At 45.8% G+C, this 134,505-nt stretch overlaps 1 protein-coding gene across 1 annotated transcript; it reads right to left on the reverse strand.

Annotated features, from left to right (window-relative positions):
• Nucleotides 1-12,019: 12,019 nt before the first annotated feature.
• On the reverse strand, nucleotides 12,020-75,366 carry LOC138663287 (uncharacterized). Its single transcript, XM_069749464.1, has 17 exons — nucleotides 75,318-75,366; nucleotides 53,885-54,032; nucleotides 53,603-53,755; nucleotides 53,405-53,528; nucleotides 53,227-53,321; nucleotides 52,580-52,670; nucleotides 43,188-43,345; nucleotides 30,802-31,130; nucleotides 30,140-30,184; nucleotides 29,496-29,622; nucleotides 29,122-29,405; nucleotides 20,771-20,969; nucleotides 20,584-20,691; nucleotides 20,369-20,505; nucleotides 19,756-19,959; nucleotides 19,281-19,540; nucleotides 12,020-12,793 (listed from the first exon to the last, which is right to left on the reverse strand). The coding sequence occupies exons 2-17, from the start codon at nucleotides 53,954-53,956 to the stop codon at nucleotides 12,231-12,233; spliced, it is 2,949 nt and encodes a 982-aa protein (XP_069605565.1). The 5' UTR covers nucleotides 53,957-54,032; nucleotides 75,318-75,366; the 3' UTR covers nucleotides 12,020-12,230.
• Nucleotides 75,367-134,505: the final 59,139 nt, after the last annotated feature.

Below are 134,505 nucleotides of genomic sequence, written 5' to 3' on the forward strand. Positions count from 1 at the left end.
GATGTTGTCAAATTTCCAACCAAATAATATTGTTTTGCTTATTTCTTAACTAATTAACTGTTGCGTCTGGCCATCTTGCGCAATAAGTTTGCGAGCTTGGTAAAATATGTGCGAAAGACCTATAGCCATCGGGGATTCAAAACTTCCGTAATCAGCCTCACATCTGCTTCCTATTTTAATGTAGCTATCAGGGGATGGTCTCCCATGCGAGACTGTAAGAGTTTCTGATAGATGTTTGAAATTAAACCGGTCATGTATTTTGCCTCCGCTATTGAGTCTAGCAAATATTTTTTACGTATATCTGGTGCCGCAGCACTAAACTGAGTTAGATATGCATGCCTAAGTTGTAGGTATCGAAAGAAGAGCCTGTGAGGCAATCCAAACTATTGTTGTAGTTTGTGAAATCTTTTTAAGTGTTCCATTTTCTATTAACTGATCTAAAGTTTAAATTCCCCTTCATTGCCAACCTCTGAAACCAGTAAATTTGTCAAACTCCACCAGTCATTGATTTTGCCACAATGGGGTAAAATTAGAATATTCCATTATCCCCAACAGTCTCTTGCCCTATCTTACACCTTGTACATCATTGCTAAGGTCAGTCAACATTTTGATGCCCTAAATCGACTGGTGAGCGTCAAATTGGGTGCTGGGGCGAACGGGAGCGTATCCTAACTTTTTTTTTTTCGACCGTGCCAGTAAAAATTAAAGTTTGTTTTGAAGCCGTAAATCACCTAATGAGAGTAAAAATGGGTCCTTCGGTGAATGTGAGCTTATTCGCACATATGATTACTGCATCGGTCACCACTGACACTCAATGGGTTTTCTGTATATCTGTGACCCACACCCCCTCCCCCCTGACACTGGAAGATCTGGGGGCGTGTCCGGTGTGATTTAGATAAAAAACACATGCGTTTTTTATAACCGCATGTGTTTTTTGTGGGAAAATCTGAGGAATCTTTAGCTGATGCTTAAGCACGCATTTGAATTCCGGTGCGACGAAAAAAAGACACCAAAAAATGGGGTCAGAGTCACTTTTTCATCACAGATCGGATTTTAAGTGTGTGTTAGCATCAGGGCACCCTCCGGAGGTTGATTGTCCAAAAAAATTACTTAAAAAGAGGCCCAAATGACTTAAAACGGGGACGAGGTTAGTGTGTTATGCAGCTGGGCGGCTTGTCACTGATCCCCCTGTGCTCTGCACTGTTTGGCCGGTGGGCAGGGTCAGTGTGCTGTGCGCCTGGCAGCCACTTCATCTCCCTGGCTGTGTGTAACATGGCAGAATGGAGGGCAAAAGGCGGCCAGGGCCTGGGAAGATGTGTGACGCGGCTGGGCAGTTTGTCACTCATCCCCCTGTGCTCTTAGGTGTCTGGCCAGTGGAGGGGCGAGGTCCGTGTACTATGCAGCCAAGAAGAAGTTCATTTTCCAGGCCGTGTGTAACATGGTAAAATGGAGGGGGAGGGGGGCGTGACACGCCCGGGCTGCTTGTCACTCATCCCCTGTAGTGAAGGGTTGGATGGCAGGTGGGCGGGGTCAGTGTGCTATGTGACCGAGAACCAGTTCATCTCCCCGGCTGTCTAACATGGTAGAATGAAGCTGGGAAGGGGCGGCTGGGCTCTGTGTGTGACGTATGTTCAGGCCCACCCCCCCGGTTCCCGGCCTGACTGTAGAAAGCATGAAGTCATCGCAGAGCCCAGACCGTGCAATTTGAACGTTAGGAGGAGCCGCCTGCTAACTATGTACCCGTATTGGCACCACCACTACATACCTACTGTATGGTGTCAGCTCTGGGGTAGCACGACGGGGATACAGGCTGTCCCTGTCGGGTGGGGGAGCTAAGCACAGTATGGGATCAGTTGTGGGGGGGAGCACGGAAGGTATACAGGCTGCCCCTGTTGGGTGGGGGGGGAGCTCAGCACAGAGTCTGTGTCAGCTGTGGGGGGAGCTCAGCACAGTCTATGGTGTCAGCTGTGGGCAGAGCACGGCGGAGATACAGGCTGTCCATGTCAGGTGGGGGGAGCTCAGCTCAGTCTATGGGGTCAGCTGTGGGGGGGAGCATGGTGGGGATAAAAGCTGTCCCTGTTGGGTGGAGGGAGCTCAGCACAGAGTCTATGGTGTCAGCTGTGGGGGAAGCATGGCGGGGAGGAGGAGCTGAGATGCAGGAGGGGAGGGTTAGGAGGGCTGTTTTATCAGCCAATTCCCACTTCAGTCTGCTAGGAACACTAATAGGACTTAGAATAAAAATAATTGTAAAATACAATAATTGCCTTAGGGGTCTAAGGGGTAACATTTCTCCTTATGGAGAGTGACATACCAGCTCTGGCTTGTCAAGGTAAGGAGGCTTATTCGGCGTGCAATGCTCCTCTGGGAAATTTAATATGCAAATTGCCTCTTCAGAGAAAAAGAGGACTTAAACTCTATAGTGCCAACTGTTGGAAGTATCGATCCTATAAGTCACAATCAACCCTTTAACGAGTCGTGCTATATGACTTAGGATAAAAGCCAAATCAGTATCTCAATTCACAGACATGGTGTTTTGGGCTGTTGGCCCTCGTCAGTGCGAAGCATGAGAGCTAATTTGGCTAGGTGAGAGGCTCTGGACTGGGGTCTAAGGGGTAACGTTTCTCCTTATGGAGAGTGACATAGCAGCTCTGGCTTGTTTTATTCATTATTTTTTTTTCTTTCTCTGTTTCTCATTGGGTAACAAAGCATAACCCAAAAGATAACACTTGGGGAAGTTACCCCCGCTCACTGTGTCACGATACTAGTGGATACAACTGGACACCAGTGGCTAGGTCAAAGAGACTGCAGACACAAAGGTTTGAACAGGCAATATTGTATTTGTGATCTGAATGCAATATAGCATATAAGTCCAGATAAATGTTCAGTCAATCTGATAAACGGTAACAGCAGAGCTGATACTCTGCGACAGAGCATGCAGAGTCACTGAGCAATGAGTGCACAAGAATGTCCAGCACTGACACAGTCTCTTGCAGAGCAGAGGAACACACTAGCTGGCTGGAGTTCTTCACCGCAGGTGTGGTCAGGCAGAAGTTTCTGAAGTCAGGTGTTCAGCAATCACTCGGTCAGCAGGCAGGGATCCAGACGTGCAGGTTGGCAGAGGACTCCGCCGTTAAGAAAGGACGAACAGGGATCGTAAGTCCAGGCTCGGGACTGCAGAGGAACAAGGTCCAAAACAATACACAAGCAATCAAACAGAACAGGTGCTGGCTTTATCTACAGCTTTGGCAGGAAGCAAGATGGCCGACGTGAAACATCAAGATCCATGTTAACTAAGGGCAAGTCTAAGGGCAAGAGAAACAGATTCCAGGACTAGATACTGACACACTGGGTGTCTGTGTAGGGGGCTGCGTGTTGGCAGGGAATATGCGCTCATGGACTTGGGGGGGGGGGGGGGAAAGGAAATTATTGAATTGCAAAATTCTTTTTTTATTTTAACTAGGTAACAAGGCATCGTGGAGACTAAACTAAATTACTTTGCTTTAATTATTGTATTGTTAACGTTGTTACTTATGACTTTTGTGTTTGAAACTGTTAAACTGTAAAGCGCTGCGGAATATGTTGGCGCTATATAAATAAAGATTATTATTATTATTATTAAACTGGGTCATTGGGGCATGGACTACAAGTTTCCCTAATTGGTGACATCACTATAGAGGGGCGCTGTTCTCCGTCCCCCATCATAATGTGGAAAAGCTAGTATCTTCATCCTTGGTTTGTGTAAATAAAAATACATGTACAGTCGGTACGGAAAGTATTCAGACCCCTTTAAATTTTTCACTCTTTGTTTCATTGCAGCCATTTTGGTAAATTCAAAAAAGTTATTTATTTTTTTCATTAATGTACACTCTGCACCCAATCTTGACTGAAAAAAACTGAAATGTTGTAATTTTTGCAGATCTATTAAAAAAGAAAAACTAACATATCACATGGTCATAAGTATTCAGACCCTTTGCTCAGTATTGAGTAGAAGGACCCTTTTGAGCTAGTACAGCCATGAGTTTTTCACACCTGGATTTGTCATTCTTCCATGCAGATCCTCTCCAATTCCGTCAGGTTGGATGGTGAACGTTGGTGGACAGCCATTTTCAGGTCTCTCCAGAGATGCTCAATTGGGTTTAGGTCAGGGCTCTGGCTGGGCCAGTCAAGAATGGTCACAGAGTTGTTCTGAAGCCACTCCTTTGTTATTTTAGCTGTGTACTCAGAGTCATTGTCTTGCTAGAAGTTGAACCTTCGGCCATGTCCAGAGCACTCTGGAAGAGGTTTTCATCCAAGATATCTCTGTACTTGGCCGCATTCATGTTTCCTTCAATGACAACCCGTCATCCTGTCCCTGCAGCTGAAAAACACCCCCATAGCATGATGCTGCCATCACCATGTTTCACTATTGGGATTGTATTGGGCAGGTGATAAGCAGTGCCTGGTTTTCTGCACACATACCGCTTACAATTATCACCAAAAAGGCCTATCTTCGTCTCATCAGACCAGAGAATCGTATTTCTCATAGTCTGGTAGTCCTTCATGTGTTTTTTAGCAAACTCTATGCGGGCTCTCATATGTCTTGCACTGAGGAGAGACTTCCTTCGGGCCACGCTACCATAAAGGCCCGACTGGTGGAGGGGTGCAGTGATAGTTGACTTTTGTAGAACTTTCTCCCATCTCCCTACTGCATCTCTGGAGCTCAGCCACAATGATCTTGGGGTTCTTCTTTACCTCTCTTCTCCCACGATTGCTCAGTTGGCTGGACAGCCAGGTCTAGGAAGAATTCTGGTGGTCCCAAACTTCTTCCATTTAAGGATTATGGAGGCCACTGTGCTCTTAGGAACCTTGAGTACTGCAGAAATTCTTTTGTAACCTTGGCCGGATCTGTGCCTTGCCACAATTCTGTCTCTGAGCTCCTTGGCCAGTTCCTTTGATCTCATGATTCTCATTTGTTCTGACATGCACTGTGAGCTCTTAGGCTTAGTTCACATTTGCGTTCGAGGGCTTTGCGGAGGGCTGCATAAGTCCTCTGTTAAGCCCCGCCTACTTCTGCATGCGTCCTGTGTACATAACTTTAACATTGGGTACGCAGGACATGTTTTGACACGCCCACCGACTGCACTGGGACGCAACAAGTTGCGTTCCAGTGCGGTCGGCGGGCGCATCAAAACAACACATCCGCATACATCCGCATGTCCTGTGTACCCAATGTTAAAGATAGGTACGCAGGACGCATGCAGAAGTAGGCGGGACTTAATGTAGGACGTACGCAGCCCTCCACAAAGCCCCCGAACGTGTGTGCCTTTCCAAATCAAGTTCTCTCAGTTCAATTAAACACAGCTGGACACCAATGAAGGAGTAGAACCATCTCAAGGAGAATCACAAGGAAATGGACAGCATGTGACTTAAATATGAGTGTCTGAGCAAAGGGTCTGAAAACTTATGACCATGTGATATTTTAGTTTTTCTTTTTTATTAAATTTGCAAAAATTTCTACATTTCTGTTTTTTTTCAGTCAATATGGGATGCAGAGTGTACATTAATGAGAAAAAATGAACTTTTTTGAATTTACCAAATGGTTGCAATGAAGCAGAGTGAAAACTTTAAAGGGGTCTGAATTCTTTCCGTACCCACTGTATGTATAGTCTAAGTAGCTGTCATGACACATGTACATACATGTATATACAGTCAGCTGTCATGACACTTGGGGAAGTCACACCAGGGGGCTGTATGGCTCTGTAGCCCTCTACAAAGCCCTACAGCCCCCGCACAGCGTCCTGCAGCCCCCACACAGCATTCCACTGCCCCCGTAGGCCCCTACAGCCTGCCGCTGGCTACCGCAGGGCCCCATACAGCCTCCCGCAGCCCCCTGTAGTAATGTAACCTTACATCAGGGGCTGTGCTGTTCTGTTATCGGCCAATTCCCTCGAGTCTGATATGAACACTAATAGAATTAATAGGATTTAGAATAAAAATAATTTTCAAATGCAAGAATGTCCTTATTCATCTTTTTTCAATTAGGTAACAAAGCTTCGTGGAGACTTAAATGAGTCCTTGGGGCATGGAATACACCCCTTTTCCCTTAGGCTGGAGTCACACTAGCGTATTGCATCGGATGCGATATGCTAATGACCCTCGGCTCCTGCTCTGCTGCGATCGGGAGCCGAGTGTCATGCGTCTGTGCTCCGAGCCTCTCGCACAGAGCGGATCGGAACACAGCTGTGGAGGAGGCGTAGAAATGACTTTCTCCATCTCCTCCATTGCTGGGGTCAGCGTTTAGCGCACAGCACTCGGATGATATCCGAGTGATGTGCGCTGTCTCACTCGCACCAATAGGCTTATATGGGTGTGAGTGAGACATTTCTCGGCCGAGTGTCGGTGACAATCGCAGCATGCTGCGATTTCACTCACACACTGAAAATGGGGATGTGAGCTGCCCCATAACAGAATACTGGTCCGAGTGCTATGCGATTTTTTTATCGCAGAGCACTCGTCCGTATTACAGACTAGTGTGACTCCAGCCTAATGGGCGAAGTCACTATGGAGGGACGCTGCTCTCCAGCCTCTATGATAAGGCGCCAAGGCCGGCCCCTTGATCCTTGAGTTGGGTAATTAAAAATACATGTATGTATAGTGTAAGGAGGTGGGGGGTAAGATGATGCAAGAGTTAGTCTGTGAGACATTAGCCAGTTTTAGTTTGTGCCCAGTGTGCTTTTTTGTTGCAAAAATCACCTCCGTTTTTATTTTATATCCCTGCAATTATCTTGTCCTTTTTTTTTTTTTTTAAATCTGGCTGCATTTTGCAGTTGACAGCCATTCTAACCAGCTGGAAAATGGAGCACTTTAACCCCTTTACCCCCAAGGGTGGTTTGCACGTTATGGACCGGGCCAATTTTTACAATTCTGACCACTGTCCCTTTATGAGGTTATAACTCTGGAACGCTTCAACGGATCCCGGTGATTCTGACATTGTTTTCTCGTGACATATTGTACTTCATGGTAGTGGTAAAATTTCTTTGATAGTACCTGCGTTTATTTGTGAAAAAAACGGAAACATGGTGAACATTTTGAAAATTTCGCAATTTTCCAACTTTGAATTTTTATGCAATTAAATCACAGAGATATGTCACACAAAATACTTAATAAGTAACATTTCCCACATGTCTACTTTACATCAGCACAATTTTGGAACCAAAATTTTTTTTTGTTAGGGAGTTATAAGGGTTAAAAGTTGACCAGCAATTTCTCATTTTTACAACACCATTTTATTTTAGGGACCTCATCTCATTTGAAGTCATTTTGAGGGGTCTATATGATAGAAAATACCCAAGTGTGACATCATTCTAAAAGCTGCACCCCTCAAGGTTCTCAAAACCACATTCAAGAAGTTTATTAACCCTTCAGGTGTTTCACAGGAATTTTTGGAATGTTTAAATAAAAATGAACATTTAACTTTTTTTCACAAAAAATTTACTTCAGCTCCAATTTGTTTTATTTTGCCAAGAGTTACAGGAGAAAATGGACCCCAAACCTTGTTGTACAATTTGTCCTGAGTACGCCGATACCCGATAAGTGGAGGTAAACCACTGTTTGGGCGCATGACAGAGCTTGGAAGCGAAGGAGCGCCATTTGACTTTTTAATGCAAAATTGACTGGAATTGAGATGGGACGCCATGTTGCGTTTGGAGAGCCACTGATGTGCCTAAACATTGAAACCCCCCACAAGTGACACCATTTTGGAAAGTAGACCCCCTAAGGAACTTATCTAGAGGTGTGGTGAGCACTTTGACCCACCAAGTGCTTCACAGAAGTTTATAATGCAGAACCGTAAAAATAAAAAATATTTTTTTTTTCACAAAAATTATCTTTTCGCCCCCAATTTTTTATTTTCCCAATGGTAAGAGAAGAAATTGGAACCAAAAGTTTGTTGCACAATTTGTCCTGAGTACTCTGATACCCCATATGTGGGGGTAAACCACTGTTTGGGCGCATGGGAGACCTCGGAAGGGAAGGAGCGCCGTTTGACCTTTCAATGCAAAATTGATAGGAATTGAGATGGGACACCATGTTGCGTTTGAAGAGCCACTGATGTGCCTAAACATTGAAACCCCCCACAAGTGACACCATTTTGGAAAGTAGACCCCCTAAGGAACTTATCTAGAGGTGTGGTGAGCACTTTGACCCACCAAGTGCTTCACAGAAGTTTATAATGCAGAACCGTAAAAATAAAAAATAATTTTTGTGAAAAAAAATGATCTTTTCGCCCCCAATTTTTTATTTTCCCAATGGTAAGAGAAGAAATTGGAACCAAAAAGTTGTTGTACAATTTGTCCTGAGTACTCTGATACCCCATATGTGGGGGTAAACCACTGTTTGGGTGCATGGGAGAGCTCGGAAGGGAAGGAGCGCCGTTTGACTTCAATGCAAAATTCACAGGAATTGAGATGAGACGCCATGTTGCGTTTGGAGAGCCACTGATGTGCCTAAATATTGAAACCCCCCACAAGTGACACCATTTTGGAAAGTAGACCCCCTAAGGAACTTATCTAGATGTGTGGTGAGCACTTTGACCCACCAAGAGCTTCACAGAAGTTTATAAAGCAGAGCTGTAAAAATAAAACAAAATTTTTTTCCCACAAATATTATTTTTTAGCCCCCAGTTTTGTATTTTCCCAAGGGTAACAGGAGAAATTGGACCCCAAAATTTGTTGTGCAATTTGTCCTGAGTGCGCTGATACCCCATATGTGGGGGGGAACCACCGTTTGGGCGCATGGGAAGGCTCGGAAGGGAAGGAGCGCCATTTGAAATACAGACTTAGATGGAATGGTCTGCAGGCGTCACATTGCGTTTGTAGAGCCCCTAATGTACCTAAACAGTAGAAACCCCCCACAAGTGACCCCATATTGGAAACTAGACCCCCAAAGGAACTTATCTAGATGTGTTGTGAGAACTTTGAGCCCCCAAGTGTTTCACTACAGTTTATAACGCAGAGCCGTAAAAATTAAAAAAATCTTTTTTTTCCCACAAATATTATTTTTTAGCCCCCAGTTTTGTATTTTCCCAAGGGTAACAGGAGAAATTGGACCCCAAAAGTTGTTGTCCAATTTGTCCTGAGTACGCTGATACCCCATATGTTGGGGTAAACTCCTGTTTGGGCACACGGGAGAGCTTGGAAGGGAAGGAGCACTGTTTTACTTTTTCAACGCAGAATTGGCTGGAATTGAGATCGGACGCCATGTCGCGTTTGGAGAGCCCCTGATGTGCCTAAACAGTGGAAACCCCCCAATTATAACTGAAACCCTAATCCAAACACACCCCTAACCCTAATTCCAACGGTAACCCTAACCACACCTCTAACCCAGACACACCACTAACCCTAATCCCAACCCTATTCCCAACCGCAAATGTAATCCAAACCCTAACTTTAGCCCCATCCCTAACTGTAGCCTTAACCCTAACTGTAGCCTTAACCCTAGCCCTAACCCTAGCCCTAACCCTAGTCCTAACCCTAACCCTAGCCCTAACCCTAACCCTAGCCCTAACCCTAATGGGAAAATGGAAATAAATACATTTTTTAAATTTTTTTTATTTTTCCCTAACTAAGGTGGTAATGAAGGGGCGTTTGATTTACTTTTATAGCGGGTTTTTTTAGCGGATTTTTATGATTGGCAGCCGTCACTCACTGAAAGACGCTTTTTATTGCAAAAAATATTTTTTGCGTTACCACATTTTGAGAGCTATAATTTTTCCATATTTGAATCCACAGAGTCATGTGAGGTCTTGTTTTTTGCGGGACGAGTTGACGTTTTTATTGGTAACACTTTCGGGCACGTGACATTTTTTGATCGCTTTTTATTCCGATTTTTGTGAGGCAGAATTAGCAAAAACCAGCTATTTATGAATTTCTTTTGGGGGAGGCGTTTATACCGTTCCGCGTTTGGTAAAATTGATAAAGCAGTTTTATTCTTCGGGTCAGTACGATTACAGAGATACCTCATTTATATCATTTTTTTTATGTTTTGGCGCTTTTATACGATAAAAACTATTTTATAGAAAAAATAATTATTTTTGCATCGCTTTACTCTGAGGACTATAACTTTTTTACTTTTTTGCTTTTGTTGCTGTATGGCGGCTCGTTTTTGCGGGACAAGATGACCCTTTCAGCGGTACCATGGTTATTTATATCTGTCTTGTTGATCGCGTGTTATTCCACTTTTTGTTCGGCGGTATGATAATAAAGCGGTTTTTTGCCTCATTTTTTTTTTTTCTTACGGTGTTTACTGAAGGGGTTAACTAGTGGGCCAGTTTTATAGGTCGGGTCGTTACAAACGCGGCGATACTAAATATGTGTACTTTTATTGTTTTTTTTTTTTTTTATTTAGATAAAGAAATGTATTTATGGGAATAATACTTTTTTTTTTTTCATTATTTAGGATTTTTTTTTTTTTTTTTTTTACACACTTGTAAAAAAAATTTTTCAACTTTTTTACTTTGTCCCAGGGGGGGACAATACAGATCGGTGATCTGCCAGTTTGCACAGCACTCTGACAGATCACCGATCTGTCAAACAGCGCTGCAGCGTTACCAAGTGTCTGCTCTGAGCAGGCAACTTGGTAAGGCACCTCCCTCCCTGCAGGACCCGGATCCGCGGCCATCTTGGATCCGGGACTTGCTGCAGGGAGGAGGTAAGAGACCCCCGGAGCAACGCGATCACATCGCGTTGCTGCGGGGGTCTCAGGGAAGCCCGCAGGGAGCCCCCTCCCTGCGCGATGCTTCCCTGCACCGCCGGCACATCGCGATCATGTTTGATCACGGTGTGCCGGGGGTTTATGTGCCGGGGGCGGTCCGTGACAAAGACCCTCTGATGCTTGACAAAGACCCTCTGAGGTTGAAACGTTGCACATATGGCACAATAAAGTGTTTCTTGTCTTCACCTGGATTGGATGCTGTCCTTCACTTCAATACGCTCCTGGCACATAGTGCCGGATGTCAGCTGCGATAAGCAGGATAACATGGACGGAATAGTACGTCTAATGGCAGAAAGGGGTTAAAAAAAAAAAAAAAAGAAAGGACCACAAATGCGTGGGTGCGTTTTTGAAAGGTGTGTCTTTGTGGCTGAAAAAATGCAGCACAAAAAATATGCCCGGTGGGCACGTAGTACAGAAGGAAGAGTGTAAGGCTGTCATGTGTAGACTGCTCTGCTGTCTGAATTACTCTGCAGTTTTCGTGAATTGCAATAGTTATTCGGAGTTAATTTGCCTATTAAGTTTTAACTTCTGTGGCTGCTCAGTCAGATGAGCTGCTGCTGGGTGTATCAGGTGACCAGGCACCCAGCCTTAAAAAAATTCTCATTACCCCTCATCTGTTGACGGTGAAAGAGTTATTAATGCTCTGCAAAGACTGCGCTTTGTAGATGCCATGTGCTGGCATACATTTTTGTCTCCATGATCACAGCACAATGGACATGAAATTACTTGTATTAAAAGGTAACTTCAAATGTCAAAGAGACAGAAGATTCTGGGAGTATAAACTCAGGACAACCTCTCAGTGCAGGAATGAATGTGTCGCATGGATTTATGTCTTTTTATATCAGTGAAGGAATTTGCTCCTCAGACCTTGTGGGGGAATCACAACACAAAACCAGACCCCAATCAGAGGACAATAAAACGTTCACACTCCTTATGTATGAACTGTTCCAATATTTAAGGCCACACCTGTTTATCCCTCTCCCATAATGATAGTTCTGCTTCATGTCACTTTTCTTATCTATTGCATAATTCCTGTGCCCTGTTGTGTATAAATATGTGATTCTTCAGATTTTGTTATACTGAGCCTGATGAAGAGAACTGAGTAGTTTAGAAACCTTGTAATTTGTTACCATCTTATCAGTTAGCCATTAAAAGGTATCAACCATCGAGGACTCTCAATTCTAAATATTTTTCTATCTTCTGGCTAACACGGTACAGAAATGTATATCTTTCCTGTATCTACTGTAGGTGCCAGTACAAACACTTAAACCGTAAAATAACAGCTTTATTATACAAAAAAAAAGCCAATAACAATATTATAACTGTTAGCGGTTTTTCTGCCCACACATAAAACGAATATATAAAGTATATACACAAACAGTGGATCGGATGCATGAATAAAGCCCATGTAAAATATTACATGTCAAGCCATGGACAATCCCCTCCCTTCTCCAAAATCGCTTCTTCAGACTTTGGACTCCTTAATCAAAAAACAGTTCTGTCCCTGGCTTCAGATCTCTCTTGGCAAAAAAGAGAATTGTTGGGGTCTCTCCATCTCCACAATCCAGAACCTTTGGCTTGAGATTGTTGACTTTCCCCAAATGATTTATCATCCGTCCAAAAGTGGACGGCATGTCTGGGTGGCAATCGCAAGGCACATTGGTTGCATTAATGCATAATTTTTGTCCTTTATGTTCAAAAAAGTAGATATATGATATTCCTGTCAGTGATCTCTGCAATTCTTCCCCTTCTTTAGAGCCCATAAGTTCTCCGTGATAATCACAGACCACCTCTCCCTTTTTAAAAGCATGGGTGGTCTTCACGGTATGCCCGCCTTTGCTGCTGTCCTCTATTATAACTAGTCCTTTCCATTTCTGCGTCCTCACAAGAGCTTTGATCTCCTCTGGAAAGTCGTTTTGTTTCCTTTGCATGGGGGGTTTCCAAGCACGCATCACTTCTACTATGGTTGGTACATTTGTTTTCCATCCCTGTCCTTTCACATAGTTTGACAATTGTTTTCTGCTGGGGGGTTTCCTGAAAGATTCTAAATAAAGGGAAAAAAATTAGAATAATCAGCACACATACCGTATTATTCGCTTTATAAGACAAACCCCAAATTTGGTGAAAGAGAAAACAAAAAAAATGTTTTTATGTTAAATGGGGCCCGTCTTATAATGTTGGTGCTGTCTTATAATCAGTATATATATGTCCCTCATCCTTGTACATGACCTTCCTCCCCACACACATACCTGGTATATATGTCTACTATCTTGGTATATATGTTCCCCGTCCTGGTATATATGTCTACTATCCAGGTATATATGTCCCCCATCTTGGTATATGTCTACATCCTGGTATATATGTCTTCTATCCTGGTATATATGTTCCCCGTCCTGGTATATATGTCCCCTGTTATGATCCGGTGACCTTGGAGCAGCATGAGAACTTTCACTGGAGTAGGTGGTCGCTATACTGACCGCAAATCCTGATCTTAACACTGCAAATAGAAGTAGCCGTGGAGTGTACCTAACCAATCCTAGACACCTCGTCACAGTCGGAGGACTAAATACCCCTAAAGATGGAAATAGGAATACTATCTTGCCTCAGAGCAGATCCCCAAAGGATAGACAGCCCCCCACAAATATTGGCGGTGAGTCGGAGAGGAAAAAACATACACAGGCAGAAAAACAGGATTTAGCACAGGAGGCCACTCTAACTAAAATAGGACAGGATAGGACAGAGTTCTGTGCGGTCAGTATTAAAACCCTTCAAAAATATCCACAGCAGAATATACAAAAACTTCCTACATCTAACTAAAGACGTAGGAGCGTATATCTGCAACTCCAGCGAATCCAACAATCAGAGCAGGAATACAATCAAAAACAAGCACACAGTCTGTGTGCCACAGAAAAAAAAACAGACACTTATCTTTGCTGAAATGGCAGCCAAGCAGGAAAAGCCAGACAGAGATCCATCATATCCCAAAGAACATTGACAACTGGCAAGGACTAATGAGTCCTGCAAGCCTAAATACCCCAGTCAGAACTGCAATTAGCAGATACACCTGTCCAAGACTGCAGCCCAGGAACCCTTGCATTACCATCTGCTACCACCAGAGGGAGCTCAAAAGCAGAATTCACAAAAGTACCCCCCCCCTTGAGGAGGGGTCACCGAACCCTTACCAGAGCCCCCAGGACGATCAGGATGAGCCAGATGAAAGGCACGAACCAAATCAGCAGCATGGACATCAGAGGCAAAAACCCAAGAATTATCCTCCTGGCCATAACCCTTCCATTTGACAAGGTACTGAAGCTTCCGCCTCGAAAAACGGGAATCCAAAATCTTCTCAGCAACATATTCCAACTCCCCATCAACCAACACAGGGGCCGGAGGATCAACAGAGGGAACAACGGGCTCCACATATTTCCGCAACAAAGATCTATGGAAGACATTATGGATAGCAAAAGAGGCCGGAAGCGCCAGTCGAAAAGACACCGGATTAATATTCTCAGAAATCCTATAAGGACCAATAAACCGAGGCTTAAACTTAGGAGAAGAAACCTTCATAGGAACATGACGGGAAGACAACCAGACCAGATCCCCAACCCGAAGCCGGGAACCAACACACCGACGACGATTAGCAAAACGTTGAGCCTCTTCTTGAGACAACACCAAATTGTCCACCACATGAGCCCAGATCTGCTGCAACCTGTCCACTACAGAATCCACACCAGGACAGTCAGAAGGCTCAAGCTGCCCAGAAGAAAAACGAGGATGAAAACCAAAATTACAAAAAGAAAGGCGAAACCAAGGTAGCCAAACTAGCCCGATTATTAAGGGCAAACTCGGCCAATGGCAAGAAAGCTACCCAATCATCCTTATCAGCAGACACAAAGCATCTCAAATACGTCTCCAAAGTCTGATTAGTTCGCTTGGTCTGACCATTTGTCTGAGGATGGAACGCAGAAGAAAAAGACAAATCAATGCCCAGCCTAGCACAAAAGGCCCGCCAAAACCTAGAAACAAACTGGGAACCTCTGTCGGACACAATATTCTGTGGAATACCATGCAAACGGACCACATGCTGAAACAACATTGGAACCAAATCCGAAGAGGAAGGCAATTTAGGCAAAGGCACCAAATGAACCATCTTAGAGAACCGGTCACAAACAACCCAGATAACCGACATCCTCTGGGAAACCGGAAGATCGGAAATAAAATCCATAGAAATATGCGTCCAGGGCCTCTCAGGGACCGGCAATGGCAAAAGCAACCCACTAGCACGGGAACAACAAGGCTTGGCCCACGCACAAGTCCCACAGGACTGCACAAAAGAACGCACATCACGCGACAAAGAAGGCCACCAAAAGGACCTACCAACCAAGTCCCTGGTACCAAAAATGCTAGGATGACCAGCCAACACGGAACAGTGAACCTCAGAAATCACTCTACTAGTCCATCTGTCAGGAACAAACAATTTCCCCACAGGACAGTGGTCAAGTTTATCAGCTTGAAATTCCTGAAGAACCCGTCGTAAATCAGGGGAAATGGCAGAAAGGACCACCCCTTCTTTCAAAATACCGACCGGTTCCAAGACCTCAGGAGAATCAGGCAAAAAACTCCTAGAGAGGGCATCAGCCTTAATGTTCTTAGAACCCGGAAGGTACGAGACCACAAAATCAAAACGGGAAAAAAAACAAGGACCATCGAGCCTGTCTAGGATTCAGCCGTTTAGCAGACTCAAGGCAAATCAAATTCTTACGATCAGTCAAGACCACAATACGGTGCTTAGCTCCCTCAAGCCAATGTCGACACTCTTCAAACGCCCACTTCATAGCCAACAACTCCCAATTGCCGACATCATAATTGCGTTCAGCAGGCGAAAACTTATGGGAAAAGAAAGCACACGGTTTCATTAAGGAACCAACTGGATCTCTCTGAGACAAAACGGCCCCTGCCCCAATCTCAGAAGCGTCAACCTCAACCTGAAACGGAAGAGAAACATCCAGTTGGCGCGACACCAGAGCAGAAGTAAATCGACGTTTAAGCTCCTGAAAGGCAGAGACAGCCGCAGAGGACCAATTCGCCACATCCGCGCCCTTCCTCGTCAAATCAGTCAAGGGTTTAACCACGCTGGAAAAATTAGCAATGAAACGGCGATAAAAATTTGCAAAACCCAAAAATTTTTGAAGGCTCTTCACAGATGTGGGCTGAATCCAATCATGAATAGCCTGAACCTTAACCGGATCCATCTCTATAGATGAGGGAGAAAAAATAAAGCCCAAAAAAGAGACCTTCTGCACCCCAAAGAGACACTTGGACCCCTTCACAAACAGGGCATTGTCACGAAGGATCTGAAATACCATCCTGACCTGTTGCACATGAGACTCCCAATCATCGGAAAAAATCAAAATATCGTCCAAATATACAATCAAGAACTTATCAATATAAGTTCGGAAGATATCATGCATGAAGGACTGAAAAACAGATGGAGCATTAGTGAGCCCGAATGGCATCACAAGGTATTCAAAATGACCTTCGGGCGTGTTAAACGCAGTTTTCCATTCATCACCCTGCTTAATACGAAGAAGATTATATGCCCCCCGAAGGTCAATCTTAGTAAACCAACTAGCTCCCTTAATCCTGGCAAACAAATCGGTAAGCAAAGGCAAAGGATATTGAAACTTGACCGTGATTTTATTCAAGAGGCGATAATCAATACAGGGTCTCAAGGAGCCATCTTTTTTAGCAACAAAAAAGAACCCCGCTCCCAACGGTGAAGAAGATGGCCGAATATGCCCTTTCTCCAAAGACTCCTTAATATAGCTCTGCATGGCGGTATGTTCAGGCACAGACAGGTTGAAAAGTCGACCCTTAGGAAACTTACAGCCTGGAATCAAGTCAATAGCACAATCGCAGTCCCTGTGCGGTGGAAGAAAACTGGACTTGGGCTCATCGAATACATCCTGAAAATCAGACAAAAACTCTGGAATTTCAGAAGAGGAAGAAGAGGAGATTGACATCAAAGGAACATCATTATGAACCCCCTGACAACCCCAACTAGTCACAGACATGGACTTCCAATCCAACACAGGATTATGTACCTGTAACCACGGAAAACCCAGCACGATAGCATCATGCAAATTATGCAACACCAGAAATCGAAAATCTTCCTGATGGGCTGGCGCCATGCGCATGGTCACCTGTGTCCCAAACTGGGGCTTATTTTTAGCCAAGGGTGTAGCATCAATGCCCCTCAAAGGAATAGGGTTCTGCAAAGGCTGCAAGGGAAAACCACAACACCTGGCAAACCCAAAGTCCATTAAGTTCAAGGCGGCGCCTGAATCCACAAACGACATGACAGAAAATGACGACAATGAGCAGATCAAGGACACAGATAACAGAAATTTAGGTTGTACAGTACTGATGGTAAATGAACTAGCGATCTTTTTTGTCCGCTTAGGACAGACTGAAATGACATGAGAAGCATCGCCACAATAATAACACAACCCATTTTGACGTCTGAATCCTTGTCGTTCTGTTCTAGACAGAATCCTATCACACTGCATTGGCTCAGGAATCTGCTCTGAGGACAACGCCACAGCGTGCACAGTTTTGCGCTCCTGCAAGCGCCGGTCAATCTGAATGGCCAGAGACATAGAATCACTCAGACCAGAAGGCGTGGGAAACCCCACCATGACATCTTTAACGGATTCAGAAAGACCCCTTCTGAAAATTGCTGCCAAAGCATCATTATTCCATTTAGTCAACACAGACCATTTTCTGAATTTCTGACAATACAATTCTGCCGCCTCTTGACCCTGAGACAGGGCCAACAAGGTCTTCTCAGCTTGATCCACAAAATTAGGTTCATCTTATAATAATCCCAAAGCCTGAAAAAAAGGAGTCTATATTAAGCAAAGCCGGATTCCCAGATTCCAGGGAAAACGCCCAATCCTGCGGGTCGTCACGCAGCAGGGAGATTACGATTTTTACCTGCTGAATGGAATCACCGGATGATCGAGGCCTCAGAGCAAAAAACAGTTTACAGTTGTTTTTAAAACTCAAAAATTTGGACCTGTCACCAGAAAACAAATCAGGAGTAGGAATTTTCGGTTCTAAAGCAGGAGTCTGAACAATATAATCTGAAATAGCCTGTGCCCTAGCAGCAAGCTGGTCTACACGAGAAGCTATTTCCTGAACATTCATGCTAACACAAAGCTCCTCAGCCACCCAGAGATTAAGAGGGAAGAGAACAGAAAACAGACTAAAGGAAAAAAAATGGCTCAACACCTTCCTTCCCTTCTTCTGAGAGGCATTTAACTCATTATGGGCCAGTTGTACTGTTATGATCCGGTGACCTTGGAGCAGCATGAGAACTTTCACTGGAGTAGGTGGTCGCTATACTGACCGCAAATCCTGATCTTAACACCGCAAATAGAAGTAGCCGTGGAGTGTACCTAACTAATCCTAGACACCTCGTCACAGCCGGAGGACTAAATACCCCTAAAGATGGAAACAGCCCCCCACAAATATTGGCGGTGAGTCGGAGAGGAAAAAACATACACAGGCTGAAAAACAGGATTTAGCACAGGAGGCCACTCTAACTAAAATAGGACAGGATAGGACAGAGTTCTGTGCGGTCAGTATTAAAACCCTTCAAAAATATCCACAGCAGAATATACAAAAACTTCCTACATCTAACTAAAGACGTAGGAGCGTATATCTGCAACTCCAGCGAATCCTACAATCAGAGCAGGAATACAATCAAAAACAAGCACACAGTCTGTGTGCCACAGAAAAAGAAACAGACACTTATGTTTGCTGAAATGGCAGCCAAGCAGGAAAAGCCAGACAGAGATCCATCATATCCCAAAGAACATTGACAACTGGCAAGGACTAATGAGTCCTGCAAGCCTAAATACCCCAGTCAGAACTGCAATTAGCAGATACACCTGTCCAAGACTGCAGCCCAGGAACACTTGCATTACCATCTGCTACCAACAGAGGGAGCTCAAAATTTCACAACACAACAGTCCCCCGTCCTGGTATATATGTCTACTATCATTGTATATATGTCTACTATTCTGGCATATATGTCTACTATCCTGGTATATATGGTATATACATGCTCTTGTGTTCAGACTGCCAGAAAATGGCCGGGTAGGCGGTACATGTGCAGGCTGCGACCTGCGGACATTTTCTTGAAGTCTGGACACAGCATGTGTTGCCTCTTGGTAATGCATGCTGGGATATGGATAATGGCGGCACCAACCGGAAAATGCCGTGAAGCCCTCCCCCCCGTGGACCCGTGAAGCCACCGCATGCACCCCCGCAACCCCCTATGTTAAGATTTTTTTATTTGGATTTTAAGACTCACCCCCATTTTACCCCGAAATTTGGGGGAAACAAAAGTGCGTCTTAAAATCCGAAAAATATGGTAATTTCTGTAAGCATAGGCCTGGAACACAGTGCCATCTACTACACATAGATTGGAAATGAAAAGAAAGGGAAAAAAACCTTAAACTTACCAGCAGCGTCTTCTGCTCTTAATCTTTTCTGAATACCGATCCATTTATTTCGCAAAAACTTTGCATGTTTCAGGTTTACTTGTTTACATAGCTTCATCGATGGTGGTGAAGTAGTGATTCGTACAGGGCACCTATCCATCAGCCTCTGGTACATGAAATTGCGCGGACCCTCACTTTCCTCGCTGCCGCTCTCTCCCTCGTCACTTTGGCACTCCCTGCTCGGACCTTCACTGTTGGTCCTCACCCTCTTGGCGACATTTCTGTGAAGGGAAAATGAGAGGTAAGTTAAGGTAATGGGGTTTTCAAGGACATTTATGATTGATGACCTATTTGAATGCCTCTCTTGACATTAGCATATGGTGTATATTCTGAATGAGCATTGTGGAAACGTCACGGAAATCACTGGAATGAACAAGACCATTGAACTCAAATCTGATACTATGGGAGGTAGTTGGTATTTGGCCAGTGCTCTTACCCAGATGTTTCTCCTTCCTTGTTTTCCTTCATTTTCATCAATTTTTTCATTCCCTCAACCAAATCAGGGGTGAAAATCTGGTGCTTAAGGTCCCCATAATATACATAGTTATCCGTTGTGGATCTACTGTCCTGTGACATCTCATCTGCCCAATGCTCATACGCAGACGTTGCCATCTTCCACGTCACAAGGGGCAGGTTGAACCTAAGAAGGCAGAAATGGTTAGTATGGCTAAAGGCCCCTTTACATGCAGAGATGGAGATCTCTGGTTGTAGAGAAATCATGAACATACCGTTCCTAATGTACATGGCCACAAACCTGCCACAGATTGTCCACAATTTTGCTGCACTCGCAGATCTGCCAAACACTCCTTGAACAATTGTGTGTTTTTAAAGGGCCCCTAAGACTATATTGAAAATGCGTCCATATATGCGAAAATAAAAATTAGTTGCTTGGAGCAACAAAGCACAGAACATCTTTACCTGAGCAATTTAAGACGCCTAAACTGTGCTCAGATTGATTTCTATGGGCAACATAGACAGTAGTGTTTTTTTTCCCCCCTTTGCCTTATTTTCAAAAATAAGGCCCTGTGTTCCTCCCCCCTTCCACTTACTTGTTATGGAAGCGCTCCAGGTCTTTTGTGGGATTTTTAACTTCCTGCCCAGTTAGGGAAAGAAAAAACTGCTGCACGGTGGTTGATTGCGGTTTCTGAAGTGTTGGCCGTATCTTCTCGAAATACGTGCTAAAAAGCTGTTAGTGAAACATTGGGTTATGGATTTGATTCATCTATATACTCTCCATGTTCCTCCTAGGATTTCTAACACTTACCTGCTCCTCCTCATTGTCCATTATAACTACATCATGTCCTGTGTAAACCGCTGCGAATGATCGTTCATCGTTGTCTTGTACCTGCTTCCTTTGCAGCCATTCTTTTACCTATAGGATATGAACCACAGAGAATCCATTACATATGACCCAGCGACATATATGTGAATAACTGGAAGGAGGAGCTTACTGTTAGTTTTTTTGGTACAGATGGTCTACGCCTGTGTCTTAAAATGAGGATTGCCATGAGGTAGTATCCAACGAGAGCCTTGTCAGTGTCACTAATTATTTGGTCCGACCTTGCCTTCTCAAAGATGGTGGTCACATGTTTTTTAGACGCTTGTAGTATTTTGCAGCATTCTGTGTTTGTGAGTGGCAGGATACCCAACCTGTATGTGTGATGGAGAGAAACAAAGACAAGTTATAATAATAATCATCAATATAGCTAATTTGGACATGTGCGTGTGTCTGTGCTCAATGAGTCATCCACAGCTGAACAGTAACTTAGGTATCCATAGTTACTACCACTAGCAGCTAACTGCCTGGGCGTAACCATGGATACCTAAGGAGAGGAGCTCTCCCTGGTGGTGAGTTAAAGCATAAACCTTTTTTGCAACACTGAGGCAACACTGTGAGGCAACATTGCAAAGATGGATCAAATTGAGCGCGCTGCTGCACGCAGAGAAGCGACTCACATACGAATGCGTAACCTGCGTCTTCATGAAACAAGACGAATGAAATTGTTGAAGAACTGCTGATGCAGCCTGACAGAGGGCGGCCAGAGCAGGCGAAACGAATGAAGTAACTGAATCACGTAGAGCATCTAATGCTGAACGACAACGAGCAACACGCAACGCACAAAGTGATACACATATTTCACAAATAAGAGAACAAGATAGAATACGTGTCCAAAATGCCAGAGCCACTCGATGACAGCAAGTTACATTTGCCGTTAGAGGACTTCTCAATCAAAAAGATTAGACACTTATTGAAGAGTACTATGCTGGCAATCTGACATTTCGATGTCAGTTCTGCCAATCTAAAAATTTCAAAGACGTAATGGCGCAGGACAAAACATTCCCTTCCTGCTGCGAGAGGACGCATCCAATTACGTCCCATTCGTATCGATGATCAATTAGTCAAGTTGAGGAAAGGAGAGCATCAGCACTCCAATACCTTTATGGCTAATATAAGGCAATAAAATAGCTCGCTTGCTTTGGCATCAATGGGAGCACAAGTAGCGCCACCTCCTGGGCATGGTCCATACGTTTTTCGAATTCATGGACAAATTTACCACAGAAGTACCGCATTGCATCCCGCTGTGGGTAGTACTCCCAAGTTTGCCCAGATTTATATCTTGGACAGTGAAGAAGCATTAAGTACAAGAAGTCAAGCAAATAAAAAGTGCTTCCCAGCACTACTATCATCTCTTGGAGAGAAAATGAAAGCAATTAACCCAATCACAAGAGCCTTCACAATGATGAGGGAATTTGAAATAGAGGAAGAGAGGATTGCTGAATTAGAAAATCGCGATCCACTCGAAATAATGTCAATTTGAAATGACTACAATGATGACCAGAGGCGCTACAATGCACCAAGGTGCAATGAAGTAGCTATAATTTATCAAAATGCAATGGACGATAATAGGGACATCAGAGTTCACCTCAAAAGTGTAAACCAAACTGTTCAAATCAGCTTTCTTCACAGAAAGTGTGATGCAATGACATATGCACATCTATTCCCATATGGGTACAGTGGATGGACAATAAATTTGACAACTCCAATGTCCTAAGTGTGCAACATCAAGGAATTGGTGACATTCATCTACCACCCATACCAGTGGATCAAGATCGACAAGAAAAAAATCACCCTGTTGCAGTACTATGCATACAGGCTTGCCATTCGTGATGAGTTCAATCCCTTTTTAAATGCTGGGAAGTTGACGCAACAATTTATCGTTGACAGTTGCGTCAAAATTGAATCCCACAGGATCGAATATATAAAACAAAATCAAAAGGCATTACACGTCGACAGTTATGTCGGCATTATAGATCACATCCATAATGCTGCATTACACCAAGAGCTAAAATCTGGGACACCAGTTATTTTACCGTCCACTTTCATTGGAAGCCAATCAATGTTGAGCTATGCGCTTCAATAAAAAGTGTTAAATATGTTATCAAATATGTATACAAAGGACATGACTGTGCCAATATCAAGTTTGATACATTAAACTGGAATGAACCAGCCATGTACCTAGATTCTTGGTATATAAGCGCCCCTGAGGACATGCGGAGAATCAGAAAAAATAAAATGCATGATGCTGTTCACCTTGAAAACATGCAGCAAGTGTTTTTCGAAGATGGTAAGGTGGATATGGTTATTTCAGACTCAAAAGCCTCTACTCTGCAGGCTTATTTTGAGCTAAACAGAGTTGACGCCTTCGCCCGTCAGTATTTGTACAGTGAAATCCCTGAACAATATGTCTGGGATAGAAAAGCTGTACCAGAAGGATGGAAAAAATGACGGGCTCAATTTGGGAAAACAATTGCCCGAATATATACAGTCTCTCTAACAGATGGTGAGCTGTATTACTTAAGACTCCTTTTACTTCACGTAAGAGGAGCAAAGCCTTATGCTGACTTAAGGACTGTCAATGGAGTCGTACATGACACGTATAAAAATGCGTGCATTGATCTTCATCTTTTGGAAGACAATTCTGTTGTGAATTCCGCTCTTGGGCTCCCTCCGGTGGTTGTAAGTGGCACTTTTGTGAGTTCTGCTCTTGGGCTCCCTCCGGTGGTTTTAATTGGTATGGCTGCTCCTTGGATTTAGCAGTCTGCAGCTGCTTCCACTGAATGTCTTTCTGCTCGGCTATTTATGCCTGGCTCTTCTCTTCAGCCAGTGCCACTTGTCAATGGTTCCTGGTTGGATTCACATCTCTCTTGGATTTCCCTGATTTCCTGACCAGTTCAGCAAAGATAAGTCCTTTCTTTGCTCTTTTCTGTCCACATGTTGTGGACTTATTCGTTCTGTGTATTCTATGTTTTGTCCAGCTTGTCAGTATGGATTAATTCAGTTTAGCTGGAAGCTCTGGGAAGCAGATTTACCCTCCACACCTTTAGTCAGGTGTGGAGATTTTTGTAAACTCTGTGTGGATTTTTGTAGTTTTTATACTGACCGCACAGTATTCCGTCCTGTCCTATCTATCTAGCTAGACTGGCCTCCTGTGCTACATCCTGGTTTCATTCTACGTATGTCTTTTCCCTCTCCACTCACAGTCATTACTTGTGGGGGGCTATCTATCCTTTGGGGATTTTCTCTGAGGCAAGATAGTTTTCCTGTTTCTATCTTTAGGGGTAGTTAGTTCTCAGGCTGTGACGAGGTGCCTAGGGAGTGACAGGAGCATCCCACGGCTACTTCTAGTGTTGTGTTGAGCTTAGGGACTGCGGTCAGTACAGGTACCACCTCCTTCAGAGCTCGTCCCATGTTGCTCCTAAACCACCACTTCATAACAGTACAAGTGGCCAAAAGTGAATTAAATGCATCTCAAAAGAAGGAAAAGAAAAATTTTCTGAGCCATTTTTTTTTCTGTGCTCTGTTTTGTCTTTTTTGTCCACTTGATCTCTGGGTGGTCAGGATTTATGCTCTGGCATGGATGTTCAGGGTTTGTTTTCTCGTGTGGATCAACTTGCTGCAAGAGTACAGAGTATCCAAGATTATGTTGTCCAGACTCCGGCTTTGGAGCCTAAAATTCCTACTCCTGATTTGTTTTTTGGGGACAGATCCAAGTTTTTGAACTTTAAAAATAACTGCAAATTGTTTTTTGCTTTGAAACCCCGTTCTTCTGGTGATCCCATTCAGCAAGTTAAAATCATCATATCCTTGCAAGTGCTCGGATTATTGTATGACGAACCTAATTCTGTGGATCATGCAGAAAAAACCCTGTTGGCCCTGTGTCAAGGTCAGGAAGCGGCAGAATTATACTGCCAGAAATTTAGAAAATGGTCTGTGCTCACTAAATGGAATGAGGATGCTCTGGCTGCTATTTTCAGAAAAGGTCTTTCTGAAGCCCTTAAAGATGTTATGGTGGGCTTCCCTACGCCTGCTGGTTTGAGCGAATCTATGTCTCTAGCCATTCAGATTGATCGGCGTCTGCGCGAGCGCAAAGCTGCGCACCATATGGCAGTGTCCTCTGAGCAGAGTCCTGAGCCTATGCAGTGTGATAGGATTTTGACTTGAACAGAACGACAGAAATTCAGACGTCAGAATAGGCTGTGTTTTTACTGTGGTGATTCTGCTCATGTTATTTCCGATTGCCCTAAGCGTACTAGGAGGGTCGCTAGGTCTGTTACCATCAGTACTGTACAGCCTAAATTTCTTTTATCTGTGACCCTGATTTGCTCATTGTCGTCCTTTTCTGTCATGGCATTTGTGGATTCAGGCGCTGCCCTGAACTTAATGGACTTAGAATTCGCCGGGCGCTGTGGTTTTTCCTTGCAGCCTTTGCAGAGCCTTATTCCTTTGAGGATAAACCTCAGTACTGGACGCAGATGACCATGTACATGGCTCCAGCACATCAGGAAGATTGCCTTTTCTGGTGTTGCATAACCTGCATGATGTTGTTGTACTGGGTTTTCCATGGTTACAGGAACATAATCCGGTGCTGGATTGGAAAACTATGTCTGTGACTAGTTGGGGTTGTCAAGGGGTACATAGTGACGTTCCTTTGATGTCAATTTGCTCTTCCCCCTCTTCTGAGGTCCCTGAGTTTTTGTCGGATTTCCTGGATGTATTTGATGAGCCCAAGTCCAGTTCCCTTCCTCTACATAGGGACTGTGATTGTGCTATTAACTTGATTCCAGGTTGTAAGTTCCCTAAGGGCTGACTTTTCAATCTGTCTGTGCCAGAGCATGCCGCCATGCGGAGTTATGTTAAGGAATCTTTGGAGAAGGGGCATATTCGGCCGTCTTCGTCACCATTGGGAGCGGGTTTCTTTTTTGTTGCTAAGAAGGATGGCTCCTTGAGACCCTGTATAGATTATCGTCTTCTTAATAAGATCACGGTCAAATTCCAATACCCCTTGCCTTTGCTTTCTGATTTGTTTGCTCAGATTAAGGGGGCTAGTTGGTTTACTAAGATTGACCTTCGAGGGGCATATAATCTTGTTCGTATTAAACAGGGTGACGAATGGAAAACTGCATTTAATACGCCCGAAGGCCATTTTGAATACCTCGTGATGCCATTCGGGCTCTCTAATGCTCCATCTGTGTTCCAATCTTTCATGCATGATATTTTCCGCAATTATCTTGATAAATTCATGGTTGTATATTTGGATGATATTTTGATTTTTTCCGATGATTGGGAGTCTCATGTGAAGCAGGTCAGGATGGTATTCCAGATCCTTCATGATAATGCTTTATTTGTGAAGGGGTCTAAGTGCCTATTCGGAGTTCAGAAGGTCTCTTCTTTGGGTTTAATTTTTTCTCCCTTGTCTATGGAAATGGATCCTGATAAGGTCCAAGCTATCATGACTGGATTCAACCCACATCTGTGAAGACATCTGGGAAGACGGTATAACGGCTGCAATCACTTTCCAAATGACCTACCAACTTTGCAAATTATTTGCTATAATTTGTGTATATGGGGAACCAGCTAAACCATTGGCATTATGGCAAAAATATAAAACCGAATTTAATGGAGGATTACACCAGGCAGTATACTCCAGAAATTGCTGAGCAACTGGCTCTTTGTGATATTAATGAAGTGCTCATAAGCAATAAAAAGTCATGTGCTGACTACGGATTGCCAACTCCAGTAAATGTTCCAGATGAAATACTTGACCAACTGAATTGTGCTGTAATAAAGCAGGAGGCTGAGCAATTGAAAGCTATGCTTAATGAAGCTCAGAAATCAGCTTTCGATGCAATTATGCAAGCAGTCAATGCTACATCACAGTCAGACTACACTAGCTCACACTGTTTTTTTTGTGGACGGCCCAAGAGGCAGTGGGAAGACATTTGTGTACAACTGCTTCACAAGGCACTACAAGCAGAAAAGAAGTCTATTTGCTCAGTAGCCTCCACTGGATTGGCGGCTACATTACTACAAAACGGCAGCACCTACCATTCCAAGTTTGGCCATGGAATTACAACAAATGAGACCAGTGTCAAAAATTAAGCCAACCTCACTTCAAACAAAGGAGCTTGGAGAGTCATCTGTCGTTATTTGGGACGAAGTAACAATGACTCCCTGTTTTAATATGAACACTGTGGATAATTTGTTCCCAGACATATGTGGAAAAAAGACCATTTAGTGGAAAAGTTTTCATAAACGGTGGTGACTTTCATCAAACCCTACCAATAGTGGAAGGTGGAAAAAGAGCCCAAATTGTACAGTCCACCATTAAATACTCAAAATACTGGAATCAGTTTTCACGGTTCCAGTTACAACAGAATATGAGAACGCCTCAGGACGAAGTGGAGTACAACTCATGGTTACTGAAACTTGGCAATGGAGAGTTGTATATGGTCTACCAGAAGACACAATTGAAATCCCAAATTTTTTTATTGAAGAGAGTGATTTAATTACAGCTATTTTTGGTGACTCAATTGAGATTACCGATGCAACGGTAGAAGCAACTGCCAATAAAGCAATTGTTATGCCATTGAATGATGACGTTCACGCCTTGAACAACAAAATTCTTAGTCAAGTTCAAGGTGAACACTCAAAATATCGCTCCATCGACACTATTGCGGAAGAGGAGGGTGTAATTCTCAAAGATTACCCTGTAGAGTTTCTCTTTGAATCCCACTGGGATGCCTCCTCATGAACTAAAGCTGAATCCAGGAGCTGCAATTATGCTCCTGCGTAATCTTAACAGAAAGCATGGCCTTGGTAATGGCACAAGGCTTTATGGGAAAAGCTTAAAAGCAAACCTTATTCATGCCCCTGCTTTAAATGGAAAAGCAAAGGGTGAGACAGTTCTTATTCCAAGATCTAACCTGATTTCCAAAGATAAAAACTTGCCAGTCCAGATGCGATGGCGTCAGTTTCCTGTCATGTTGGCTTTTGCAATCACCATCAAATCTCTGGGACAGTCCTTGGATATTGTAGGAATTTATTTGCCTCTCCCAGTGTTTTTACACTGGCAGTTATATGTGGCTTTCTCCAGAGGAAGGAAAAGCCAACAAATAAGGGTCAAAATATTTGAGACACAGAAGCAAGGTAAACTTATTCCTAACGTTGACAAATGGTTTACTGTCAACTGTGTGTACAAAGAAGTCTTTTATTAAGCTTTTTAATAATTGTAAAAGCCAAAAAATGTTGTACACAAAAGCGGGACTAACTTCTAGCCGCCTGTCTGCAGACCAAACATTGGGAATGGGCAGGGCCTTGGGGGCAGATCCCAAGTGCGCTCAACTATGTGAAATAGCTTACGCTCAGAAACATTGAGGATTAGCGCTATTGGATAGCTCTACCCGTTCATTTAATTTAGGAATAGCGCTATTGGATAGCTCTACCTGTGAAGGAACAAATTATGAAAGATTCTCCATTTTGTGCTAGATTCTCCATTTTGTGCTTTGACTCCATTTTCTTGTTGGTCAAAGATAAATTCTGTTATTTAATTAGGTAAAAGGTTACAGCTGCCATGAAGTAATTTTATCTTGTTTTTCATAAGTCTGTTATTCAACTAGGCTATGGTTCATAATTGGTATAAAGACCTTGAGTGTTCTAACTCGAGCCAGATAAGAGACTCGGGGGTGTATCGCTATACAAGACTGAGGCATCTGTTAGTATGTCTTTTTTATGCCAAGAAGACATGACCATATCTGTAGTTTCTGTTTTTTCTGTATCTTCATGGGCTAAGTTTTTTCTGCATTCTTATAGGTTAAGAACTGTGAGCGTGTTCTTATGCTGATTGGTTGAAGTATAATTTCTATGACTATGAAAAGTCTTACACAATAAACGGGGGCCAGAGATCTGCTCGATCCCCCATACAGAGGCACGTGTCTCCGTCTCGTCTGGTTATTTTCAGTTGCCGGCAACGCCCTGTAGATTAATTTGGAAATCACTGAGTCAACCGTGAAGGATCAATTAAGATCCTCCCTCGACATACCCGTTCACTTTCTTCATGGATAGCGCTATTGGATGGCTCTACCCGTTCATTTCCTTTAGGAATAGCGCTATGGGATACTGTAGCTCTACCCGTTCATTTCCTTTAGGAATAGCGCTATTGGATAGCTCTACCCGAACAGTATTAACTACAGAGCTTTTTCATACACAAGGTAGGAGTGGCAGGAGAGGTACCCCAGGTATTTATGTTTGCTATTAGCCTGCACATACGCCAGTCTGGTGCGTGGGTACACCCCATTGCGTGGTTCGTAATCACAGCGCGCGCCCTAAGGGAGCCCAATCATTCGTTAATATTAATTCCATAGCGCTTTACATACATTTGCAGTTACTTTCACATCTATACATTCGGTATGAATACTTGGATAATTTGCAGAAAATACTAAGCAATGACTATCCAATGCTTACCCCCTTTTCAGGCTTTTAGGTTTCTTCTCATTGAGTCCCTGTTCAATTTTTTTTAATCCCTCTAAAAAAGATTTTGCGTGGATTTGGGTTTCCTCATCCAGGTCACCGGTCAGAAAAAATACCAGTTGGCGCACATTTCCTATATATTTTTTCAGGGTTTTTTCAGCTGTTTTTAGTTTTGACAGTGCATCAAAATATGCCATGGTCTTATCAAATTCCTTCATAAAATCCAGGGTGATTTCCTCGGGGCTGACATAATAAAGAAATCTGGCAACATTGTCTACCTGAAATTGAGCACACGACATACATTAGGATTTGAGTATTTTAAGGCGCATTAATCAACTACATGCAACCTGACAGTGCAGCAAACTTGCCATTCGCTCCACAGAAATCTCTGAGTGGGTCTTCTGTAAATATTCCTTAAAACTTGTCAGCATGGGAGATGCTAAATCGTGTTTCTGTTGCAGCCCGGCCTCTGACAAATGTTTTCGCAGGTGTAACCTGAAACGGATGTTGACATATTAGGGCACATAGTAGAGGTTTTCTTTGCTTATAATTGATGTCAAACATTATTTTCATCAAGGCCCATGAGCTTCAAGCTACGCCATTGATCAAGATCGGACTACACTATCCATACGCAGGGACATCCATGCTGCATCACAGGAGACAAGGCGAGGACTTCCCACCCACCTTGCTTGGCCAGACCACCTCCGTACCCATCACTACCCAAAAAAAAAAAACACCATTTACCAGGTTTCTGAGGTCCCAGGGACCGGGAAGAGAAGAGGACGCATGGCCGGTCCCGGGACTACCCTGTGTACCTGCTGACTGCCTAATAACATACATTATGAGTTGGCATGTATATATTCACCAGATACGGAGATGATCCAGACTGTGTCCGTGTGCCCTGTTATCCAATTAAATAACTGATATCCACAGATATATCTGCCCATGCCTAGTGATAATACTTCATCTGTTACAGATACAGTACATAGGTCTAATGATAAATGGAACTTACTGAGATCTTTCACCGCTGATGCCGGTAACTTCACAGTCTGCTATCCTAAGGAGATTAATTTAAATATGCATTTTTACTTGGTAAATACATTCATATCTGCCACTTGGCTTTCCACCCAGCACCTCACATCTGTATATGCCACCCAGCTTTCCAGTATCCCAGCATTACATTAACAGTGCTGTAGGACAGGTTACCTACTAATACATTATTGGCTTGTCTCTTGACAAGTTGATTGTATGAAAGCGGTTGTCATAGATGGGTGCACAAATCCATGTCTTTATTCAAAAACATTGGACGCAACATTTGCATTTTCCCTGGCACAGACTGAGTCAGAAAATGCAATGTGATCATACCCTAACAAATTCAAACCATAAACTCTTGTAATTATTTTTTTTTTTAACTTAAAGTATGTTCACACTGCATTTTAGTGCCTAAATCTGTCCTGAGGAACGCTAAAACTGCATCTTATTCAGTACACAAACACAGATTTACATCACTGAAAAAAAATAGGCATCTTTAATCATGGGCTATTTCCTTAACCCCTTAACATACCCCGTGTTATCATGCATCTATATCTGCTACCCAGATCTCCGCCTTCTTCTGTCACACATATAGATCTGCCACCCAGCTTCCCATAAGGGTAGAAGGAGCTATATATTTACCTTATTGAGGGCTTATTTAAGACCGTGCATCCTCGTCTCTCCAAAAAATCAGCAAAAAATTCCTTGGGATCTTCAAACTTACTCTTCTTGAAATCGAGGGAGTCATATGGAACTACAGATAAATATTTGATTATGTTGCGCTGTTTCCTCTTTGCTTCCTCAAAAACGTTGTTGCGCTCCTCTTCAGAAGCCGTTTTCATGCAGGACTTGCACAGATGCCTAGATAATTTGCGCTGTAAAGTCTTGCACATCTTGCAAAAAAGTTGTCCGAAATGCCTTGTAGAAGTCATCCTTGATATATGCCGTATTTTTCGGTTTATAAGATGCACCTAGGTTTTAGAGGAGGAAATTAGGGGAAAAAAATTGAAGCAAAAAATGTGGTCAATTCTGTACTTAATATCCCCTATCCTACTATATATGGTCCCCTCAGCCCCATCCTGATACACATGGCTCCCTAATCCCTGCCCTGGTATGCATGGCCCCCTTCCTGTTCCTGGTATGCATGGCTCCATCAGAAAACGTTATAAAAAACCCAATACACTTACCTACCCGGTGTTCCCTGCCAGTGTCCTGCTCCGGTGCCAGCAACTGCTTTATGCTTGTAAGCAACGCATGCCACTGACGTCATGCGCTGCTCACAAGCAGAGCACAGCTGCTGGAATCCTAGCGGGGACTGCATGCAGCGACCAATGAGTATTCACTGCTCTTCAGTAGTGTGCAGTGTCAGCCACCGGCTTCCAGCTGCTGACGGTGATCACATGTGCTGATACTTTTTTTTTATTCAAATAAATTTTTATTAAGAATAACAAGATAAATTACATGTTACATTCTCATTACAAAGCTTTCCCCCCCCCTTCAAACATTCCCCTTCAATCCCACCACCCCCCAACCCCACCCAACAAAGCAGCTCACCTTGCTTAGCACTTCCATCATTAATAATAATCTTTATTTTTATATAGCGCTAACATATTCCGCAGCGCTTTACAGTTTTGCACACATTATCATCACTGTCCCCGATGGGGCTCACAATCTAGAATCCCTATCAGTATGTCTTTGGAATGTGGGAGGAAACCGGAGTGCCCGGAGGAAACCCACGCAAACACGGAGAGAACATACAAACTCTTTGCAGATGTTGTCCTGGGTGGGATTGGAACCCAGAACCCCAGCGCTGCAAGGCTGCAGTGCTAACCACTGCGCCACCGTGCTGCCCCCCATTAGACCAATATACTATCTAATCCCTCGGCCAATAATATAAGCCACATTTAACATTACCATTAATTAGGAACCTTAATTAACTCTCCCTCTATAATACCCCTATCCCATAGCAATCCACGGAGACTACATTTTATTGAACATTTCGATTTTCCCTCTTTTTTTTATAAAACCCCTTTTCCAGTGTCAGGCCCTGCTTCACATACTGGAGGAACGCTCCTCTTGACGGCGGTTCTTCCCTAATCCAATTTCGAGCTATTACCTTCCTAGCCATGTATAACAATCTGGCAATAGCTATCTTTAGGTTGTTATCCACTCCAATCTCATCCACACATCCCAACAAGCACACTATAGGATCCCTTGTCACCTTACATCCATACGCACCTTCCATACGACTCAAAACTACCACCCAAAAAGCAGCCAGTCTCGGACACGTCCACATCATATGGAGTATATCAGCATCTGCAGTTTTACACCTCGGGCATTCAGAATCATCACGCAAACCTGCCTTATATAGCACCATCGGTGACTTATAAACCCTGTGTATCACATAAAGCTGTGACAGTCTATACGGTTCGCTCAGTGACAATCGTGGGACCCATTCTAGCACCGACTGCCAAGTCTCATTCTCCATTGGACCGAGATCCCTCTCCCACTTAGCTCTCGCCATTATTGGAAACCCCAATAGGAAAGTATGCAACAGATCTTTATACAAAGTAGATATGACTCCCCCAGTAGTCCCTTCATTACACACATACTCCAGTACTATATCCCTCTGAATTCCAATACCTCCGTTTCTACTCTGAGCTCCAAAAGCATGCCTCATCCGCAAATACTGAAATTCCCCCACAGTCCCAAGACCAAATTCCACCTGTAATTGATAAAATGATTTCAATTCACCTCGCTCAATTATTTGATACACGTATTGAATCCCTTTGACTTGCCATTCTGTCAGTACTCCCAGTGCCTCAAACTCCTGTAAGTTGCTGTTATGCCATAGCGGTGAGAATCTAGTCAAATCCGTGACCCCCCGTATATGTCTCAGCCTACCCCACAGCCTGCGTATCAACAACACAGTCGGGTATAATTTCCCCAGAGCCCCCAGGGATCCATCCTCCAAACATTGTACTACTGGCCTTCTTTTTGTCACCACTTCCATCAGCCGCTGTACCGCCCCAGATGACCCTTCATGTGCCCAGCCTTTTAAATGCTGACTCTGGGCTGCAAGAAAATATATTTCAGGGTTAGGCAATGCCAGTCCCCCATCTTCCTTGGGTCACTGAAGTGTCTCCAGTTTGATACGCGGATGCTGACATGTGCTGATACTTAAGAGAAATAAATATTCATGAATATTAATTTCTCAAGTATCGGCACGCGTGACCGCCGGTGGCTGACACTGCCCACTACTGAAGAGCAATGGATACTCACTGTTCTTTGCGTGCACAGTCCCGGCGTACAGAGCAATGAGTATTCCGGCAGCTGTGCTCTGCTTGTGAGCAGCACATGATGTACCTGCCATACAACGCTTAGAAGCACTTGTTGGCACCAGAGCAGGATGCTGCGAGGAAGCGCCGAGTAGGTAAGTGTAATGTTTTTTTTTTTTTTAATGTTTTCTGATGGGGCCAATGTAAGGATGGGGCCATGCATACTGGGATGAGATGGAAGCACTGCATACCAGGGTAGGGATGGTGCCATGAATACTAGGATGAGATGGGGACCCTGCATACCAGAATAGGGATGGGACCATGCATACTAGGATGAGATGGGAGCCCTGCATGCCAGGAGGAAATGGGGCCCTGCATATTAGGACTAGATGGGGCCATGCATGCCAGGACCGGGGTTAGGGGGGAATCATACCAAGATACTATTATTAAAGAGAAATGAATATTCATGGCCCTCCATGCCCATGGGCATGGAATGCAGTGAATATTCATTTCTCTTTAACAGAGGGAACAGGAGTAAGGGTATGTTCACACGGGCCGTAAATGCTGCGGGTTAGACGCTCCGTACCTCCGCAGCGGCCAGATGTTACAGCATAGAGGATGGGATTTCATGAAATCCCAACTCCACTATGCGTCCTGAGATGCCTCCTGCTTCCCTGCGGAGATGCACATGTGGCGCTTCTTTCCAGACCACAGCATGTCAATTTATGTTCCGAAGACTCTCTGCTGTGTGAATTACCCATTCACTATCATTAGATGCTGTCAAACCGCATTATCTTCTTAGTCTCATACAAATTAAGTGCGGGAACGGAGTTTACTACGCATGTGTACTAATTTAAATAATGTTGTACCTCGTTTCAACTGGAAGTTTGTGTACACTGTAGTTCTCGCGATGAGCTGAGCTGATTGCGAGAACTGCCATACACATGACCAACGGGAACGGCTATCTCCGGTCACTAGCCAAGTTCTCACAATCAGGTGATCACGAGAACTGCAGTGCACTTGACTACGGGCGACTGAGTTATCTCCGGTCATCAGAGGTCACCATATTCAAGCTCCACTGTGTCTGGATGTCAGGCTGAATGGTGGCATAATGCAATCGTTCAGCCAAAAGATCCAGATGTATCAGAGCTGGGCTCGTCGTGAGACAGTATGTACCGTACTTTTCGGATCATAAGACACAGCAGATCATAAGACGCACATAGGTTTTAGAGGAGGAAATTCTGAAAAAAAAAACACAGAAACACTGATAAATATGGTCCCCTCATCCCCATTCTGATACACATGGCCCCTCATCCCTATCCTGGTATGCATGCCTCCTTATCCCTAGCATGGTATGCATGGCCCCCTCATCCCTATCATGGTAGAAATGGTTCCCCTTATACTGGCAGGAATGATCGCCCTCATTTCTATACTGGTTTGTGGGGTCCCCATCTCATCCAATTTAACCTGGTATGATTGGCCCCCATCCAAGTCCTGGTATGCATGGTTCCATCCTTATCCTGGTATTGCCCCATCAGAAAACATAAAAAAAAAAATTACACTTACCTACCCGGCATTCCCTTGCAGCGTCCTGCTCCGATGCCAGCAACTGCTTTATGCTTGTAAGCAGCCCATGGCAGGGACGTCATGCGTTCCTCACAAGCAGAGCACAGCTGCCAGAATACACACCGGGACCGTTCATTGCAGAGAGCAGTGAGTATTCATTGCTCTTCAGTAGTGCGCAGTGTCAGCCACCGGCTTCCTGCTGCTACCGTCGGTCACATGTGCCGATACTTAAGAGAAATGAATATTCAGAGTATTCTCTATTCTATAATATTCAGAATATTCAATATAATAGAATAATTCTCAGAATATTCAATATAATAGAATAATTCTAAGCTCAAATTTTACTGCCTGAGGAGCAGGCACAGAGAGCAGTAAATCACCAGAATGAGCTGAATGTCAGAGCTGGGAATCCGCTCCCACTGAGGTCAGAAAGTGAGGTGTACGGAGTTCAATATCGTGGGAATCCGTTCTGCTCACAAATAGCAGTATGGACAGGAGACCAGAACCACAGTGCACCTGTAACAACTCTGCTGGCATCACGGCATGGCCTCTCATCTCTCACACTATCTTACCCACTGCTCCAGGCCATGATGTGGTTTCTGTTTCTTGCCAGCTCCATATTCTGTTTCTCTGCATGCTTCCTGGCTGTGTGCATAGGGGGGGGCGGCACCTGAACTCTCTGGTTCTTATAGGAATCAGGTGCACCTGTCTAATCTCTTCCTGACCAATTACCAAGAGGCCTCCAGTATTTAGTGCATCTCCACCACCCAGTGGACTGGGCCTGTGCAATGTGTTAGCTCAGTTTGTGCTTAGCTTCTGAGTTTGCCAGGCCTTGCTCTGTGTTACTCCCTCTCTAGAGGCTTTTCTCCTTGCCTTGCCTTGATCTTGTTTTCCGCCCTCCAGGAGGCAGAATATCCTGGTCCCTGTGTCTTTGTTCTTGTTTCTTGTCTTGTTCCTTTGCCTTGTCTGAACTTAGTCTTATCTTGGTATCCTTGTCTGTGGCTTCCTTCCCTGTTGTGTCTTTCCTTGTGTTCTCTGTCTGCTTATGCTCCGCACTCTTGCGGCTCTGCCTGCTCTGTACCTTTGTGGCTTTACCTCTGCTCCGCACTCCTGCGGTTCTGTTCCATTCTAATCTGCTTACCTTCTGCTGCTGCAGTAATCTCTTGCTGCAGCTCCTCTCTGCATTCCTTGCAGTTCTGCTCTGCATTGCTGCTGCAGAAACCTTTTGCTGCAGCTCCTCTTCACATTCCTTATGGCTCCGCTCTGCTTAGCTTCTGCAGAAATCTCTTGCTGCAGCTCCTCTCCGCATTCCTTGTGGTTCTGCTCTGCTTAGTTTTTGTTGCTACGCTATCTCTTGCTGCTCTTCTGCTCCTATCTGCAGCCTTGCACTTCTCTTCCTGTGTGAACAGGTCCCTACCTGTTCCTTCATTCTCCTTTCCTTTCTGCTTGTTTCCTTACCTGCACCTCCAGTGTGAATAGGTCCCTACCTGTTCCTTCATACACCACACCAACCAGCCCTGTGTTCTCTGCCGTGCCTGCCAGTCCTGTGTTCTCTGCCATGCCTGCCAGCCCTGTGTTCTCTGCCGTGCCTGCCAGCCCTGTGTTCTCTGCCAGCCCTGTGTCTCAGCCGTGCCAGCCTACTCGTCTGAGTCTCAGCCGTGCTCTTCTGCCAGTCCTGCCTGATGCCCGAACCTGTCCTAGTGTTCCTGTTCTCCAAGTGGGATCAGCAGTCACAGCCAGACACCACCCTGGATTAGCACCTGGCAGCTGCAAAAGCCTGACCTCACCATCAGAGGCTCCAGTGAAAACCCAGGCAGCTGTCATAGTCACGCCCCTTCCAGGGTAGTCTAGTTTGTGGCACAGTGGGGCCACAAACCCCCCGAGCTCACACCCACCAGTCAGGGCGTGAGCGTGACAGCACCTGGGCCACAGAAGAGAGAAACGTGGGTTCCAGGACATATGGGCCCCCAAAGTCCTGTTAAAAACTAGAAATCAGAAATTTATGGAAAAAAGAAGAAAAAATAAAATTGGGATGGAAAGAAAAAAAGGTGCGTTTTTCATATTAAACTCAATATATACCTGGCTTGGTTTTAATAAGGGGGAAATATAATTGTCCCACCATTAAGGTTCAGGAATTGACAAGGAAGTTATCAATTGTAACCAGAATCTCTGACACTTCGGAATATTACAGACCCGCTCTTTAGTTTCACATATGTTGAATCTACTGATCTCAAAGAATAACTGCCCATAATAATATATGCTATTCACAATAAATACTGGACGTGAAGCACCATGTATCTTATCAATGGTATCTAGTGGAGGGACCATTATTAGTGTTCATCAGCAGGAGCTATCCTCCAGGGACAACAAACTAATATAGTATATCATTAATCTGCTTATAGTTTATTACCATTAGGATTATTATTATTATTATTTATTGTTATAGCGCCATTTATTCCATGGCGCTTTACATGTAAGGAGGGGTATACATAATAAAAACAAGTACAATAATCTTAAACAATACAAGTCACGACTGGTACAGGGGGAGAGAGGACCCTGCCCGTGAAGGCTCACAATCTACAAGGGATGGGTGAGAATACAGTAGGCGAGGGTAGAGCTGGTCATGCAGCGGTTTGGTTGATCGGTGGTTACTGCAGGTTGTAGGCTTGTCAGAAGAGGTAGGTCTTCAGGTTCTTTCTGAAGGTTTGTGTGTCTGATATGTTGGGGTAGAGGGTTCCAGAGTAGGGGTGATACGTGAGAGAAATCTAGAGGGTTCCAGAGTAGGGGTGATACGCGAGAGAAATCTTGTGTACGATTGTGGGAAGAGGAGATAAGAGGGGAGTAGAGAAGGAGATCTTGTGGGGATCAGAGGTTGCGTGTAGGTAAGTACCGGGAGACGAGGTCACAGATGTATGGAGGAGACAGGTTGTGGATGGCTTTGTACGTCATGGTTATGGTTTTGTACTGGAGTCTCTGGGCAATAGGGAGCCAGTGAAGGGATTGACAGAGGGGAGAAGCTGGGGAATAGCGGGGGGAAAAATGGATTAGTCGGGCAGCGGAGTTTAGAATAGATTGGAGGGGTGCGAGAGTGTTAGAGGGGAGGCCACAGAGCAGGAGGTTGCAGTAGTCAAGGCGAGAGATGATGAGGGCATGGACTAGGGTTTTTGCAGATTCTTGGTTCAGGAATGAACGGATTCGTGAAATATTTTTGAGTTGAAGTCGGCAGGAAGTGGAAAGGGCTTGGATATGTGGTTTGAAGGAGAGATCAGCATCAAGGATTACCCCGAGGATTTAATTAAGTGGATGATGGATATTTATAGACTAGATGGTGGCCTGATTCTAACGCATCGGGTATTCTAGAATATGCATGTCCATGTAGTATATTGCATAGCCCACATAGTATATTGCCCAGCCACGTAGTATACTGCCCAGCCACGTAGTATATTGCCCAGCGATGTAGTATATTGCGCAGCCACGTAGTATATTGGCCAGTTATGTAGTATATTGCCCAGTCACGTAGTATATTGCCCAGTCACGTAGTATATTGCCCAGCCACGTAGTATATTGCCCAGTCACGTAGTATATTGCCCAGTTACGTAGTATATTGCCCAGTCACGTAGTATATTGCCCAGCCACCTAGTATATTGCTCAGTCACGTAGTATATTGCCCAGTTACGTAGTATATTGCCCAGTCACGTAGTATATTGCGCAGCCACGTAGTATATTGCCCAGTTACGTAGTATATTGCCCAGTCACGTAGTATATCGCACAGCTGCGTACAGAGCCACGTAGTATATTGCCCAGTGACGTAATATATTGCCCAGTTACATAGTATATTGCCCAGTTACGTAGTATATTGCCCAGTTACGTAGTATATTGCCCAGTGACGTAGTATACAGCACAGAGCCACGTAGTATATTGGCCAGTAACGTAGTATATTGCCCAGTCACGTAGTATATTGCCGAGCCACGTAGTATATTGCCCAGCCACGTAGTAAATTGCCCAGTCACGTAGTATATTGCCCAGTTACGTAGTATATTGCCCAGCTACGTAGTATATTGCCCAGTCACGTAGTATATTGCGCAGCCACGTAGTATATTGCCCAGTTACGTAGTATATCGCACAGCTGCGTAGTATACAGCACAGAGCCACGTAGTATATTGGCCAGTGACATAGTATATTGCCCAGTGACGTAGTATATTGCCCAGTGACGTAGTATATTGCCCAGTGATGTAGTATACAGCACAGAGCCACGTAGTATATTGCACAGCGAAGCAGTATACAGCACAGAGCCACGTAGTATATTGCCCAGCTACGTAGTATATTGCCTAGCCAGGTTTGTCACAGCTGAAAAAATAAAAAATAAACATATACTCACCTTTCCGAAGGCCCCTTGTAGTCCACGGCAGCTTGCGGTCCCAGGGTTGGTATCAGAGCGCTGGACCTGTGATGACGTCGCGGTCACATGACTGTGACGTCATGGCAGGTCTTTCTAGCGCAAGCGTGCGGGGCCTGTGATGACGTCGCGGTCATATGACTGTGACGTCATGGCAGGTCCTTGTCACGTAGGCGCGCAGGGCCTGTGATGACGTCGCGGTCACATGACCGTGACGTCATGGCAGGTCCTTCTGCCATACCATCTTTGCCACCGGAAACTGCAGCGGAAGATGGCGGCCGGCGCGAGTGACTACGGAGGGCGAGTATAGCAGGTTTATTTTTTGTTTAAATTATTTTTAACATTACATTTTTTACTATTGATGCCGCATAGGCAGCGTCAATAGTAAAAAGTTGGGGACACACAGGGTTAATAGCGGCAGTAAGGGAGTGCGTTACCCACGGCATAACGCGGTCAGTTACCGCCTTTATTAACCCTGTGTTAGCGGTGACCGGAGGGGAGTATGCGGGCGACAGGCACTGACTGCGGGGAGTAAGGAGCGGCCATTTTCTTCCGGACTGTGCCCGTCGCCAATTGGTCGCGGCAGCGATGACCGGCAGCTGGCGAGACCAATCAGCGAATGAATAACTGTGACAGACAGACAGAAGGACAGACGGAAGTGACCCTTAGACAATTATATAGTAGATGGGAAAAGATGACTAGGGGAGAAAGGGGTGGGTATGGAATTAAGATGGGGAATTAAGGCTAGGGAGAGAAAGCACAGTAGGTGCTGATCCGCCCTGATTCTACCAGCAAGAATCTTGTTAGCAATATTTTTTCAATATTTACATGAGCACTGGCACTTTATTAGTCTACAATTTAATATTTATTCATGTGTAGACTGTAAACCCGTTCTATATATTTTTTGTATCTGGGTTTATTGTGAATTGCTATTTACTACCACTCGGCGGAGACCGTACTGTTGTGAATTCTGTGGCCAAGCTCCCTCCTGTGGTCGTGAATGGTACTTCGGCTGGTTCTGTCTATGAGCTTCCTTTGGTGGATGAGAGTGGTACTGCGGCTTCTGAGTTTCCTTCCTCAGGTGATGAGGTTAAGTCGTTAGGTGCTGCTCTATTTAACTCCACCTAGTGCTTTGATCCTGGCCTCCAGTCAATGTTCTAGTATTGGTCTTGCTTTCTCCTGGATCGTTCCTGTGGCCTGTCTATCCTGCATAAGCTAAGTTTGGCTTGTCTTATTTTTGTTTGCTATTTTTTCTGTCCAGCTTGCTATATTGGTTTTTCTTGCTTGCTGGAAGCTCTGGGACGCAGAGGGAGCACCTCCGTACCGTTATCGGTGCGGAGGGTCTTTTTGCCCCCTCTGCGTGGTTGTTTGTAGGGTTTTGTGTTGACCGCAAAGCAATCTTTCCTATCTTCGGTCTGTTCAGTAAGTTGGGCCTCACTTTGCTAAATCTATTTCATCTCTGCGTTTGTATTTTCATCTCAACTCACAGTGATTATATGTGGGGGGCTGCCTTTTCCTTTGGGGTATTTCTCTGAGGCAAGGTAAGCTTATTTTTCTATCTTCAGGGCTAGCTAGTTTCTCAGGCTGTGCTCGAGGCGCATAAGACTGGTCAGGAGCGCTCCACGGCTACCTTTAGTGTGGTTCCCACGTCTCAGAGCTCGTCCTATGTTTTTGGTAATTGTCAGGTCACTTTGTGTGCTCTGAACTTCAAGGTCCATTGTGGTTCTGAATCACCTGTTCATAACCCCGTACACCTGAGATTGTTAATGATGTAGGATGATATGGTATCTAATTGTTATACTTCTTCCATACGGGCTTTCCACTTACTATTATATATATGTAAATGATTTTTCTAAACTTTACCTTAGGACCAGATTTCCATGCGTTTTATATACTTACCCGATGATTTTTCTCTGCATAATCTCTTCTTTTTACATGTTTTTATGTTTTGTTGAAATAAAGCTATTGAATTTCACACTGAAATTGTGTTTATGGGAGTAACGCTTGTAGGCTATGTTGTTGATTTCTACTCCTGAATATATGGAGGATCTTGTTTGGGCTTTTTATACAGTACCGTATATATGGTTAGACAAAGGAACTACATATTGCGACAGAAGGCGTATACATGATAACCTCATACTGCGGGGAAAGACATGTATTTTAGAACAATAAAGAAAGTGATACTACAATATAACAATATTGAGGAGTATTTCACCAAACTCCATTACAATCCATAAATCCCCCATGTCCCTTTTAACCAATATCATAATGGGCAGCACGGTGGCTCAGTGGTTAGCACTGCAGCCTTGCAGCGCTGGAGTCCTGGGTTCAAATCCCACCAGGGACATCTGCAAGAAGTTTGTATGTTCTCCCCATGTTTGCGTGGGTTTCCTCTGGGTTCTCTGGTTTCCTCCCACATTCCAAATACATATTGATAGGAAATTTAGATTGTGAGCCCCATTGGGGACAGCGATGATGATGTGTGCAAACTGTAAAGCGCTGCGGAATATGTTAGCACTTTATAAAAATAAAGATTATCATTAAGATGATTATTACTCACATAAATCGTCACATATTGACAACTGTATTGTCCTTGTCACAGACCCTACTTACTATCATATGACACCACTTATTTACTCTCACAATGCCCTGCAGCTACTGGCTAATGACTCTGATGTCATTTTATGTCTACATTCTGGCTACAACTCCCATAACGGCATCTCGTTAGCTCCAAAGTTAGGCTACTTTCACACCAGCGTTTTTTGCAATACGTCGCAATGCGTCCTTTATGGGAAAAAACGCATCCTGCAAAGTTGTTTGCAGGATGCGTTTTTGCCCCATAGATTAACATTAGCGACGCATTGCCACACGTCGCAACCGTCGTGTGACGGTTGCGCCGTGTTGTGGCGGACCGCCGGGAGCAAAAAACGTTTCATGTAACGTTTTTTGCTGCCGACGGACCGCTTTTTCCGACCGCGCATGCGCGGCCAGAACTCCGCCCCCACCTCCCCGCACCTTACAATGGTGCAGCGGATGCGCAGGAAAAATGCATCCGCTGCCTCCGTTGTGCGGCGCATGTCACTGCTAGCGTCGGAACCTCGGCCCGGCGCACTGCGACGGGCCGAGTCCGACGCTAGTGTGAAAGTAGCCTAAGTTAGCTAAAGTTATTCCACGATGGCAGCTCCGTCCGACATGGCTGTCCACAACATATTTAGCACTGATCATTCTCGTACAATGAGTGTTTTTATTTTAACGTGGCCAAATATGAGGAATAACAAGGGGTTGTCCTAGTAGTGGTCACAACCCTTTTAAGAAGATACAATTTTCAGTTCAGAAACTGGGAAATTTTTTAACAAGTAAAAGGCTTCTCCCCTTGTGACTTCCCTGATGTTTATTAACAGTTGATTTCTGTGTAAAACATTTCCAACATTAAAAACACGAAAAAGGCTTCTCCCCTGTGTAAGTTCTTTGGTGACTAAGAAGAGATAATTTCTTCACAAAACATTTCCCACATTCTGAACATGAAAAAGGTTTCTCCCCTATGTGGTATCTCTGGTAATTAACTAAATCTGATTTCTGGTTAAAACATTTCCCACATTCTGAACATGAAAATCTATTCTCTGCTATGTGATTTTTTTTATTTCATGTTTAAGAAAAGAATTTTTTTAGAAAACTATTTCCATATTCTGAATATGAAAATGGTTTCTTTTAAAATTAATTTGTTTTTTAAGGCTTATATTGTTACTTTGATTTTCCTTAGTAGATGGTAATGAACCAGAAGACAGTACCTGTTTCAAAGGATCAGATGACAGATCTTTGCTGTGAAGGGATGGTGGTATATCTGGAGTCATGAAATTCACTTCAGTTGTATCCTGTGTGTTCTCAAGATCAACTGATTTAGAAATTGAAGATGTCAGCTGTCCCTCTGATCTCCTGGTACAGTCATCTGCTAAAAATAAAACCAATTATTAATTTTGAACAAAATATCCTCAAGTTTTATAATTTTGAACATTTCTACTTAAGCTGTCCATAAAAATTACAAGTTATGTAAAAATATTAAATTATTCACCAAAACAATGACAGTTCACAGTCTAATCGAAAGCTTCATAGCATGAATCCGTGGAGCGTGGTGTTCAACTGTTTGTTCATTCTGCCTCCCAAACATGGAATAAAACACCACGAACAATGTTATGTAGGTGAAAATTATACCAATAAAACGTCTACTCATCTCATGAAATACAAGACACCACTAGGGTCCATCATCTGTCAGTGGAAAAACAAAGGTTTCCACAATATTAGTGGCTCAAAAGCTCTTGAAAAGCAACATGGCTTCCATAAACCAATCCAGCAATATCCGTTCTCCCAAATTTCTACTCGCTTCTGGGCCTTGCAGTGAGCACAAACCACATTTAGCATCCAAATATTTGGCATTACTATAGTCAGACGAACCCACTTAATTTATGGTGTGTGTCTCCTGGAGCACAATCTGGGCACTATGTGTTTTGATGATAAAATGGCAAATGTGCAATTTTCACGTTGCAACATCCAGTGCGAGCTCATTTCCGTAAAGTGGGAGTGGAGTCAAAATAGTCACTACTCCCATAGAATAATTTACTGACTGTTATAATTTCCAAAATGGGGTCATTTTATGGGGATTTCAACTGCTTTAGTTTTCTGTAATTTTGTTATATTAGGACATCTGCAAATGGTGTGTCCAATCTCCACTGGAATCTGCTCCTGCGATGTTTGCTTTCATCACCAGGCAGCGCCTTATTTATTGTGCAGGCATTGCTGGTAATAGAGGAGACATTGAAACTAGGAGCTCTGGGTGGTGCTGGCTCTGTCTAGCCACTAAGATTAGGGTGACTGACACCAGTAGTACCATCCAGTCCTGCAGTATGGGATTGTGTGCTGTCCAGCTGAAGCAATCTGCTATCTGCTTAGGCCAATTGGAAAGCACCAAACAAAACTAAAGCTTGAAGCATATTGCAAGAAGCTGCCAGATACAGCCTTGTTTTCCTCTGGTTCAGTCCTCTGTGCTCAGCTCCCCACTAGTGTATTTGTTTCCTGTTGTGATGCCAGCCCGTTTACTGACTACTCTTACGTTTTCTGATTTTGTACTTTCTCTGCCCTCCTGGTTCTGACCTAACTGACTATTCTTCTTACCATCTGACACCACAGAATAGCAAGTAACACCATGGCCAAAGCCTAGGGGTCTCTGTGTAAGTCCAGATCCATGTAGAGAGGTTAAAGGATGATGAGCAAGGAAATCCCTGGGATCTGGAAAATGGAATAGATAGAGCCAAGCCTTCTCGTGGTGGCCATCTTTTGATCTGCCAGGTGATCACTAACAGTGTTACCAACACATTGCGTTTGCAAACTATTCCAGCAAGATCTGCATTCAAATAGTTAAATGGCGCTCCTTCCATTCTTAACCCTGCCATGTGCCCAGAAAATAGTGTATAACCAAATATATGGTATTGTTGGATTCAAGAGATGTTGGAAAATAATATGTAAGGTCCATTGGTTTCCTATTATCCTGGTGAAAACACTATGGGTATTTAGAGTGTGTAGCTTGGTGGTTATTGGCAATTTAAACAATCGTAAGGACCAATATTTTCTGTCAAATGCGTTTCAAGAAGAAATATTAGACATTCATAGAGAACTTTTTATAATAGTGCAGAGCTGAGGTGTCCTAAATATAAATCTCAGGCATTTGGAAGAGGTATTGGAGACCTTCTTTTAAAGACTACCAGGTAGTTGCAGACTCACATAAGTGAGGCAGTCCGATCCCACCACCATCGAACTACTATACAAAATGTACCTGTAAAAAAAAGACATAGAATAAAAAAACATGTTGTATCCCCAACAACAACATATGTTTGGGGTTAAGCTCCATCACCAAACAGGAGTTGCACTTATTTATGGTGGACTATTGGAGCTACTGAGTTCTGAAAATATTTATTGCTCCCCATATCGGGAGAGATTGTGCAGTAATCTCAATTCCCAATTCCTTAGGCTTGAAAACATAATGTAAATTATGACGTTGGCTGATTCCATGAAACCAGGGCTCGAGTCATGCCAACATATCTCCTGCAGGTGTGAAAAAAATGTATTTCTCCTTCGCCTCATTGGGGGGACACAGGACTGTGGGTGTATGCTACTGCTGCCAGGAGGCTGACACTAAGTAAACATAAAAAAGGTTAGCTCCTCCTCTACCGTATACACCCCGACACTGGCCGCAGGCGAACCCAGTTCATGCTTAATGTCTTTAGGAGGTGCATGTCTCCTAAAGACCTCTCTTTTTTTTTTTTAACCAAAGGTTGTTTCGTCGTTCCACGTTAACGAGGACATTGTCTTGCCTTTATTTTGATTGGCGCCAACGCACCGTGTGGAAAAGGCTCTCCATACGCTGGAGCGCTCAGCAGATATGTTTCATGAACGACATCTTTTCGGCAGACGGATGGATACGTTGTTCGTCGTTGCTGAGGGTCGCAGGAAGGGACTCGCTGCCTCAAGATCAACCATAGCCAGGTGGATACGATCGACTATTCAGGAGTCATACCGCATCAAGGGCACTGTCTTACTGGCTGGGATCAGGGCACAGTCCACTCGGGCAGTGGGCACTTCGGCACCAGGCATCAGCAGAACAAGTTTGCAAGGCGGCAACCTGATCCAGTCTACACACTTTTTCCAAACACTATAACATCCGTACTCAGGCTTCTGCGGATGCAAGTCTGGGTAGAAGGATTCTTCAGGCAGCAGCTACCACTATAGGCTGTAAGTGCCTAGGGTTTATTCCGTTGAGTCGATCTCCCACCCAGGGACTGCTTTGGGACGTCCCACAGTCCTGTGTCCCCCAATGAGACAAGGGAGAAATATGAATTTTTGTGTTACTCTGAAACGCTCATTGTGGGACACAGCTCCCACCCTGTTGGCCAGATGGCTCCCTTTTGATTTATTTTTGTTTTTTTAGAGTTTATCAGTCGGTGGGGTTGTTTCTAGACATGTTGTTCCTGTATTAAAGCGGATTTACTTTTTGTTTTCCTACTGCTTTTTGCACCAAACTGGGTTCATCTGCGGCCAGTGTCAGGGTGTATACGGCGGAGGAGGAGCTAACTTTTTTATGTTTACTTAGTTTCAGCCTCCTGGTGGCAATAGCATACACCCACAGTCCTGTGTCCCCCAGTGAGCGTCTCGGAGAAAAGGATTTTACGGTAACACAAAAATCCATATATTTCAGCCATCAGCCACACACAGCTTAGAGATATATCATGGCACAGGTGTAATGTTTTTTATGTAGTTTATCACAATCCTGTTGGAAGTTAGTTGGTTTTAAAAGAAATTCAAAAGTCAGGATAAAGGGAAATTCTGTTGCTATTGTACAGAAATTCACACTTGGCCCTCACTGCTCATTTAACCGCTTTCTGACATCAGATGTACTATCCCGGCGAGGTGGTATGGGCCCATATGACCACCAACTGGATAGTACGTCATCACCCATCAGCCGCGCTAACGGGGGGGAGCGCGGCTGATCGCGGCCGGGTGTCAACTTATTATCACAGCTGACATCCGGCACTATGTGTCAGGAGCTGTCACGGACCACTCCCTGCGCATTAACCCCCGGAAGACTGCGATCAAACATGATCGCAACGTTCCGGCGGCATAGGGAAGCATCGCGCAGGGAGGGGGCTCCCTGTGTACTTCCCTGAGACCCTCGGAACAACGCGATGTGATCGCGTTGTTCCGAGCATGTCCTCCATCCTCCCTGCAGGCCCCGGATCCAAGATGGCCATGGGGGTCCTTATGGGTCCTGCAGGGAGGTGGCTTGCCAGCGCCTGCTGACAGCAGGCGCTGGCAAGCCTGCTGCACTGCCTGTCAGATCGCTGATCTGACCCAGTCCTTTGCAAAGTGTCAGATCAGCGATCTGACACTATACAGTGATGTCCCACACTGGGACAAAGTAAAAAAGTTTAAAAAAAAATATTAACATGTGTAAAAAAAAAAAAAAAAAAAAACCTAAATAAAGAAGAAAAAAAAATTGAAATATTGTTCCAATAAATACATTTCGTTATGTAAATTAAAAAAACAATAAAAGTACACATATTTAGTATCGCCGCATCCGTAACGACCTGACATATAAAACTGTCCCACTAACTTCACCGAACACCGTAAAAAAAGGCAAAAAACAATGCTTTATCATCATACCGCCAAACAAAAAGTGGAATAACACGCGATCAAAAACACGGATATAAATAAACATGGTACCGCTGAAAACGTCATCTTGTCCTGCAAAAAATGAGCCACCATACAGCGTTATCAGCAAAAAAAAAAGTTATAGCCCTCGGAATAAAGCAATGCAAAAATAAATATTTTTTATATATTAATTAGTTTTTATTGCATAAAAGCGCCAAAACATAAAAAAATTATATACCGTATTTTCCGCTTTGTAAGACGCACTTTATTTCCCCCAAATTTGGGGGGGAAATGGGGGTGCGTCTTACAAAGCGGATATACCGCTTACCGTTACAGGCTGGGATGAGGGGGTGTCTGCTGCTGCCCGCCGCCCACCACCGCTATCGCCCGCCACCGCTGCCGCGGTTGACCGCTGCTGCCCGCTGCTGTCCCGGGAGATCCTGGAAACTCCGGTGCTGCGGGGGGCTCTGGTGACATTTTGTGAAAGACCAGAGCCCCCCAGCAGTTCGTCCATGCGTTCCAGTATGACTGACTTCGGGAAAATGGCCGCCGGAATCTCGGGAGATGAGATTTCAACGCTGAGATCTCATCTTTCGAGATTCCGGTGGCCATTTTCCCGGAATCAGTCATACAGGAACGCATGGACGAACTGCCGGGGGGCTCTGGTCTTTCACAAAATGTCGCCAGAGCCCCCCGCAGCCCTGGAGACAGCCCTGCAGCCCCCGAGACAGCCCTGCAGCCCTCGAGACAGCCCTGCAGCCCCCGAGACAGCCCTGCAGCCCCGGAGACAGCCCGGGAGACAGCCCTGCAGCACAGGAGCCCCCCTGCAGACCACCTCATCCCAGCCTGCAGCAATGCTCCACTCCTACCTCCAGCACCGACCCTGGGACCCTGATCCACTGCAGCCACAACCCCTGGTGAGTAATAAGACGCATGGATTATAAGACGCCCCACCAATTTATTAAAAAACATTTTTTTCCTATTTTTCTCCTCAAAATTTGGGGTGCGTCTTATAATCCGGAGCGTCTTACAAAGCGAAAAATACATGAGATATCTCTGTAATCGTACTGACCCAAAGAATAAAACTGCTTTATCAATTTTACCAAACGCGGAACGTTATAAATGCCCCCCCCCCCCCAAAAGAAATTTATGAATTGCTGGTTTTTGTTAATTCTGCCTAACAAAAATCGGAATAAAAAGCGATCAAAAAATGTCATGTGCCCGAAAATGGCACCAATAAAAATGTCAACTCATCCCGCAAAAAACAAGACTCTGTGGGCCAAAATCTAGAAAAATTATAGCTCTCAAAATGTGGTGACACAAAAACTATTTTTTGCGATAAAAAGCATCTTTTAGTGTGTGACAGGTGCGAAACAAAAACCCGCTATAAATAGTAAATCAAACCCCCCCCTTCATCACCCCCTTAGTTAGAGAAAAATAAAAAAATGTATTTATTTCCATTTTCCAATTAGGGTTAGTGTTGGGGCTAAAGTTAGGGATAGGGTTTGGATTACGTTTACGGTTGGGTTAGGGGTGTGTCAGGGTTAGGGTTGTGATTAGGGTTAGGGGTGTGTTTGGGTTAGAGGTGTATTGGGGTTGGGATTAGGGGTGTGTCCGGGTTAGGGGTGTATTGGGGTTGGGATTAGGGTTAGGGGTGTGGTTAGGGTTAAGGGTGTGTTGAGGTTAGGGTTGGAGTTAGAATTGGGGGGTTTCCACTGTTTAGCCACATCAGTGACTCTGCAAACGCAACGTGATGCCACAGACCACTCCATCAAAGTCTGCATTATAAAACACCACTTCTTCCCTTCCCAGCCACGACGTGCGCCCAAACAGTGGTTTACCCCCACATATGGGGTATCAGCGTATTCAGGACAAATTGGACAACAACTTTTGCAGTCCAATTTCTCCTGTTACACTTGGGAAAATAAAAATTTGGAGGCTAAAAAATCATTTATGTGGGAAAAAAATGATTTTTTTCATTTTCATGGCTCTGCGTTATAAACTTTAGTGAAACACTTGGGGGTTCAAAGTTCTCATAACACATCTAGATAAGTTCCTTTGGGGGTCTAGTTTCCAATATGGGATCACTTGGGGGGGTTTCTATTGTTTAGGTACATCAGGGGCTCTGCAAACGCAACGTGACGTCCGCAGACCATACCATCAAAGTCTGCATTTCAAAACGCCACTTCTTCCCTTCCGAGCCCCGACGTGTGCCCTAACAGTAGTTTTCTCCCACATATGGGGTATCAGCGTACTCAGCACAAATTGGACAACTTTTGAGGTCTAATTTATCCTGTTACCCTTGGGAAAATGCAAAACTGGGGGCTAAAAAATCTTTTTTGTGGAAAATAAAAAATATTTTCATGGCTCTGCGTTATAAACTTGAGTGAAACACTTGGGGGTTCAAAGTTCTCACAACACGTCTAGATAAGTTCCTTTGGGGGTCTAGTTTCCAATATGGGGTCACTTGTTGGGGGTTTCTACTGTTTAGGTACATCAGGGGCTCTGCAGATGCAACGTGATGCCCACAGACCATTCCATCAAAGTCTGCATTCCAAAACGCGCTCCTTCCATTCCGAGCTCTGCCATGCACCCAACTGGTGGTTCCACTGACATATGGGGTATCCGCGTACTCAGGACAAATTGCAGAACAACTTTTGGGGTCCAATTTCTCCAGATACCCTTGGGAAAATAAAAAATTGGGGGTGAAAAGATAATTTTTGTGGGAATTTTCACGGTTCTATATTATAAACTTTAGTGAAACAATTGGGGGTTCAAAGTGCACACCACACATCTAGATAAGTTCCTTAGGGGGCCTAGTTTCCAAAACTGAGTCACTTGTGGGGGGTTTCCACTGTTTAGGCACATCAGGGGCTCTCCAAAGGCGACATGGCGTCCTATCTCAATTCCTGCCAATTCTGCGTGGAAAAAGTAAAACGGTGCTCCTTCCCTTCCAAGGTCTGCCATATGCCCAAACAGTGGTTTTCCCCCACATATGGGGTATCGGCGTCCTCAGGACCAATTGTACAACAACTTATGGGGTCCAATTTCTCCTATTACCCTTTGTAAAATAAAACAAATTGGATCTGAAGTAATTTTTTTGTGAAAAAATGTTCATTTTTTTAAACATTCCAAAAATTCCTGTGAAGCACCTGATGGGTTAATAAACTTCTTAAAGGGAACCTGTCACCCCCAAAATGGAAGATGAGCTAAGCCCACCGGCATCAGGGGCTTATCTACAGCATTCTGTAATGCTGTAGATAAGCCCCCGATGTAACCTGAAATATGAGAAAAAGAGGTTAGATTATACTCACCTGGGCGGCGGTCCGATTCGATCCTCTTCTTGTCTTCACGCTCCGGCGCAGGCGTACTTTGCTTGCCCTGTTGAGGGCAGAGTAAAGTACTGCAGTGCGCAGGTGTCGGGAAAGGTCAGAGAGGCCCAGCGCCTGCGCACTGCAGTACTTTGCTCAACAGAGCAGACAAAGTATGCCTGCGCCAGAGCCACAGCCTGAAGACAAGAAGAGGATGCCATCCTATGAAGATGGGAGGCCCCGGATTGCGACTCCCATCGGACCGGACTGCAGCTGGACCGCCCCGGGATGAGTATAATCTAACCTCTTTTTCTCATCTTTCAGGATACATCGGGGGCATATCTACAGCTTTACAGAATGCTGTAGATAAGCCCCTGATGCCGGTGGGCTTAGCTCAACTTCCATTTTGGGGGTGACAGGTTCCCATTAAATGTGGTTTTGAGCACCTTGAGGGGTGCAGTTTTTAGAATGGTGTCACACTTGGGTATTTTCTATCATATCGACCCCTCAAAGGGACTTCAAATGTGATGTGGTCCCTAAAAAAAAAATGGTGTTGTAAAAATGAGAAATCGCTGGTCAACTTTTAACCCTTATAACTCCCTAACAAAAAAAAAAATTTGGTTCCAAAATTGTGCTGATGTAAAGTAGACATGTGAGAAATGTTACTTATTAAGTATTTTTTGTAACATAGCTCTGTGATTTAAGGGCATGAAAATTCAAAGTTGGAAAATTGCGAAATTTTCAACATTTTTGCCAAATTTCCGTTTTTTCACAAATAAATGCAAGTAATATAAAATAAATTGTACCACTATCATGAAGTACAATATGTCACAAGAAAACAATGTCAGAATCACCGGGATCCATTGAAGCGTTCCAGAGTTATAACCTCATAAAGGGAAAGTGGTCAGAACTGTAAAAATTGGACTGGTCATTAACATGCAAACCACCCTTGGGGGTAAAGAGGTTAATATTGACAATCATAAAAGTGAAGTACCAATACCAACACATCTCCTGCAGGTGTGAATAAATGTATATTACAGACATGAACCACGCACAGCTTAGAGATATGTCATGGCACAGGTGTAATGGTTTATATGTAGTTTATCACAATCCTCATTGAAGTTAGTCGGTTTTAAGAAAGAAATAGAAAATTCAGTATAAATGGAAACTCTGATATTGTACAGAAATTCACACTTGGCCTCACTGCACATTTAATGTTGTCGATCATAAAAGTGAAGTTTGGCCAGAAAGACTGGGCCTGGTCTTGTAGGGACCATATGAGCACATTCAGCAGCACAGAAGGGAGAGAAGGAAGAGTCATCCGACAAAATATCAGGGTTCTAGGAAGCCAATAGCATCATTACCCTCCGCCTCCGGCCCATCATAACATTTTTCTTCAAGTGATTTTCTAACTTGTCAGCACATTCTATGTACACTGTCATTTGGCTTTGTACTTTACAGATCTGGGCACGTAACGATCAGCGTCTTCTAATTGAAGTAGGCGGATCTTTCAGGTTGTAAGTTCTATAGAAAAGGACTTTCAATGTCCAAAGTCATTTGAACAGAGTTTGCCGAAGGGGAATGTTGTGGTCTAGAGGAAAACTGGAGATCGCGCGATTGTGACATGGCCGGACTATTCTGTGACTTCTCTGCATTTAGTGGTCACTACTCACCTGGGTAGTTATATGTAGAAGTCTTCTCTTTATAGCATTCATCACCCCTCACACATGTCTCTGTAGTATTTATATGGGTCAGATCTTCACCCTGAAATAAATATTGTAAAAGTCACAGACAGATGGAGAAGTCACATCTATGATCAGCTCTAATCCTGCCATCTCCACCGTTCTGATTACACAAGTTCTGTGATGTATTAAGAGAAGCATACAGTCTAAATCACGTCAATTAATCATTCTCGTCTACTATTCCTCTGTCAGATCTCTTCTGGAATACTGTGTCCAATTCTGGGCACTACATTTAAAAAAAACATTGAAAAGCGGGAGAAAGTTCATAGAAGAGCTACCAGGATGGTGAGCAGACAGCAAAGTATTTCCTACGAAGAATGGTTTAAGGATTTGGGAATGTTTATCTTGCAAAAAAGAAGGCTAAGAGGAGACTTAATAACTGTCTACAAATATTTGAAGAGATGTCACAGTGTAGAAGGATCATCATTTTTCTCATTTACACATGGAAACCAGAGGAGCAACAAAATGTAACAAACTATGATTCTAAGTATAAAACATATAATACTGGTGGATAAAACAAGACTCGACACAAGACCTTCACAGCTGGGGAGGTCTCATGACACCTTTTCTCCATCTACCTGATGATCCTGAGGAACATTGGGATCTTTTTGTTTATTGTCCTGTGGAAGAGGACGAGGACATCTCTCTGGTGTTGTTGTCTTAGTGGATAGAACTGGAGGAAACACATACAAGGACTGAATTCATTCTTTACATACAGATAATTATAGGCCGTGTGCATTTAGTGCTGTCTATTACCTGGTGATGTGAGCGGCTGGGAAACCTCCATCATGACATCCTTGTACAGATCTTTGTGTCCTTCTAAATACTCCCACTCCTCCATGGAGACATAGACAGCGACATCCTGACACCTTATAGGAACCTGACACACACAATCATACTGTCATCCCCCCGATCCCTTCATAGCATTACTGTATAATGTCCCAGCAGTGTCACCTCTCCAGTCAGCAGCTCAATCATCTTGTAGGCAAGTTCTAGGATCTTCTGGTCATTGATGTCCTCATGGATCAGGGGGTGAGGTCTTCCGAATCCCTCAGACACAGGGTCCTGACAGTGCTCACTAGAGGTCTTCTTCACTACTGTGTAATCCTGGTTATGGAGAGACACATTAATAAATCTCACTACAGACATTTCCAGAGTCCTCACCTCTCCAGTTCTGTCCATCTGTTATTCCCATAGATAAGAATGATGTAATGTTACGTCATCAGAATCTCTCACCTCTCCAGTAAGCCGGAAGAGGATCTCTAGAGTGAGGTGTAATATCCTCTCCGCCATCTTGTATTTGTCCATATCTATCCTTGATGGGTAATTCAGAAAAATTCTCTTATGTAAGATCTTCACTGAGAGGATCCGATATTGTAGAGACCTGAATGAGAAGAAGATGAACCGATGTAAGATCATCAAAATCCTGTGTAATAATACAATTACTGGAGATAATAAGGGAAACATATGAGGAAATTTATTATTTTACAGTATTTAGTTTTCTTCTTTACATCTACTAATAAAACCTATAAAGTTTAGGCCACAGACAACAAGCAGTTTCTTCCTCGGAGTCGGCAGCTGAATACGTTCCTCATAGACTCATCTTCCATAACGCTAATTCTCGTCTCATTTACCGACACTGGAATCGGCATTAGCAATACTGCAGGAGATATTCATTACACGTGACAGATGAAATAACTACTTCATGATGAGGACGACATCTCCATCTTCTACTACGGCTCTAGAAACATATTCGTCCGGACTCCAGAGTCCGTCACTGACTCCATCACCACCGGCCGTCTACATGAAGGTTTCCAGTCTTCCCCGCACTGTAATCTTCTATCACGTTAGATCTCAGGTCTGATTCACACACAGAAGTTTGAGGCTTTTATAAAAGATTTTTTGTTTCCACAAACACCACGGACAGAAATTATCTGATCCCAACGTCTCCATGTACAGTGTTTTATGGGGTTTATTTCTGGCCTTAGGCTTTTCTATATTACAGGAAAAACACCAAGAAAAAAAGCAGATATTGAAATGTAAAAAGGAATAATATAAAAAACACATTTAACATTTGTTTTTAAATTTGTTTAAACTCTTTTGGGCACCAGAACATAGATGTACACCGGTGCAGCTACAACAAAAACCCTGGCAGTTTAACCACTTGCTGCTTCCAAAAGCAAACATGACATCTAAGAAGGTGTGACAGAGTCCGGCTGAATGCCCTCCACCCCTAAGTACTCGATAGTATGGGGCGGCCTAGTTATTACGATACTTACATGCTTAATAATGGTGTCTGGGCTGCAATGTATGAAGGTCTATTAGGCCGGGCCAGAGGCAGCATCCAATAAGTTACCTATTATTGCTCCATACATATTAGAGTAAAGTTACATAAAAGCACTGATTTTAGGGGGTTTGGGCGACCATATAATGTATTTCGGGGCTTCCTACAGATGATGTCAAGGCAGAGAAGGATCTGGCATCCTGAATTTCAGAGGATAATCCGTTTGTTCTTCCTGTAGATAATCCTCCGCTAGAGGAGTCTGGGGGCGACTCTCTCATACAGACCACAGGAAAGCTGGAATATTTGTGTGTATGGGGGAGTCGGGATTGATAGCCGTCTGCCAAATGACCATTCAGCCAACACTTATCTCATGTGTATGGGGCTGTTAGTATTACACTGACAGGCAGTGATGATACACGGCACTACAGTAGTACAGGGCATCACCGGAGCCATCAGAGGCTTGGATGTTATATGATCGCACTAATCAGAGGTGTTTAAAAAGGTTAAAAAAAGGTTTAAAGTGAAAAAAAAATCACATTCTTGGCAACAAGAAATATCCGTTACTATAGGGAAAACAGAATCACTGCACACTTTATTATACTCTATTATCCTATACACAGTGAAGTAGATAGAAATCACAGGCCCTACAGCAATAGCCATTATTGGGCCCCCCGACTTAAAGGGAAAAAGATGCACATGCACAGTTTATATATATATATATATATATATATATATATATATATATATATATATATATATATATATATATATATATATATATATATATATATATATATATATATGGTATATAAATATTTAGAATTGAGAGTCCTCAGAGGTTGATACCTTTTAATGGCTAACTGAAAAGATGGTAACAAATTGCAAGCTTTCGAGACTACACAGGTCTCTTCATCAGACAAAGACTAAAAGAAATTCTGAAGAATCGCATATTTATGCACAACATAGCACAGAAAAAAAAGAAAAACCATGGACAAGACAGGTGACGGGAAGCAGAATTACCATGAGTGATAAACAGTTATGTCCATAAATATTGGGCCTGTTCTTAGATAAGGATTGTTTTATTGTCCTCTGATTAGGGTCTCTGTTGTGATGACCCCACATAGTCTGAAGGGCAAGTTCCTTAGTTGATGTAAAAAGACATAAATCCATGCGACACATTCATTCCCGCAGTGAGAGTGTCAAAGGTCGTCATCAGTTTATATTCCCAGACTCTTTTGTCTCAGATTTGAAGCTACCTTTTAACACAAGTAATTTCATGTCCATAATGTTATGATTTGGGAGACAAAAATGTATTGCAACAGGTAGTTACATTCTTTTTTCTCATATTGTGTGGCGGTGAGAATTCATTCTTGTTCTAAGCTACGTCATCATCTCGCGAGACCGCAATGCAATCTTCAGACCAGAGAGCGCAACGAGCATCGGGAACCGGCCGCTTCGATCCGGAGGCTCCAGGAGGTGAGTATGTAACTATTTTTTGTTTTAATTATTTTTTTTTAACAGGGATATGGCGCATACTACGCGACTGGCCAATATACTACGTGACTGGGCAGTATACAACGTGGCTCTGTGCTGTATAGTACGTGGCTCTGTGCTGTATAGTACGTGGCTCTGTGCTGTATAGTACGTGGCTCTGTGCTGTATACTACGTGGCTCTGTGCTGTATAGTACGTGGCTCTGTGCTGTATACTACGTGGCTCTGTGCTGTATAGTACGTGGCTCTGTGCTGTATACTACGTGGCTCTGTGCTGTATACTACGTGGCTCTGTGCTGTATACTACGTGGCTCTGTGCTGTATACTACGTGGCTCTGTGCTGTATACTACGTGGCTCTGCTGTATACTATGTGGCTCTGTGCTGTATACTACGTGACTGGGCAATATAGTACGTGGCTCTGTGCTATATACTACGTGACTGGGCAATATACTACGTGGCTGGGCAATATACTACGTGGCTGGGCAATATACTACGTGGCTGGGCAATATACTACGTGGCTGGGCAATATACTACGCGGACATGCATATTCTAGAATACCCGATGCGTTAGAATCGGGCAACCATCTAGTCTATATATATATATATATATATATATATATATATATATATATATATACACTAGATTGTGGCCCGATTCTAACGCATCGGGTATTCTAGAACATGCATGTCCCCGTAGTATATGGACAATGATGATTCCAGAATTCGCGGCAGACTGTGCCCGTCGCTGATTGGTTGAGGCAACCTTTATGACATCATCGTCGCCATGGCAACCATTATGACATCTACGTCGATACTGTGCCCGTCGCTGAATCAGAAACGTGAGATGTCTACGTCCTTTATACGATACGATACGATACACTTTATTGATCCCGTGGGAAATTATGGTATCACAGCAGCACAACTTAAATCATAAAAATCATAAAGGAATTACATAGTTGACATGACAGTTTGTTGACAGAAGAACATTATACATTAGAATAGGACATACACAACAAGTGAACTGAAATGTAGAGAAATAAGTAGACATTCACCTTGGTGGTTTAACCCTAATGTTATTATTGTACATTCCCATGGCAGTTGGCACAAACGATTTCCTATATTTTTCCTTCTTACACCTCAGAAGTATTAGCCGGTTGCTGAAGGTGCTCTTCTGTCTCATGAATAGCTCATATAGTGGATGTGCATTATTGTTCATAATTATTATTATTATGACATCATCGTCGCTGTGCCCGTTGCTGATTGGTCGAGGCCTGGCGGCCTCGACCAATCAGAGACGCGGGATTTCTATGTCGATGCTGTGCCGGTCTCTGATTGGTCGAGGCCGCCAGGCCTCGACCAATCAGAGAGCCGTATATATATATATATATATATATATATATATATATATATATATATATAAAGAAAATTAGAGCAGCACAAAGAAAGAGTCCGGGTGCAGAGTCCCCCAGGCAAATACCAAACCTCAATTATAAAAAAACAGAAAAATTGGAGGCAGCACACCGTTTTGTAGTGAAAAGGAGCTATTTAATCAGCCCAGAAAGGTTCCTGTTGGGACCGAAACGTCGCTTTCTGTGCTGATTAAATAGCTCCTTTTCACTACAAAATGGTGTGCTGCCTACAATTTTTCTGGATTATATATATATGTATACATATATATATATGTGTGTGTGTGTGTGTGTGTGTGTATGTGTGTGTGTATATATATATATATATATATATATATATATATATATATATATATATATACATATACACAGTACAGACCAAAAGTTTGGACACACCTCATTTAAAGATTTTTCTGTATTTTCATGAATATGAAAATCGTACGTTCACACTGAAGGCATCAAAACTATGAATTAACACATGTGGAATTATATACTTAACAAAAAAGTGTGAGACAACTGAAATTATGTATTATATTCTAGGTTCTTCAAAGTAGCCACCTTTTGCTTTGATGACTGCTTTGCACACTCTTCGCATTCTCTTGATGAGCTTCAAGAGGTAGTCACCGGGAATGGTCTTCCAACAATCTTGAAGGAGTTCCCAGAGATGCTTAGCACTTGTTGGCCCTTTTGCCTTCACTCTGCGGTCCAGCTCACCCCAAACCATCTCGATTGGGTTCAGGTCTGGTGACTGTGGAGGTCAGGTCATCTGGCGTAGCACCCCATCACTCTCCTTCTTGGTCAAATAGCCCTTACACAGCCCTGGAGGTGTGTTTGGGGTCATCGTCCTGTTGAAAAATAAATGATGGTCAAACTAAACGCAAACCGGATGGAATAGCATGCCGCTGCAAGATGCTGTGGTAGCCATGCTGGTTCAGTATGCCTTCAATTTTGAATAAATCCCCAACAGTGTCACCAGCAAAGCACCCCCACACCATCACATCTTCTCCTCCATGCTTCACGGTGGGAACCAGGCATGTAGAGTCCATCCGTTCACCTTTTCTGCGTCGCACAAAAACGAGGTGGTTGGAACCAAAGATCTCAAATTTGGACTCATCAGATCAAAGCACAGATTTCCACTGGTCTAATGTCCATTCCTTGTGTTCTTTAGCCCAAACAAGTCTCTTCTGCTTGTTGTCTGTCCTTAGCAGTGGTTTCCTAGCAACTATTTAACCATGAAGGCCTGCTGCACAAAATCTCCTCTTAACAGTTGTTGACCTGGTCTCTAATCTGAGCTGCTGTTAACCTGCGATATCTGAGGCTGGTGACTCGGATAAACTTATCCTCAGAAGCAGAGGTGACTCTTGGTCTTCCTTTCCTGAGGCGGTCCTCATGTGAGCCAGTTTTTGTAGTGCTTGATGGTTTTTGCCACTGCACTTGGGGACACTTTCAATTTTTTTCCCAATTTTTCAGACTAACTGACCTTCATTTCTTTAAGTAATGATGGTCACTCATTTTTCTTGACTTAGTTGCTTTTTTCTTGCCATAATACAAATCCTAACAGTCTATTCAGTAGGACTATCAGCTGTGTATCCACCAGACTTCTGCACAACACAACCAATGGTCCCAACCCCATTTATAAGGCAAGAAATCCCACTTATTAAACCTGTGAAGTGAAGACCATTCCCGGTGACTACCTCTTGAAGCTCATCAAGAGAATGCCAAGAGTGTGCAAAGCAGTCATCAAAGCAAAAGGTGGCTACTTTGAAGAACCTAGAATATAAGACATAATTTCACTTGTTTCACAGTTTTTTGTTAAGTATATAATTCCACATGTGTTAATTAATAGTTTTGATGCCTTCAGTGTGAATGTACAATTTTCATAGTCATGAAAATACAGAAAAAATTTTAAATGAGAAGGTGTGTCCAAACTTTTGGTCTGTACTGTATATATATATATATATATATATATATATATATATATATATATTTATTTTTTTTGTCGGAGTCCTAGCTCCCAATTCAGAAGGCATATTGCCTTTGTCAATTTAAGTCTGCAAATAGACAAAAAGTCTGTATGTACTCTTATCTGACTCATCACCAGGAAATGTTTCCCCTAGTGACCCCAGTAACACAGAATGAGGTCTCCTACACAGTATGATGGACCCCACACAATATGATGGTCCAAACAGCACCTCACACAGTATTATGGTCAGCTCAGCCTGCTACACAATTTAAGGACCGCCACTCAGTATGGGGATTGCGGTACTGTGGGAACATTATGAAGTGCATGGAGGGATGATGGTACTTTTTTAGCATTGTACTGGGTGTAGGGGGATAGCGGTACTATGGGGACAGTATACTGTGTGGAGGAAACATGGATATTACTTACTAGTACTGTGTTTTTTTCGTAACCCGTGACAGCATCACGAGAGAGGGGATCAGCCCTTCAAGGACAGGAAACCTTCAAGATAAAACGGGCGGCTTCTCCACATCAGTTGGTTTACAGAGCACGGGAGGAAACTCCAAGATTCGTGTACACACATAAATCATATACTCATAATCCTATTCATCCTTGACTACCAACACCCGTAATATCCGTGTTTTTCAGTCACACATGACAGTCACCCATGACGGCACCACAAGACAATTTCAGAGACTTATATTCTTAGGGAGGGCCCACAGCCTGTAGAATCCTTCTCTCGAATGTGATATCAGAGGAGGCAGACAGATCCATCCTATAGTGCTTAAAGAAGGTGGATGGAGAGGACCAAGTGGCCTCCTCCGAATGTGATGTCAGAGGAGGCAGAAAAATCCAGCCTATAGTGTTTAAAGAAGGTGGATGGAGAGGACCAAGTGGCCGCCTTACAAATCTGGTATAGGGAGACATCTGCTTTCTCCACCCAGGATGTCGCCATGGCTCTTGTAGAATCGGCTTTTAGACCTTCAGAAATGGCCCTACCTGCACTAACATAAGCTAGTTTGATAGCCTTTCTAACCCATCTTGTTAAGTTTTGTTTAGACACTTTAACGCAGTTCCTAGCCCCTTGAAAGGATACAAAAAGGTCTCCTCCAGGGGTTCCCTCCCCTCTAGGTATCGCAGAAAGCACCTACTAACATCTAGGATATGTCGTTTTCCTCCTTTTTGTTGATGGGATTAGAACAAAAAGATGGCAATACTATTTCCTGAGCCCTGTGGAATTTTGTAACCACCATGACCTGAGTGTAAGGAGGGTCTGCTGACAAAGCCTGTATGTCACTTAATCTGCTGGCTGATGTAAGTGCCATCAGCAGGGATGTCTTCAAAGAGATTACTTTCTTTTAGATGGAGAGCAATAGTTCAAAGGGGCTCTCCGTTAACTCGGTTAATACTAAATTCAGATCCCATAAAGGGGTTCTACAGGACGGAATCGACCAGGCTCTACCACAGGCCTTAAAGGAAATCTGTCACCCCCAAAATCGAAGGTGAGCTAAGCCCAACGGCATCAGGGGCTTATCTACAGCATTCTGGAATGCTGTAGATAAGCCCCCCCCCCGATGCATCCTGAAAGATGAGAAAAAGAGGTTAGATTATACTCACCCAGGGGCGTTCCCGCTGCTGTCCGGTCCAATGGGTGTCGCGGTCCGGTCCAGCGCCTCCCATCTTCCATGGATCTGATACTTACATTGCCCTTAGCCAGTAAAACCAAGGTTTCTTTAGCCAAAATGGGGCTATCAGAGAAAATCTGTCTCTGGCTTTCCTGATCTTCCTCAAGACAGCCTGGATGAGGCACCCTGGGGGAAAGGCATAAAGTAGACCGGAGGTCAGTTCCATCCTAAAGACATCTACCATGTGAGGGTTGTCTGCTGGACTCAGAGAACAGAATTTTTGGACATTCCTGTTGTATTTTGAGGTGAAAAGATCTATCTGGGGCAGACCCCACACGTTCACAATCTGATTGAACACCGTATCCTTAGAGAACCATTCTCCCTGACTTAGCTGACCGCGACTTAGGAGGTCGGCCTTGACATTCTCTGACCCTCTGATATGCAGGGCTGATAATGAGAGGAGACTTTTTTTGCCAGTAAAAATGCCCGCTCTGCAACTGACATTAACAACCAGTCACCGTGTTCCGGTTGTTGTGAGCATTCTCACATTGTGACCGTGCAGAAAAGGTAACAGTCCTTTTAATGCTTTCTCCACAGTTAGGAGCTCCCAGTTGTTCGACGAGAGTAACCACTCCTCCTGCGACCTGGCCTCTTGTAGTTAGTGGACATCTAGGTGGGCTCCCCACCCGCAGTGACTGGCATCCATCGTGACTACTCTGGATATCTCGTTCACCCAGCGAACTCCCCTGGGTGTTGAATCGATCCCTAGCCACCACCGGAGGGAATGGATTACGGTCTCTGGAAGGATTATCTGGTGCGCTATACTGACAATATTTTTCTAATTTGGGATGGGACTCTAGCTGAATTGGAAGAGTTTCAGAAGGATCTTAATGGGATATACTTGGAGTTGCAATTTACTTTGACGCATTCAACTACTCAACTTCAATTCTTGGATACTTTGGTATACAAGGATGGTGACAAATTGAAAACTGATATTTTTTGTGAAAGACACTAACAGGAATAGTCTGTTATTATTCGACAGTAATCATCCAGCCAGCTATTGAGAGCACTTTGAAGAATAGTGTCGGATGACAATATAGTTGATCAACGATTGGAAGAAATGTGCTCTAAATTTGTAACTAGAGGGTATCCAAAAAAGGAGTTGAATAGATTCAGTATGAAGGCTCGTAATTTATCATGTGAATCCATCCGTAAGAGGACCTCTTTAAAACGTTCTTGTGAACGTATTCCATTTGTGTCAACTTATAATTCAGCCAGCAATCAGGTTGATAGGATTTAAAAAAAAACATTGGTCCTATTTACAACGTGGTTTATCGTTAGTTTCAGCTTTTGAGTATTACCCTATGATGTCATATAGAAGGGGACGCAATTTAGGTGATAGACTGGTTAAATCAGATATTGGGACATCTAAAGTTTCAATCCAACAGACCTTGAGAACACCCCGGAATGGTAATTTTCCATATCTGGGCTGTGCTAGCTGCAATAATATGCTGAAAGGGGAATTTGTTTATCACCCTCATACGGGTAAAAAGATCTTTTTAAAGGAACGTTACACCTGCACCTTTAGTTTTGTCATCAATATGATTACGTGCCCATGTGGTTTGGTATACGTGGGTGAGACCACAATGGAGGTGAAGGCCCGTATCAGTAAACATAAAAGTACCATCAGGACAGGACTTACTGATTTGCTGATCCCTAAACATTTTTGGACAATAAACAATCGGTAAACCAATTGCGATTTAAGGTGATTGACAGTGTCCCAACCCTAAGAAGAGGAGGGGACAGATTACTGATATTGAGAAAAAAGGAGATGAGATGGATTTATACATTGGGGACTTTACAGCCCAGGGGTCTGAATTTAGATTTTAATCTACAGGCATGCATCCCCAAATAATTCTATTTTCTCATCTAGGGTGTTGTGGAGTCAACAGTGGTTTGACGTTTTTATTATATTTGACATTTTATTGTGTGTGACTTTACACTCTTTGTATTTTTCCTGATATAGGTAAATGATGTGACAGTCGGTGGACGGTCCATGGGAGATTCTCGGAAAATGCTATTATGATTATGGCCTTTCTGGAAATGGATAATACATGGATATGGTATATATGGCTCTGGTTCATTGTCTCCCGACTGCCCCATTATATACGCTTGATGCTTGCTTTTTGATTTTCTGTTTTTTTTCCCTGTATTTTAACATGCTTTTCCAGATCTATTACGTTATGATAAGTTAGATCCATCATGGATCCTTTTTTTGTGTATGTTACCTTGGCAACCTGATAAGTTGCCGTATCAGATCTTGCCTCCAACAACGTCTCCCTGGTAACCGGCTGGAGTCGCGATCTCGTGAGTCCGCTGTGGGAGGGGTTGCGTGCGCGTCATTGCTGGGTGTGTCCGTGTCACGATCATGTGATATGGGCGCGTCTGGCGTGTGGTGCGCATGTGCTCTTACGATGCGGCTCTTGCGAGACCTGCGACCCGGCGGTGAAACATGTGGGTTGACGCGGGGTTATGATGTAGGTATGGATTTACTACAAAAGGAAACATCTGATTGGCAACATAAAGCGTGCACTAATATATGATATGAAGGGATTGGTTGTCCCTATATTTTTGGCGCTGAAGCCTTGGTTGTACCGGATTGGTCTGGAAGATAACCAACTATTTTGATATTACTACACCTGGTTGGAGCGCTGTTCATCTATTTGCGGACTGTATGGAGTATCCGGGATGGTTCCCTGGACATGGAACGGGCGCCCCATTGAGTGAGTGCTGTCAGCCCTTTCTCTTTTTTTCCTTTTTATGGAAGGATTATCTTGTCTTCCAATCGCCCCCGCAAGACTGCCTCGTTCTCCAAGACACACCACTGAAGACTTCATGTGTAGTACTCAGCCCATTTGACTGCTGATATATAAGCGGTTAGAGATCCCAACAAGGACATTGCTCTTCTGAGAGACATTCTTGGACCTGCTGCAGCTGAGGATATAAGGCCTTTGATGTTTCTTTCCTTTTCTTCCAAGAGGCGGCATTCCTATCTTATCGAGTCTATCACTAGACCCAGTAAGACCTGTGACGTTACTGGTTCTAACCTGGATTTATTTCAAGATCTGGCACCACCCCAGCAACTCTAAAGCCTCTCTGACCATTTTGACGCATTCCTGGCACTGGCGAAAGGAATCCCACACAATCAGAAAATCGCCTAGATACGGTATGACCAATATGTTCTCCTGGAGATGAGCTGTCACTTCCGAAATTAGTTTTGTAAATATCCTGGGGCTATCACTAGCCCAAAGGGAAGAGCCCTGTACTGTATGTGATTTAATCTGTTCTCCAACTCTGAGGAATCTGCGATGTTGTTTGTGAATAGGTACATGGCAATAGGCATCCTTGAGGTCCAGGACTGCCATGTAACAGCCTGGAAACAAGACCGTCAGTGCTGTCCTCACCAACTCCATCTTGAATGATGGGACTGGCGGGGGGGAGTAGAACCCCTTTTTCTTTCCCCCTAGGGGATTTTTACCAGTACATACTTCTGTCTGAGAGACAGGACCTCTTTTTTGCAGCACTAGTTGTTTGTGCGAAGATGGTTGTTCTGGGGTCTCCAAAGATCTCTCTTGGGGTGGAGTGTGGAATTTAATTTCAGGTCTGATCCTACAATTTGAAGGATCCAGGAACTGTAATAAATTTTCACTCAGGCTGGGAAGAAGAGAGGCAGCCTTCCCCCCACCTGGGAAACCGAGTCTTTGGGAGGACTTTTTGGTCTCCCGGGAGGGCTTTCCGAAGAAGAAATCTCTCCCCCCTTTAAGCCGTCTCTCTGGCAATAGCAACCCTTTCTAAAGGACTGCCAAAAGGATGGAAGGGGTGCTCTAGGGAAACCTTTCTTCCTATACCTTGCTTTCTCGAGGATCTCATCAAGGGCTGGACCAAACAGAAATTTTCCTTCACAGGGATGAGAACAAAGCTTAATCTTTACCTGCATGTCTCCTGGCCAACGTTTTAGCCAGACCACTCTGTGACCTGTATTGGATAGCGTGGCAGATCTAGCTGCTGATCTCGCAAAGTCTGCTGATATGGTTGGGATTGACGCCAGTATGATCTCCCTCGGTATTTGCTGCTCTAACTGGTCCTCCAAGTTGTCCTGCCAAACATTCAGGGACCCGGTCGTGCATGTGGCTGCGATGGCCGATCTCAGGACCCCTGCTGAGGACGTCCAGGCCGCCTAAATGAAGCTGTCAGTCTTCCTGTCCAATGACTCTTTTAATGACCCCAAGTTCTCAAATGGGAGGGAAAATCTCCTAGAAATCTTGGATACTGCCACGTCCACCTTTGAGGCTTTATCCCACAAGCAGCATGCTTCCTCTTTAAAGGGGTACTTCCTTTTAAGAGAGGCCAAACCTTGTCCCTTTCTATCCGGTCTTTCCCACTCCCTAATGAGATTCTGTACCGGGAAGGATGTCAATGGGACCAGTGATTCCCAGCCAGTCTCCCATGCGGGTATTTGCCCAGCCACTGGCCTGGCGAGGCTGCTGGGGCGCTTGCTTCTTTCTCTCATGAGGACATGACAGGCGTCTTTTCTCCAGCTGCTAGGGTAACTCCTTTTGCTCCTGCTGATGTGGCTGTAGCTGCTCAGGTGATTGCTGAGCTTCCATCTTGATGTTACTATCTGCCTGCCGGCGGTCCCCTTTCATACTCACACCCACGGGGACCTCCAAGGCGCTACCGTTACCTGGTGACGGCCGCTGCAGACCCATGCCTGACAAACCCTGACCGTCCCAGGACCAGGCATCCACTTCTATCTTCACCGCTGATCTTACTGAGGGTTTCCCATCAAGGACAGGAAACCAATCGATGCAGAGAGAGGAGCTAACCTTTTTATCTTGAAGGTTTCCTGTCCGTGAAGGGCTGATCCCCTCTCTCAAGGTGCTGTTATGGGTGACTGAAAAATGACAGCACTGTGGGAGAATTATACTGTGCATGGTGTAATGGCGGTACTGTGGGAAGGTTATTCTGTGTGTGGGGGAATGGCAGTATTGTGGGAATATTATACTTTGAGGAGGGAATGACTATAATGTGAGTAGTTTACTGTATACTGTGTGTGGGGGAATGGCGTTGCCGTGGAAACATACTGTGTGTGGTGGGATGGTGGTACTGTGAAAATATTATACTGTGTGGATGGCATGGTGGTACTGTAAGAAGATTATACTGTGTGTGGTGGATTTGTGGTACTATGAGAACATTATACTGTGTGTGGGGAAATTACATTGCTGTGGGAACATTATACTGTGTGTGGTGGGATGATGGTACTATGGGAATATTATACCATGTGAAGGGAATGGTGGTACCATGGAAATATCTTTTGTGTGAGATGTTAGCACTGTTTGAACATTATACTGTGTGAATGGCATCATACATACTGCATAATGGGTTTTAAAAGGCGTGCCATAGGAAGTGGGAATTCTCAGCAATGTGCGCCATTTGTACAAGAAGTCTGCCATCTGCCATCCAGGCTGGACCCTGAGGAATCAATAGGCCGAGGGAGAGTTCCAGCAAGGAAGAGTCTAGATCGGAGGTCTCAAACTTCAATCCTCAAGGGCCGCAAACAGGTCATGTTTTCAGGATTTCCTTGTACTGCACAGGTGATAATTTAATCACCTACACACATAATGATTGCAGCACCTTGTGCAATGCTAAGGAAATCTTGAAAACACGTATGGTTTGCGGCCCTCGAGGAATGCAGATTGAGACCCCTGGTCTAGATAGTACCTTGATGATGCAGCTTCTTGACATACAGTGGGTACGGAAAGTATTCAAACCCCTTTAAATGTTTCACTCTGTTTCATTTCAAGCCATTTGGTAAATTCAAAAAAGTTCAGTTTTTCTAATTAATGTACACTCTGTACCCCATCTTGACTGAATTAACAGGAATGTAGTAATTTTTGCAAATTTATTAAAAAAGAAAAACTGAAATATCACATGGTCATAAGTATTCAGACCATTTGCTCAGTATTGACCCTTTTGAGGTAGTGCAGCCATGAGTCTTCTTGGGAATGATGCAACAAGTTTTTCACACTTGGATTTGGGGATCCTCTGTCATTCTTCCTTGCAGATCCTCTCCATTTCTGTAAGGTTGGATGGTGAACATTGGTGGACAGCCATTTTCAGGTCTCTCCAGAGATGCTCAATTGGGTTTAGGTCAGGGCTCTGGCTGGGCCTGTCAAGAATGGTCACAGAGTTGTTCTGAAGCCACTCCTTTGTTATTTTAGCTGTGTGCTTAGGGTTATTGTCTTGTTGGAAGGTGAACCTTCGGCCAAGTCTGAGGTCAATAGCACTCTGGAAGAGGTTTTCATCCAGGATATCTCTGTACTTGGCCGCATTCATGTTTCCTTCAATGACAACCAGTCGTCCTGTCCCTGCAGCTGAAAAACACTCCCATAGCATGATGCTGCCACCATGTTTCACTGTTGGGATTGTATTGAGCAGGTGATACCACATACCACTTAGAATTATCATCAAAAAGGTATATCTCAAGGAGGATCACAATGAAATGGACAGCATGTGACTTAAATACGAGTGTCTAAGCAAAGGGTCTGAATACTTATGACCATGTGATATTTCAGTTTTTCTTTTTTATTAATTTTTCAAAAATTTCTACATTTGTTATTTTTTCAGTCAAGATGGGGTGCAGCGTGTACATTAATGAGAAAAAATAAACTTTTTTGAATATACCAAATGGCTGCAATGAAACAAAGAGTGAAAAATTTAAAGGGGTCTGAATACTTTACGTACCCACTGTAAAAGGCCATTACAAAAAAAGGTGCAAATTTGGCGGAACACAAAGAAAGGGCAGGACGTGTGTAGGGGAAGAAACAGGCCGAGGTACCAGGCCGTGGTAAAATGCCCAAGGCAGCAGGTTGTGGCTTGCCGGGAAGCAGAACCCAGGCAGCACCAGATGAGTCCCAGAATCCATGCTACAATATCCAAGGCCTGAGAACCAGACCTTCCCCAGTCAAGACCCAGAGCACATACTACTCCAGGCAACAGCCGAGTCCCAGCCCTCACTACTTCAGGTACGAGAGACATCCGCCGTTGGTCAAGCACTGAAGATCCGAGAGGATATTCTGCTCGGGAGTTTACGCCTGCATTGAAGAGCAGGAGGTGCGAGTGATCTGGGCCGTTGCTTCCAGCAATGATGTACAGAAAAGGGGTTGGTCTGGGATAGTACTACAGTCAGGACAGGGGCAGGTTGAACTGAAGGCAGTTCAGCGAGCCTTAATAGACTTTGTCAGGAGGACATGTGGCCAAGCGGTAAGAACTGGAGACCTCAACTATGGCCTGTGTTCGCAGAAGAAGTAGCATTGAGGCCTATATGTGTTGGGACATCACCCTTGTCAGTAGCTAACGTAACATACGGTTAGAGGCTGCTATTACAGTGAGAGTGAGCAGAACAATTCATTGTATTTATGATACAGTATATTTCACCTCGTAATAACCCTTTTTTGCATTATATACTGTTGCTGCAGGGATCATAGTTCCATCACATCAGGGAAATAAATAATGATATTGGTTACTTCTGCCTTGTGTTTGTAGGATATAATGGGGGAATTACACTGTGTGGAGGGATGACAGTACTGTGGAAACATAACACTGTGTGGGGGATGGTGGTACTGTGAGAACATTATGCTGTGTGGGGGGTGGCGGTACTGTGGGAACATTATAATGTGTGGGAGGAATGACGGTACTGTGGGAACATTATACTGTGTGTGAGGGGATGGTGATACTGTAAAAACATTATACTGTGGGGTGATGACTGTATTGTGAAAACATTATACTGTGTGTGGGGGGTATGGCGGTACTGTTGGATCATTATACTTGTGAGGGAACCATACACACACCTCCCAACTGTCCCGGATCCAGCGGGGCTGTCCGATTTTAACAGTCAGCTCCAAGGTGACGGGCGGGACATTAGTTTTCCCACACTGACTGCACTGTCAGCCTCATCCTGATCCCTCCACCCGCAGAGCAGCACACCACATATATGGCTGCTCTGTGCGCACAGGACCTGTCATGAGGTCACAGGAGGGGAGGCGTCAGGGGTCACATGATCGGGACCTCTGTGTATGCATGCAGGACTCTGCTGGTTGTCATGGTGCTTGATGAGGGTAAGTTTGTGTGGGGTCAGGAGGTGTTTAAAGTGTGGATGTAGCAGAGCCGTGTGTGTGCGAGGTGTACGGAGCGGAGCCATGTGTGTGTGAGGTGTACGGAGCGTGTGTGACGCCCCAGGGTCCTGGTTGTCACAGTGACATTGATTTCCTCACAGGGAGAGTGATGTTAAGTTTGGAAGCGATGAAGGAAGATTTTTTATCAGGTAACCACAATGCATACAACATATTCACACTCCAGACCAGAAGGGGGAGCTCTAAACCTGTTTAAGATGAACTTGCCTATAACTACATCCTGATCTGGAGGGAAAGGGTTGAGTTTCAGTTCTGAGGAGAGCAGACCGACAGAGAGTGTCAGAAGGTCTGAAGGGGCCTGTGGTCGGAACTACTGCAGCTCCTGGAGGAAGAGACATACAGAAAGCCGAACATTGTTCAGTGAGTGTGCAGCAGAGCGAAGCGCATGAGAGTAATATCAGGGGAGACCAGCTAAGATCAGACTGCCTTCCCCTGAAGCGCAGAAATCCGGTAGCCAGACCACCGAAGTTGTAAGGACTCTACGACTTACAGCAGAAACCGGCAGGACAGCTGAATTGCAAGTTACATGTCCGCCTTAATACCCAGGAGACACAGTGACACTTTTAGAGCCCGGGGCGTGCTAGAGTCCCTATAAACAGACTCCAGTCACCAGTCATACGGGTTATGTCCTATCCGGGGGACAGAGAGAGGGATAACATCTATGAGGACCTTATGTGAAGCTTTAAGCAGTAAGGGACTACACCACCATGGCGCTAGAAGAAGGCTTTCAACTCCACTTGGTAAAGGTGACTCTGGATTTGCTTCCAAGCCGGCCGGACCCTGCCTGCCCTGTGATCTGGTACACTGGACTGTGGCTGCCTGAAGTCTTCAGTAAACCAGGTAAAGAGACTGCAAACCTGTGTCTTCGTTCTTTACTGCACTCCTCACCATCTTCCATCTACACCACGGGAGTCCTGGGGATATACTTCACCTGTGGGAAGGTATACCATCTAGCTGCCATAACATCACCACAGTGGACCCCATAAAGCAGCGTCGGTCACCCTGACCGAATACCACAGGTGGCGTCACGAACACAAACTTTATTCCCTTTAAAGACCTTCCTCTTTTACATGGGCGCCCAGGGCCACGAACCGGGTTCAGCCACCGTGACATCCCCCTGTGAACAGCAGGACCCGATACCGAGTACCCCACGGCCCTGGCTGGCGACTCATGTGCGAGGCATACAGAGCAGAACCGCGTGTGTGCGAGGTGTACGGAGCGGAGCCGCATGTGTACGAGGTGTACAGAGCGGAGCCGCATGTGTACGAGGTGTACAGAGCGGAGCCGCATGTGTACGAGGTGTACAGAGCGGAGCCACATGTGTACGAGGTGTACGGAGCGGAGCTGAATGTGTGCAATGTGTACAGAGCAGAGCCGTGTGTATACAAGGTGTGTGGAGCAGAGTTGTGTGTCCAAGGTGTACAGAGCGGAGCCACGTGTGTGTGTGTACGAAGTGTACAGAGCGGACGCTAGCTGTGTCAGATCGGAGCTCTGACACTGACTGGCACAGGAGACACGGAGAGGTCTTTATCAGTGGTATACCGGAGTTGCAGCAATGTGAGCAGTCAGCGGCGCGGCTGGATGACATTGTTTAGCGCCACCGGAGTGGAAGCCGCCGGCTGCTGCGAGGGAGCACGTTGAAAGGTGTGTGTGTGTGTGTGTGGTGATGGAGAAGGCATTGATGGGGGTAGGGTAACCATGTGTGGCCATTATACTGTGCAAAGCATCATGTGAGCCCCATTATACAGTACATATAGTGCTGCACAAACGTTATGGCCCCATAAGATGCCCCATACAAACACTTGCCCCATATAGTGCTGCACAAACATTATTACCCCATAAGATGCTCCATACAGACATTTGCCCCATTTGCTGTTGCTGCGATAAAAAAAAATAATCACATACTCACCTCTCCGTCGCTCAGGCCCCCGGCACTTTCAATATTCACTTGCTCCTCGTTCCAGCCGCCGCTCCATCTTCTTCAGCGTCTTCTGCACTGACGCTCAGGCAGAGGGCGCGCACTAAGCATGTCACCGCGCCCTCTCACCTCAGCGTCACTGCAGAAGACGGAGGCGGAGCGGCGGCTGGAACGAGGAGCAGGTGAATATCCCGCTCCCCTCCCCGTTATACTCACCTGCTCCTGGCGCGGTGCGGTCCCTGCTTCCCGGCGCTGTTGCTTCTTCCTGTATTGAGCGGTCATCGTTACCGCTCATTACAGTAATGAATATGCGGCTCCACCCTTATGGGAGGTGGAGCCGCATATCCATTACTGTAATGAGAGGTGCCATGTGACTGCTCAGTACAGGAAGAAGCCGGGGAGCCGGGGACGACTGCAGGGACCGCGCCAGGAGTAGGTAGGTGAGTATAATTAGACAGCTCCCGGTCCTAGGCACTGGCAGCTGCCTTCCCCTAATGCCAGCCTTGAATGGGCCCCCCTGTCTCGTCAGGGCCCGGGTACGCCGGGTGCTGACGCCGGCCCTGCGGAGCATTATGCGTGTCCATTATACAGTCTGGAGCATCCTGTGTGGCCATTATACAGTATGGAGCATCATGTGTGGCCATTATACAGTATGGAGCATCATGTATATGTGGCGATTATAGAGCATGGAGCACTATGTTTGGCCATTATACAGTATGGAGCATCATGTGTGGCTATTATACAGTACGGAGCATCATGTGTGGCCATTATACAGTATGGAGCATCATGTATATGTGGCGATTATAGAGTATGGGGCACTATGTTTGGCCATTATACAGTATGGAGCATCATGTATGGCTATTATACAGTACGGAGCATCATGCGTGGCCATTATACAGTATGGAGTATCATGTTTGGCCATTATACAGTATGGAGCATCATGTGTGGCCATTATACAGTATGGAGCATCATGTTTGGCCATTATACAGTATGGAACATCATGTGCGGTCATAATACAGTTTGGAGCATCATGTGTGGGTATTATACAGTACGGAGCATCATGCGTGGCCATTATACAGTCTGGAGCATCATGTTTGGCCATTATACAGTATGGAGCATCATGTGTGGCCATTATACAGTATGGAGCACTATGTGTGGCCATTATACAGTATGGAGCATCATGTGTGGTCATTATACAGTATGGAGCACTATGTGTGGCCATTATACAGTATGGAGCATCATGTGTGGTCATTATACAGTATGGAGCACTATGTGTGGCCATTATACAGTATGGAGCATCATGTGTGGCCATTATACAGTCTGGAGCATCATGTGTGGCCATTATACAGTATGGAGCATCATGTGTGGCCATTATACAGTATGGAACATCATGTGCGGCCATTATACAGTATGGTGCATCATGTGCGGCCATTATACAGTCTGGAGCATCATGTGTGGCCATTATACAGTATGGAACATCATGCGTGGCCATTATACAGTATGGAGCATCATGTGCGGCCATTATACAGTATGTAGCATCATGTGTGGCCATTATACAGTATGGAGCACTATGTGTGGCCATTATACAGTATGGCTATAAAGGCACAGATGATTGGCCTCGGGGAGACCAAAACATCCAACACCGCGGAGACACCATCACGTGTTTCTCAACGCAGTGATTCCAGAACACTGCCCCCATCCCTTATGGGAAATATGCAGATGCATGTAAAGAAGCTGCGGAGACACCATCACGTGTTTCTCGACGCAAGCAGTGAATAGCCAGGCCTTTCCCCGGGAAGGAACAACCACGGGAAGGGCAGCATCCTATGAAGGAAAGCCACCTATGCCAAGCATGGTATCCATCCACAGACAGCTGTTTTGGGGTTTTTGCCCCTCATCAGTGTGGAGTAGGAATCTGGCTATTAGGAGCAGCGCCTAGTAAAAAGGCTGCGTTGAGAAACACGTGATGGTGTCTCCGCGGTGTAGGATGTTTTGGTCTCCCCGAGGCCAATCATCTGTGCCTTTATAGCCTTTTTACTAGGCACTGCTCCTAATAGCCAGATTCCTACTCCACACTGATGAGGGGCAAAAACCCCAAAACAGCTGTCTGTGGATGGATACCATGCTTGGCATAGGTGGCTTTCCTTCATAGGATGCTGCCCTTTCCGTGGTTGTTCCTTCCCGGGGAAAGGCCTGGCTATTCACTGCTTGCGTCGAGAAACACGTGATGGTGTCTCCGCAACTCCTTTACATGCATTATACAGTATGGAACATCATGTGCGGCCATTATACAGTATGGTGCATCATGTGCGGCCATTATACAGTCTGGAGCATCATGTGTGGCCATTATACAGTATGGAACATCATGCGTGGCCATTATACAGTATGGAACATCATGCGTGGCCATTATACAGTATGGAGCATCATGTGCGGCCATTATACAGTATGGAGCACTATTTGTGGCCATTATACAGTACAGAGCATCATGTGTGGTCATTATACAGTATGGAGCATCATGTGCGGCCATTATACAGTATGGTGCATCATGTGTGGCCATTATACAGTACAGAGCATCATGTGTGGTCATTATACAGTATGGAGCATCATGTGGGGCCATTATACAGTATGGTGCATCATGCGTGGCCATTATACAGTATGGAGCATCATGTGCGGCCATTATACAGTATGTAGCATCATGTGTGGCCATTATACAGTATGGAGCACTATGTGTGGCCATTATACAGTACAGAGCATCATGTGTGGTCATTATACAGTATGGAGCATCATGTGCGGCCATTATACAGTACAGAGCATCATGTGTGGTCATTATACAGTATAGAGCATCATGTGTGGTCATTATACAGTACAGAGCATCATGTGTGGTCATTATACAGTATGGAACATCATGCGTGGCCATTATACAGTATGGAGCATCATGTGCGGCCATTATACAGTATGTAGCATCATGTGTGGCCATTATACAGTATGGAGCACTATGTGTGGCCATTATACAGTACAGAGCATCATGTGTGGTCATTATACAGTATGGAGCATCATGTGCGGCCATTATACAGTATGGTGCATCATGTGTGGCCATTATACAGTACAGAGCATCATGTGTGGTCATTATACAGTATGGAGCATCATGTGGGGCCATTATACAGTATGGTGCATCATGTGCGGCCATTATACAGTATGGAGCATCATGTGCGGCCATTATAAAGTATGGAGCATCATGTGCGGCCATTATACAGTATGGAGCATCATGTGCGGCCATTATACAGTCTGGAGCACTATGTCCATATTTTTTTGTTCATAATTATTGTTTATGAAAGTGTGATCAGCAGTGCTAAATTGGTGTGGTTGGGGCGTAGATATGGGTGTGACTAGCTGCAAAATGAATGTGGCCAGAGGCGTGGCCAAAAATTTGCACGCGCCGCAAACTTTATCCCTCTCCCTTCTTCAAAAGTTGTGAGGTATGCCATATATATTGCATAAGGAACTTTATGGGGGCATTACACTGTGTGGGGCCAAGAAAGGGGCCCTGTACTATGAGAACAATCCGTTTCCTCCCTTCCTGTCTTCCATAGTTGGGTCGTATGTATCTACTACAGGAAACAGCACAAAAACGTTATGATTCTTACAAAGTGGCAACAAAAACCCCAAAAGAGTCTCAGTGCTGAAGGGGTTAATGTCCACCGCGCTCAGTAATGGGGAATCTCCAGCACCTACCTCCACCTGCAGAGCCGCACTCCACATAAACGGCTGCTCTGTGCACACAGGACCTGTGATGAGGTCACAGGAGGGGAGGAGTCAGTGGTCACATGATCAGGGGCCTCAGTTTGATTATCTCCACAGTGAAGACGCTACATGGAAACTTCTCCTCAGTCAGTGACATTTCCGCCATTATTCGCCCCTCACTACTGGCACAATTACCCCGCGCCGCCTTTTCTACACAGTGTTATGTGTGGAATGTAACGTGTGATTTCTCTGATTGAAGTCAAATAGACCCCACACATGAGGGAATTATTAGCCCCGATTTTTTTTTATTTTCACCGGGCGTATACTATATGGCGGCATATTTTTCTTGACTTATTGTATTTTATTATAGTGGTAACATTTATTGATATGACTTGTGTTTTATTTGTGAAAAAAATCAGAAATTTGATGAAAATTTTGAACTTATAATAATAATTTTATTTATATAGCGGCAACATATTCCGCAGCGCTTTACAAATTATAGTGGGGACTTGTACAGACAATAGACATTACAGCATAACAGAAATACAGTTCAAAACAGATACCAGGAGGAATGAGGGCCCTGCTCGCAAGCTTACAAACTATGAGGAAAAGGGGAGACACGAGAGGTGGATGGTAACAATTGCTTTAGTTATTCGGACCGGCCATAGTGTAAGGCTCAGGTGTTCATGTAAAGCTGCATGAACCAGTTAACTGCCTAAGTATGTAGCAGTACAGACACAGAGGGCTAATAACTGCATAAACTGTATGAGAACATGATGTGAGGAACCTGATTATGTTTTTGTTTATTTATTTTTTTTTTTAATGGGCCACATAGGGATAGTTAGGTTAATGCGTTGAGGCGGTAGGCCAATCTGAACAAATGAGTTTTTAGGGCACGCTTAAAACTGTGGGGATTAATCGTATTAACCTAGGTAGTGCATTCCAAAGAATCGGCGCAGCACGTGTAAAGTCTTGGAGACGGGAGTGGGAGGTTCTGATTATTGAGCATGCTAACCTGAGGTCATTAGCAGAGCGGAAGGCACGGATAGGGTGGTAGACTGAGACCAGGGAGGAGATGTAGGGTGGTGCTGAGCCATGGAGTGCTTTGTGAATGAGGGTAATAGTTTTGTACTGGATTCTTGAGTGGATAGGTAACCAGTGTAATGACTGGCACAAGGTAGAGGCATCGGTGTAACGGTTGGTGAGGAATATGATCCTGGCTGCAGCATTCAGGACAGATTGGAGCGGGGAGAGTTTGGTAAGAGGGAGGCCGATTAGTAGAGAGTTACAATAGTCCAGACGAGAATGAATAAGTGAAACAGTAAGAGTTTTTGCAGAGTCGAAAGTAAGAAAAGGGCGAATTCTAGAAATGTTTTTGAGACGCAGATAAGAAGAGCGAGCCAGTGATTTGATGTGGGGGTGAATGAAAGCTCAGAATCAAGTATGACCCCAAGGCAGCGGGCATGTTGCTTTGGAGTAATGGTGGAACCACACATGGAGATGGCAATGTCAGGCAAAGGTAGGTTAATAGAGGGAGAAAACACGAGGAGTTCAGTTTTTGACAGGTTCAGTTTAAGATAGAGGGAGGACATGATGTTAGAGACAGCGGTATGACAATCACTGGTGTTTACTAAAAAGGTCGGCGTGATAACAGGAGAAGAGGTGTATAATTAGGTGTCGTCAGCATAGAGATGGTACTGGAAACCAAATCTACTGATTGTCCAATAGGGGCCGTATACAAAGAGAAGAGGAGGGGGCCTAGGACTTATCCTTGAGGAACCCCTACAGTAAGGCCGGTTTCACACGTCAGTGTCTCCGGTACGTGAGGTGACAGTTTCCTCACGTACCGGAGACACTGACTCACGTAGACACATAAAAATCACTGCATCTGTTCAGATGTCAGTGATTTTTTGCGGACCGTGTCTCCGTGTGCCAAACACGGAGACATGTCAGTGTTCGTGGGAGCGCACGTATTACAAGGACCCATTAAAGTCAATGGGTCCGTGTAAAACACGTACCGCACACGGACATTGTCCGTGTGCCGTGCAGGGGACAGCGCTACATTAAGCGCTGTCCCCCCCACTGGTGCTGAATCCGCGATTCATATCTTCCCTGCAGCAGCGTTTGCTGCAGAGAAAATATGAATTAAATATATGCGGTCACGTGGGGCCTCTCATTTACAGTAATGAATATGCGGCTCCACCTCCCATAGGGGTGGAGCCGCATATTCATTACTGTAATCGGCGGCCCCACGTGACCGCATACAGGAGAAGATGCGGCCAGAACAGGAAGCAGCGCCAGCCAACGAGGGAGGCGGGTGAGTATTTTCAGAACAGCGGGGGGCGCACAGTGGGTGGGAGGGCGGTGGACACATAGATCTTTATTTTAAACACTATTATTCATATTTTCTCTGCAGCAAACGCTGCTGCAGGGAAGATATGAATCGCGGATTCAGCACGATGCAGGGGACAGCGCTAAACTTTAGCGCTGTCTCCTGCACGGTGCGTGTGGTACCCAGTGGGCACACGGGCGGCACACGTGTGCCGCACGTGTGCCACACTGATGTGCCACGTGAGCACACGGACACGGATAACTCCAGTACTGATTTTATACGGTACTGGAATTATCTGGATGTGTGAAACCGGCCTAAGGGGAAGGTGACAGAAAGAGGAACCAGCAAAAGATACAGTGAAGGAGCGGTCAGAGAGATATGAGGAGAACCAGGAGAGAACGGTGTCCTTGAGGCCGATGGAGCAGAGCATAGTGAGGAGGAGCTGATGGTCCACAGTGTCGAATGCTGCGGAGAGATCCAAGAGAATTAGCATGGAGTAGTCACCATTAGATTTAGCTGTTAGTAGGTCATTAGAGACTTTAGTGAGGGCAGTTTCAGTAGAGTGTAAAGAGCGGAAACCAGATTGAAGAGGGTCTAGAAGAGAGTTATCTGAGAGATAGCGGGTAAGACCGGAGTGGACCAGGCACTCGAGGAGTTTAAAGATGAAGGGAAGATTAGAGACAGGTCTATAATTAGCGGCACAGTTTTGATCGAGGGATGGTTTTTTAAGTAATGGATGTATGATGGCATGCTTAAATGAGGATGGAAAATACCGGAAGTGAGAGAAAGGTTGAATATTTTTGTTAGGTGAGAGGTGACAGCCGTGGAAAGGGACTAGAGATGTGACGGAATGGGGTCACTGGTGCAAGTGGTTGGGCGAGAAGATGCAAGGAGCCTGATTACTTTTTCTTCTGTAACTGGTTCAAAGTCAGAGAGTGAACTAGATGCAGTGGGGGAGGGAGGACAGTGCATGGTATGAAGAGATTGGGAGATGATTTCCTGTTGAATGTGGTCAATTTTTTCTTTGAAGTAATTGGCCAGATCGTCAACGCGGAGATCTGTGGTTGGGGCCTGCACTCTTGGGTTGAGTAGGGACTGGAAAGTGTCAAAGAGACGTTTAGGGTTATTGGACAGCGAGGTGATGAGGGTGTTGAAATAGGTTTGTTTGGAGAGGTGAAGGGCAGAGTTGTATGTTTTTAGCATGAACTTATAATGGATGAAAACTTCGGGTAGATTAGATTTTCTCCACAGACGTTCGGTGCACGTGGAGCACCGCTGCAGGAAACGTGTTTGCAGCGTGTGCCACAGTTGTCGCTGTCTGTGCTGAGTTGTTTTATTTATAGGAGGAGCAGCTTCATCCAGGGCACTTTGCAGGGTTTCATTGTAATGCTTCAGAGCAGAATCATGACATGAGATGGAGGAGATTGGGGCCAATGAGGACTGCAAGTTCTTTATAAGTTTCTGGGTGTTAATGGCCTGTATGTTTCTAGAAGTGTGGAAAGTGGGGGTGACCTGAGCGGGATGGCAGTTCTTGATAGAGAATGAAAGAATGTTGTGGTCAGAGAGCGGGAGGGGGGAGTTTGTGAAATCATCCACTGAGCAAAGTCGGGAGAAACCAAGTCGAGGGAGTTTCCATCTTCATGCGTTGGAGAGTTAGTATGCTGCGAGGGGCCGAAAGAGGAGGTTAGAGATAAAAGGTGAGAAGCAGATGGGGAGAGGGGAGAAGCAATGGGGATGTTTAAATCACCCATGATGAGGGTGGGGGTGTCACAGGAGAGAAAGTGTGGAAGTCAGGTGGCAAAGTGATCCAGGAACTGATGAGAGGGGCCGGGAGGACGATACACCACCGCCACTCGCATGGAGAAGGGGATGTAGAGTCTGACAGCATGGACCTCAAAGGAAGGGAAGACAAGTGAGGGTACTTGGGGGATAACTTGGAAGGTACATTTGGGTGAAAGGAGCAGACCAACGCCTTCACCTGCTCTGTTGTCCGATCTTGGGGTATGAGAGAAATGTAGTCCACCATATGAAAGAGCAGCAGCAGCGGTGGTGTCTGACTGCTGGATCCAGGTTTCAGTAAGGGCCAGGAGATTAAGAGAATTAGAAAGGAAGAAGTCATGGATGAAAGGGAGTTTATTACACACAGAATATCTTGGGACCAGTAGTGTGGTTGTTGTATTTTATATGTTTTTATTTTTGTGCATTTGTTTCTTTCTTTAATAAATTATTTTTGTATTTTTTGCTATTCAGTTTGTATTTTTTTGGGCGTGCGCCCTATTTGCATAGCTTTCTTTCTCTTGTTGTTTTTCTATTACACACAGAGCGAGAATTCCAAAGGGCACAATTGAAAGAGACAGAAGGCATGCAGGGAATATTAATAAGGTTAGAGGGGTTTCTGAGTGTAGCAGTTGGGACGTTGGATTTGCTATAACATGGGGGGCTGGGGTTGGGAGAGATGTCTCCTGCGACTAGGAGAAGGATGATAGAAAGAGTGAGCAGATGGTTAAGTGATTTGTGAGAGCGTATCTCGTGTTGGATGGTGGGACTGAATGGATCTGCACTGTTAAGCAATGTGAACAGAGCATGAGTGCTATACATAGGAGAGGAAAGGACAGAGGGGCCGATATGAATGGAGTGTAAAGAGTTAATGCAAGGGCGGTGAATGTGAGTGAATTCAGCAGCCAGGATATAGATTATACAAATACATATGGTGAATATTTGTTCTGTTCCAAATGAACAAGGAATAGAATTACTTAATTGTCTTACCTGTCTCCTGCCCTGTCTATCTGCCATGTTTTAACTGCCAGTACTTTGATAAATGTACTTCGATTAAATGTGCATGAATGCTCCCATGCACGAATGCTTCACCAAACTATGTCTAAATTTATAGGAGGCTAGCTCTTAGATCTTACCTTTTTTTTCTCTGGTTAGCAATCAATCTAAGTTAAGTTGGGACAGCAGGACACAAATGTAGTGAACAGATAGACAAATGTCCAGGCTTACATGGATCATAAACCACTTTGCAAAACAGTTATATGCCTCTCTGCTTAAGGGACAAGCAGAAGTAAGTTCAATAGCTATCTATAAAAACAAATGTTTGCTAAGGCTACTTTCACACTTGCGTCGTGTGACGTCCGTTGCAATGCATCGTTTTGGGGAAAAAACGGATCCTGCAAATGTGCCCGCAGTATGCGTTTTTTGCCCATAGACTTGTATTGCCAACGGATCGTGACGTATGGCCATACGTCGCATCCATCGTGCACTGGATGCGTTGTGTTTGGGCGGACCGTCGGCACGAAAAAACGTTCAATGTAAAGTTTTTTCGTACGTCGCATCCGCCATTTCCTACTGCGCATGCGCGGCCGGAACTCCGCACCCTCCTCCCCGGACTTTAGAATGGGCAGCGGATGCGTTGAAAAACTGCATCCGCTGCCCACATTGTGCTAAATTTTCACAACGTGCATCGGTACGTCGCGCCGACGCTTAGCAACGGACCCGTACTGACGCAAGTGTGAAAGTAGCCTAAGATAACTTACAAATCTAGATACATGCAGGATTCAATGCCAGAGATAGAATGAGTTAGATACCATTCAGGTTGCTTGCTGACAATGAACGGAGTGAAAAGACATGCAAGGTAATTCAGTTCAGAGGTTGAATGATATGATTCATCCATGTTTTAACTGCCAGTACTTTGATAAATGTACTTTGATTAAATCTGCATGAATAAAAGTGCACGATTGCTCCCCTGCACGAGGCAATACGGGCAACAATTATGTTGCAGATAGTGCTGCAAGAAGGCGCTTATGGGTCGGTCTCTTTCATGAGGTCCAAGTCCATAGTGTGTTGATGATGGGATAACACTCAAGCTTGCTTCCTCCTTCGCCTCTTGGCAAGCACGGACAACAGAGAAGGAATCATCATCTTCGTCACCTAATTGTTGCGAGTACATCACCTCTTCCTCCTCATCCTTCTCCATTTGTTCCTCCTCATGGCAACCACCTGTGAGAGGACAGACCAGAACTTAGAGATATTGTTGACCCGTCTGCATCATCCTCTGCCTCCTCCTCTTTCCCCGGGACCACCACCTCCTTCCGCAGACTATTCTATTCAAAGTGTGATCCAGGATGTAGATGACAGTAATAGTGATGCTGATGATGGTATCATCAGCACTAATCATCTTAGTAGTGATTTCGAAAACGTGCATAAGGGTGCAGAGGTCCACTCCACAAGTGTGAATTGCACCACGTCCACACTGCGTTGGGCCAGGCCGTGCAAAATGTCATACTGCACTAGGTCTCGGCTCTGCTGCCACAGTTGCTGCAATATGTACAGAGTTGAATTCCATGGTGTCATCACATCGCATATCAACCAGTTAAAGATCTTTATACCAACATAAGTGCAATGTTGGAAGTGAGCACCCAACGACATTGGTTTCTGCAGTAGTGCATTCACAGGCTGGGACAGTGGTGGAGGAATTGCTGTACCATGAGGTTGAGGATGCGAACCATGCAAGGCACATATGTGAGATTACCCCGACGTAGGGCCGCCACAAGGTTTGCACCAGGTGGTCCAGGCTCAGTGGAGACAGTCATTGCTCAAGCTTAAAAAAGAAGGATGAAAAAGACAGAAATGAAAAAGGGAGATAAAGCTGTTTAAGGTTATACTAACCTGATTTCTTTGTGTATACACAACATTTCAATCACTTATACTGTACATCCAGCTGCTGCAGGTCCAACGGGTCTTCAGGCCGAGAAAACACAGATAAGGAGGGTTTGAGGATAATCTGCGCTACTTTTATCACACATAATAAATCCAAATCAAGACAGAAAGTACATGCGGTTATTCTTTATTTAGTCTACGCGTTTCAAAGTACTATAGAAATCTTCATCAGGACATGAAAAGCCGAGATCACAACACAATGAGGTTACATTAATGCCGGGGTCACACTACAGTGTAATACGGACGAGTGCTAAGCGATAAAAAACTCGCATAGCACTCTGACCAATATTAATCTATGGGGCAGCTCCCATCATCCGTTTTTTTCTCGTCCATATAATACTTGCAAGTGAAATCGCAGCATGCTGCGATTGTCCACGTATCTCAGCTGAGAAACGCCAATGTAAGTCTATGGGTGCGAGAAAAAAAATCGCACAGCACACGGACCATACGTGTGACTTGCGAGAAATTCTCAGGCATTGGGCAGGTGACAGAAAAGGCTCAGCCATTATTTGCTCATTTTGCAAGTGTGTGAGAAAATTTCACCATACAGGAGACATACGGATCACCATACGGAGAACATTTGTGCGATTCTCAGCAGACAAAATCGGACAGATTTTTTATACATTATGTTTGACTCCAGTCTTAGTGCTCATACTCACTTGCGCGAGACTTGGATGAGTCTCGCACGGCAATACCTGGCACTACACCTGGCACAGAGGAGTGGAGCGTGCGGAGGCATGTATTCCTATGTGGCCGCATGCTCCGATCTGAGTGCCGGGTATTGCCGTGCGAAACTCATCCGAGTCTCGCGCAAGTGAGTATGAGCCCTTATACTGATAAAAGTTCAAATCTTGGAGCCAAATAGACACATGATGGACGTCTGATGTGTCACAGTTCATCAAAGGTCGCCAGGGAAAAAAAAGAGAGAAAAAAGGATTCTTTACAGGTTGGTAGTATAGACTTATACTTTCGCTTGTATTTATTTCTAACCCAAGAAGACACAAAGAGGAAAAAAGAAAAACAAATTTTATACGTATTTAAATGGTAAAAATATATATTTATGTAAAGATAAAATGGAGTTGAATTTAGGACCTGAAAATGTCCTAATCTTATATTGCACTGAACTCAGGGTGCCCCATTCAATGAAGATAACATGAAGAATTCATAGCCTCATGTGAAAAAAAGAAATAACAAAAACTATTATTATACATTCATTAATTGACTTTTTTTATGTGGTGAAACCAATGTGTGTGAATATGTGCCGTAATGATTTAATAAATACAAAGGGTTCGGAATGAATCAGCGTGAAGTGCAAACAGTGCAGCTGTGTAATGACGTAACAAGGTGATCTGTCGGTTGGGAAGTCTCTGCTGAACTCCTGATCCCGGCTTACCCTGGAATATAAAAAATATAATAAAAAAAACCTGTGGAGAGGAAGAAAAACATAAGGAAAAAAAATAAAAAAAGAAGGTTTTGATATAGTGAAGTTGCTTCATATACCAAAGGGCGTCGACAGAGAGACCTCTGTTAAATCCGTGTGGGGGCAGTGAGGAGACAGGATATCCAGAAGTCGTAGGCTATGTGCACACGCTGTGGAATACTCTTCAGATTTTTCCAGACTGATTTTGGTTAATCCGCACTGCGGAATTACCGCATATTTTTTTTGCGGATTCCACCTGCGGTTTTACACCTGCGGATTCCTATTATGGCGCAGGTGTAAACAGCTGCGGAATCCGCACAAAGAATTTACATGCTGCGGAATAAACAACGCTACGTTTCTGCGCGGTTTTTTTCCGCAACATGTGCACTGCGGATTTTGTTTTCCATAGGTTTACATGGTACTGTACACCGCATGGAAAACTGTTGCGAATCTGCAGCGGCCAATCTGCTGCGGATCCTCAGAAAAATCCGCACACACCCATATTTTGTTGGTATGTTATCATTACATTCTAGTGATATGTCCTAAAAGAGATAGTGAAGATTAACCTATTCCCGACATGCGCCGTACTAGTACTGTTCTGCGGGAACTGCATTTGTGCCAGCAGTAGTACTAGTACGGCACCGCCATCGCCGCGGTCTCATGATGAGCGCAACGGCGATGGAGTGTGGGTGTCAGCTGTATGGGCTAGCACCGATCACAGGCATTTCACCCTTCTGATGCCGCTGTCAGTAGTGACAGCGGTAAAGAAGGGCATCACGCAGGGACGGGGGCTCCATCAGAATAACGAGATGAGATTGCGTTATTCTCATGGTCTCCATGGAGACCCCCAGCTCCAAGATGGCCGCGGGGTCCTTCCGGGTCCTGCAGTGAGAGCAGGCGCTGGCAAGCCTCCTACACTGCCTGTCAGATTGCTGATCTGACACTGCGCTGTGCAAAGTGTCAGATCAGCAATCTGTTGTAATATAGTGATGTCCCAACCTAGGACAATTTTATAAAGTAAAAAAAAAAATAGAATGTGTAAAAAATATATTTTTTTTTAAATCCCCAAATAAGGAAAAAAATATATATTTTTCTAATAAATCAATTTATTTATTTAAATAAAAAAAACAATAAAAGTACAAATGTTTGGTATCGCCGCATCCGTAACGACCCGCTCTAAAAAATTGTCCCACTAGTTAACCTCTTCAGCAGGGGTGTAGCTAGGGTTTTAGTTCAGGAGGGCGAAGCTTCTGAGTGGGCCCCTAACTAGGTAACCTTGATTACAATTCAATGATGCGCCCTAATAGTGGAGGAGAACCTCAGCAGATGACTGCGCTATTACTGAAGATAATCTCAATATAACAACCAGCCTGGATATTACCGCCATATGGTCAGTGGTAGATACCAGCCCTACAGAACATATGAGAGATCATTGCACAGTTACAGATAATGACTTACCGCTGACGTTCTCTGATGGAATCATCATTTTTCCTGTCTTTTCCATCTGGCCCAGACCGACATGACAACTTCTTCCAGCCACGACTCACCTGCAGAGAATACAACAAAGACCCATTTCACTTCTCACATTCCAGCCCCATCACCATCTATCCCCAACCTGCACAAACTCCTGATCCTGCTGATACCCCAATACTGAGCCGCTGCTGCCGTATGTGTCCCTATTGCTGCCCATGATACCCCAATACTGAGCCGCTTCTGCCATATGTGACCCTATTACTGCCCCTGATACCCCAATACTGAGCCGCTTCTGCCATATGTGACCCTATTGCTGCACCTGATACCCCAATACTGAGCTGCTGCTGCCGTATGTGTCCCTATTACTGCACCTGATACCCCAATACTGAGCCGCTGCTGCCGTATGTGTCCCTATTACTGCACCTGATACCCCAATACTGAGCCGCTGCTGCCGTATGTGTCCTTATTACTGCACCTGATACCCCAATACTGAGCCGCGGCTGCCGTATGTGACCCTATTGCTGCACCTGATACCCCAATACTGAGCTGCTGCTGCCGTATGTGTCCCTATTACTGCACCTGATACCCCAAAACTGAGCCACTGCTGCCGTATGTGTCCCTATTACTGCACCTGATACCCAGATACTGAGCCGCTGCTGCCGTATGTGTCCCTATTACTGCACCTGATACCCTAATACTGAGCCGCTGCTGCCGTATGTGACCCTATTGCTGCACCTGATACCCCAAAACTGAGCCACTGCTGCCGTATGTGTCCCTATTACTGCACCTGATACCCCAATACTGAGCCGCGGCTGCCGTATGTGACCCTATTGCTGCACCTGATACCCCAATACTGAGCTGCTGCTGCCGTATGTGTCCCTATTACTGCACCTGATACCCCAAAACTGAGCCACTGCTGCCGTATGTGTCCCTATTACTGCACCTGATACCCAGATACTGAGCCGCTGCTGCCGTATGTGTCCCTATTACTGCACCTGATACCCTAATACTGAGCCGCTGCTGCCGTATGTGACCCTATTGCTGCACCTGATACCCCAAAACTGAGCCACTGCTGCCGTATGTGTCCCTATTACTGCACCTGATACCCCAATACTGAGCCGCGGCTGCCGTATGTGACCCTATTGCTGCACCTGATACCCCAATACTGAGCTGCTGCTGCCGTATGTGTTCCTATTACTGCACCTGATACCTCAAAACTGAGCCACTGCTGCCGTATGCGTCCCTATTACTGCACCTGATACCCCAATACAGAGCCGCTGCTGCCGTATGTGACCCTATTGCTGCACCTGATACCCCAAAACTGAGCCACTGCTGCCGTATGTGTCCCTATTACTGCCCCTGATACCCCAATACTGAGCCGCTGCTGCCGTATGTGTCCCTATTACTGCACCTGATACCCCAATACTGAGCCTCTGCCGTATGTGTCCCTATTGCTGCGCCTGATACCCCAATACTAAGCTGCTGCTGCCGTATGTGTCCGTATTAGTGCACCTGATACCCCAATACTGAGCCGCTGCTGCCATATGTGTCCCTATTACTGCCCCTGATACCCTAATACTGAGCCGCTGCTGCCATATGTGTCCCTATTACTGCACCTGATACCCCAATACTGAGCCGCTGCTGCCGTATGTGTCCCTATTACTGCCCCTGATACCCCAATACTGAGCCTCTGCCGTATGTCTCCCTATTACTGCCCCTGATACCCTAATACTGAGCCGCTGCTGCCGTATGTGTCCCTATTACTGCACCTGATACCCCAAAACTGAGCCGCTGCTCCCGTATGTGTCCCTATTACTGCACCTGATACCCCAATACTGAGCCGTTGCTGCCATATGTGTCCCTATTACTGCACCTGATACCCCAATACTGAGCCTCTGCCGTATGTGTCCCTATTGCTGCGCCTGATACCCCAATACTGAGCCGCTTCTGCCATATGTGACCCTATTACTGCCCCTGATACCCCAATACTGAGCCGCTTCTGCCATATGTGACCCTATTGCTGCACCTGATACCCCAATACTGAGCCGCTGCTGCCGTATGTGTCCCTATTACTGCACCTGATACCCCAATACTGAGCCGCTGCTGCCGTATGTGTCCCTATTACTGCACCTGATACCCCAAAACTGAGCCATTGCTGCCGTATGTGTCCCTATTACTGCACCTGATACCCCAATACTGAACCGCTGCTGCCGTATGTGTCCCTATTACTGCACCTGATACCCCAATACTGAGCCGCGGCTGCTGTATGTGACCCTATTGCTGCACCTGATACCCCAATACTGAGCTGCTGCTACCGTATGTGTCCCTATTACTGCACCTGATACCCCAAAACTGAGCCGCTGCTGCCGTATGTGTCCCTATTACTGCACCTGATACCCCAATACTGAGCCGCTGCTGCCATATGTGTCCCTATTACTGCACCTGATACCCCAATACTGAGCCGCTGCTGCCGTATGTGACCCTATTGCTGCACCTGATACCCCAAAACTGAGCCACTGCTGCCGTATGTGTCCCTATTACTGCACCTCATACCCCAATACTGAGCTGCTGCTGCCGTATGTGTCCCTATTACTGCACCTGATACCCCAAAACTGAGCCACTGCTGCCGTATGTGTCCCTATTACTTCACCTGATACCCCAATACTGAGCCGCTGCTGCCATATGTGTCCCTATTACTGCACCTAATCCCCCAATACTGAGCCGCGGCTGCCCTATGTGTCCCTATTACTTCACCTGATACCCCAATACTGAGCCGCTGCTGCCATATGTGTCCCTATTACTGCACCTAATTCCCCAATACTGAGCCGCGGCTGCCCTATGTGTCCCTATTACTTCAACTGATACCCCAATACTGAGCCGCGGCTGCCCTATGTGTCCCTATTACTTCACCTGATATCCCAATACTGAGCCGCTGCTGCCGTATGTGTCCCTATTACTGCACCTAATACCCCAATACTGAGCCGCGGCTGCCCTATGTGTCCCTATTACTTCACCTGATACCCCAATACTGAGCCGCTGCTGCCGTATGTTTCCCTATTACTGCACCTGATACCTCAATACTGAGCCGCGGCTGCCCTATGTGTCCCTATTACTTCACCTGATACCCCAATACTGAGCCGCTGCTGCCGTATGTGTTCCTATTACTGCCCCTGATACCCCAATACTGAGCCACTGCTGCCGTGTGTGTCCCTATTACTGCACCTGATACCCCAAAACTGAGCCGCTGCTGCCGTATGTGTCCCTATTACTGCCCCTGATACCCCAATACTGAGCTACTGCTGCCGTATGTGTCCGTATTAGTGCACCTGATACCCCAATACTGAGCCGCTGCTGCCATATGTGTCCCTATTACTGCCCCTGATACCCTAATACTGAGCCGCTGCTGACGTATGTGTCCTTATTACTGCCCCTGATACCTTAATACTGAGCCGCTGCTGCCATATGTGTCCCTATTACTGCCCCTGATACCCTAATACTGAGCCGCTGCTGCCGTATGTGTCCCTATTACTGCCCCTGATACCGCAATACTGAGCCTCTGCCGTATGTCTCCCTATTACTGCCCCTGATACCCTAATACTGAGCCACTGCTGCCGTATGTGTCCCTATTACTGCACCTGATACCCCAAAACTGAGCCGCTGCTCCCGTATGTGTCCCTATTACTGCACCTGATACCCCAATACTGAGCCGTTGCTGCCATATGTGTCCCTATTACTGCACCTGATACCCCAATACTGAGCCTCTGCCGTATGTGTCCCTATTGCTGCGCCTGATACCCCAATACTGAGCCGCTTCTGCCATATGTGACCCTATTACTGCCCCTGATACCCCAATACTGAGCCGCTTCTGCCATATGTGACCCTATTGCTGCACCTGATACGCCAATACTGAGCCGCTGCTGCCGTATGTGTCCCTATTACTGCACCTGATACCCCAATACTGAGCCGCTGCTGCCGTATGTGTCCCTATTACTGCACCTGATACCCCAAAACTGAGCCATTGCTGCCGTATGTGTCCCTATTACTGCACCTGATACCCCAATACTGAACCGCTGCTGCCGTATATGTCCCTATTACTGCACCTGATACCCCAATACTGAGCCGCGGCTGCCGTATGTGACCCTATTGCTGCACCTGATACCCCAATACTGAGCTGCTGCTACCGTATGTGTCCCTATTACTGCACCTGATACCCCAATACTGAGCCGCTGCTGCCGTATGTGACCCTATTGCTGCACCTGATACCCCAAAACTGAGCCACTGCTGCCGTATGTGTCCCTATTACTGCACCTCATACCCCAATACTGAGCTGCTGCTGCCGTATGTGTCCCTATTACTGCACCTAATCCCCCAATACTGAGCCGCGGCTGCCCTATGTGTCCCTATTACTTCACCTGATACCCCAATACTGAGCCGCTGCTGCCATATGTGTCCCTATTACTGCCCCTGATACCACAATACTGAGCCGCTGCTGCCATATGTGTCCCTATTACTTCAACTGATACCCCAATACTGAGCCGCGGCTGCCCTATGTGTCCCTATTACTTCACCTGATACCCCAATACTGAGCCGCTGCTGCCATATGTGTCCCTATTACTGCACCTAATCCCCCAATACTGAGCCGCGGCTGCCCTATGTGTCCCTATTACTTCAACTGATACCCCAATACTGAGCCGCGGCTGCCCTATGTGTCCCTATTACTTCACCTGATACCCCAATACTGAGCCGCTGCTGCCGTATGTGTTCCTATTACAGCCCCTGATACCCCAATACTGAGCCACTGCTGCCGTGTGTGTCCCTATTACTGCACCTGATACCCCAATACTGAGCCGCTGCTGCCGTATGTGTCCCTATTACTGCCCCTGATACCCCAATACTGAGCTACTGCTGCCGTATGTGTCCGTATTAGTGCACCTGATACCCCAATACTGAGCCGCTGCTGCCATATGTGTCCCTATTACTGCCCCTGATACCCTAATACTGAGCCGCTGCTGCCGTATGTGTCCTTATTACTGCCCCTGATACCTTAATACTGAGCCGCTGCTGCCATATGTGTCCCTATTACTGCCCCTGATACCCTAATACTGAGCCGCTGCTGCCGTATGTGTCCCTATTACTGCCCCTGATACCGCAATACTGAGCCTCTGCCGTATGTCTCCCTATTACTGCCCCTGATACCCTAATACTGAGCCGCTGCTGCCGTATGTGTCCCTATTACTGCACCTGATACCCCAAAACTGAGCCGCTGCTCCCGTATGTGTCCCTATTACTGCACCTGATACCCCAATACTGAGCCGTTGCTGCCATATGTGTCCCTATTACTGCACCTGATACCCCAATACTGAGCCTCTGCCGTATGTGTCCCTATTGCTGCGCCTGATACACCAATACTGAGCCGCTTCTGCCATATGTGACCCTATTACTGCCCCTGATACCCCAATACTGAGCCGCTTCTGCCATATGTGACCCTATTGCTGCACCTGATACCCCAATACTGAGCCGCTGCTGCCGTAGGTGTCCCTATTACTGCACCTGATACCCCAATACTGAGCCGCTGCTGCCGTATGTGTCCCTATTACTGCACCTGATAACCCAAAACTGAGCCATTGCTGCCGTATGTGTCCCTATTACTGCACCTGATACCCCAATACTGAACCGCTGCTGCCGTATGTGTCCCTATTACTGCACCTGATACCCCAATACTGAGCCGCGGCTGCCGTATGTGACCCTATTGCTGCACCTGATACCCCAATACTGAGCTGCTGCTACCGTATGTGTCCCTATTACTGCACCTGATACCCCAAAACTGAGCCGCTGCTGCCGTATGTGTTCCTATTACTGCACCTGATACCCCAATACTGAGCCGCTGCTGCCATATGTGTCCCTATTACTGCACCTGATACCCCAATACTGAGCCGCTGCTGCCGTATGTGACCCTATTGCTGCACCTGATACCCCAAAACTGAGCCACTGCTGCCGTATGTGTCCCTATTACTGCACCTCATACCCCAATACTGAGCTGCTGCTGCCGTATGTGTCCCTATTACTGTCCCTGATACCCCAATACTGAGCTGCTGCTGCCGTATGTGTCCGTATTAGTGCACCTGATACCCCAATACTGAGCCGCTGCTGCCATATGTGTCCCTATTACTGCACCTAATCCCCCAATACTGAGCCGCGGCTGCCCTATGTGTCCCTATTACTTCACCTGATACCCCAATACTGAGCCGCGGCTGCCATATGTGTCCCTATTACTGCACCTAATCCCCCAATACTGAGCCGCGGCTGCCCTATGTGTCCCTATTACTTCACCTGATATCCCAATACTGAGCCGCTGCTGCCGTATGTGTCCCTATTACTGCACCTAATACCCCAATACTGAGCCGCGGCTGCCCAATGTGTCCCTATTACTTCACCTGATACCCCAATACTGAGCCGCTGCTGCCGTATGTGTCCCTATTACTGCCCCTGATACCGCAATACTGAGCCTCTGCCGTATGTCTCCCTATTACTGCCCCTGATACCCTAATACTGAGCCGCTGCTGCCGTATGTGTCCCTATTACTGCACCTGATACCCCAAAACTGAGCCGCTGCTCCCGTATGTGTCCCTATTACTGCACCTGATACCCCAATACTGAGCCGTTGCTGCCATATGTGTCCCTATTACTGCACCTGATACCCCAATACTGAGCCTCTGCCGTATGTGTCCCTATTGCTGCGCCTGATACCCCAATACTGAGCCGCTTCTGCCATATGTGACCCTATTACTGCCCCTGATACCCCAATACTGAGCCGCTTCTGCCATATGTGACCCTATTGCTGCACCTGATACCCCAATACTGAGCCGCTGCTGCCGTAGGTGTCCCTATTACTGCACCTGATACCCCAATACTGAGCCGCTGCTGCCGTATGTGTCCCTATTACTGCACCTGATAACCCAAAACTGAGCCATTGCTGCCGTATGTGTCCCTATTACTGCACCTGATACCCCAATACTGAACCGCTGCTGCCGTATGTGTCCCTATTACTGCACCTGATACCCCAATACTGAGCCGCGGCTGCCGTATGTGACCCTATTGCTGCACCTGATACCCCAATACTGAGCTGCTGCTACCGTATGTGTCCCTATTACTGCACCTGATACCCCAAAACTGAGCCGCTGCTGCCGTATGTGTTCCTATTACTGCACCTGATACCCCAATACTGAGCCGCTGCTGCCATATGTGTCCCTATTACTGCACCTGATACCCCAATACTGAGCCGCTGCTGCCGTATGTGACCCTATTGCTGCACCTGATACCCCAAAACTGAGCCACTGCTGCCGTATGTGTCCCTATTACTGCACCTCATACCCCAATACTGAGCTGCTGCTGCCGTATGTGTCCCTATTACTGCCCCTGATACCCCAATACTGAGCTGCTGCTGCCGTATGTGTCCGTATTAGTGCACCTGATACCCCAATACTGAGCCGCTGCTGCCATATGTGTCCCTATTACTGCACCTAATCCCCCAATACTGAGCCGCGGCTGCCCTATGTGTCCCTATTACTTCACCTGATACCCCAATACTGAGCCGCTGCTGCCGTATGTGTCCCTGTTACTGCACCTGATACCTCAATACTGAGCCGCGGCTGCCCTATGTGTCCCTATTACTTCACCTGATACCCCAATACTGAGCCGCTGCTGCCGTATGTGTTCCTATTACTGCCCCTGATACCCCAATACTGAGCCACTGCTGCCGTGTATTACTGCACCTGATACCCCAATACTGAGCCGCTGCTGCCGTATGTGTCCCTATTACTGCCCCTGATACCCCAATACTGAGCTGCTGCTGCCGTATGTGTCCGTATTAGTGCACCTGATACCCCAATACTGAGCCGCTGCTGCCATATGTGTCCCTATTACTGCCCCTGATACCCCAATACTGAGCTGCTGCTGCCGTATGTGTCCGTATTACTGCCCCTGATACCCCAATACTGAGCCGCTGCTGCCATATGTGTCCCTATTACTGCCCCTGATACCCTAATACTGAGCCGCTGCTGCCATATGTGTCCTTATTACTGCCCCTGATACCTTAATACTGAGCCGCTGCTGCCATATGTGTCCCTATTACTGCCCCTGATACCCTAATACTGAGCCGCTGCTGCCGTATGTGTCCCTATTACTGCCCCTGATACCGCAATACTGAGCCTCTGCCGTATGTCTCCCTATTACTGCCCGATACCCCAATACTGAGCCACTGCTGCCGTATGTGTCCCTATTACTGCACCTGATACCCCAAAACTGAGCCGCTGCTGCCGTATGTGTCCCTATTACTGCACCTGATACCCCAATACTGAGCCGCTGCTGCCGTATGTGTCCCTATTACTGCACCTGATACCCCAAAACTGAGCCATTGCTGCCGTATGTGTCCCTATTACTGCACCTGATACCCCAATACTGAACCGCTGCTGCCGTATATGTCCCTATTACTGCACCTGATACCCCAATACTGAGCCGCGGCTGCCGTATGTGTCCCTATTACTGCACCTGATACCCCAAAACTGAGCCATTGCTGCCGTATGTGTCCCTATTACTGCACCTGATACCCCAATACTGAACCGCTGCTGCCGTATATGTCCCTATTACTGCACCTGATACCCCAATACTGAGCCGCGGCTGCCGTATGTGTCCCTATTACTGCACCTGATACCCCAATACTGAGCCGCTGCTGCCGTATGTGTCCCTATTACTGCACCTGATAACCCAAAACTGAGCCATTGCTGCCGTATGTGTCCCTATTACTGCACCTCATACCCCAATACTGAGCTGCTGCTGCCGTATGTGTCCCTATTACTGCACCTAATCCCCCAATACTGAGCCGCGGCTGCCCTATGTGTCCCTATTACTTCACCTGATACCCCAATACTGAGCCGCTGCTGCCATATGTGTCCCTATTACTGCCCCTGATACCACAATACTGAGCCGCTTCTGCCATATGTGACCCTATTACTGCCCCTGATACCCCAATACTGAGCCGCTTCTGCCATATGTGACCCTATTGCTGCACCTGATACCCCAATACTGAGCCGCTGCTGCCGTAGGTGTCCCTATTACTGCACCTGATACCCCAATACTGAGCCGCTGCTGCCGTATGTGTCCCTATTACTGCACCTGATAACCCAAAACTGAGCCATTGCTGCCGTATGTGTCCCTATTACTGCACCTGATACCCCAATACTGAACCGCTGCTGCCGTATGTGTCCCTATTACTGCACCTGATACCCCAATACTGAGCCGCGGCTGCCGTATGTGACCCTATTGCTGCACCTGATACCCCAATACTGAGCTGCTGCTACCGTATGTGTCCCTATTACTGCACCTGATACCCCAAAACTGAGCCGCTGCTGCCGTATGTGTTCCTATTACTGCACCTGATACCCCAATACTGAGCCGCTGCTGCCATATGTGTCCCTATTACTGCACCTGATACCCCAATACTGAGCCGCTGCTGCCGTATGTGACCCTATTGCTGCACCTGATACCCCAAAACTGAGCCACTGCTGCCGTATGTGTCCCTATTACTGCACCTCATACCCCAATACTGAGCTGCTGCTGCCGTATGTGTCCCTATTACTGCCCCTGATACCCCAATACTGAGCTGCTGCTGCCGTATGTGTCCGTATTAGTGCACCTGATACCCCAATACTGAGCCGCTGCTGCCATATGTGTCCCTATTACTGCACCTAATCCCCCAATACTGAGCCGCGGCTGCCCTATGTGTCCCTATTACTTCACCTGATACCCCAATACTGAGCCGCGGCTGCCATATGTGTCCCTATTACTGCACCTAATCCCCCAATACTGAGCCGCGGCTGCCCTATGTGTCCTTATTACTTCACCTGATATCCCAATACTGAGCCGCTGCTGCCGTATGTGTCCCTATTACTGCACCTAATACCCCAATACTGAGCCGCGGCTGCCCTATGTGTCCCTATTACTTCACCTGATACCCCAATACTGAGCCGCTGCTGCCGTATGTGTCCCTGTTACTGCACCTGATACCTCAATACTGAGCCGCGGCTGCCCTATGTGTCCCTATTACTTCACCTGATACCCCAATACTGAGCCGCTGCTGCCGTATGTGTTCCTATGACTGCCCCTGATACCCCAATACTGAGCCACTGCTGCCGTGTATTACTGCACCTGATACCCCAATACTGAGCCGCTGCTGCCGTATGTGTCCCTATTACTGCCCCTGATACCCCAATACTGAGCTGCTGCTGCCGTATGTGTCCGTATTAGTGCACCTGATACCCCAATACTGAGCCGCTGCTGCCATATGTGTCCCTATTACTGCCCCTGATACCCCAATACTGAGCTGCTGCTGCCGTATGTGTCCGTATTACTGCCCCTGATACCCCAATACTGAGCCGCTGCTGCCATATGTGTCCCTATTACTGCCCCTGATACCCTAATACTGAGCCGCTGCTGCCATATGTGTCCTTATTACTGCCCCTGATACCTTAATACTGAGCCGCTGCTGCCATATGTGTCCCTATTACTGCCCCTGATACCCTAATACTGAGCCGCTGCTGCCGTATGTGTCCCTATTACTGCCCCTGATACCGCAATACTGAGCCTCTGCCGTATGTCTCCCTATTACTGCCCGATACCCCAATACTGAGCCACTGCTGCCGTATGTGTCCCTATTACTGCACCTGATACCCCAAAACTGAGCCGCTGCTGCCGTATGTGTCCCTATTACTGCACCTGATACCCCAATACTGAGCCGCTGCTGCCGTATGTGTCCCTATTACTGCACCTGATACCCCAAAACTGAGCCATTGCTGCCGTATGTGTCCCTATTACTGCACCTGATACCCCAATACTGAACCGCTGCTGCCGTATATGTCCCTATTACTGCACCTGATACCCCAATACTGAGCCGCGGCTGCCGTATGTGACCCTATTGCTGCACCTGATACCCCAATACTGAGCTGCTGCTACCGTATGTGTCCCTATTACTGCACCTGATACCCCAATACTGAGCCGCTGCTGCCGTATGTGACCCTATTGCTGCACCTGATACCCCAAAACTGAGCCACTGCTGCCGTATGTGTCCCTATTACTGCACCTCATACCCCAATACTGAGCTGCTGCTGCCGTATGTGTCCCTATTACTGCACCTAATCCCCCAATACTGAGCCGCGGCTGCCCTATGTGTCCCTATTACTTCACCTGATACCCCAATACTGAGCCGCTGCTGCCATATGTGTCCCTATTACTGCCCCTGATACCACAATACTGAGCCGCTGCTGCCATATGTGTCCCTATTACTTCAACTGATACCCCAATACTGAGCCGCGGCTGCCCTATGTGTCCCTATTACTTCACCTGATACCCCAATACTGAGCCGCTGCTGCCATATGTGTCCCTATTACTGCACCTAATCCCCCAATACTGAGCCGCGGCTGCCCTATGTGTCCCTATTACTTCAACTGATACCCCAATACTGAGCCGCGGCTGCCCTATGTGTCCCTATTACTTCACCTGATACCCCAATACTGAGCCGCTGCTACCGTATGTGTTCCTATTACAGCCCCTGATACCCCAATACTGAGCCACTGCTGCCGTGTGTGTCCCTATTACTGCACCTGATACCCCAATACTGAGCCGCTGCTGCCGTATGTGTCCCTATTACTGCCCCTGATACCCCAATACTGAGCTACTGCTGCCGTATGTGTCCGTATTAGTGCACCTGATACCCCAATACTGAGCCGCTGCTGCCATATGTGTCCCTATTACTGCCCCTGATACCCTAATACTGAGCCGCTGCTGCCGTATGTGTCCTTATTACTGCCCCTGATACCTTAATACTGAGCCGCTGCTGCCATATGTGTCCCTATTACTGCCCCTGATACCCTAATACTGAGCCGCTGCTGCCGTATGTGTCCCTATTACTGCCCCTGATACCGCAATACTGAGCCTCTGCCGTATGTCTCCCTATTACTGCCCCTGATACCCTAATACTGAGCCGCTGCTGCCGTATGTGTCCCTATTACTGCACCTGATACCCCAAAACTGAGCCGCTGCTCCCGTATGTGTCCCTATTACTGCACCTGATACCCCAATACTGAGCCGTTGCTGCCATATGTGTCCCTATTACTGCACCTGATACCCCAATACTGAGCCTCTGCCGTATGTGTCCCTATTGCTGCGCCTGATACCCCAATACTGAGCCGCTTCTGCCATATGTGACCCTATTACTGCCCCTGATACCCCAATACTGAGCCGCTTCTGCCATATGTGACCCTATTGCTGCACCTGATACCCCAATACTGAGCCGCTGCTGCCGTAGGTGTCCCTATTACTGCACCTGATACCCCAATACTGAGCCGCTGCTGCCGTATGTGTCCCTATTACTGCACCTGATAACCCAAAACTGAGCCATTGCTGCCGTATGTGTCCCTATTACTGCACCTGATACCCCAATACTGAACCGCTGCTGCCGTATGTGTCCCTATTACTGCACCTGATACCCCAATACTGAGCCGCGGCTGCCGTATGTGACCCTATTGCTGCACCTGATACCCCAATACTGAGCTGCTGCTACCGTATGTGTCCCTATTACTGCACCTGATACCCCAAAACTGAGCCGCTGCTGCCGTATGTGTTCCTATTACTGCACCTGATACCCCAATACTGAGCCGCTGCTGCCATATGTGTCCCTATTACTGCACCTGATACCCCAATACTGAGCCGCTGCTGCCGTATGTGACCCTATTGCTGCACCTGATACCCCAAAACTGAGCCACTGCTGCCGTATGTGTCCCTATTACTGCACCTCATACCCCAATACTGAGCTGCTGCTGCCGTATGTGTCCCTATTACTGCCCCTGATACCCCAATACTGAGCTGCTGCTGCCGTATGTGTCCGTATTAGTGCACCTGATACCCCAATACTGAGCCGCTGCTGCCATATGTGTCCCTATTACTGCACCTAATCCCCCAATACTGAGCCGCGGCTGCCCTATGTGTCCCTATTACTTCACCTGATACCCCAATACTGAGCCGCGGCTGCCATATGTGTCCCTATTACTGCACCTAATCCCCCAATACTGAGCCGCGGCTGCCCTATGTGTCCCTATTACTTCACCTGATATCCCAATACTGAGCCGCTGCTGCCGTATGTGTCCCTATTACTGCACCTAATACCCCAATACTGAGCCGCGGCTGCCCTATGTGTCCCTATTACTTCACCTGATACCCCAATACTGAGCCGCTGCTGCCGTATGTGTCCCTGTTACTGCACCTGATACCTCAATACTGAGCCGCGGCTGCCCTATGTGTCCCTATTACTTCACCTGATACCCCAATACTGAGCCGCTGCTGCCGTATGTGTTCCTATTACTGCCCCTGATACCCCAATACTGAGCCACTGCTGCCGTGTATTACTGCACCTGATACCCCAATACTGAGCCGCTGCTGCCGTATGTGTCCCTATTACTGCCCCTGATACCCCAATACTGAGCTGCTGCTGCCGTATGTGTCCGTATTAGTGCACCTGATACCCCAATACTGAGCCGCTGCTGCCATATGTGTCCCTATTACTGCCCCTGATACCCCAATACTGAGCTGCTGCTGCCGTATGTGTCCGTATTACTGCCCCTGATACCCCAATACTGAGCCGCTGCTGCCATATGTGTCCCTATTACTGCCCCTGATACCCTAATACTGAGCCGCTGCTGCCATATGTGTCCTTATTACTGCCCCTGATACCTTAATACTGAGCCGCTGCTGCCATATGTGTCCCTATTACTGCCCCTGATACCCTAATACTGAGCCGCTGCTGCCGTATGTGTCCCTATTACTGCCCCTGATACCGCAATACTGAGCCTCTGCCGTATGTCTCCCTATTACTGCCCGATACCCCAATACTGAGCCACTGCTGCCGTATGTGTCCCTATTACTGCACCTGATACCCCAAAACTGAGCCGCTGCTGCCGTATGTGTCCCTATTACTGCACCTGATACCCCAATACTGAGCCGCTGCTGCCGTATGTGTCCCTATTACTGCACCTGATACCCCAAAACTGAGCCATTGCTGCCGTATGTGTCCCTATTACTGCACCTGATACCCCAATACTGAACCGCTGCTGCCGTATATGTCCCTATTACTGCACCTGATACCCCAATACTGAGCCGCGGCTGCCGTATGTGACCCTATTGCTGCACCTGATACCCCAATACTGAGCTGCTGCTACCGTATGTGTCCCTATTACTGCACCTGATACCCCAATACTGAGCCGCTGCTGCCGTATGTGTCCCTATTACTGCACCTGATAACCCAAAACTGAGCCATTGCTGCCGTATGTGTCCCTATTACTGCACCTCATACCCCAATACTGAGCTGCTGCTGCCGTATGTGTCCCTATTACTTCACCTGATACCCCAATACTGAGCCGCTGCTGCCATATGTGTCCCTATTACTGCCCCTGATACCACAATACTGAGCCGCTTCTGCCATATGTGACCCTATTACTGCCCCTGATACCCCAATACTGAGCCGCTTCTGCCATATGTGACCCTATTGCTGCACCTGATACCCCAATACTGAGCCGCTGCTGCCGTAGGTGTCCCTATTACTGCACCTGATACCCCAATACTGAGCCGCTGCTGCCGTATGTGTCCCTATTACTGCACCTGATAACCCAAAACTGAGCCATTGCTGCCGTATGTGTCCCTATTACTGCACCTGATACCCCAATACTGAACCGCTGCTGCCGTATGTGTCCCTATTACTGCACCTGATACCCCAATACTGAGCCGCGGCTGCCGTATGTGACCCTATTGCTGCACCTGATACCCCAATACTGAGCTGCTGCTACCGTATGTGTCCCTATTACTGCACCTGATACCCCAAAACTGAGCCGCTGCTGCCGTATGTGTTCCTATTACTGCACCTGATACCCCAATACTGAGCCGCTGCTGCCATATGTGTCCCTATTACTGCACCTGATACCCCAATACTGAGCCGCTGCTGCCGTATGTGACCCTATTGCTGCACCTGATACCCCAAAACTGAGCCACTGCTGCCGTATGTGTCCCTATTACTGCACCTCATACCCCAATACTGAGCTGCTGCTGCCGTATGTGTCCCTATTACTGCCCCTGATACCCCAATACTGAGCTGCTGCTGCCGTATGTGTCCGTATTAGTGCACCTGATACCCCAATACTGAGCCGCTGCTGCCATATGTGTCCCTATTACTGCACCTAATCCCCCAATACTGAGCCGCGGCTGCCCTATGTGTCCCTATTACTTCACCTGATACCCCAATACTGAGCCGCGGCTGCCATATGTGTCCCTATTACTGCACCTAATCCCCCAATACTGAGCCGCGGCTGCCCTATGTGTCCTTATTACTTCACCTGATATCCCAATACTGAGCCGCTGCTGCCGTATGTGTCCCTATTACTGCACCTAATACCCCAATACTGAGCCGCGGCTGCCCTATGTGTCCCTATTACTTCACCTGATACCCCAATACTGAGCCGCTGCTGCCGTATGTGTCCCTGTTACTGCACCTGATACCTCAATACTGAGCCGCGGCTGCCCTATGTGTCCCTATTACTTCACCTGATACCCCAATACTGAGCCGCTGCTGCCGTATGTGTTCCTATTACTGCCCCTGATACCCCAATACTGAGCCACTGCTGCCGTGTATTACTGCACCTGATACCCCAATACTGAGCCGCTGCTGCCGTATGTGTCCCTATTACTGCCCCTGATACCCCAATACTGAGCTGCTGCTGCCGTATGTGTCCGTATTAGTGCACCTGATACCCCAATACTGAGCCGCTGCTGCCATATGTGTCCCTATTACTGCCCCTGATACCCCAATACTGAGCTGCTGCTGCCGTATGTGTCCGTATTACTGCCCCTGATACCCCAATACTGAGCCGCTGCTGCCATATGTGTCCCTATTACTGCCCCTGATACCCTAATACTGAGCCGCTGCTGCCATATGTGTCCTTATTACTGCCCCTGATACCTTAATACTGAGCCGCTGCTGCCATATGTGTCCCTATTACTGCCCCTGATACCCTAATACTGAGCCGCTGCTGCCGTATGTGTCCCTATTACTGCCCCTGATACCGCAATACTGAGCCTCTGCCGTATGTCTCCCTATTACTGCCCGATACCCCAATACTGAGCCACTGCTGCCGTATGTGTCCCTATTACTGCACCTGATACCCCAAAACTGAGCCGCTGCTGCCGTATGTGTCCCTATTACTGCACCTGATACCCCAATACTGAGCCGCTGCTGCCGTATGTGTCCCTATTACTGCACCTGATACCCCAAAACTGAGCCATTGCTGCCGTATGTGTCCCTATTACTGCACCTGATACCCCAATACTGAACCGCTGCTGCCGTATATGTCCCTATTACTGCACCTGATACCCCAATACTGAGCCGCGGCTGCCGTATGTGACCCTATTGCTGCACCTGATACCCCAATACTGAGCTGCTGCTACCGTATGTGTCCCTATTACTGCACCTGATACCCCAATACTGAGCCGCTGCTGCCGTATGTGACCCTATTGCTGCACCTGATACCCCAAAACTGAGCCACTGCTGCCGTATGTGTCCCTATTACTGCACCTCATACCCCAATACTGAGCTGCTGCTGCCGTATGTGTCCCTATTACTGCACCTAATCCCCCAATACTGAGCCGCGGCTGCCCTATGTGTCCCTATTACTTCACCTGATACCCCAATACTGAGCCGCTGCTGCCATATGTGTCCCTATTACTGCCCCTGATACCACAATACTGAGCCGCTGCTGCCATATGTGTCCCTATTACTTCAACTGATACCCCAATACTGAGCCGCGGCTGCCCTATGTGTCCCTATTACTTCACCTGATACCCCAATACTGAGCCGCTGCTGCCATATGTGTCCCTATTACTGCACCTAATCCCCCAATACTGAGCCGCGGCTGCCCTATGTGTCCCTATTACTTCAACTGATACCCCAATACTGAGCCGCGGCTGCCCTATGTGTCCCTATTACTTCACCTGATACCCCAATACTGAGCCGCTGCTGCCGTATGTGTTCCTATTACAGCCCCTGATACCCCAATACTGAGCCACTGCTGCCGTGTGTGTCCCTATTACTGCACCTGATACCCCAATACTGAGCCGCTGCTGCCGTATGTGTCCCTATTACTGCCCCTGATACCCCAATACTGAGCTACTGCTGCCGTATGTGTCCGTATTAGTGCACCTGATACCCCAATACTGAGCCGCTGCTGCCATATGTGTCCCTATTACTGCCCCTGATACCCTAATACTGAGCCGCTGCTGCCGTATGTGTCCTTATTACTGCCCCTGATACCTTAATACTGAGCCGCTGCTGCCATATGTGTCCCTATTACTGCCCCTGATACCCTAATACTGAGCCGCTGCTGCCGTATGTGTCCCTATTACTGCCCCTGATACCGCAATACTGAGCCTCTGCCGTATGTCTCCCTATTACTGCCCCTGATACCCTAATACTGAGCCGCTGCTGCCGTATGTGTCCCTATTACTGCACCTGATACCCCAAAACTGAGCCGCTGCTCCCGTATGTGTCCCTATTACTGCACCTGATACCCCAATACTGAGCCGTTGCTGCCATATGTGTCCCTATTACTGCACCTGATACCCCAATACTGAGCCTCTGCCGTATGTGTCCCTATTGCTGCGCCTGATACCCCAATACTGAGCCGCTTCTGCCATATGTGACCCTATTACTGCCCCTGATACCCCAATACTGAGCCGCTTCTGCCATATGTGACCCTATTGCTGCACCTGATACCCCAATACTGAGCCGCTGCTGCCGTATGTGTCCCTATTACTGCACCTGATACCCCAATACTGAGCCGCTGCTGCCGTATGTGTCCCTATTACTGCACCTGATAACCAAAACTGAGCCATTGCTGCCGTATGTGTCCCTATTACTGCACCTGATACCCCAATACTGAACCGCTGCTGCCGTATGTGTCCCTATTACTGCACCTGATACCCCAATACTGAGCCGCGGCTGCCGTATGTGACCCTATTGCTGCACCTGATACCCCAATACTGAGCTGCTGCTACCGTATGTGTCCCTATTACTGCACCTGATACCCCAAAACTGAGCCGCTGCTGCCGTATGTGTTCCTATTACTGCACCTGATACCCCAATACTGAGCCGCTGCTGCCATATGTGTCCCTATTACTGCACCTGATACCCCAATACTGAGCCGCTGCTGCCGTATGTGACCCTATTGCTGCACCTGATACCCCAAAACTGAGCCACTGCTGCCGTATGTGTCCCTATTACTGCACCTCATACCCCAATACTGAGCTGCTGCTGCCGTATGTGTCCCTATTACTGCCCCTGATACCCCAATACTGAGCTGCTGCTGCCGTATGTGTCCGTATTAGTGCACCTGATACCCCAATACTGAGCCGCTGCTGCCATATGTGTCCCTATTACTGCACCTAATCCCCCAATACTGAGCCGCGGCTGCCCTATGTGTCCCTATTACTTCACCTGATACCCCAATACTGAGCCGCGGCTGCCATATGTGTCCCTATTACTGCACCTAATCCCCCAATACTGAGCCGCGGCTGCCCTATGTGTCCCTATTACTTCACCTGATATCCCAATACTGAGCCGCTGCTGCCGTATGTGTCCCTATTACTGCACCTAATACCCCAATACTGAGCCGCGGCTGCCCTATGTGTCCCTATTACTTCACCTGATACCCCAATACTGAGCCGCTGCTGCCGTATGTGTCCCTGTTACTGCACCTGATACCTCAATACTGAGCCGCGGCTGCCCTATGTGTCCCTATTACTTCACCTGATACCCCAATACTGAGCCGCTGCTGCCGTATGTGTTCCTATTACTGCCCCTGATACCCCAATACTGAGCCACTGCTGCCGTGTATTACTGCACCTGATACCCCAATACTGAGCCGCTGCTGCCGTATGTGTCCCTATTACTGCCCCTGATACCCCAATACTGAGCTGCTGCTGCCGTATGTGTCCGTATTAGTGCACCTGATACCCCAATACTGAGCCGCTGCTGCCATATGTGTCCCTATTACTGCCCCTGATACCCCAATACTGAGCTGCTGCTGCCGTATGTGTCCGTATTACTGCCCCTGATACCCCAATACTGAGCCGCTGCTGCCATATGTGTCCCTATTACTGCCCCTGATACCCTAATACTGAGCCGCTGCTGCCATATGTGTCCTTATTACTGCCCCTGATACCTTAATACTGAGCCGCTGCTGCCATATGTGTCCCTATTACTGCCCCTGATACCCTAATACTGAGCCGCTGCTGCCGTATGTGTCCCTATTACTGCCCCTGATACCGCAATACTGAGCCTCTGCCGTATGTCTCCCTATTACTGCCCGATACCCCAATACTGAGCCACTGCTGCCGTATGTGTCCCTATTACTGCACCTGATACCCCAAAACTGAGCCGCTGCTGCCGTATGTGTCCCTATTACTGCACCTGATACCCCAATACTGAGCCGTTGCTGCCATATGTGTCCCTATTACTGCACCTGATACCCCAATACTGAGCCTCTGCCGTATGTGTCCCTATTGCTGCGCCTGATACCCCAATACTGAGCCGCTTCTGCCATATGTGACCCTATTACTGCCCCTGATACCCCAATACTGAGCCGCTTCTGCCATATGTGACCCTATTGCTGCACCTGATACCCCAATACTGAGCCGCTGCTGCCGTATGTGTCCCTATTACTGCACCTGATACCCCAATACTGAGCCGCTGCTGCCGTATGTGTCCCTATTACTGCACCTGATACCCCAAAACTGAGCCATTGCTGCCGTATCTGTCCCTATTACTGCACCTGATACCCCAATACTGAACCGCTGCTGCCGTATGTGTCCCTATTACTGCACCTGATACCCCAATACTGAGCCACGGCTGCCGTATGTGACCCTATTGCTGCACCTGATACCCCAATACTGAGCTGCTGCTGCCGTATGTGTCCCTATTACTGCACCTGATACCTCAATACTGAGCCGCTGCTGCCGTATGTGTCTCTATTACTGCACCTGATACCCCAATACTGAGCCGCTGCTGCCGTATGTGACCCTATTGCTGCACCTGATACCCCAAAACTGAGCCACTGCTGCCGTTTGTGTCCCTATTACTGCACCTGATACCCCAATACTGAGCTGCTGCTGCCATGTGTCCCTATTACTGCACCTGATACCCCAAAACTGAGCCACTGCTGCCGTATGTGTCCCTATTACTGCACCTGATACCCCGATACTGAGCGGCTGCTGCCATATGTGTCCCTATTACTGCACCTAATACCCCAATACTGAGCCTCTGCTGCCGTATGTGTCCCTATTACTTCACCTGATACCCCAATACTGAGCCGCTGCTGCCGTATGTGTCCCTATTACTGCACCTGATACCCCAATACTGAGCCGCTGCTGCCGTATGTGTTCCTATTACTGCCCCTGATACCCCAATACTGAGCCACTGCTGCCGTATGTGTCCCTATTACTGCACCTGATACCCCAATACTGAGCCTCTGCCGTATGTGTCCCTATTACTGCCCCTGATACCCTAATACTGAGCCACTGCTGCCGTATGTGTCCTTATCACTGCCCCTGATACCTTAATACGGAGCCGCTGCTGCCATATGTGTCCCTATTACTGCCCCTGATACCCTAATACTGAGCCGCTGCTGCCGTATGTGTCCCCATTACTGCCCCTGATACCCCAATACTGAGCCTCTGCCGTATGTCTCCCTATTACTGCCCCTGATACCCCAATACTGAGCCGCTGCTGCCGTATGTGTCCCTATTACTGCACCTGATACCCCAAAACTGAGCCGCTGCTGCCGTATGTGTCCCTATTACTGCACCTGATACCCCAATACTGAGCCTCTGCCGTATGTGTCCTTATTACTGCCCCTGATACCCCAATACTGAGCCACTGCTGCTGTATGTGTCCCTATTACTGCACCTGATACCCCAAAACTGAGCCGCTGCTGCCGTATGTGTCCCTATTACTGCACCTGATACCCCAATACTGAGCCGCTGCTGCCGTATGTGTCCCTATTACTGCACCTGATACCCCAAAACTGAGCCGCTGCTGCCGTATGTGTCCCTATTACTGCACCTGATACCCCAATACTGAGCCGCTGCTGCTGTATGTGTCCCTATTACTGCACCTGATACCCCAATACTGAGCCGCTGCTGCCGTATGTGTCCCTATTACTGCACCTGACACCCCAATACTGAGCTGCTGCTGCCATATGTGACCTTATTACTGCCCCTGATACCCCAATACTGAGCCACTGCTGCTGTATGTGTCCCTATTACTGCACCTGATATCCCAATACTGAGCCGCTGCTGCCGTATGTGTCCCTATTACTGCACCTGATACCCCAATACTGAGCCGCTGCTGCTTTATGTGTCCCTATTACTGCACCTGATACCCCAATACTGAGCCGCTGCTGCCGTATGTGTCCCTATTACTGCACCTGACACCCCAATACTGAGCTGCTGCTGCCATATGTGACCTTATTACTGCCCCTGATACCCCAATACTGAGCCACTGCTGCTGTATGTGTCCCTATTACTGCACCTGATACCCCAATACTGAGCCGCTGCTGCGGTATGTGTCCCTGTTACTGTACCTGCTGTGTAAATTCTAAAGCACCCCTCTATAATATAGTAATGCCGGGTGCAAGTGCCCTAAAAAACAGTGCCCATATTTTGCCCCTAGAAAGTAATATTCCCCTGTGTGCCCCTTTGAGAGTCACAATAGCCAGAGTTCCCCTATAACAATAAGTGCCCACTTTACATTTAATAATGTCCCGAGTCTCCCCCTCTACAGCTCCTCTATACACAGTATGATGCTCTCTCACTGTATAGTACCACCCACACAGTATACTGACCCCTTAGTAGACTCCAAACTGATGGCTCCAACACTGTATGATGGCCCCCTCACTGTAATCGCTACACTGCATGATGCCCCTTCACTGTAATTCACATACTGTATGATGGCCCCAGAGATAACCTCCATATAGTATAATGTGCCAGATAGTCCTCAATATAGTACAAGACAGTACCCCTATAGGCAGACCCTGTAGTATAAGGCAGCACCCCCCATAGGCAGATCCTGTAGTATAAGGCAGCACCCCCCCATAGGCAGATCCTGTAGTATAAGGCAGCACCCCCCCATAGGCAGATCCTGTACTGTATAAGGCAGCACTCCCCCAAAGGCAGATCCTGTAATGTATAAGGTAGAACTCCCCCCAGGGAGATCCTGTAATGTATAAGGCAGACCCCATTAAAAACACAATAAATAAATGTGTAGCGCCCCAGAGATCTGGTCGTTGCAGTAACGTCGCTCTGCCACTAAGGGGAGTGATGGTATGTCTGATGGCACTAAAGGAGTTCATCTGATCAGGTATCACAGCACACATTACACTTCACACTCCGGCCACTAGGGGGAGCAAAAGGCCTATTTATTTGGTCACTCCTCACACTGGTAAAACTAGGGGTTGGACACGAAGTCATGGAGAATGCAGCCTGGGAAAGCTCCAGGGAGGACCTGTCAGAACTGGGGAATCTGGCAGGTACCTAGCAGAAAGGACAGATTGTTACGGAACCGCGCCTGCACTACCTTGCGGCGGTATCTAGAGAAAGGACACGAAGCGAAGGATATTGTGGACAGTGAGAAAAGAGATCAAGTACAAAGGAGAACCAGTAGGAGTCGTGCCCCGAGAACGGCAACATCCTACTGAGGCGCATAGCCGGTGGCCGGAGCACCGGAGGAAGTAACAGTCTCCACGCATTACTTCAAACAGCGGCCGGACAGTTAATTACAGGTTGGCTGTCTACCATACATCACCTAAGAAGGACATAGGGGGCAATCGCGACACTAGGATCCCAGAATAACTCCAGGCCTACCTGTCATAAAGGTGCGTCCTAGCCATAACAAACCTGGGGGTCGGAGAGAGAATGATCTAGAAAGAACGAGAACAGAAGTTGTGAGAACTATCCCGAATGCCCAGCAGGGAAGAACTACAACACACAGGCGCTAGTGGTAGGCACTGATTTCCACCTGCAAAGGGAACTCTGGATGTGCCTTTGGACCGGCCGGTCTCAGACAGCCCTGTTGACAGTGCCCTGGATTGAGGATCCTGAAACCTTCAGTAAAAGGTAAAGAGACTGCAATTCTGTGTCCTCGTTATTCCTCGCACCTTGCACCACGCACCATCACCTTTCATTGGACGCCCCTTAGCAGGGTCACGGACCGGGTCCAGCCACCGTGACATCCCCAGAGCTGAGCCAGCAGAGGACCAGTACCAAGTAACCCACGGCCCTGTGTCTGGGGGCGCTCTAAATGCTCCCCTCTTTTCCTCCTTATTCCAGCGCTGCTCCCTGTTCCCGCACTTGTCCTGACAGTGGGTGCTGGGCGGTGACGTCACCGCACCCGCTGTCAGTGTCGGCGTCTGCGACGTCAGATGTTGACAGGGAATGATGGGAGAAGGAGCGTAGTGCTCCTTCCCTCACCATGCGATGACAGGCGGGGGGGGCCCACTGCTGGCACCGTGCCCCCCCGCCTGCTCAGGGGCCCCATAGCGGCAGAGCAGGGAGATTGATTCTCCCTGCTCTGCGCAGAATGTAACTATTGTAGCTCCGAGTGGGCCCCCTGGGCGAGTGCCCCCTCTGCCCCCCGGTAGCTATGCTAGTGCCCTTCAGTGAACACAATAAAAAAATAAATAAAAACCGAGGCACAAAACAATGCTTTATCGTCATACCGCCGAACAAAAATTTCAATAAAATGCGATAAAAAAGACAGATGTACCCGTATATACTCGAGTATAAGCCGACCCGAGTATAAGCCAACCCCCCTAATTTTGCCACAAAAAACTGGGAAAACTTAATGACTCGAGTATAAGCCTATGTTGGAAAATGCAGCAGCTACCGGTAAATTTCAAAAATAAAAATACATACCAATAAAAGTAAAATTAATTGAGACATCAGTAGGTTAAGTGTTTTTAATATCCATATTGAATCAGGAGCCCCATATAATGCTCCATACAGTTTATGATGGCCCCATAAGATGCTTCATATTAAAATATGCCCCATATAATGCTGCGCAAATGTTGATTATGACCCCATAAGATGCTCCATACAGATATTTGCCCCCATATAATGCTGCACATGGCCCCATAAGATGCTCCATACAGGTTTTTGCCCCCATATCATGCTGCACATGGCCCCATGCAGATGCCCCATACAGATATTTGCCCCATATCATGCTGCACATGGCCCCATACAGATGCCCCATATAGATATTTGCCCCCATATCATGCTGCACATGGCCACATAAGATGCCCCATACAGATATTTGCCCCATATAATGCTGCACATGGCCACATAAGATGCTCCATACAGATATTTGCCCCATATGCTGTTGCTGCGATTAAAAAAATAAAAAAATTACATACTCACCTCTCAGGCCCCTGGCACTTGCTATACTCACCTTTCCCGTTCCACCGCTGACCGCCGCTGTGTCTTCACATCCTCTGTGCCGACGTTCAGGAAGAGGGCGGCGCGCACTAATCGCTTCACCGCGCCCTCTGACCTGAGCGTCACTGTGGAAGACACAGCGACGCCGCCGGTGGCACGAGGAGCAGGTGAGTATCGCGCACTGCCCCCATCATACTTACCTGTTCCTGGCGCCGTCGCTGCAGGTCTGTTCCCCGGCGCTGCATTTTCTTCCTGTAGTGAGCGGTCACCGTTACCGCTCATTACAGTAATAAATATTCATTACTGTAATGAGTGGTACCACGTGACCGCTCATACAGGAACAAGCTGCAATGCTGGAAGAAGCAGGGACGTGCAGGGACCGCGTCAGGAGTAGGTAAGTATAATTAGACAGCCCCCGCTCCCCCTCCCCTGCCGACCCCTGGGTATGACTTGAGTATAAGCCGAAAAAAAAGTGGGCTAAAAATCTCGGCTTATACTCGAGTATATACTGTAATTAAAAATGGTACCACTGAAAATGTCATCTTGTCCCACGAAAAACAAGCTACCTTACAGCTCCATGAGCACAAAAATAAAAAAGTTACAGCTCTCAGAATAAAGCGATGCAACAATAATTATTTTTTCTATAAAAGTTTTTATTGTGTTAAAGCGCCAAAACATAAAAAAATATAAATTAGGTATTGCTGTAATCATACTAACCAAAAAAATAAGCCTGCTTTATCAATTTTACCACATGCCGAACAGTGTAAACGCTCCCCCCCCTAAAAGAAATTCAGGAATTGCTGGTTTTTGTTCATTCTGCCTCCCAAAAATCGGAATAAAAAACGATCAGAAAATGTCATGTGCTCAAAAATGGTACCAATAAAAACGTCAACTCGTCCTGCAAAAAACAAGATCTCACATGACTCTGTGGGCCAAAATATGGAAAAATTATTGTTCTCAAAATGTGGTGATGCAAAAACTATTTTATCAATAAAAAACATCTTTTAGTGTGTGACAGCTGCCAAACATAAAAACCAGCTATAAAAACCCGCTAAGAGTAAATCAAACACCCCTTTATCACCCCTTTAGTTAGAGAAAAATAATAAAATTAAAAAAAAAAGTATTTATTTCCATTTTCCGGTTAGGGTTAGGGTTGGGATTAGGGTTAGGGGTGCGCTGGGGTTAGGGTTGGAGTTAGAATTGGGGGGTTGCACTGTTTAGGAACATCAGGGGCTCTCCAATTGCGACATAGCTTCTGATCTCAATTCCAGCCAATTTTGCACTGAAAAGTCAAATGGCGCTCCTTCCCTTCCGAGCTGTGCCATGCACCCAGTGGTTTACCCCCACATATGGGGTATCAGCGTACTCAGGACAAATTGCACAACAACATTTGGGGTCCAATTTCTCCTGTTAACCTTGGGAAAATGAAAAATTGTTTGCGAAAATATTATTTTGGTGAAAAAAATTTGATTTTTTATTTTTACGGCTCTTCATTATAAGACTTCTGTGAAGCACTTGGGGGTTCAAAGTGCTCACCACACATGTAGATAACTTCCTTAGCGGGTCTAATTTCCAAAATGGTGTCACTTGTGGGGGTTTCCACTGTTTAATGGCCGAAACACTAAGAGCAATAAGGTTTATGTATTGGGTCAAATAGGGCTATTTTTGGCATCCATTCAAATATTTAATTCTCATTAAGTGCCACAATGTTCTGAGTAAATACCAGATTTATTTATGGGTCTGCAGCTTTATCCTAAGCTACCAAGAGGGCTTTGGGGCGTTTGTTGTTTTTTTTTGTGTGTGTTTATTCAAAACATTTGGTATTTACCAAATGTTATAAACCCACAATTACTTATAGTATTGTAAGTTCACAGTACCATCTGAAGCTATATATAATATTTTATCAATTTCCATCTGCTTGTGTCTGGGTGGTTTTTCATGACACCACAGACACATAGGTTGACAGTGCGTAGCTCAGTAAGTGGGCTTAATCTTTATGATCAACAAGCTGACCCTCTATTGCGTTATTGGGTGTACAGTCATGGCCAAAAGTATTGACACCCCTGCAATTCTGTCAGATAATACTCATTTTCTTCCTGAAAATTATTGCAAACACAAATTATTTGGTATTATTATCTTCATTTAATTTGTCTTAAATGAAAAAACACAAAAAGAATTGTCCTAAAGCCAAATTGGATATAATTCCACACCAAGCATAAAAAAGGGGGTGGACAAAAGTATTGGCACGGTTCGAAAAATCATGTGATGCTTCTCTAATTTGTGTAATTAACAGCTCCTGTAACTTACCTGTGGCACCTAACAGGTGTTGGCAATAACTAAATCACACTTGCAGCCAGTTGACATGGATTAAAGTTGACTCAACCTCTGTCCTGTGTCCTTGTGTGTACCACATTGAGCATGGAGAAAAGAAAGAAGACCAAAGAACTGTCTGAGGACTTGAGAAACCAAATTGTGAGGAAGCATGAGCAATCTCAAGGCTACAAGTCCATCTCCAAAGACCTGAATGTTCCTATGTCTACCGTGCGCACTGTCATCAAGAAGTTTAAAGCCCATGGCCCTGTGGCTAACCTCCCTAGATGTGGACGGAAAAGAAAAATTGACAAGAGATTTCAACGCAAGATTGTGCGGATGTTGGATAAAGAACCTCGACTAACATCCAAACATGTTCAAGCTGCCCTGCAGTCCGAGGGTACAACAGTGTCAACCCATACTATCCGTCGGCGTCTGAATGAAAAGGGACTGTATGGTAGGAGACCCAGGAAGACCCCACTTCTTACCCCGAGACATAAAAAAGCCAGGCTGGAGTTTGCCAAAACTTACCTGAAAAAGCCTAAAATGTTTTGGAAGCATGTTCTCTGGTCAGATGGGACAAAAGCAGGGCTTTTTGGGCAAAGGCATCAACATAGAGTTTACAGGAGAAAATAAGAGGCATTCAAAGAAAAGAACACGGTCCCTACAGTCAAACATGGCGGAGGTTCCCTGATGTTTTGGGGTTGCTTTGCTGCCTCTGGCACTGGACTGCTTGACCGCGTGCATGGCATTATGAAGTCTGTAGACTACCAACAAATTTTGCAGCATAATGTAGGGCCCAGTGTGAGAAAGCTGGGTCTCCCTCAGAGGTCATGGGTTTTCCAGCAGGACAATGACCCAAATCACACTCCAAAAAGCACTAGAAAATGGTTTGAGAAAAAGCACTGGAGACTTCTAAGGTGGCCAGCAATGAGGCAATACTTTAATCCCATAGAACACCTGTGGAGAGATCTAAAAATAGCAGTTTGAAGAAGGCACCCTTCAAATATCAGGGACCAGGAGCAGTTTGCCAAAGAAGAATGGTCTAAAATTCCAGCAGATCATTGTAAGAAACTCATTGATGGTTACTGGAAGCGGTTGGTCGCAGTTATTTTGGCTAAAGGTTGTGCAACCAAGTATTAGGCCGAGGGTGCCAATACTTTTGTCTGGCCCATTTTTGGAGTTTTGTGTGAAATGATTAATGTTTTGCTTTTTGCTTCATTCTCTTTTGTGTTTTTTTTTCATTTAAGATAAATTAAATGAAGATAATACCAAATAATTTGTGTTTGCAATCATTTTCAGGAATTATCTGACAGAATTGCAGGGGTGTCAATACTTTTGGCCATGACTGTATATAGCGATGTCCGCTTTTCCTGCGGTGGTACACCATGTTTCCGGCCTGTCTTGGACCCTATGGGGCCTTTTGAGTTAATAAGTGATACTCACTGGTGTTGAAATACTTAGAATGTTGCCCTACGAAATCCACAATTTTATGTTAAGAAACCCATTTGTGTAATGCTCTCCACCTCTGAGATTGCTTTGTTTGTTTAACACTACGAGATTCTAGACCATCGGCTGATGATCTAGCAATATGACTAGCTTTCCTTCTTTTCTCCAGGGACCGCCTTTAAGTCAGGAGGAATGGGGGCGTGCCTTATGAGGCATGTTCCACTCTAGCAGCGCTGTGCATCGATTCTATGCATGTTTGGACGCCACTCCAATAGCGCCCCTGGCAACTCTGCTCGGGGAGCGATGATGCACAATAGGTGAAGCGTCCATATGCGCCCATGGCAACTCTGCTCGGGGAGCGATGATGCACAATAGGTGAAGCGTCCATACGCACCCATGGCAACTCTGCCTGGGGCGCGATGACGCGCTATGGGTGAAGCGTCCACATGCGCCCATGGCAACGCTGCCTTGGGCGCGATGACACATAATAGGTGAAGCGTCCATATGCGCATGCGCTATTGATACTCACTAGACGCCATGGTTGGAACTCCCATGCCGATGAAGTCCATGCTTCCCTGATAAGCAGCACAGCTGCCTCTGTTTTATTTGTAATCATTTGATATATAAAGACACATGACGCCAACAGGAGATACCCCTGACGAAGCCACTGCTTGTGGCGACACGCGTCGAATCTGCGTGCCTCCTGCCTTCATTCCCCAGTGTTCCCTATAGGTTTACAGCAGCGTGTGGGTTTGTTTTAATAACGACTGTGATATGTCTATTTGGGCTTATTGGCTGTGATAACTCCTTGCACGTTCCCTGGCATGGGAAGGCTTGGTGTCTTAACATATTGGGATCTATATTCCTCTAAATTGACTATATGAGAGGGGACTTTTTATAGCTACTTGATTGGTATACCATATGTGTTTCCATGTCCACCTGTTCATGTATTATATATTTATAAATCTTTTTGGGACAAAGAGGTACCAATTTTGTATGCTCATATTACTATACTATTGCACTATAGATAATGCCTTACTCTGGTATGGTCCATGTGAGCAATTTGAGGCTTATACAGCATGTCATCGAGTCTGTTATTTACGTACTTATACATTTAGTCGTTATAAGTCTTTCCCAGTCAGTTTCTATTTCGCTCTCTTTTAGAGCTTAGAGTGCTGTTCATGTAGACATCACACCTTGTATTTACAAGGATTTTTTCATTACTTTACTACTGGGGAATTGTTACAGGGGGTTGGCTTTATTATGGGCCAGGTTGTATTGTATGTAGGTCAAATGTGTGACCAATTTTAATGTTGTTAAATTGTGTGCTCCGTGTGGTTTTTTGTGTCTTTCTATGTTATATAAATAAAATTTGAATTTTTATACTTCATCCATGCCTCAGGTGATCCCCTTTCTATGGTCTATTTCTTGTTGTTTTTCTGTGATCTGTATGGTCCATGTACAAGGTCCTGGAGAGCCTATATGTTGGGAGTGATAGCTCCCTGAATAGCATGTGGTGGGACTTTGGCACTGAGTGGCCTGTGAGTTGGACGGTCCCAGCTAGGGACAGACATCTTGAAGAGCGCACGGAGAGGCCTGTGTGTTGGGAGGTCCTGGGAGTAGGACCGGATACCTGAACAGCGCACGGAGAGGCCATGTGTGAACAGAGTCATTGATGGCCCTGCTTTGGGGGAGCTACCTTCCATCTGAGGATCTGGACTGTCGGGGAGTACACTGGTCACAGGGACAGTGATCATAGTTCGGCAGCTTCCCCAGGAGAGAGGACTGATAAGGAGTCAGCAAATGGAGCAGGAGCTCCCGTAAGGTGCATCCACAGACTGTTGGTGCTTAATGTGTTCCATGAACTAATGAACTGTGCGGCATGACGGTCGCCCATGGCAACTGGATGGAGTAAGATCTAGTATGTTTAGTGTCTGTAAGATGTAAGTGATGTAATGAACTGTTCGTGGTTGCGGTTTATGATACCTGAAGAATCCGGATAGACTGTTTTATGTTAAAAACCATGCCCTTGTGCATTTATTCCATTGCTAAGCGAGTATTCCCCAACCCGTTAGTGATCGCTGTATCACATATGGTGCTAGACCGCGGGCAACGGTCCAGGAAGCACGTGTGGACATGATTGTTGTAACTCGGCGGGGTTACAAAGTTTGCTGTTGATCGGCGGGTCCGCAAAGCTTACAAGTGTCGGGCTGTAACTCGGCGGGGTTACGAAGAGTTGCTGTGGATTGGTGGGTCCAGGAAGTCTGTGGTACAGAGCCTTGTGGAGAGGAGCTGCAATTGCAGCAAGAGGTTCTGCAGCAGCCAGAGCTGCAGTGGCAGCAGCAGTGGCTTGTGATCGGCAGCTGGAGGTGCCGGCGGTTTGTGACTGCAGCAGGAGCTGTGGTAGCATCAGCAGGAGCTGGTGAGGTATCGTGAGAGGACATTGGTCTAGACTGTGCAGACTCTTAAAGGGCCAGTGCCGACCTAAAAATAAATTTTTTTCACTGTGTGAACTGGGGCCTGAGAGTACCGTGGGGGGAGTCCACGGGGTGTACCCCAGGGAAGGGGTGGTGTCTCTAAAAGTGGGCGGTGACCCAAACAGGGGTTTTTGCCCAAAAAGGGTGGAGTCCCAAAAGTGGGCGGTAACCCAAGGAGGGATAGTTGCCCAAAAGGGGGTGGAGTCCCAGGAAATGGTAGTTTCTCAAAAGGGGTGAAGCATCTTGAAGGGGTGCCGCAGACGAACTATGACCCGGGGAAAGAGATTTATTTGTGTCCAGTCTGCTATGTGAATTATCCACCAGGTCTGAGTTTATGGGGGTGTGCCCTGTGGATGCATGAGAAGGAAATGTGCGGACTGGTCGATTCTGGGAGCCCGGTGACTCTAGTGAGGGTTGCACCCAAGGGATTTGAAATACCCAATAGGAAGGTCAGGGTCACCTGCATTCATGGGCGCACTAAGGACTATCCAGTGGCCAGGGAACCTCCACAGACTGTTCGTGCTTAATGTGTTCCATGAACTAATGAACTGGGTGGCATGACGGTCACCCATGGCAACTGGACTGAGTAAGGTCCAGCATGTTTAGTGTCTGTAAGATGAAGCCGTATATAAAGTGATGTAATGAACTGTTCGTGGTTGCAGTTTATGTTACCTTAAGAAACCGGATAGACTGTTGTGTTAAAAACCATGCCCATGTGCATTTATCCCATTGCTAAGCGAGTATTACCCAACCTGTTAGTGATCGTAACATCACTATATATATATATATATATATACTGTATATATATATATACACACACAGACACACTACCGTTAAAAGTTTAGGGTCACCCAGACAATTTTGTGTTTTCCATGAAAACTCATACTTTTATTAATCAAATGAGTGTTATGACCTGGTGGTAAGGACAATAATGGACCTGGTGGTTAAGAGCACACGGAATGACCTGATAGTTACAAATAATATAGGACGAGCTCTGAGACGTGGGAACTCTGCTGACCGCAATCCCTAATCCTATCACACACACTAGAAATAGCCGTGGATTGCTCCTAACGCTCCCTATGCAACTCGACACAGCCTAAGGAATTAGCTAGCCCTGAAGATAGAACGTGGGTGTCACGAGACGACGGCCGTTTCACGCTGCTGCGCTTCTCCGAGACCCGTAAAAGCGCAGCAGCATGAAACGGCCGTCGTCTCGTGACACCCACGTTCTCCTGTGAGACCTTGCTATACATTTTATGCCGCAATAAAGATTGAACATTTCTTCTGGATGGTGAGTGCTCCTTTCTACTTCTACTTCGTTGTACTGAATTGTGGACCCTGTTTTTTCACAAGGAGCACCCAAATCCATAATACTGGCTGAAGAAACGCATGTTTTGTGGTTTTCCACCCAGTATCTCTGATTTAACCTGCTGTGAGTGCGGACTTTGATTCTTAGTTTTGGGTGCCCCCACATATAATGACTGTGAGTAAAGATGAAAATACAAACACAGAGATGAAATAGATTTAGCAAAGTGAGGCCCGACTTACTGAACAGACAGAGGATAGGAAAGGTAACTTTGCGGTCAGCACATAAAACTACAAAAAGACCACGCAGAGGGCGCAAAAGACCCTCCGCACCGACTCACGGTGCGGAGGCGCTCCCTCTGCGTCCCAGAGCATCCAGCAAGCAAGACAAAAATCAAAATAGCAAGCTGGACAGAAAAATAGCAAACTAAAGAAAAACAAGCAGGAACTTAGCTTCTGCTGGGGAGACAGGTCACAAGAACGATCCAGGAGTGAACTAGACCAATACTGGAACATTGACAGGTGGCATGGAGCAATAATCTAAGTGGAGTTAAATAGAGCAGCCAGCTAACGAATTAACCTCGTCACCTGTGGAAGGAAACTCAGAAGCCGCCGCCCCACTCACAACCCACAGAGGAAGCCCATGGACAGAACCAGCCGAAGTACCATTCATGACCACAGGAGGGAGCTTGACAACAAAATTCACAACAATGAGCTGCCAAATGAATTGAAAATCTAGTCCAGACATTGACAAGGTTCGAAAAAAAGATTTTTATTTGAAATGATAATTTTCTTCTTCAATCTTTGCTTTCGTCAAAGAATGCTCCCTTTGCAGCAATTACAGCATTGCAGACCTTTGGCATTCTAGCAGTTAATTTGCTGAGGTAATCTGGAGAAATTTCACCGCATGCTTCCAGAAACCCCTACCACAAGTTGGTTTGGCTTGATGGGCACTTTTTGCGTACCATACGGTCAAGCTGCTCCCACAACAGCTTAATGGGGTTGAGATCTGGTGATTGCGCTGGCCACTCCATTACAGATAGAATACCAGCTGCCGGCTTCTTCCCTAAATAGTTCTTGCATAATTTGAAGGTGTGCTTTGGGTCATTGTCCTGTTGTAGGATAAAATTGGCTCCAATCAAGCGCAGTCCACAGGGTATGGCATGGCATTGCAAAATGGAGTGATAGCCTTCCTTATTCAAAATCCCTTTTACTTTGTTCAAATCTCTTACCTGCCTAGGCCTCTAAACAAATGCACTATCAGGATGCAGTGGACCCATGTGGTTAAGATGGAGACAACACATGGGTCCACTGCATCCTGATAGTGCATTTGTTTAGAGGCCTAGGCAGGTAAGAAGCTCTGCCTTGTTTTGCTGCTGTTTTTTTCTATTTTTTGGAGGATCTCTGAATCCTCTTTTTGTGCTCTTGCTGTTTAGAATTTGTTCAAATCTCCCACTTTACCAGCACCCCAGACAATCACATTACCTCCACCATGCTTGACAGATGGCATCAGGCACTCTTCCAACATCTTTTCAGTTGTTCTGCGTCTCACAAGTGTTCTTCTGTACAGGGGTAGCACTGCTGCAGCCAGGCATGTCCTCTGAAAGCCGGAGGAGTGACTGCTCCAGTAAGGAGGGAAATAGGAGAGCAGGGCAGGCCAGACAGGTGCTGGTAGTGGGGGACTCAATTATTAGGAGAACAGATAGGGCAATCTGTCACAAAGACAGGGATCGTCGAACGGTGTGCTGCCTACCTGGCGCTCGAGTCCGACACATCGCTGATCGGGTGGACAGATTACTGGGAGGGGCTGGTGAGGACCCAGTGGTCATGGTGCACATTGGCACAAATGACAAAGTTAGAGGTAGGTGGAAGGTCCTTAAAGATGATTTCAGGGAATTAGGCTGCAAGCTGAAAGCAAGGACCTCCAACGTGGTATTTTTCGAAATACTGCCTGTACCACGTGCCACTCCAGAGAGGCAATGGGAGATTAGGGAGGTTAATAAGTGGCTCAAGAATTGGTGTAGGAAGGAGTGGTTTGGGTTCCTGCAGAACTGGGCCGACTTCTCAGTTGGCTACAGGCTGTACGCTAGGGATCCATATATTAAAGAGAAAAACACTTCCGCACTGCCATAATTAGTTAGACCCTTATGCCTCTAATTTTGCTTTGCTGTAATGACCGTGTACTGTCATTTTTTCAAAAAAGTCCCACCTGGGTTGCGCTTCTGAAACAGTTCATTTAGAAGACCAAAGAAAGAAAAAAGTAGAGCGCACTCACCGGTGATGAACCGTCAAATTTATTCGGACATAACTATATACAGCAGGGAGGGATGTAAACACACACGGACGACGGCCGTTTCGTGCTCAAAGGACTTCAACAGGTCCTGATCGAACAGGATGTGCAATAGAGGGGTTGCAAGGACACTAAACTTCAGGAGGACAAATTTCCAACGGATGAGTGAGGATCTTGGTGCAATTAACTGGGACGATATCCTGAGACACAAAAATACACAAAGAAAATGGGAGACGTTTATTAGCATCCAGGATAGGATCTGTGCACAATATATACTGTATGGGAATAAACATACTAGAAATAGGAGGAAACCAATATGGCTAAATAGAGCTGTAAGAGGCGCAATAAGTGACAAAAAGAAAGCATTTAGAGAATTAACCCCTCAGCGACCGCCGATACGCCATTTAACGGCGGCCGCTAAGGGTACTTAAACCACAGCGCCGTTAATTAACGGAGCTGTGGAAAAAGTAAATGGCGCCCCCCAGAGTCGGATTTTCTCCGGGGTCTCGGCTGCCGGTGGTAGACGAGACCCCAGAGAACATGATTCGGGGGGGGGTTTTACCGACCCCGCTTTTGCGATCGCCGGTAATTAACCGTTTACCGGCGATCGCAAAAAAAAAAAACGTGATCTCTTTTTCATTTCTCTGTCCTCCGATGTGATCGCACATCAGAGGACAGAGAAAAGGGGTCCCAGATAGCCCCCCGATACTCACCTATCTCCCCCGGTGCTCCTCGTGGCTCCCGGTGGGCGCCGCCATCTTCAAAATGGCGGGCGCATGCACAGTGCGCCCGCCGGCCGGCACCGAGAGAATCTTTGGGGTCTCAGCTGCCGGGGGTAGCCGAGACCCCAAAGGACATGATCGGGGTCGGTTTTAAAATAAAAACTTGGGGGCTACAACATCTTTTTTGTGGAAAAAAAATATTTTTTTATTTTCACGACTCTGCATTCTAAACTTCTGTGAAGCACTTGGGCATTCAAAGTTCTCACCACACATCTAGATAAGTTCCTTGGGGGGTCTCGTTTCCAAAATGGGGTCACTTGTGGGGGGTTACTACTGTTTAGGTACATCAGGGGCTCTGCAATCGCAACATAACGCCCACAGACCATTCTATCAAAGTCTGCATTCCTAAACAGCGCTCCTTCCCTTCCGAGCTCTGCCGTGCGCCCAAACAGTGGTTTACCCCCGCATATGGGGTACCAGCATACTCAGGACAAATTGGACAACAATTTTTGGGGTCCGATTTCTCTTGTTACCCTTGTGAAAATAAAAACTTGGGGGCTAAAAAATCTTTTTTGTGGAAAAAAAAATATTTTTTATTTTCACGACACTGCATTCTAAACTTCTGTGAAGCACTTGGCCATTCAAAGTTCTCACCACACATCTAGATAAGTTCCATGGGGGGTCTAGTTTCCAAAATGTGGTCACTTGTGGGGGGTTTCCACTGTTCAGGCACATCAGGGGCTCTCCAAACGCGACAAGGCGTCCGATCTCAATTCCAGACAATTCTACATTGAAAAAGTAAAACGGCACTCCTTCTCTTCCAAGCTCTGCGGTGCGCCCAAACAGTGGTTTACCCCCACATATTGGGTATCAACGTACTCAGGAGTAATTGCACTACAACTTTTGTGGTCTAATTTCTCCTGTTACCCTTGTGAAAATAAAAATTTGGGGGCAAAAATATCATTTTTGTAGAAAAAATGCGATTTTTTATTTTCACGGCTCAACGTTATAAACTTCTGTGAAGCACATGGGGGTTCAAAGTGCTCACCACACATCTAGATAAGTTCCTTAAGGGGTCTAGTTTCCAAAATGGTGTCACTTGTGGGGGGTTTCCACTGTTTAGGCACATCAAAGGCTCTCCAAACGCGACATGGCGTCCAATCTCAATTCCTGCCAATTCTACATTGAAAAAGTAAAACGGCGCTCCTTCACTTCCAAGCTCTGCGGTGCGCCCAAACAGTGGTTTACCCTCACATATGGGGTATCGACGTATTCAGGAGAAATCGCACAACAACCTTTGTGGTCTAATTTCTCCTGTTACCCTTGTGAAAATAAGAATTTGTGGACGAAAAGATCATTTTTGTGTAAACAAATGCGATTTTTTATTTTCACGGCTCTACGTTATAAACTTCTGTGAAGCTCTTGGGGGTTCAAAGTGCTCACCAAACAGTGGTTTACCCCCACATATGGGGTATTGGCGTATTCAGGAGAAATTGCATAACAAAATTTATGGTTACATTTCTGTTTTTACACTTGTCAAAATAAAAAAAATGGTTCTGAATTAAAATGTTTGCAAAAAAAAGTTAAATGTTCATTTTTTCCTTCCACATTGTTTCAGTTCCTGTGAAGCACGTAAAGGGTTAATAAACTTCTTGAATGTGGTTTTGAGAACCTTGAGGGGTGTAGTTTTTAGAATGGTGTCACACTTCGTTATTTTCTATCATATAGACCCCTCAAAATGACTTCAAATGTGATGTGGTCCCTAAAAAAAAATGGTGTTGTAAAAGTGAGAAATTGCTGGTCAATTTTTAACCCTTATAACTCCCTAACAAAAAAAAATTTGTTTCCAAAATTGTGCTGATGTAAAGTAGACATGTGGGAAATGTTATTTATTAACTATTTTTTGTGACATATCTCTCTGATCTAGGGGCATAAAAATACAAAGTTTGAAAATTGCAAAATTTTAAAAATTTTCGCCATATTTCCGTTTTTTTTCATAAATATTCGCAAGTAATATCGAAGAAATGTTACCACTAACATGAAGTACAATATGTCAGGAAAAAACATTGTCAGAATCAGCGGGATCCGTTGAAGTGTTCCAGAGTTATAACCTCATAAAGTGACAGTGGTCAGAATTGCTAAAATTGGCTCGGTCATTAAGTACCAAATTGGCTCTGCCACTAAGGGGTTAAAGGAAGTAGGTAGTGATGAGGCATTAAATAAATACAGAAAATTAAATAAATTCTGTAAAAAGCAAATCAAGGCAGCAAAGATTGAGACAGAGAGACTCATTGCCAGAGAGAGTAAAAATAATCCCAAAATATTCTTTAACTACATAAATAGTAAGAAACTAAAAATTGATAGTGTTGGCCCCCTTAACCCTTTCGCGACATGCGCCGTACTAGTACTGCGCTGCCGACACTGCATTTGTGCCAGCAGCAGTACTAGTACGGCGCACCGATCACCGCGGTCTCGCGCTGAGCGCCGCGGTGATCGGGTGCGGGTGTCAGCTGTATATGACAGCTGACACCCCACAGCAATGTCCACGATCGGCGCTAGCGCCGATCGCGGGCATTTAACCCCTCTGATGCCGCTGTCAGTAGTGACAGCGGCATAGAGGGGGATCGCGCAGGGACGGGGGCTCCCTGCGCTCTCCCACCGGAGCAACGCGATGAGATCGCTTTGCTCCGGTGATCCGGAAGGAGTCCCCGGATCCAAGATGGCCGCGGGACTCCTTCCGGGTCATGAAATGACCTGGCTAGCCGGCGCCTGCTGAGAGTTGCTTAGAGCAGGCACCGGAAAGCCACCTAAACTTGCCTGTCAGATCGTTGATCTGACAGTTGCTATACAACGCCCCCCCCTAAAAGAATTTCAGGAATTGCTGGTTTTTGTTCATTCCGCCTCCCAAAAATCGGAATAAAAAGCGATCAAAAAATGTCATCTGCCCGAAAATGGTACCAATAAAAACTTCAACTCGTCCCGCAAAAAACAAGATCTCACATGACTCTGTGGGCCAAAATATGGATAAATTATAGCTCTCAAAATGTGGCGATGCAAAAACTATTTTTTGCAATAAAAAGCGTCTTTTAGTGTGTGACAGCTGCCAACCCTAAAAATCCGCCAAAAAATCGCTATAAAAGTAGATCAAACCCCCCTTCATCACCCCCTTAGTTAGAGAAAAATAATAAAATGTAAAAAAATGTATTTATTTTCATTTTCCCATTAGGGTTAGGGCTAGGGTTAGGAGTAGGGTTAGGGCTATGGTTAGGGTTGGGGCTAGGGTTAGGGTTGGGGTTAGGGTTTCAGTTATAATTGGGGGGTTTCCACTGTTTCGGCACATCAGGGGCTCTCCAAACGCGACATGGCGTCCGATCTCAATTCCAGCCAATTCTGCTTTGAAAAACTAAAACAGTGCTCCTTCCCTTCCGAGTTCTCCTGTGCGCCCAAACAGTGGTTCCCCCCAACATATGGGGTATCAGCGTTCTCAGGACAAGTTGGATAACAACTTTTGGGGTCCAATTTGTCCTGTTACCCTTGGGAAAATAAAAACGTGGGGGCTAAAATATCATTTTCGTGGAAAAAAATATTTTTTATTTTCACGGCTCTGCGTTATAAACTGTAGTGAAACACTTGTTGGTTCAAAGTTCTCACAACACATCTAGATAAGTTCCTTGGGGGGTCTAGTTTCCAATATGGGGTCACTTGTGGGGGGTTACTACTGTTTAGGTACATCAGGGGCTCTGTAAATGCAACATGACGCCTGCAGACCAATCCATCTAAGTCTGCATATCAAACGGCGCTCCTTCCCATCCGAGCTCTGCCGTGCACCCAAACAGTGGTTCCCCCCAACATATGGGGTATCAGCGTTCTCAGGACAAGTTGGACAACAACTTTTGGGGTCTATTTTGTCCTGTTACCTTTGGAAAAATAAAAACGTGGGAGCTAAAATATCATTTTCGTGGAAAAAAATATTTTTTATTTTCACGGTTCTGCGTTATAAACTGTAGTGAAACACTTGTTGGTTCAAAGCTCTCACAACACATCTAGATAAGTTCCTTGGGGGGTCTAGTTTCCAATATGGGATCAGTTGTGGGGGGTTACTACTGTTTAGGTACATCAGGGGCTCTGTAAATGCAACATGACGCCTGCAGACAAATCCATCTAAGTCTGCATTTCAAACGGCGCTCCTTCCCATCCGAGCTCTGCCGTGCACCCAAACAGTGGTTTTTAGAATGGTGTCACTTTTGGGCATTTTCTGTCATATAGACCCCTCAAAGTCACTTCAAGTGTGAGGTGGTCCGTAAAAAAAATGGTTTTGCAAATTTTGTTGCAAAAATGAGAAATCGCTGGTCAACTTTTAACCCTTATAACTCCCTAACAAAAAAAAATTATGTTTCCAAAATTGTGCTGATGTAAAGCAGACATGTGGGAAATGTTGTTTATTAGCTATATTATGTGATATAACTCTCTAATTTAAGGGCATAGAAACTAAAAGTTTGAAAATTGCTAAATTTTCATAATTTCCGACAATTTTTTTTTTTTCACAAACAAATGCAAGTCATATCGAAGAAGTTTTACCACTATCATGAAGTACAATATGTCACGAGAAAACAATGTCAGAATCACCAGGATCCGTTGAAGCGTTTCAGAGTTATGACCTCATAAAGTGACAGTGGTCAGAATTGTAAAAATTGGCCCTGTCACTTAGGTGAAAATAGGCTTTGGGGTGAAGGGGTTAAAAATAGTCTGGGTGAAATGGTGGATGAGGATGAGGAAAAGGCCAATATGCTAAATGACTTTTTTCATCAGTATTTACAAAAGAAAATTCCATGGCAGACAATATGTTTAATTCCCCATTAAATGTCACCTGCTTAACCCAGCAGGAAGTACGTCGGGGTGTAAAAAATCACTAAAATTGACAAATCTCTGGGCCGGGATGGGATACACCCCCGGGTACTGCAGGTACTGCAGGAACTAAGTACAGTCATTGATAGACCATTATTTTTAATCTTTAAAGACTCCATAATAACAGGGTCTGTACCACAGGACTGACGTACAGCAAATGTGGTGCCAATATTCAAAAAGGGGACAAAAACTGAACTCGGAAATTATAGGCCAGTAAGCTTAACCTCTACTGTGGGTAAAATCCTGGAGGGCATTCTAAAGGATGCTATACTGGAGTATCTGAAGAGGAATAACCTCATGACCCAGTATCAGCACGGGTTTACTTGGGACCGTTCATGTCAGACTAATTTGATCAGTTTCTATGAAGAGGTAAGTTCCGGACTGGACCAAGGGAACCCAGTGGATGTAGTGTATATGGACTTTTCAAATGCTTTTGATACGGTACCACGCAAAAGGTTGATACATAAACTGAGAATAATGCGGATAGGGGAAAATATGTGTAAGTGGGTTGAGAGCTGGTTCAGGGATAGGAAACAAAGGGTGGTTATTAATGGAGCACACTCAGACTGGGTAGCGGTTAGCAGTGGGGTACCACAGGGGTCAGTATTGGGCCCTCTTCTTTTTAACATATTTATGAATGACCTTGTAGGGGCATTCAGAGTAGAATTTCAATATTTGCAGATGACACTAAACTCTGCAGGGTAATCAATACAGGGGAGGACAATTTTATATTACAGGATGATTTATGTAAACTACAGTCATGGCCAAAATTTTTGAGAATGACACCAAAATTATATTTTCACATGATCTGCTGCCCTCTGGTTTTTATTAGTGTTTGTCTGATGTTTATATCACATACAGAAATATAATTGCAATCATATTATGAGTACCAATAGGTTATATTGACAGTTAGAATGAGTTAATGCAGCAAGTCAATATTTGCAGTGTTGACCCTTCTTCTTCAAGACCTCTGCAATTCTCCCTGGCATGCTCTCAATCAACTTCTGGACCAAATCCTGACTGATAGCAGTCCATTCTTGCATAATCAATGCTTGCATTTTGCCAGAATTTGTTGGTTTTTATTTGTCCACTCGTCTCTTGATGATTGACCACAAGTTCTCAATGGGATTATGATCTGGGTAGTTTCCAGACCATGGACCCAAAATCTCTATGTTTTGTTCCATGAGCCATTTAGTTATCACCTTTGCTTTATGGCAAGGTGCTCCATCATGCTCGAAAAGGCAATTGTTGGGCGCCAAACTGCTCTTGGACGGTTGGGAGAAGTTGCTCTTGGAGGACATTCTGGTACCATTCTTTATTCATGGCTGTGTTTTTAGGCAAGACTGTTAGTGAGCCGATTCCCTTGGCTGAGAAGCAACCCCACACATGAATGGTTTCAGGATGCTTTACAGTTGGCATGAGACAAGACTGGTGGTAGCGCTCACCTCTTCTTCTCCGAATAAGCTGTTTTCCAGATGTCCCAAACAATCGAAAAGGGGATTCATCAGAGAAAATGACTTTGCCCCAGTCCTCAGCAGTCTGCTCCCTGTACCTTTTGCAGAATATCAGTCGGTCCCTGATGTTTTTTCTGGAGAGAAGTGGCTTCTTTGCTGCCCTCCTTGAAACCAGGCCTTGCTCAAAGAGTCTCCGCCTCACAGTGCGTGCAGAAGCACTCACACCAGCCTGCTGCCATTCCTGAGCAAGCTCGGCACTGCTGGTAGTCCGATCCTGCAGCTGAAACAGTTTTAAGATATGGTCCTGGCGCTTGCTGGTCTTTCTTGGGCGCCCTGGAGCCTTTTTGACAACAATGGAAGCTCTCTCCTTGAAGTTCTTGATGATGCGATAGATTGTTGACTGAGGTGCAATCTTTGTGGCTGCGATACTCTTCCCTGTTAGGCCCTTTTTGTGCAGTGCAATGATGGCTGCACGTGTTTCTTTAGAGATAACCATGGTTAACTGAAGAGAAACAATGATACCAAGCACCAGCCTCCTTTTAAAGTGTCCAGTGATGTCATTCTTACTTAATCATGACTGATTGATCGCCAGCCCTGTCCTCATCAACACCCACACCTGTGTAAATGGATCAATCACTAAAACGATGTTAGCTGCTCCTTTTAAGGCAGGACTGCAATGATGTTGAAGTGTGTTTTGGGGGTTAAAGTTCATTTTCTGGGCAAATATTGACTTTGCAAGTACAGTAATTGCTGTTAAGCTGATCACTCTGACATTCAGGAGTACATGCAAATTGCCATTAGAAAAAATGAAGCAGTAGACTTTGGAAAAATTAATATTTGTCTCATTCTCAAAATTTTTGTCCATGACTGTAGAAGCTTGGGCTGATAAATGGCAAATGAGCTTTAATGGGGATAAATGTAAGGTCATGCACTTATGTATAATAATGTGCTTAATTCTAAAACTCTGGGCAAAACCGTCAATGAAAAAGACCTGGGTGTATGGGTGGATGACAAACTCATATTCAGTGGCCAGTGTCAGGCAGCTGCTACAAAGGCAAATAAAATAATGGGATGCATTAAAAGAGGCATAGATGCTCATGAGGAGAACATAATTTTACCTCTATACAAGTCACTAGTTCGACCACACTTAGAATACTGTGCACAGTTCTGGTCTTCGGTGTATAAGAAAGACATAGCTGAACTGGAGCGGGTGCAGAGAAGAGCGACCAAGGTTATTAGAGGACTGGGGGGTCTGCAATACCAAGATAGGTTATTACACTTGGGGCTATTTAGTTTGGAAAAATGAAGACTAAGGGGTGATCTTATTTTAATGTATAAATATATGAACGGACAGTACAAAGACCTTTCTGATGATCTTTTTAATCATAGACCTGAAACAGGGACAAGGGGGCATCCTCTACGTTTGGAGGAAAAAAGGTTTAAGCATAATAACAGACGCGGATTCTTTACTGTAAGAGCAGTGAGACTATGGAACTCTCTGCCGTATGATGTTGTAATGAGTCATTCATTACTTAAATTTAAGAGGGGACTGGATACCTTTCTGGAAAAGTATAATGTTACAGGGTATATTGTTATGAATAGGTAATTCAGAACCACAATGGACCTTGAAGTTCAGAGCACACAAAGTGACCTGACAATAACCAAAAAACATAGGACGAGCTCTGAGACGTGGAACTCTGCTGACCGCAATCCCTAATCCTATCACACCACACTAGAGGTAGCCGTGGATTGCGCCTAACGCTCCCTATGCAACTCGGCACAGCCTGAGAAACTAGCTAGGCCTGAAGACAGAAAAATAAGCCTACCTTGCCTCAGAGAAATTCCCCAAAGGAAAAGGCAGCCCCCCACATATAATGACTGTGAGTAAGATGAAAATACAAACACAGAGATGAAATAGATTTAGCAAAGTGAGGCCCAACTTACTGAATAGACCGAGGATAGGAAAGATAGCTTTGCGGTCAACACAAAACCCTACAAACAACCACGCAGAGGGGCAAAAAGACCCTCCGCACCGACTAATGGTACGGAGGTGCTCCCTCTGCGTCTCAGAGCTTCCAGCAAGCAAGAAAAACCAATATAGCAAGCTGGACAGAAAATATAGCAAACAAAAATAACACAAGCAGAACTTAGCTTATGCTGAGCAGACAGGCCACAGGAACGATCCAGGAGGAAGCAAGACCAATACTAGAACATTGACTGGAGGCCAGGATCAAAGCACTAGGTGGAGTTAAATAGAGCAGCACCTAACGACTTAACCTCATCACCTGAGGAAGGAAACTCAGAAGCCGCAGTACCACTCACATCCACCAACGGAAGCCCATAGACAGAATCAGCCGAAGTACCACTTGTGACCACAGGAGGGAGCTCGACTACAGAATTCACAACAGTATAAACACTAGATTCCTTGATAGGGCGTTGATCCAGGGAACTAGTCTGATTGCCGTATGTGGAGGCGGGAAGGAATTTTTTTCCCCAATGTGGAGCTTACTCTTTGCCACATGGGTTTGTTTTGCCTTCCTGTGGATCAACATGTTAGGGCATGTTAGGTTAGGCTATGGGTTGAACTAGATGGACTTATAGTCTTCCTTCAACCTTAATAACTATGTAACTATGTAACTATCAAAACACATCAAACTTGGATTCGTCTGTCCATAACACTTTCTTCGAATCTTCCTATGTCCGATGTCTGTCTTCTTTTGCCCATATTAATCTTTTTCTTTAATTAGCCTGTCTCAGATATGGCTTTTTCTTTGCCACTCTGCCCTGAAGGCCAGCATCCCGGAGTCGCCACTTCACTGTAGATGTTGACACTGGCGTTTTGAATGTACTATTTAATGAAGCTGCCAGTTGAGTACCTGTGAGGCGTTGATTTCTCAAACTACAGACTCTAATGTACTTGTCTTGTTGCTCAGTTGTGCAGCGGGGCCTCCCACTTCTCTTTCTACTCTGGTTAGAGCCTGTTTGTGCTCTCCTCTGAAAGGAGTAGTACACAACGTTGTAGGAAATCTTCAGTTTCTTGGCAATTTCTTGCATGGAATAGCCTTCATTTCTAAGAACAAGAATAGACTGTTGCGTTTCACATGAAAGTTCTTTTTTTTAGAGTTTAATGGAACCAACAAATGTAATGCTCCAGATTCTCAACTAGCTCAAAGGAAGGTCAGGTTTATAGGTTTTCTAATCAGCCAAATTGTTTTCAGCTGTGCTAACATACTTGCACAAGGGTTTTCAATGGTATTCTAACAAACCATTAGCCTTCTTACACAGTTAGCAAACACAAAGCACCATAAGAACACTGAAGTGGTGGTTGTTGGAAATGGGCCTCTATACACCTATGAAGATATTAAATTACAAACCACACGTTTGCAGCTAGAATAGTCATTTACCACATTAATAATGTATAGAATGTATTTCTGAATCATTTAATGTTAGCTTCATTGGAAAAAATGTGCTTTTCTTTCAAAAATAAGGAAAATTCGAAGTGACTCTAAACTTTTGAACGGTAGTGTATATATACCAAGCATTGGAATTGGAGGTGTATATGTGGCGCCCCAGGGTCCTGGTCGTCACAGTAACAATGCTTTCCTCATGGGGAGAGTGATCTTACATTTGGAAGCGATGAAGGATATCTTTTATCAGGTAACCACCATGCATACAACATGTTCACAGTCCAGGCCAGAAGGGGGAGCTCTAAGCCTAGTTTGGGGTGAACTCCCCTATAAAGACATTCTGATCTGGAGGGAAGAGTTGAGTTCAGAAAGTGACAGACAGAGAAGAGAGCAGACCGACAGAGTGTCAGAAGGTCTAAAGGGGCCATGTAGTCTGAAGTACTACGGCTCCTGGAAAGAGACATACAGAAAGCTGAACATTGGTCCTGAACCAGTTGTGAAAGGTAATTGTCTCTCATAGTTGTCAAAAACCGATTACCTTTGCTGGAACTGCAGGTTTCTGTTCCCCAATCTATTTCAGGGTAGTTGAAGTCCCCCATAATAATGACTTCTCCTTGAGTCGCAGCTTCATCTATTTGCTTTACGAGGATATTCTCCATTGCTTCCATTATTTTTGGACATTTATAACAAACCCCTATCAGTAATTTATTATTTTTCCCCCCTCCCCTTATCTCCACCCACAGGGATTCTACATTTTCATTAAATTCACCTATATTATCGCGCAGGATGGGTTTTAAGGACGATTTTACATATAGACACACCCCTCCCCCTCGCTTATCTGTACGGTCATTTCTGAACAGGCTATAGCCCTGCAAGTTAACAGCCCAGTCATGGCTCTCATCCAGCCACGTTTCAGATATCCCCACCATGTCATAATTATGCTCCAACAACATTAGTTCTAATTCGTCCATTTTGTTGGTGAGGCTTCTGGCATTAGTATACATGCACTTTATGTTCCTCTCTGTACTTCTATTTCTTAAATTATTAACTGTTCTGACCCCACCCCCCATGCCACCGCCACCCCCAACTTCCTTATTTGTGCCCAGGTCTCTGTCTGCACTATCTTCCCCTCCTATAAAATGAATACCCTCCCCCACAATTCCTAGTTTAAACACTCCTCCAACCTTCTAGCCATTCTCTCCCCCAGCACAGCTGCACCCTCCCCATTGAGGTGCAGCCCGTCCCTAGCGTAGAGCCTGTAGCCAACTGAGAAGTCGGCCCAGTTCTGCAGGAACCCAAACCCCTCTTTCCTACACCAATTCTTGAGCCACTTATTAACCTCCCTAATCTCCCGTTGCCTCTCTGGCGTGGCACGTGGTACCGGCAGTATTTCGGAAAATACCACGTTGGAGGTCCTTGCTTTCAGCTTGCAGCCTAATTCCCTGAAATCATCTTTAAGGACCTTCCACCTACCTCTAACTTTGTCATTAGTGCCAATGTGCACCATGACCGCTGGGTCCTCACCAGCCCCTCCCAATAATCTGTCCACCCGATCAGCGATGTGTCGGACTCGAGCGCCAGGTAGGCAGCACACCGTTCGACGATCCCTGTCTTTGTGACAGATTGCCCTATCTGTTCCCCTAATAATTGAGTCGCCCACTACCAGCACCTGTCTGGCCTGCCCTGCTCTCTTTTTTCCCTCCTTACTGGAGCAGTCACTCCTCCGGCTTTCAGAGGACATGCCTGGCTGCAGCAGTGCTACCCCTGTACTGGCACCCCCCTCATCTGCCAACTTAGCAAACTTATTGGGGTGTGCCAGGTCAGGACTAGCCTCCCTAGCACTCTTCCCTCTACCCCGCTTCCTAACTGTCACCCAGCTTGCTACTTCATTGTCCTGCAGCTCCATCCCACCATCCCCCCCCTCATCTGTCCCATTGAGCGTCTGCTCCGTGAGCAGAAGACTCCTCTCCATATTGTCTATGGATCTCAGTGTTGCCAGCTGCACATTTAGAGTCAGAATCTGGGTTTCCAAATGCACAACGTGCTCACATCTCGCACAGCAGTATGCACCCTCGATCGGCTGCTCAAGGACTGCATACATGTGGCAAGATGTGCACTGGATTGCATTTCCTAATGGGGATTGCACCAGACAGAACAGTTCAATAAAAAAAATAAAAATAAATACAAAGTATTAATAAAAATCAGACAGCAATTCCTCCCTTGGAAACTCCCTGAATCCAAAGTCACTGAATCACAAGTCACACTTACCGCCGTCCACACTTACGCTCAGGCCACATTCAGCTCGCTCACACTCGCTATGCTGAAGATTTAAAGATTTTTTTTCTCTAGTTCCCTCAACAGCAATCCACCTTGCTGTCCAAATGCACTTCCAAAAAACATGTTAGGGCATGTTAGGTTAGGCTATGGGTTGAACTAGATGGACATATAGTCTTCCTTCAACCTTAATAACTATTGTTCAGTGAGCGTAAAGGAGAGCGAAGCACAGGAGAGTAACATCAGGGGAGATCAGCTAAGAGCGGGCTGCCTCCCTCTGAGGTGCACATAACCGGTCGCCGGACCACAGAGGTTGTAAGGGACTCTACGACTTACAGCAGAGACTGGCAGGACAGCTGAACTGCAAGTTACCTGTCCGCCACACACACCTGAGACACAGTAACACATAGAGCCCGGGGTGTGCTAGAGTCCCTGTAAAAAGGCTTGAGTTACCTGTCATGCAGGTATTGTCCTATCCTATATGGGGGACAGAGAGAAGAACTGTGAGGACCTTATCTGAAGCCATAGGCAGTGAGGGACTGCAACACCACCGCGCTAGAGGAAGGCTTTTAACTCCACCTGGTAAAGGGGACTCTGGATTTGCTTCCAAGCCAGCCGGACCCTGCCTACCCAGTGATCTGGTACCCTGGACTGTGGCTGCCTGAAGTCTTCAGTAAACCAGGTAAAGAGAGTGCAAACCTGTGTCCTTGCTCTTTACTGTGCCATTCACCATCTTCCATCTACACACCGGGAGCCCTGGGGATATACTTCACCTGTAGGAAGTTAGACCATCTAGCTGCCATAACATCACCCCAGAGGACCCCTTAAAGCAGCGTCGGTCCACACTGACCGAATACCACAGGTGGAGTCACAAACAAACTCTATTTACCAAATCCCTTTATTCAATTTCCCTTTTTACATGGGTGCCCAGGGCCACGGACCGGGTCACCACCATGACATCCCCCTGTGAACACCACCAGACCCGGTACCCCACGGCCCTGGCGGGCGACTCATATATACCATACACTTACTATTAGTTCTCCAATAGCCGGCCTTTTAGTGGTAACAGCTGTAGCTTCATTTGCTAATCCTGGGCCAATCATGTAATTATGCCAAGTGTTAGATATAAATTATTCATATGAACCACAAGGAATGCAACCCTCAATATGAAGTGGGAAAAGGGAGAAAGTCAATGACCCAGCATGCTACACAACAGCAATTTAGCTTCCCCAGGAGCAGGGCCGAACTGGCCATCCGGCAAATGCCAGAAAGGCCTGTCTGGTTATGAGCTGCCTTGTCTGCTACGTTGTTAACAGCATCGGTGTTCTCAAGACACCCATACTGTTAAGAGTTGTGACGGAGCACCAAGTCGCTGACTCCATCACTTACCCCAGCAGGCTACAGGTATCATTTGAAAATTTGATCTTGTAGTAAATCTTGCTTTCCTCCATCCAGGGTAATATTTGTAATATATCCCATCTGCAACTTGGGGATGGGGACAACATGGGCCTGTGGGATTTCAAATGTCATGGCTGAATTTCGGCCCCAGTCCGTACCTGCTCAGGAGTAAGAGTTTTTGTTGACAACACCAAACTATATAGGTTATTAAAGCTGACCTGGAAAGTATAATATTACAAACCAATCTTTGTAATACAAATATAATTTGTAAAACCAATATTTGTAATGATGGCCGATGGGCAAACACTTGGCAAATGAGATTTAATGTTGATAAATGTAGAATAATGCACCTAACATGGAGTAATCCTATTGTTGCATGTACATGAATTGGCAGCATACTGAGGACTACAAAACAGGAGAAGGACTTCTGTATTCAAGTTACAAGTTAGCAGAGCAGCAGTTCTCCAGGTTAAACAGCAACTGCAAAAGCAACCAAGACTTTAGGGTGCATAAAAAGAGATGTGATTCATTCTCGTCTGGACTATTGTAACTCTCTACTAATCGGCCTCCCTCTTGCAAAACTCTCCCCACTCCAATCTGTCCTGAATGCTGCAGCCGGGATCATATTCCTCACCAACCGTTACACCGATGCCTCTACCCTGTGCCAG

Source organism: Ranitomeya imitator, chromosome 2, assembly GCF_032444005.1.
Source record: "Ranitomeya imitator isolate aRanImi1 chromosome 2, aRanImi1.pri, whole genome shotgun sequence".
Classification (NCBI taxonomy): Eukaryota; Metazoa; Chordata; class Amphibia; order Anura; family Dendrobatidae; genus Ranitomeya; species Ranitomeya imitator.

Coding starts and splice junctions, on each gene's coding strand:
- LOC138663287 (XM_069749464.1), bottom strand. CDS start 53,956: ATGGACAAATACAAGATGGCGGAGAGGATATTACACCTCACTCTAGAG. Junction 19,960..20,368: donor CTGGAGCGCTTCCATAACAA/GTAAGTGGAAGG, acceptor CTGCCTTCTTAG/GTTCAACCTGCCCCTTGTGA. Junction 12,794..19,280: donor AAGAGCAGAAGACGCTGCTG/GTAAGTTTAAGG, acceptor CCCTTTATTTAG/AATCTTTCAGGAAACCCCCC.